The following is a 104838-nucleotide window of genomic DNA, read 5'->3' as shown; positions in this document are numbered from 1 at the left end:
AAATTATAAATTTAAATTTAATATTTATATAATATTTAAATAAAAAAGAATATTAAAAAAATTATAATTAAAATAAAAAATATAATTAAATTATATAATAAATTATAAGAATAATTTAAATTTATTTATTAAAAAATAATAAAATATATAAATAAATATAAGTTTAAAAAATAAATTTTATAAAAAAAGTTTTTAATTTAATTATTTTATTATATATAAAATAATAAGTAAATCAATATTAAAATAAATAAGTTAAATAATAAATTAAATTTTAAAAAATTTAAATTTTATAAAATTTTAAAAAAAATTAAAAAAATTAATTATAAATTTAAGCTTTTAAAATAATAATAAAAAAAAAGATTTATATATTTAATATTATATATATTATTATTAAAAAAAATATAAATTAATAAAAATATTAAAAGTATTATTAAAAATAAAATTATTATAAAAAAAAATATATATATATATAAAATTAAAAATATTAATATTATAAAAATTAAAAAAAATAATTAATAATATTTTAAAATATAATAAAGAAAAATTAAAAAAAAAGTTTAAAAATTTATTAAAAATTTTATAAATATAATAATTTTTATAAAAAAACTTTATTAAAATTTTAAAATTATAATAAAAATAATAAATTTATTTTAAAAATTTTTAAAAAATTTATTTATATTAAAAAAACAAGCTTAATTTTAAAAAAAACCTGTTATTACTTATATTATAATTATTTAATAAGTAGCTTTTATAACTTTTATAATTATATATTTTATTATTTTAATATATTTTAATTTTTTTAAATTATTAGTATTATATATAATAATATATTTTATTTTTTTAAATTATTTTTATTTTTAAATATAAAAATATTTAACTTTTATACTTATAATAAATTAATTTTTTTTTTATTTTTTTAAATATTTTTAAATTTTATTTTAATTTAAAATAATAACTAGTAACTTTATATATTTATTAAAATATAAATTTAAAAATTTTATAATAAAACTTTTAATTTTTTATATAATACAAATAATAATAAAATTTTTTTTTAAAAATAATATATTTATATTTTAAAATTTATAATAAATATAAAATTTTATTATAAAAATAAAATTTTTTAATATAATATTAATAAAACTTTTATATTTTTTTTTATTTAAAAATATTTTTATTATTTTTTTATATTTATAATTAAATATAATAAATAAAAAAAAATAAAAAAATATAAAAAAAAAAATACTTATTAAAAAAATAAAATATAAATATTTATATATTATAATAATAAATAAAAAAAAAATATTATATTATAATTTAAATTTTATAATTATAATAATAAGCTTATAAGATAAAATATATTAAATTAATTATAAATTATTTAATTAATTAAAATATTATAATTATTTTTATAATAAAAAAATTAAAAAAACTAATTTTTTTTAAATAATTTAAAAAATAAAAAAATAAAAAAAACAAGTTTTTTATTATAATTTAAAATATTTAATTAAATATATAAGTTTACTTTTTTATATTTATTTAAATAACTTAAATAACTAGTTATTAATATAAAATTAAAATTAAAATATTATTTACTAAGTCTTACTTACTAATAATATTATAAAATATTACTATTACTTATAAATCCCCTAGCTTATTTATTAATATAAATTATAAAACTAGGTTTATCTTTTAAGAATCCTTTAAGCTATTAACTTATTTTAAGAGCCTAGTAACTAGGTTATTACAGCTATTTTTATATTAAATATTACTTGTTATTAATTTAACTTTTAATATAATATACTTTATCCTATTGCACTTTATAATATAGTAAGTTAATAATGTCAGGGAGTTGTAATTAATTGTAAATATTATTAAAAATAATTTAATAGCTAACTTAACTAAACTAAGGGTTTATTATTTAAATAAATTATTATAAAGTATAAATATTATAATATTAATTAACTAGTAAGCAGGTTAAAGTTTTGAGTTAAATTTTAATACTGATATATCTGATTAATAAACTATGCCTTGAGTATATTAATTTTTTAAATGTAGATAAGGCTATTTGTAGTGCTATTACGCTAGCCGGACTTGATTCTAGTACTATCAGAGCGCCGATTAATAGTCCTTGGAATAGGGTAGCTAAGATATGGTAGCTTTTTAAAGCTATAGAAATTTGGTCTTAATATTAAGAAATTATCTCACCCCTCCTTTGAGTCCCTGTGTTACAAACTAATAACTATAAGATACGTACCTATGGAAATACCCTGGGCTAATAAACTAATTAAAATAAGATCACGCTTCGTGTTATAAGCTACTTATAATAGATTATAAATACTAGAGTAAGTTACCCTAGAGGATTATAATTTGGATTATAAGCTATTTAAAATAACTCATTATATAAAAACTATTTATTATACTTATTAAATAAAACTTAAATAATTAGTTATTAATATAATACTTTAAAATAATAATTAAATTAATTATTTATAATCTTATTAGCTATGTAATTATATTACTTATAAAATCCCTTGTATTTCTCTATTAATATAAACTAGCTTTTGGTTTATAAATTAGGAATTTACCCTGTACTTATATATAATAATATAAATTAAGATATTATATGTTAATAACTCTTATTTAGAAAGATACCTTGGATCTTTTAAGTAATTAAATTACTATACTTAAAGTAACTTTATAAACTAGCACTTCTGCTAACTTAACTTTTAAAGTCACTCTTATTTTTACTTTAATCTTTACTTAAAATAAAAATAATAATATTATTATAAAAAAAGCTTTTAATTAAACTAATATAATTAAAAAATAAGTTTAAACTTTTATATAAAATATATATAATTTTAATATAATTCTTATTTAAAAAGCTAATAATAATAAATAAAATAAGCTAATTTAAAAAAATATAAAAATACTTATTAAATAATAATTACCTTTTATATTTAATAGTAAAATTAATAAATTTTATATTTTTTAAATTTAATTTAAAGCTTATTTTAAAAATTTTAAAAATATTTTTAATATAAAAATTAAAAAAGTTTCTTTTATAATTTTTTTATTTTAAAAGAATTATTTTAAAATAATTTTATTTTATATAAAATATATACTTTAATAATCTTAATAAACTATTATTTAATTCTATTAAAAACGTTTTTAATAGTTTTAAAAAGTTTAAAAACAAGCTTATAAAAGCTTTTAAAAATATTAAAAAACTTAAAATAATTAAAAATAAACTTTTAGAAATTTATTAAAAAAGAAAATATTTTAATTATATTATAAAATTTAAAGATTTTATTTTTAAAATTACTTAAAAATAATTTACTTTTATTAAATAATTTTATAATAAACTTAATAAAAATATTAAAGAAAAAGTTTATAATATTAATTAAATTTAATATAATTTAATTTTATTTATAAAAAAATATATAATAGTTAATAATTTTTTTTATAAATTTAATATAAGAAATTAAAATAATTTTAATTAAAAATATTTAAATTAAAGTAAAAAATAATAAAAACTAATTATTAAAAATAATAATAATACTTTAAAACTTATAAATATTAATATAATATAAAAAAGAAATAATAAAAAAAATTTTTTTAAATATTATAATTATAAAAAATTTAATTATATAATATATAATTACAAGTTATTAAAAAAAAAAAAATTCTTAAATTTAAAAATAATTATATTATAAAAAAAATAATAAAAATATTTATTTTATAAAATATTTATATTTACTTAAAAATAATAATAATTATAAATTTTATTAATTTAAACTTAATTTTTTAAATAATTTTAAAATTTTATAAGAAAAAGAAATTAAAATATTTAATTAATAACTAGTTTTTTAAAATAATTTTTAATAATTTATATAAGTAATAAAAAAAATAATTAAAAAAAATAAAAATAATAAATAATATAATTATAAATATTATAATAAAAAAAATAAAAATATTTAAAAAATATATAAAAATATACTTTTAAAATAAAAAAACTTAATAAATTTTATTATAATATTATAAAAATAAAAAAACTTATAAATTATAATATTTTATTTTTTTTATATAACTAATTAAATAAAAAAAAGTAATAAAAGCTTAAAATATAATATATTATTTATATTGTAACTTTTAATAAAGTTTTATAATAAAACTTTAATTATTATATTTATATAAAAAATTATAAGTATATTAACCCTGCTTATTTTATATATTATAAAATTAATTAAATAAATTATATAATATATAAATATATAAAATATTTTAATAATAAATAAAAAGTAAATATTTTCCCTGTTAAAATTTTACTTTATATAATAATAACTCTTAATTTATTACTTTAATTCTTTAAATAAAAATTAATTTAAAAATATTAATTCTTTAAAATTATTATATTAAAACTAGCTAAATACACCTATAATAAAAAAAGTATTTATAAATATAAATTAGCTTTTTATAAATATTATTAATTTTTTAAAGCTATAAAATAGTAAAAAAAATATAATAAAAAAATTATATTAAATTATAACTAAAAACAGTTTTAAAATTATTTAAATAAAAATTACACTTAATATATAAAATATAAGATTAAATACTAGTATTATTTAAAAAACTATAATAATTTATTATAAAAGAGTAACAAGAGGATTTAAAATATATAATATTTTTTTAAAAAAAAAAAAAAGAAAAGGAATATAATAGTAATAATAATAATAAAAGAATATTTAAAAAACTGTCTTATAAAGTGTTATTAAACAGGAATTTACTTATAGTCTTAATAAATAATAAATTAAAATATAATTATATATTTACTATAACTATAATATACTTACAGTTACTAATATATAAAAAAAAAAATTATATTAACTTTAATATATTAAAAGCTAAAACTTTTAATATAATAATAAATAAATTAAATAATAAATTAATTACTTATTAATAAATTTTAAAAAATATATTATAAAAACTATATATAATATAACTAATATCTTAAAATATAATCTTATTTTAAATATACTCTAGTTATATAAATATAAACCTAATATAAATTAAAAAATTAATTAAATTTGTTAGTAATATAATAAAAATCTAGAAAAAAAAAATTAAAAAACTAAAAACCTAAGATTTTCTTACTACCTACTAATATACTACCTTAATATATTAAAACAAGAAAAAGGATTTTAAAATAATAAATACAAAAACATATTATAATTTTATAAAAAGAATTAATAATACTAAATAAAGAATTTTAAAAAGTTAAGTATTTAAAAGATTTTATAATAAAAGTCTTAAAATAATATTATAAATATAACTTTTATAAAAATAAATTTAATAAAAAACTACTATTATATTTAAAATAAAATTATAAAATTATATTAAAAAATAAAATATCTTTAAAATATTATAAAATTTATAACTTTAATAAAATAAAACTTAAAATATTTAAAAAATAAATTAAAATATAATTTAAAAAAAAATATATTTAAATTTTAAAATTACTAATTAAATATTTTATTATTTTTATTTTAAAAAAAATAATAAACTTTAGCTAATTATTAATAATAAAAAATTAAATAAAATAATTATTAAAAATAAAACCTTATTACTTTTAATTTTATAAATTAAAAACTAATTATATAAGAAAAAATAATTTATAACTTTTAATTTTACAAGAGCTTATAAGCTTACTAAAATGAAAAAAAAATATAAACAAATAATAACTTTTATTATAAGATATAGCTTATATAAATATATTATTATATTACAAAGCCTTATAAACACTCTTATATTCTTTTAAAAATAAATAAATTATATACTTAAATTATATTTAAACTTTATAATAATATATATTAATAATATTCTTATCTTCTTAAACACTCTTAAAAAATATAAAAAATATATTTATTTTATATTATAAAAATTTAAAAAAAATAAATTTCTTATAAACCTTAAGAAATATATATTTTATTTATAAAAAATTAATTTTCTTAAATATATTATTACTTTTAAAAAAATTTATATAAATTTAAATAAAATTAAAATAATTAAAAAATAACTAACTTTAATTATATTTAAAAAACTACAGGTATTTTTTAAACTTGTAAATTATTATAAAAAATTTATTAAAAACTTTTTATTTAAAGTTATTCTTTTAACTAATATAATAAAAAAGGACTAGTTTTTTAACTAGGGTAAAAAATAAAAAAAAGCTTTTAAAAAACTTAAGTAAGTTATAATTTTAAAACCAGTTCTTGTTATATTTAATTTAAAAAAGCTTATTATAATTAAAACTAATATATTAAACTTTATAATTAGTAAAGTTTTAAATTAACCTAGTAATAATAATAATAAACTTAAACCTATTACTTTTTTCTTATATAAACTTAATAAACTAGTATTATAATACTTAATATATAATAAAAAAATATATATAATATTATAAGTATTTAAAAAATAAAAATATTATTATTATAAAAGTAAATATAAGATTATAATTTATATTAATTATAAAAATATTTTATATTTTACTATTATTAAAAAGCTTTTTAATTAATAAATTAAATATTTTAAATTCTTATTATAATTTAATTATAAACTTATTTACTATAAAAAAATAAAAAATAAATAAGCTAATATATTAAATAAAAAAATAAATTATAAGTAAAAAATACTTAAGTTTATAATATAAGTATTTTAATATAATAAAAATAAAAATATTAAATAAGTTTATATTAATAAAATATTTAAAATTTTAAAAAATAATTTAATATTTAAAAAAATTAAGAAATATATAAAAATATATTTAAATAAAAAATATTTAAAAAATATTATTATAAAGTTAAAATGCTTTAAAAAAAATAATAAAATTTAAATATTTAAAAAACTATAAAAAAAAATAATTAAATATATTTATAAATATTTACTTTATAAATATAAAAATATATAAAAAAAACTTTAATAAGTTTTAATAAATTATAAAATTAATAAATTTAAGTTATATATATAATATATAATATTATATTATTATATATATTAATAAATAAAAAATAAAAAATATAAATTATATGAAAAACTATAATTACTACTAGTATTAAAATAATTATTATAAATTATAAATTATTAAAAAAAATAATATTAAATAAAAGAAAAATATTTACTTTTAAATTTTAATAAAAACTTATAATTAAATTAAAAATAAATTATAAACTTAATATTACTTATTATTTTTAAATAAATAAATAAATAAAATATATTAATTAAATTATTAAAATTTACTTATAATATTATATTAACTTTATATAAAATAATTAAGTAAAAAAGTTACTAGTAATATAATTATATTATAATAATATATTATTAAAATTTACAGGGCTTATATTTTTTTATAGCTTTTATAAATTTATACTAGAAGTATATAAATTATTATAAAATAAACTTAATATAAAAAAAGTATAACTTTAAATAAAACTAATAATTAATTTATATTAAAAAATATGTATATAATTTAAATTTATTTATAAAAAAATAAAAAAATATATAAATTAAAATAAAATTACAGAATTAATTTTTTAAAAAAAAAATATAATTTACCTGTTATAATACTTACAAGGCTATAAACTGCTAAATATTAAAATAAATAAGCTAAGTAATAAACTTAATATTAAAAAAATAAAGCTTTATAAAAATTTTAAATAAATTAAATAAGTTAATTATAAACTAGCTTTGCTAAATATTATAAACTTTTAAAATCTAGTTTTTTATATATTATAGCTAGAAAAAGTATAAGTAAATAAAAATATTAAAAAACTTATTTTAAATAAAATTATTATTAAAAATTAAAAAAAAAAATATAAAATTAAAAATATACTTATTATATATTAAAATTATAAAAAAAATAAAATTAAATACTTTATTAAATAAAAAGAATATTTTAAACTAAAAAATTTATAAAAATTAAAAAAATATTTTAACTTTTAAAAACTAATAAAAAAATTTCTTTAAACTCTTAAATTGATAAATTAAAATTTTTAAAATTTAAATTAATATTAAAAGAGGACTAATTAATATTATTAAAAACTCTTATATATTAAAAATTATTTACTATCTTATTTTTTTTATTTAATTCCTGTATTCCTTAATATATTAATTTATTACTATACTTTTTTATTTTACTTTTAATATAATAAATTTAAAATAACTAATTTATAACTTTAAATAATTTAATTTATAATTTAATTAACTAGGATTAAAAAAACTCTAAGGCTTTGCTTACAGCCTTTTCCTCTGCTTTTAATCTTTTTTATTAATTTAATATCCTTGTTACTATAAATATATTAGCTTTTTAATATTACACAGGAATTAAAAAATTCACTTATAAAAAAAAGCTACTAAAACACTATCACAGGAACAGCCACGCTTAATATATTTATAATAATAAGAAAAATCTTTTATTATTTAACAAGGAACCTTTTTTTAAAAATAATAAGTATATAATATATTTAAATTAAAACTATAAAAAAGAATATATAATATAAGAAAATTACACTTATAAGTTTTATAAGAAATAAGCTTAAATACTTTATTAGTTATTATAATATTATTTAAAAAATTAAATTAAAAAACACAGGATAAGAGTAAAATAATATACTTATAAACTACAAGCTAATATATATATAACCTTAAGGATAAAATTAATGAAAAGGGGGTATTATATTATAAACTAATAATTATAAGATATATACTTATAAAAATACCCTGGGCTAATAAACTAATTAAAATAAAATTACATTTTATATTATAAGCCACTTATAATAAATTGTAAATACTAAAGTAAGCCACTTTAAAGAATTATAATTTAAATTATAAGCTACTTAAAATAATTTACTATATAAGAACTATTTATTACACTTATTAAATAAAACTTAAATAGTTAGTCATTAATATAGCACTTTTAAATAATAATTAGATTAGTTATTTATAACCTTGTTAGCTATGTGATTATATTACTTATAAGATCCCTTGCATCTCTCTGCTAATATAAACTAGCTCTTGGTTTATAAATTGGGAACTTACCCTGTACTTACGCACGATAGTATAGACCGGGACGTTACACCCTGAACCTAGATATGAGCACAGTCTTTCGCACACCCCAGGGCTTTGTAAATATGCTAGACGAAGACAGTGCAAATATTATAATATGGCTTAGCGGAAACCTAAACTTTAACAGCTTTAAGAGAGCGTTTAATTAATGAGATGGCCTAGACCTGGATACTCCTGATAATGAAAATAATAGGCTAGATAACCTGTACTAGTTTTAATATCTTATAGCTAATTAATAGGTAGTTTTTGAAATAACAGATCTTCTTTAATCCAAGGATACCTCGCAAGCTGGGACTATATAAATTTCTAAGTCTGTAGCTGGGCCTAGAAAAATTATTCGGGCCACCAGCGCTGCCGTCAAATCAAACAAATCAAATCTGGTACCCAGATTTGATTGTTTGATAAATTTGTCAAATATTTGATACATTTGATAGGATTTTTTTTCGCTTTTTTGCTACCTTTCCCCCGTGTTTCCTCCCTGTTTTATTTCACTGATTATCTAATCTAATCTTATCTTATCGATATGATAAGACACTTTATCCTACACTTATTTTATCTAGAGTACCCTATATTTGATATAGATCAAATCTATCAAATAATCAGGCTGTTGAATTTGATTGTTTAATAAGAAAAATGAATCCGATTTGATTGATTTGATTGATAGATTTGATAAATTATTTGATTTGACGGCAGCTCTGAATTCCTAGCATATCATTCCGCATGAAGCTGTAGTAAGACTTGCAGCGGGTTAATAGGATAAACTAGGTGTTTTTATATGTGTTCTAACCTATCTGGTTATTCAGTTAAGATTCTGTTATACAAGGCCAATATCTTTCTATCCCAGGAGGAAGATTAGATATGACGTTATAATATTAAGCTTAGTTATATACCTTTTAGTATAATTAATATAGTAAGAACTTTATATTACTATTATTAGAAGCTTTCATTGTCTTCATGCTGTACTTGCCCTGAGTCTTCTGTATAGCTTGACCTTCCGTGACCAAAGTCAAAAAACTGCGCCGACCACGCCATCGAGTCAACAATTTCCGCTGGCCAGCAGCTGTTTGTTGGCATCAGAGACTCAGATATAGGCAAATGCTGTCTGTAATCGCCGGTATATAGTGAAGTTGTCATTGTATTTAGATGAGGCAACTGGTTCTGAAAGCTAGGAGAATTATCAAAAGCTTTAATACCCTCTTGAATACTTCTGGGGGTGCTACCACTAGCGTCTTCTGCACATAGGTAGTTAGCATGCATATTTGAGTTAAAGAGGTGCTTTACTTACTCCACTTCACGCCGCAATCCTTCAAAGCTTTCATCATATCTCGAGCGATTCTCGCCCCTGGTGAGTTTATACTAAGGGCATCAAAAACTTTAAGGCATGTTTCTGCATCATCAGACAACCCAGCGGTATTAAACTCAGAAGACAATTCAAGCGTTGACTCTGCAAACATGCTAGATACAAGCAAGATAGAGCTGGCGCATACTAAACATGATATCATCTGCCACCACGGGAATCCATGAACCAGCTCCTCTTTGCTGGAGATCCCATGCAGCAACCGTGCTGTCTCTCGTGCTTCCGAAATGCATGCTCTCTCGTATGCGCGTATCGGTGTCCAATCTAGTTGGCTTATGGTTGCATTGGGTTCGCCAAGGTGCATCAGAAGCGGATGGCAGAGATACGGGCGGTAGATGAGGGTCCTAAGATGGTGAAACTTTATGGCCAACATGTTTCGCTACCAATGGTCAGATAATAGGGACTAAAGTGTCTGGGGTTATATCGAAGAGGTAAAAAGAAAACTCGCCTGTCTCTTCAAGATATGTAATTGCTCAAATGTATGACCTAAATCAAAACGAAGGGCTCTCGGGAGGGCTAATTTCCAGTCTATGAGCTGTCGATCGAGGTCTTTCGTGCTAAGCAGGTCTTCCGAGGCGAAATGGCTTCGCCTAGGGCAATACAGGCTCCGGAGAACTCGGCCAACGATCCCTGAGAATGCAATTACCGCAAGAAAGTAGTCTCCTGATGATGGACTGTTACTAGTTCTCTCTTTGACCACTTCGCCAGTCCAATCAATCTCGGAATCACTAGCTCGGGCGGGCAATGGAACATTGAAATCATCATCATGGATGGCCGGAGGCCGACCAAGCTGTAGGGCAAGAAGTCGATCCAATACATAGACGGAATACCACACGCGGCGTCGCTTTTCAACCTCTGGGGAGTGGCTGGGTTTTATATAGTCTAACTCCTCGCTTTCTATATGCAGTCCAATGCTTTGGGCTACACGAACTGCTTGGCCAAGTATTGTCCAACAGCTATAATAATTATTAATATATCTTTAAATAGTCTGCTAGTATATGGGACTAACCTTTCTGTCCTGCACACAACCAGGAGGTAAAAACATCTTGCTAAAAGGAGTGAGACCTGGGCAAGTGAGCGTTCCATGCTGGAAGCTGGCGCTAATGCTAAAGCATATAAGTACAATTTCTCATATAAGGTATCGACAGATTCTTCTTTCCCCGGTAATGTCCTGTAATAAGCCCCAATAGCGCATATTGTATCTATAATATTAGTGTAAGGCTGATAAAAATCTAAGAAACATGACTTACATGACAGCGCTGTCTCGATGTTATTACAGCTCTGGGCCTTAGGAGTATTATGTTCTCTAATTGCCTTATAATCTCGTATAAAAGGCAATTCAGGGATGAAGGGATAAGCAATATGAATTGTTGTAAAATAAGCATCAATATAATGTTTAGCCTCCTCGAAGGTAGGCAGCAAGATGGTCGGACAAGGGACCTTGTTAGAAGATACTAGATTCTCTCCTTGGTCATAGCTTTCGAAATCTTTTTGCATCATAGCTGTCCCGTCTTGGGTTTGCAAAAACCTTTTCACAAGGTTAACAAACCGAATGTCACTAACCTCGCCCAAGTAGCCCAGAGGCCGATCGACACAGCCAGAGGGAGATTTGCTACGAGATTCGCTGGCCACTGCATATGGTAAAACCTCGGCCTTCGTGCTGGAGATGGCGTTATCAATCTGCGATTTGACACTCGAACTCTTCAGCAGGACTGCTTCTTGTTCCGGACCAGACGGAAGGAGAGAAATGACATGGTCCAGTAATCTTTCTTGTTGGTGTAGTGCATCGCATAAGTCTGGTAATCTCTCGGAAATGCTATGATTGAAGTGATCATCAGTTCCAGCCCGCAGTCGAGGGCGCTGTAACCGATAAGCGCAGGTATACCCGTAACCCCGACATCTACTGCATGCCGGTCGTTGTCCGTCGCACTACAAATTATTAGTCATGGAAGCAATAGGCCGCTGCACCCGAGCCCTTTACCTTTGACTTCATAGACCTGCATCTCTGACAGGCTTTAGCAACCCGCTTACGCTTGTATTCGGTATCCATGTTTGCTGGCTTGCCTGCTTCTCTTTCGATACAGCACCTTTGAGGTAGATGATATTCCTCCAGAGACGTTTGCTATTGCTCGACGGAAATATCGGATCAAACAAAATTTGGTGTGCTAAGTTTCATAAACTTTCATTCTCAATGCGCAAAGTGCATACCTGTGTGGCGCTTGCTTGAATAGTGAATTAACAAACTAGAACTGATAAATCTGTCGGAGCATTTTAATCATTTGTTGTAGTTCGTCCATCATATTAATCATGTGCTTCCGATCTATGGATAGTTTATTCGCTTGACGTTGATTTCACCCAAGCGGAAATACCGGCAAACATGGCCAATTGGGGCTAGGCTGTTGTGAAAGCGTGGCTGGGCTTTTCGGGCTTCAACGTCATCGCTGCTACATCACTGCCCGCTGGCTGCCCGCGACCCCTCATTTTGACACAGTGGATATACGCTACAAATACTAATAAGAAGGCTGGTGTTGGTGAACGAACCAGGCTTTGGTAATGTTGTGATATCATGGATAATTATTCAATCGCTCACGAGTATTGAAGTTGAATCTCAGTTTAGAGTCTATACCTTTTCCGCCGACCGACAGATCACGCGATCCGTTTTCAGAAGTATGAGAGATCAGAAGGAGCTTACGATTAGCTGCAATACTTTTATTATGCCTGTATCATTTTCCTCCATCGCCTCGCTTCCTACTAAACAAGTTATGGCCTAATCAAATATCTTCACCAGTCAGGCTAAACAAAAGTTTTTGAAGTAGCTTGCTTCCACTTTATTCGCCCGCTTTACGAGCGAAATTAGTATCCCCTCAATTGCCGATGTTACTTCGAAAATATACAACACCAATCAGACTACCATCTCCTCCAAACGCCAGCCGAGATGATATAAAGTGGTTAACAAATACGTTCGAATGTTGAAAATAGTTTACGAAATTCCATAGCCACACTTCTTGAATGCTCCTCCGCGACTCTTGAGAAACAGGCCAAGAAATACAGTAGATGCCATTGTATGAATGGGCGAAGAAGGTTTTGAGTTGGATCTGGATGCTTGAGGAGAGTTCTTTGCTATCCCTTCAAGACGTCTTTATTGCAGGTCTCACATTCCATTGAGGCAGCTGTCGTTATTTCTAAGGGTTACACCCAACATACAATCATTCAGCTGAAAATGTAAACTTGTTAAAACTTTGAACTCGCTCTCGCCCAGTCGCTTATACAATTGTAGCTTTCCTAGCTGATCGGGGCTGAAAACAAGTACAACAAGGCACTTTGCTAGGCGCCAGATGTTGTTCACCTTTCAAGCCACGGCCACAAGTTACAAAGGCATTAGGTCAACGGTGTTAGCTTATGCATTGCTCGATATTGCTATTATATGTAGCGGTATTGTATTAACGGCGGACAAAAGTCAATTGGCATTCTCTGGTGGAAGCAGACGAATCGCAGGACCAACTACCTTTTACTCTGAGCTCCTTTGCGTATTAGCCGGATGGTTAACTTCGAATTGGTTTTTGGTAATTTTGCAAGTGACGTCGCTGTTTTTGCCCAAGTAGATGTAATACCAAGTTTCCTCCAATATACTATATTTTCCCTACCACCCCACCAACTCCTCTTGCAGCCATCCTAAGTTAAGACCAACAAAATATATCTGCGCCTGCTTTTTTTGATAATTCCAGGCGACACCAGTCCAAAATGAGTTGTTCGAATGGCATATTATGGTGAAATTGAGTTCAAATGTTCTAACTCATACCGAAATATATTGAGTCATGACGTCTTTACTAGGCATTTATCTCGGGCGGAAAGAGCCGCGTTTCTTGTCTGCCTACGCAAAAGCTTAGACCTGCCTGTATATCCGGTATAGCCGACACCGGTGCTGCGAATGCAAAATTGTAGTCATAGGTAAACAACACTACCATATTTAGAGAGGAGTAAAGTTCGCTCCCCATGACTTCAATTGCCTGGGAGGAAACAAAAACAAAAAGCATGTTTTTCACCCCACAAGAGGCATCATCACCTTTAATATTTCGGTCGTTCTAGTTTGCTGCAACAATGAAGCTAGCACTGCGAATAGACCATGAATTCAGTCCGCCCTCGTTTCATCCAGGGGATCCACTGCGAGGAACATTAGAGATACGGGGATGCTTATTTAAACATCTACCGCGGATAACAGCAACGTTTTGGGGTAAGTAATGCATCGCAGATTGGGCTCATAGGATTGCTCGCTCACAATCATTGGATTTAAAGGTAGACTGACGGTCAAATCCTCCCCTAGCCTCAACACTTGTTGTCCTACTGAGTATAGCCATATAGTAGGCGTATCATTACAACGATCCTCTCCGGTGCTAACTAAATTTAGTTATTCGAACAATCGGAAGACCTCAAAATTTTGCAATCAGGTACTACCAATGACCATTCTAGCGGCTATGTCTATTTGTGTCCCATGGAGTTCAGGTTTCCGACTAGCCTCAATTGTGCGTGTAATAACGCCTGCCAGCTACCCTCGTCGATATCTGTCAATGATGGGGAACTCCAGATAAAATCGACTTATTTATTATCTGCTACCGTGGAGCGACGTGTGGTCGGGAAGTTAACCCTAAGTAAAAGGGTCAAACGGGAGCTTCCGTTCAGCTGCAACCCTAGTATTGTTAACCTCGCAGCATCATGTACCGTCGCACTGCCCGCCGATAAGCTAAATCAAAGCTTCAAACGCACCTTAGGAGGCCTTAATGGGCTCAACCTTGACGAATCTCTGCCTTTATATTCTCCGTCCTTACACATGGAGATAATCCTACCAGAGCCACCAGTTCTAATACGTGGACGGGGGACGCCAGTGAGATTGATACTCCATACCCCGCGAGAGTTAATGCAAGGGGCCGATATCTACGTCCGGAGCGTAGAAATTAAGATGCAGGCCACTATGTCTGCTCTACTACAACCTATGTGGCAAAACATGACAGAAATTCGCTATGCAAATACTATTAATGGAGCGGTGCCAATCAAATCAGAGCATTTTGAGCTGAACCTGGGGTCGTGGGGTACATTTATTGTTGTTCAATCTCGGCCATCATCGAATTCCTGCCTGCTCAAAATTGACCATGCAATTCAAGTTATTGCCGGTATATCTAATGGCTTGGAAAGCTCTATACAGGTATGCTTTAAACTAGTCTTACTGCTATCAATGGAACTAACATGAATGGCCCCTCATAGTACCTGAAAGCATCTTTAGACGTCCTCGTAATGGACCCTCCCCCAACATATCAAGCGGCGGCAAATAATTTGATGTAAATAAGATTAAATAATTGGCTATTATGTTGTGTGTTGATATCATATTTGTTTGTCAAAAAGCTAAGCTAAGCCTAGTAAGCGTTGTGGTTTGAAACATTCACTAGCTTTTACGCAGCTATCAAAATTTTTGTGTACATTTCAAGTTTCCAACATAAGCTATCTGCAATAATATAGATACAGGTGAATTTATTATGAACCTTAGTCTATGAATGCTTGTTAGAGATGATATGGAAACATTCTATGTTGAGAATGAAAGGCTAAGGGCCTTTCCGATATAGGGATGTCGCGGGCAAAAATGCAATTTGACCTTTAAAAATATCCCCGGTATTTCCGACACACCACTGAGTCGCCTAAAATCCCAAGACACTTTTGGTAGCGATGCGGTCATGCAAACACTAGGATATCGGCGTATTGGGTTGTGTAGCCGCTAGACTTTGACTAACCGCGTTAGTATTGTCGTAACTTATCAAGGTAGTATATGCTCAGTATTGTGCAAACATCTATAAGATCTTATAATTAATAACTTTACAAAATTGCAAATTGTCAAAGCGTACTTTAGGTACAATCTGAAAAGCCAAGCTCTTATAGACATGGCCTCCAAAAGCATCAGTAGCCATATACCTACTACCTCCTCTAATCGATGTCTACATCATGTGTCTGATGATGGCAGTGTCAACGACCAGCCCATCGCGCATACACACCGGGTCCCAACAAGACACAGCCATGACCAGGTAGAATACAGCATTCCGGACAGCTGGGGCCATCTCAGCGAATTAGCGCCTGTATTACCAGTCGAAAACCCCAACGAGTTGTCGCTGTATCGACATAGGACACTAGAGGAATATAGAAGGCCAGAGAGGGTATATGAGCAAGAGCATCGGAGATTAAGGTCACCAAACGCAGGTGAAGACCAGATCGCAACGGTAGAAGCCAACAGCTCGAAGTGTTCAAAGAAAACTGGAGCATGGCTCTGTTTACCTTCTGGTTGTATTGTTATGTGACCAGATCTGCCATTTGAGAATACAAATACATCGCCCTGGCTTGCCCAATTTCATCACAGGGTATGAGTGTCGGGATGTTTTTGCGGTATTCGGTTCGCAACATGTCCAACTCGTTTCAGAATTTCATTTTGAAAAATCATATATTCGAATGGAGTATGGTGACCGCTCTTCCGTTATGCAGGCGTTTGCCCTTATACAGGCATTCTATGGGGCGGACCTTTTGGTAGAATGACAATCAAATAGTTTATTTACTGCATAAGATAGAATATTTATCAGATAGGATCGTTATCAGTACGATTGCCAAGTTCCTAGATATTGGTACGTAATAATCGGGAAAATGTGTGATTTGATATAATTGCCCCCTTTCTTGGAATATAAAACCAATCCTGTGCAGTAATATTAAGGTACTACGTAACCAATAATTCAGCTACTCTAGTACAAGCTTTTGTCAGAACAGTAGTTATCAACTGTCGGGGGAGATATCCAAGTGCTTTTCGACGTATAAAAATACATGACTTAGTAAAGTAAAGTGTATATAGGAGAAAGGGTCAGGGGCATACTGGCTTCTAGAAATTTATGTGTAAGACACAGGTAATGGCAGCAATATGACCTCAGTGGTATTATTGATTTCATCAAACCCGACGTAGCCGGTCATTAGTTACGAATGCCCAAATCAAAATAGCATACGCGATGGACGCGAACCCAAATTGCTAGAAGGAGCGTTTTGTCTAGTAGTTAGAAGGTTGGAAGGCCTACAAGCTGTTCTTAGTATTTCCTATTGCTTTGAAGAAATGCTAAAGACTATCGATGCCGCCTATGCTATAGCAATAGGCCTGATTGGCTATTTCGAATTGTGATACTTATGATTGCTAGCGCAATAGCCCTGCTGTTAATAAATTAGACCGAAGGTAGACATGATAGTTTGACAACAGTCTTGTCGAGGGTTCCTCAGCTTCTCTTGAATAATTTCCCCACTGCCTACTTATGTGTCATGGATTAAAGGATGTGGCAACCATCGTCATATCTCTACAGTTTCTGTCCTACCCGACAACTAACTAGACAAATTATCAATTCCTCAACGCAAACGCTGTACATTCCAATAAGCCCTCTTAATTAGACAATATTGGTTTAGGCCCAATGTCACATTTCTAACCCAAGCGGACATCATATACTTTCAAAAACGAATAAGTATTAAGAAATTTTACCGGAGACTAAAAATTATTTGTACATCCTGAATGGTGACATATATTAAAAATCCAAAAGACCCCTGTCCTTCGCCCTTGTTTTTCTCCTCCCCCCCCCCCACCCCAAACCCAAGTCCACACTTCCTATCCTTAACTCCTACAGCGTTTTCCTCAGACTCACGGCTCGTGTCTACAAACTTCGCTTCCTTCTTCTTCTTCATCACCTAAAGTAGCTCCTTCCTCTACTCTAAGGGCCATCTCTACTTCCCTGGCCTCACGCGCACGTTCCATAATCTGCTGTTCTTTTGTTGCCGAAACAAACACTTTACCTGGCTTCCACCAGAAAACAGGATAACGCCGACGACCAACATTGTTTATCAAAAGAGCCCAGCCAAGCATGATTAGTGAAGAGGCAAGTATAACCGGCAGATAGCGCCAAGAAAGAGTAACAACTTGCGATTGAACAGCAGCATTGAGTCCAGTTGCGCCGGCGCTAGTCAAAGTGGGTATTTAGCTGCCTAAATCTCACAAATGTATGAGCCTTTCGGAGAGTAGTAAACTTACGGCGGATGTACAGCTCCGATTAAAACTTGCGCAAGAGCAGATGTTGCCATTGATAAACCACCATTCACGAAGACGTTGGCGTGGAAACCACCCTCATCTAGAAAAAGGTGGTAGTGTGGATTGAGGACGAACAGTCTGGTAATGCATGTGCCAACAAGGGCGGATACAAAATGACCGAGGACGAAGTTTCGGGGCTGCGCAAGTGGTGATTCGATAGCGGAAAACAATAGTACCGCCGAGGCACCAAATGAAGTGATAATAATTGGTGCATGGTAAACTTCTGAAAATGCTGTATTTGCCGACATAATTGCTTCAATGAGAAGAATACCTCCGAATGAACCAATCCAAGTAAAAGCGCAGACTTCTAACTTAAGTGGAATGTATTTTAGCCAAGAAAATGGTGGGAAACTTAAGGGCTCATATGGCGGCTGGGCATTCTGCGGCTTGTATCCAGTAAAGCGGGATAGGTAACCAGGCAGGCGGCCGCGATAATCTTCACGAAGCGCAATGTACTCTCCCAATGCCTCAATCCTCTCCTTCAGAGTAGGTTTCTCCGATGGTGCCATGGTTTGTGGGTATGCTGTGTGCTGTACACTTCGCAATTGCTTTCTCAGGTAGCAGCCAGGACTGTGTCTATTTCGATTACTATTGCGATGCTAGCACATTTCCTTTCATCTTATATGTCCAAGTTGGATTCAGCAAAGAGACCGCCCTGATCTGTGACATCACTTGACACATGCTACGCCACAATGACTGGAGCTTCAAGTATCTAAATGTAGTAAAGTTTGGGGTAACATCCTCGATGCATTTTACTGATTGAATATCGTTCCATGTTTTGCAAGCGCGTATTATTAGAGTCGAAGTAACCTCTATGATTAGAGCTAGGAGCATCGAACAATCGCAGCCCCCAGCTCAGCGTTCCGATATTGCCGACCATACCAAATAATCTCCTAGCCAAAGTCGGTCAAATGCGGGTATAAAGTGGAACATGCTTGATGTGGGCATAAGTGAGTTCCACAGCTGCCCTTTAGGTCGAGTGTACTAGAAGTAATATTCGATGTCATTATTCACAATTTATGCCACCTTTACAGGTCAATTTCCAAGGCAGAGTACCAAAAGATTTCGAACACAATTGCTGAAGTTGCCTATGTAATCCTACCCCTTCACCCCACTCTTCTGTTATCCAAATCGATTAGCCAGACCACCATGCACCCCTGTTTCGGTACAGGTAGATATACATCGATAATGATCAGCAACACTCAATTGTGGAGCGTATCAACGTTTACGCTACGGGATAGGAATGGGAATGAAGATCTTCATGATTAATTGATTGTTTTCTATATACCCAAAATGAAAACCGCATGCTACAAATACTAGTGTTAATTGCTCGAGGTAATTCGGCTACCGAGGGCAAAGTTTGTGGCTGTCAGTGGACTTCGGCCGACATATCCGACTTTCTAGCGGGCTGTTGGGATAAATTGACATAATGTGTCCACCAACACGTCGACCGGCGAGCCGTAGAGGATCCTGAGAGCTTTTTTCCCCATGAAGTGCGGTAAGAGAACAGTAGCAAGCGTTCGGGGATCATATAGAAAGCCAAATAATGGAAGTGGGAAATTTGGATGGTATCAAATTTGTAATCAGCGCCTACGAAATTATTTTTCTTGGGCGCGCTCGAATATCGTGGAATTCGGTTGTCAAGAAATTTCGCGGACAGGTATCTTAGTAGCAGACACAATCATTTGGAAAGAGGAATTTTATAGACAACTCGCTCATGTGCTTTTCTAATTGTATCTTTAAAGACCAGGAATCACGGAAATGGCGTTAGTATTTGTCCAATTAGCTTCGGCTTATTACCCGATGCTCACGCTTCCGACCTGATGGAAATATCGGGCGCCCGCCTGAGTCTTTCTCCACAGGCAAGGAATAGGGTATCTTGGTTCTAATTAGAATGATACCCGTTCGTTTTCCTAATATGATGTCATGAATATAATTTTTGCTACAGCATTAGTTGCTAAACAAGTCATGATGTAATAATGGAAGCTTATAGTTACATTACCCATGAACTATTGGAAACATTGCACCCTAAGCATGTATATATATAAGAGAAGCTTGTTTAGGTAACTCTTTCGCACTTCCATCTCATAGTGGACTGTTCTCATTACCGCAGCAATCATGGTTTGTCACTACGGTACTTTAAAGGTTGGCAACCTAAATACATTGCAATATTGAATACATGTTACACGAAACGGTATCTCTATCTCACCTTTCCATGATATACCTTTGTATCATGACTCCCGAGAGACTGTACTCAATATGGTCATTGAGATTCCTTGATGGACAAATAATAAGCCTGAGGTGAGTTACCCGGAATATAACATGCTATTCAGCGCCGTTGTTTGGTATTGGCGGGTATTTTGGGGAAGAGATATGTATAGATATCATCATCATGATATGAAGTCTCACTTCCTCTAATACTATTTCGAGAACTCAGATCACCAAAGACGAGAAATTGAATCCCATCAAACAAGACCATCAAGAAAATGAGCCTCGATATGCCCATAATACATCAACCGCTATGGAACCGTTATAGGCTATCTCAGGAGAATTCTTTATGGCGGAGAGTGAAAAATAAATAAGAAAATAAATAAGATCATTACAAGGATGAGTATTTAATTATTCATTTATAAATTACTCATAAGTAAAATGTATAATGTAAGCCGCTAGGTTCAGCTACATATTGGAGGTGTGAAACCGTCTGTCCAACGCAATCCTCCCATAACGGCAATCAGTATGACAAGAGACACTAACACGCTCGCTGCACCATAAATGTACGAATGGAATCGGCGGAGGCTGTTCAACTCCGCCACCCAAGTAGAGATCGTCGTGAGGCACCCACAGAATCCATCTTCTATGCCCTGTAAAACTTGGCATCCAGCTATACTGCCTACGAAATTGCTGTGAGAAATATCCCATGACATGCCAAGAACTGCAGTACCAAACACATTGGCCAGGAATGTCCCCAATGGAAACGATGAAAGTCTTCCGTTGAGGTACAACGAGAGATAAAACCTAGCTAAACATCCCACGGGAGCGAATACAAGCGCAAAGGTTACCTTCCCACGCCAATTCAAGTCCGGTGGCATGATGGATAATAAAATAGCGCCAACCCAGCTACCCCATGCCAGAATGACGACGATCCTGTCCAGAACTTTTCGAACAAAACGAAATGATAGCGACGGAATATATTTCTCCGTGCTGATAGCCAAATGTGCGCCAATATGTAGAGCTGATAAAGTCAAACAGACCGTAGTGATAATGACTGCTAACATTGCTAAGAACGAGTAACCTCCAGATCGGTTTGTAGTGGGCAATCCAAACTCATTGTCTGATAGAGCCAACAATACATCTCTTATGAAAGTTGAGAAGCTTGTGAAGCTGCCGCAAAATCCAGTTGTCAATCCAATATAAAGTGGGATTGTTTTTTTGGTTGATAGATGTGCTTTCTTCGCTGCGCTAAGGTCTATAACCGTCATAGAAGAGCCCGAGCCACTTTCTTCGTCCACCTCTGCTCTTCTTGCTCGAGTTAATTGTTCGTCATATGTTGGAGTGCCCCATTCATGCAGGAAGAGCATGCGGTCTTCGGCAAGAAAGCCCATGATTAAACTTCCCCCGAAGTTCGCCCAGATTGTGGTAAACAAAACTGGGGTATTAGGATAGAATGTTAGAGCTGTCAGCCCGATCCGGGCAAGCGTGCCCAGAAAGGAAAAAAATATCAGATATGACAGAGTGTATACTTGCGTGGCTAATTGGGACACATGGGTTCCTTCCACTTTTTCTCCGTCGCTATGGTTATTTGGACTCGCAGCCGTGGGTATGTTGCTTCTCCCTCGGTGTTGGTTCTGCCTTTCCCACTCTTGTTCGCGGCTTCTTGTTTCTTCCAAGTTATGGTGCCGATAAATTGCATTTTCTTCAGTATTCTCGACTGGACTGATCACTGCAAGCTCGTCTAGATTGACCCAGGAATCAGGGATGTCGTACTGTTCTTCATTTGGTGACTCAATTTCATTCCGACTCTCAGCTGGGTGGCGTATCCTTTTGACTGGGGTTGTATAGTTTCCCTGCGAGTTATGGAGAGATTGCCGAGCCATTCTAATCAGTCGGAAGGGATATCATGGAGCTCAATCCGAGATGAATTAAAGCGAACAAAAGTGTCGGACAAAATTCTGAACAAGCTACTTATGGTATAGATGCTCGCTTGGTTTGTTCATTCGCGAATTCGGAGTTTCGTTATGATTAGGAACCGCCAACTTCCGTGTTGTGCAGCAGAAGACTGGTAATGAAGCATAGGGTCAAAAATAGGTGAAAAATGTTCTTTTATATGTGAGACTGACGACGAGTTGATTTGTAGGATTCAAGCACCACCGATAAACCCGGACGAAAAGGCGGAAGGGGAGATGACTTGTTGCCGTGGGGAGGGCTGCCTCTACGGGTCGATGCTCGGTCTTTCGGTGCTCGGATTAAATCCCTCCTAGGCCAAGTTAAGATACGACAAAGCAGCCCTCAGTTCAAGCAAACTAATCAATAGCCGAAAGGAGGGCATAATTGCTAGACCCAGAGAGAAATGGAAAGAGGGAGAGGCCCACCTCTTTTTCTTTCTTCTTAAACACCCTAATTCGGAATTTAGCTTATGGTCAAGAAGAAAAAAATGCGCAATAGTGCAACAAGCTTCCTGTAGCCGGTATATCCGAGGTTGCCGAGGAGTTATTTGACCTATATATTCCTCATTTATTAGGGGTTAGGGAGGATTTCCTTTTTATGCAACGCTTTAGCCAAGTGGTGTTAAATAGGCCGGATATTGCGGATATACTACAGGCAGCAGGTAGCTGCTTTGCAGCTCCGGCAATGGCCAGAAGTTGGTGACGTCGTATTAAAGTCACATACTTTGTTATTTTTACCCGGTTAAATACCTGACCAAACGAACAAATTATTTTGATATCCAAATACAAAAACACTACAACTTACACAAGTACAACGGCCGCTATGATTGAATCGATCAAGGCAGCAGAACGACTTGACTCCCGGGGAAAGCCAACTGTGCAGGTAGCGGTCACCACATCCCATGGTACGTGATTCAAAGATGACGCACAAGTAATTACAACTCACGCTACAAGGTACCTTTTACTCCCTTGTTCCCTCTGGCGCATCTACTGGAAAACATGAAGCTCTGGAGCTTAGAGATGGTGATATATCACGATACGGCGGGATGGGCACCACTCAAGCTGTCGCCCACGTTGAGACTTTAATAGGGCCAGCTCTGATTGAGCGTAAATTTGACCCAAAGACTCAATTAAAGGAAATTGATAACTTTATGAAACAGTTGGATGGCACTGCTGATAAATCTAGGCTCGGGGCAAATGCCATTCTCGGAATTAGTATGGCATGCGCCAGAGCAGGCGCTGCGGCCAAGGTGTGTCATTCAAATTCTCTCTCTCATTACCAATGCTTACATTTACGTGTAGGATGTCCCCTTATATGAATTCATACGACAGGAAGCTGGACTTGAAGGCCCGTATATTGTTCCAGTTCCTTTCCTCAATGTTTTGAATGGGGGAGTTCACTCTGGAAATACAATGGCGTTCCAAGAACTTATGATTGCCCCAACTGAAGCCAAATCTTTTGCGGAGGGGATTCGTTTAGCTGTAGACGTCTACTTTGCACTCAAAGCAATTATTGCAGACCGTTTTGGTGCTCCAGGTGAGCCAACAAAATGGATGTACGAGCACAAACTTGTCTAACATATTACCTAGCAACTGGTATTGGCGATGAGGGCGGATTTGCACCTCCCATCTCGTCCTTAGAGGATGGACTGGATCTTATTACAGCAGCCGTTGAAAAGGTAGGGTATACAGGTCGTTTCAAATTCGGTTGTGACCCTGCATCTTCGGAATTTTTTGATGCAGACTCAGGGTTATACGACCTTTCTTTTAAAGACAAGACATCGAATGACACCCGTACCTCGAAAGAGATGCAACAGCTATATAAAACTATTGTTGGGAAATACCCGCTTGCTTTACTTGAGGACCCGTTTGCGGAAGATGACTGGTCAAGTTGGACAGAATTCAATCGCGACTGTAACATTGAACTTGTTGGGGACGATTTGCTTTGCACGAATGTGGAGCGTATTAAAGTCGCTTCTGAGAAAAAAGCATGCAACGCAGTATTATTGAAACTCAACCAGATAGGCACGGTATCAGAAGCTATAGATACGTAAGTTATATAAAATATTTATATCTTACGTCGAGTTTAAACAGGAAGCTAATAAAATACTTACAGCGCCAACTATGCTTACAAACTGGGATGGAGTGTTTTTGTGTCACACCGATCTGGGGAGACAACAGATGACTTTATTGCCGACCTAGCAGTAGGGCTTGGAACCGGTCATATTAAGTCAGGAGCTCCAGCTCGAGGGGAAAGAATTAGCAAATACAATCGACTTCTTGATATTGAAGCTAGCTTAAAAGAGCAGCACAAGCATATAATTTATGCAGGTTCTACTTTTAATTAAATATATATATATATATATATTCAAATAGTTAAATTAGTATTTTATATATTATAATACTATATATTATCCCAGTTGATCGAGCTAAAGAAAAAATTTAAAAAGTAAAAAAACAAAAAGTTAAATAACTCATGTATTATATTTAAAGAAATAATAAATGTTAAAAAAAAAGAAAAGAAAAGAAAAATACCAAGCTATTGAAACAGAAATAAAGGATTTATCTGCTGCAACCAGGTACTTTTCTATAATAACTAGCGCTCTAGGGGATGTTAAATTACCAGGCTATTTAAATATAGTCCGACAGTTAGCCAGGGTTCCTAGCAGCGCGTGCTTTAAAGGGAAACCTTTGCCTATAGCTTAAATTAGCTCTCAGGAAAAATAGCTAAATAACCAGGATGTAACAGATAGAAAAGATGCTAACTGCGCTAATAAAGCAAAAGGTTTCGTTAACACTAGCAGCATAGGCTAGCACTGCCCTTTACAACTACTTATAAGAGCAATTGGGATATGTCACTTGCGTTTATTACGGACCCCGATCACCTTCTGATATTAGAAACAGGATGGTTAGTTAATACAATTCAAACTCTCTGAGCATCTTTCCATCCCATGGTTTGATTTTCAGCACATTTACTCTATCAACTGTTCATATTAGGCCTCTATTGCCGACGACAAAAGAAAACTGGTTCAGAGATTGCAGTCTCAAGACTTCCTTTGAAAATAACCTGATGGCTTGCAAACCGGGAAACGGTAATAAAATCCTACCAAGTTTGAGCTGCGTGTGCTAGAATTATAGCTTTGTCAAGTTATATAAGGTCTGTGGATACTGTTCTTAACTAAGAAGTCCTATTAAGGAGTTATAACATTCCTACCCTGTAAAGTAAAATTAGCAGTGTAATCTATAACTGTAATTTTAATCTTAAGTGAATTTAAGCCTCTGAGTTATATTATTAAGCATATACACTTCCCCTCTTATAGTTAATTATTAATAAAAGAGATATATAACTAATAAATTTTTTATTCATATAATTTAAAAATTATATTATAAATATTATTAAAAAATTGTTTAAAAGTAGCTCCTTAGTACTTTTTAAGTTTTGTTTATTATTCTCATGGAATAATAGATAACTCTGTAAGAGAATGGTCCTTGCTTAAGTATTACTATAGAGATTGAATAAGGGCTTGGAGGACACTGTTGTCCCCGTGGTATGTCTCCAAGTATGTGCGAATAGCCGGAATTTCATATTTGGCTCGAATACTAATCCACCATCCACTTTCACGGGCTCTAGTGTACCAGAGATAGAGCAACAGAAGCGCCGCCGGATCCTTCATTTCCAAGAGGACCACAAACCTATTATTCATGAGGTTCCATACCTTCATGATGCTGTCTAGCGAGACCCTACCCTTTGGTGCCTCTAAAAGCTGAGAGAGACCATGCGCCACTGTGAAGAAAGGATTGTTCTCTGGCGTCGATGACTGGTCAAGCCCGCACAGTTGCACTAATTCGACTAACACGCCATTGGTGCCTCGTGTTGGCACTGATTCATACAGTTTTACAATTGATTCAAAAATGATGCGGTGCACACTTTCTGGCCGCAGCGGGTTTAACAACTGCCACAGTTTCATCTTACCAACCCCCAGACGGAGCCAGTCAAGGTCGGAGGCGTCGGGTGCCCCAAGAGGCCATGCCTCATCTGGAGAAGACGCAGTAAAGGCAGAAAATGTCAGAATAGCAACAGTGCCAGCAGCAGCCCAGAGGGTGTCCTTGTGCTCCTCTCTAATTGGTTGACTTAGCCGCTTGCTGAACAAGGTTATGAATTGAGATACGTGATAGGATTCTCGTAATGAGCGACGATATGTTGGTGCCATCTCAAAATAGCGCTCATGAACAGCTGCCACCGCCAATGTTCCATGCATCAGGAACGGACACTGAAAAGCACGTATGAGTGAGCAAGACTCACGCGGGGTACACCATCTCAAAACCAGATGGGATTTCTTCTCGACTTGCACTCACATTAAAACAGGCTTGCAGCATGTGACTCTCCCATATGTGCACCATCTCAGAGCCACCGAGGGAGTGAATGGTTAGATATCGGAACCGGTTGAAAAGCATCTGGTCCTTTGGATCCAGTGTAAAATAGGTCAATCCATCGTCGACCCATATAGCGTTGCTGATAATGGATCGCGGCCGCGGTACATCAAAAAGGCTAACTACTTCTTCCTTTGTTTGTTTCTGGTGGACGGGTTGAAGATCGGAAACGTTAAAGCCGAAGTTGCAGTAGACACCATATGTCCGACATCTCGAGCAGTATGGCCTTGTCTCGTCACACTATGAAATCAGCTTCACCACAAAAGTCTTTCCCAGTAGCGAACTGTGACGCATGAGCATTGGTCAGCTTACCTTTAATTTTCTCAATTTGCAGTTTCGACAGCCGAACCGCGACGACTTGCGCTTGGACTTGTATTTTTGGCCTACCGGCGAGACTTGAGAGTCCATAAATTACTCACAAATTAAAACGAAGGCCGAGCCAGTGTGGTGGATGTAGGAAGCCTGGCTGTCGGGACTCGGCGTGTAGTCAAATTGAGCAACGTTGCAAGAGATCACTATCCAGCAAGTTTGGGGAGTTTGGGTATTTCAATCCCTACCGTCTTTATCAACCGCCGTGGCGTGATTGGCATTTCCGGGGCGCCCCCTGGCCGCGACGCTAACCTCGACTCATTTTGCTATTGGCCAACGCTTACCTCTACTCGGGATTCGAGCTCTCTGATTGGCTAGGATTGCTCTATTGAATGTCATATGAGTTAACATGTCGAGGAGCATTTCAACTCAACACATCTGTTAAGGTGGGCAATGTTCAAATGGCAATAAATTTACGGGGGCAGCTACGCGTCAACTTTGCCGTCGTATCCGTGGCTACTACCAACGGTGTGCGGGCAATAGATATATAGAGCTCAAACTTCGCAATCTGCTTTCTTTCTCTTCCCAGTCTTCGATTCCAAACAGAAACTCGATTGCTTTCGTTTATTAACGCCTCGCTACTTGTAATTTTCAACATGCGTATCTTTGTCACAGGTTCCACCGGCTTCGTCGGCTCTGCAGTTGTCAAAGAACTTCTCTCGGCAGGACACCAAGTACTTGGCTTGACTCGCAGTGACAAAGGAGTCGAGCAGCTGAAAGCCCAAGGTATCGAGGTCCTACGTGGAACTATCGAGGACTTGGAGCTCCTCAAGAAAGGGGCCTCTGAATGTGACGCAGTCATTCATCTGGCATTCGTCCACAACATGGCCGATTTTGCTGGCTCTTGCGCCACTGACCGAGCCGCCATCACCGCCATGGGCTCTGCCCTAGCTTCTGCCGGTGGCAACCGCGCTCTGGTGGTTACTTCGGGCACCATGCTGCTGCCGCACGGCAAGATTGTTAACGAGGCTGATACTTATGACATGAGTAACCCTCTAGCTTCGACTCGTGGCCTTTCAGAGTCATTGTGTCTCGACTTCGTCAAGCAGGGTGTGCGCGCCATCGTTGTGCGCCTACCACCAACGACGCACGGTCCTAGATCATCGGGCTTTATGTCGTTGCTTATCCCCATTGCGATACAGAAGGGCGTTTCTGCGTACGCTGGCGACGGCCAGAACCACTGGTGCGCCGGCCACCGCGACGACGCAGCCAAGTTGTACCGGCTTGCCGTGGAAAAGGCCGGAGCTGGATCTGTGTTCCATGCCGTGGCCGAGGAAGGTGTGCCACTGAAGGATATAGCGACTGAGCTTGGTAAAAGTTTGAATATTCCGGTTGTCAGTGTCCCACTAGATGCGGCAGAGGACCATTTCGGCTGGTTAAAGGACCTTGTCACGGCCGATAACAAGGCTTCGAGTGCCAAGACAAAGGAGCAATTGGGGTGGAACCCGACAAGCCCAGGTCTACTGGAAGATATTCCAATGATTGTTAAAACTCTGAAATCTCAGACAACTTAACATGCTGTTACAAGAGCACCAGTGAAGTACACAAATATAAATAGATATTTTAATATATTAATTATATATATTATATTAATGTTTTTTCCCTTTTTATACTAGTACTTAACCTTTTAATCTCCTATAACCTAATTATTCTTGCCCGCGCCATTAGGAAAATCTCTAGACTAAAGGACTAATTAGAGGTGTATCACGGTTTCATAACATCCTTGCTAGATTATTATTCTAAGCCAGTGTGATCTAACTGTACTATACTCCGTAATGTAACTATGATCTAAACAAATCAACTTATTACATACGAATTTCTATTATACTTATTAAATAAAAATTTAAATAAGTATCTATCATTATACTATTTATATAATATCCAAAATTAATTACCCTATGCTAAAATTATTACTATGTGATTTATACCTGCTATTAAGACCTGACCTATCTCTCTCTACTAATATAAACCCGACTTAAATTTATCACTTGGGTACTGCTACCCTATACCTTGGTATTGGACTTAGTATAGACCCGAGCATCACACATATGTATATATAATATCTAGTTTTTCCTATGGATGGAATTAACCATGGTGCCACAATCTCAAACGGGAGTAATAGAGCAACTTACTGATAGACAGTACCATCCTGGTAGATGGAACATCCATTATAACTGGTTCCAATGCCGCACTCCATGGCACTTGAGCTTGCCCATGCGTCCTGAGAAGCAATGCAGTACACCGATTCGCCATTTGGTGCACAAGTTGGGAACCAGTTCATGCCAAATGTCTTGCATCCAGGCGTTCTATCGCAAAATGCGGCGCAGATGGCTACCCTTTCACTATGCGTGGTGCCGCTAGGGATATCCTGTGAATATTGATCGAGGTAGTCCCTGCAATGACAGTATTAGCCTCGTGGCTTGTTCAACCCCATGCCGGTCTATGTAAATAAAATACATACGTTTCCAACACATAGGCGCATCCATCTTGTGGGCCGAATACAAGGCTGTACACAACATCTGTTGTGATGGTAGTAGTGGCAGCGGGTACTGTGACGGTCGTGGTGTACGTGGTAGGTACAGTTGTTGTGACGGCCACATCGACTGGCGAGAAATACGTGACTGAGCTTGTCGCCGTGGCAGCTGTAGGAACCCCTGTAACAAAGACGGTCGATAATGTAGAAGTGGAATCAAGATTGGTAGTATCTGTTTCTACACCTTGCACGGTGGCAACATAGATAATAGCAGTAGTAGTCCTCTGTATCAATAGTATTAGTACTAGGTTTCAATTTCTCAGCCAGCGATGAAACTTACGAATGCGGTGCTAATGGTAGTAGTAGACGCAGCATTCTTTGTCGTGGTACCGATGACATCCACAGTCTTGGTGATTCCGACGGTCTTGAACGATGTATGAGTGCACCTGGCTGTGGTTGTAACGGTGTGTGTGAGTGGATGGATCTCAATGCACTATGTGGTATTAGCAAATAAGTCTCGATAATATGTTCGTCGAAGAATATATACTGAGCATGCAGTCTTCAAAGTGTTTCGTTCACACGCCGCCAGTCTTGGCAGTAGAGCATCACGGAAATCACGGCGCTTTTGTAGACCTGTATCAACGGTTGTGTAGGCTGTGACAGTTCCTGACGAGACTGTTGCCGTCGCGGCCTGGGTGGCAAAGCTCGTGATGGTCGCGGTCGTTGTCGTTGTTGGAAGTGTGGCGACGGTTACGGTGCTGTACGCGGCAATTTAATGATTACGCCCGTAAATCCACATGCAGTGAGCTTACACCGTGTCAGTTCCAGTAGTCTGGTAGTCTATTGACGTAGAAGTGTATTCGGTAACAACATTCGTTTGAGTGTAGACCGCGTCGATCTCTGTATTGGTGTAGACGGTTTGAGTCTGCATTGAAATGTATCATGTTAGAAGCTAAACCTGTTGGTAACATGAATGACAGCTTACCGAGGTTCCAGTTGTGGACGTGGCGGTCACCGTGGCCGTGTAGACGTACGATGTTGCGGTCGATGTGTAAACAGTAGACGTGAAAATGCTGGTAGTGGATGTAGCTGTCCGGTCGGTCTTTGGGACGGTCACAACAGTAGTTGTTGGGATTTCAACTGTTCGAGTGACGGTCGTAGGAGGTAAAGGATCTTGCTTTAGTTAGTCTAAGAACTCAATTGTGTCCAACTATCCGCTCACAATGACGAGAACAATATTCTTCTGCTGGTGGGTAATTTCTGAGAGGCAGTAGCTCTGCATATGGAAAATGCTGGCAAACACGATCAATTGCCAGTGCAAACTGGGCTTGAAGGAGGGATAACGCAAGCAAATTCTTAATCAACTCCATCGTGAAATCCGTTTGTATGCTAAGAAAATGGAGAGAGGGGCAACAGCAGCACAATCATGATTATATATTGTGTTAGGCGAATTATTTAGGTCATGTTGGTCCTCTCAACCCCTTCCAACACTAATCTTTTCAACATACACTACATCGGAATCTGGCGAAGCTCCTTGCATCCCCTAAGGTATTTCAAGGATAGCGTAGTTATGCCGTCTGTTTACTGGGCAAATCGCTCCGATCCAAAGAGAGGAAAAGAAATTGCATGTCGCCCCCTAGCCTTAACCTAGGCAGCTGACTATGCAGGACTATACACTGTGGATCTGACCTAGACTTCAGCCGCAGAGCTAGACTATTACATTTTCAGCTTGGAGGCCGGCTTGATTGGACGCTGCCCCCGAGTGGCGGCCCATGACAGCCGCCAAAAATCGAATAGTATCACAATCCTTTGACTATTTGAATCAGCAGGATCGCCTAGCGTGTTAGCTGTGGGAGTTCTTCAGCTAGACCCAAATCAACTGCCGCGCCATGGAGTACGCGGACATGCTCAGCTACTGCATGGTGAAAGTATTAGAACCTGGTAGGCAGCATGTGAATGCCCAGGTGGCTGTCAATCTATGGAATCAGCTTCCGTTAGAATACTGATTGGAGTCATTCAGATCTCTGCAGGCAGGATATAAGCGAGATTAACGTGCACCGAGGACGCAGCACCGGAGCAGCATCTTACTGTTATTAGAATCAGAAACCACTTACCGATATCTACTTCGTAAAAAGTTATTAATATGCTGTAGACAACTGAATTAAGCAGGGTCGCGCCAGAATCAGCGGCACGATGTGTCAGTACGGTAGTCAGGTAACAGATGCATCGTGGGTGGAATTTTCAGATCCAGCTATCCTAATTCTGTTAAGGTGGTATTAGCACTTAGAAAGCTGAAGCTATGCGGAGTAGAAATCCCAGCAAACAACACAGAAAAGCGGGTTCCAGCCTAGCTCTTGGTCTATATGAGTAGGCACCTGTAGCTTCAATCATCTCGAATTCGAAGCTCTGCGAATAGCTCTCCTAGATTCGGGGTTTCGACTGCTCTATTCTCTATTATACCCCATGTGGGTAGGCGTCAGGTACGCTCCCCCAAGATCACTATCTTAGCTAACTGCGCAACATTATTTAGCAGCTTGAATGTATAAAGAATCGGAAGAATTTAGAGACAGTGGCACTTCGCCATCGTGCAAGAAAGGTGCTAATAGCGGGAATTTGCCCTTCAATCTCGACCAGAGCTAAAGTGATGCCCCTGATATCCCGCTTAAATGAGATTCACTTCGTAAATAGGCATGTGGATGACTCAAAGTCAATATATACTACTGCTACTTGTATTTTGGTGACCATATAACTTAGTAATTGATAGGACTGTGTGCTGGAGGGACTCTCGCATCGCGATGATGTTCCACTTCACTCAAGAGCGCAGCGGGTCTCCTATTTTAGCATGCAGTGTTGATCCGTAAGTGAAGGGCTGTAAACTGTAAACAATTCCCCTATATCCAACCTGACCTTTGATCCTCGTTGGCGTAGTCGTTATGCCGGATCCTGCTAAGCCAAAGAAGCCATAGATTCAAGAATGCGCAAGCATACACGTATCTTGCTAGACCAGAGTTGTTGCAGCTAGTCTCTGAGCAATTTCTTCACTGCTACGTTATCAGCGTTGACGAGACGTTGTTGGTCTGATCAAGCGTGTAATCTGCTGATGGTGCAGCTGCAGCTACAACTTATCCCCTGCTAGGCTTTATCGGCCTGGAAAATATTTTCCTCTGCGACAAAGATAATCTTGTCATTGATTATATCTATGCGTGAAAATTAACCTATCATGGAAATATCACTTGCACGGGCACGGTAGAAGCCTACACGATGAACTACGATTCTAACTTCGGCAATGCTGCTAAGTGGAATGATATCCTCATTTAACACTTACCCGCTATATTTCTCTGACTTGCCCGAGTCCTCTAAGTCCTCAGCCTAGAGCATGGGATGGATGTTGGCGTGGGATGCAAAGCAGAGTATTCATGAGGTTTAGGAGGGGAAAATGAGGAGACGTAGACGGGGGAAGGTTGGCAAAATGTCAGAGAGAGCGGTCACCACCGCCGCAGGTGGTCTAAATGCGTTTGCGAAGAGAGAAAAGCAAGGGTTATTTCCCGATTATAACAAATAAATATCTTCAATTTTGCTTTATAAAGCATCGAATATAGGCATATTAACTATAGAATAGGATTGTAGATGATGTTGAGTATTCTGTCGCGGATGCTGCGCACATACATAGATGGCATAGATGGAAGAAGAACAGAAAGTATCCATAAGAGGTTTCTGCCAATGACCCACAAGTTTATTAAAAGTGTAGAAAAGATACACCAACATTGATATCCTATAACAAAGCTTCAAGTGTCTGTGCATATGAATGGAATACTGTTATACAGTCAAAGGGCTTCAACAGTAGCACATTCAGCAACTGACAAAATATCGCTGCCTAAGCATGTACTAAATGGTGTTGTTTGTTTAAATGCATAAAAATAAAAGTCTACGCCGCGACGTACAGTATACTGATATACAGGAAATCATTTCACTGTAAACAATATATATTATAGTGCGGAATTAAGGGTGTGGAATTAAGGGTGCGGAGTTAAGCATAAAACACGGAGACAGCTGTCAGACTACTCTCCTAACGACAAATAGCTATATACCCTACTAGAGAAAGCCATTCAGTACCATAAACCTACATAGGCTCCAGCGCAATTAAAGCAGCATTTAATCGGACATTTCGCAACTACCATGTCTCAAATTCTCACCGTCTTTGGAGCTACCGGCCAGCAAGGCAGTGCCGTTATCGACTATGTCCTCAATGACCCGGAACTTTCGCGGATATTCAAACTCCGCGCCGTTACCCGCGATCCAAACTCGGAAAGATCACAGCAGCTCAAGGCGAAAGATATTCAAGTTGTACGAGGGGATATCTCGGACCGTGGTTCACTCGATGAAGCCTTGAGGGATGCGCACACCGTATTCCTTGTCACTGTCCCAGACTTTGGCGCCGATGCTCTCAAAGTTGAGTTTGAGTCAGCCAAGAATGTTGCCGACGTTTCATTGGAGAAAGGAGTGCAATATATTATTTTCAGCACACTACCGTCTGTTAGTAATATATCAGGAGGCAAGTATACAAGCGTCACCATGTTTGACGCAAAAGCTCAAGCGGAAAGATATATCCGAAATCTACCTATAAAGAGCGCATTTTATTCACCAGGGTCGTTTATGGAGAATTACATCACCATAGCAAAGAGGACCAGTGATGGGACCAACGCCTACGTCATGGCTCTGCATATTTCGCCCAAGACAAAGATTCCACTTATTGATGCTGGAGCCGATACAGGCAAGTTCATTGGGTCCATCCTTGCGAAGCCTGACGCCTATAATGGTAGAGTAATCTATGGTGCGGAACGGTTGTATAGTTTAGAAGAGATTGCAATGGCAATGAGCAAAGCAACTGGAGAAGAAGTGATATACAAGCAGATTTCGGTGGAAAGCTATAAGGCAATGGTGCCATTTGGCGGGGATATGTTGGCTCAGACAATGAGTTACTTTGAAGAGTTTGGATATTATGGTGCAGATACAGAGAAACTGACTACAGAAGCTGCTGGAAATGCCAGGGGAAGACTAACGATGTTTGAAGAGTTTCTGGAAAAGCACCCCTTCAAGTTATCTACTGCTTAGGTAGCTTCTTTATTAGTAACAATCAAGTTCTTTTCTTGATCGAGTTCTAGAGATTTACTCCTTGCTTGGCGAGAAGATCTACCAACTCATTTCCGAATATGTTGCTGTGTCCCGGGTACCATTTGATAGGCATCCGGTACAGATACTTGCCTCCTATCTTCTGAAATGCTCTGAACTGAGCATGTGAAGAATTTGGTGTGTCGTTCATATGCAGTCGACGATAGAAGTGTTGTCCATACAGACTGTATTTAGTTTGTTGGCGGAACTGGTGAATGTAGCGCGTTGAAGACCTGCATCAAAGACTTTTCTGTAGTCAAGTTGGTCAGAGCAGCCTTAATCAGCGAAGCAGCTGTTGTGGAGTACTGCAAATCGATACCCTGGGGTGTCTAATTCTGTCTTGGAGCCATCGCTGAAGACAATATATCCTGGGGGCCGAAGTGAGTGAAGAAAAGAAATTACTTGCAAGAAGAAAATAGTAAGTTAGGATTTATAGTAATAGGTTGGTACAAGTACTATCTCAAACTTTTGGCAACCAAATGGCAGATATAGCAGTTGAGGCAGCGGAATCTATGGCATGAGGCGGTATCTTTGGTAACTCTGTCCGTTGTGGAGTGACAGCTGCTGGCCCAGGCACTCTGGGAACGGCGCTAGGGTTCGTGATCAAACCGGTTACAGTATCATCCAATAGACAACCCTATGTATTGAGAAGAGAACCAGGACATCTCAAACGACTTTCTCTGATAACTGTGCAAAGGTTATAGCACAGTCGGGCAAATATAATTTCATAATCGAGGAGAGTATCCCTTTTTAATAAAGAAAGGGTAAGAAGATAAAAATAAAAATTATAAATTTATATTTAGTTTTTACCTGCTAAAAAAGTATCCAAATTTAAGTTATATTATAAACAATTTATTATAAAAAGTACATGGTTTATTTTAATATTTTAAATAATATTACTTATTCTAGTTCTTCCTGGGTTAAAAAAAACAAAGTCCTTACGTTATTATTGCTTTTAGCTCCACTTCTGGCCAACTGGTAATCTTCGACTCACCCTAAGTAAGCTTCGCCGTTCAGTTGGCTATGATGTCTGGAGCCAACGGGTAGATTTTTAAAAAATTTAAAAGCTATACTAAGCATCTAATCTTAGACATTCTCTCCACAGCTCAACGCTGCGACATGCCAAGCTTCTTGCCAAGATGTCTGACACTGTCCGTCGGAATGGGCAGCTGTCAGCGTGTGAGCCTTGCCGCAAATCAAAACTGCGCTGCGACCATGGTCGACCTCAATGTGCTCGCTGCGCTAGACACCGGCTCACAGAGCAATGCTTTTATCACCCTGCGCCGATGGCCCGACGCCAGCGCAGAGAGTCGCGTGTAGCTGCAGCTCTGTAAGTCATGTTGGTCTTTGATTCACTTGATTTTCCCGCGATTGAGAACTTACACGTCAGTCGGGTCTCTCTAGCGTTCCAGCTGATGTTACCCAGCGGCCGCTTGAGACCTTGACAGAGGTATCGAGCTTAACAGTATTGTCCTCGAGTTTATCCTCGTGGCTGCCGGCATCTCCTTCGGCCTCGTCGATTGCTGCCGCATTTGATCTAGCTACTGGTTTAGTTACCATGCAAACTTCTGTTTTGTCACCAACAGAGGCTGGTCAAACGACATCCACGCGTCAATATACGTCGCTAATTCGCGCTGGAGTTTCTCATCTGCAGCAACCATTCCGCACAAATTCTTCTCTCGTAAAGGAGGGCGAGAACTTACTGCAACTCCTCCTTGACCACTTTTCCCACCCAGATCTCGAAGAATTAGTCCACAATTGGTATACAGATCTCGGAGAGAGTCCAGTTGGTGGGCCTTTAGCCAAGGCGGCTTGGCGCGCCATCCAGAGTAATTTGCAGAACCTTCGTTCTAGTCGATCACTGAATCGCCTCCAGGCCACTTCTCAAGATATTTTTGGTCACACTTCCCGGCCACTCAACATGCCCACGACGGCTGCAGACGGTGCTCTTGAAAAGGAGCTCTTTACTATCCGATGGGAAACTGTTGGAATGTATTTCGCTCTCATCGGGATGGTTATTGCATCGGCCAAAAATCTTAGCACTAGCTTCTCGGGTCGCCAGTGGTTTGGCGACCGTAAGGCAACGTCCAGTGATGCCTTTGAAGCCTGTCTACGATGCGAGGCTCTTTGCAACCGTGTTGGCCAAATGAACGACCTATCCGTGTGGTTTGGGGTTTTGGCCACGACACTCTCCACCTGGTGTTTTGGTGACGATTCTTGTCAGGCTTGGCGTCTAATGGGGAATTTATCGTCCGCCATATTCGCCCTCAACTACCACAGAGGCTTTCAAGATGACAAGGATACCCCGACATACTTGGTTGAGCTTCGAAAACGAGCCATTGCCCTATCGCACGAGCTAGATAAGTCCCTGGCGACGTTTGTCGGCCGACCACCACGCTTGAATAGGAGCTATTGTATCATAGAATTACCCCTTGACCTCTCAGACTCGGTCATTGCCGGGTCTGCCGAACAGTTAAAGGTACAAATTTCGCGACTAGATGGTAATGGGTGGAATAAAGACATGGCTGTACATCCAGCGTCTCGTCAGCGAGCGATCGTTTGGCTAAGTTCGATCCGTGAAGAAATTCTTGAGCTGTCGCTGGGAACCATAACTCAAAATCTCGTTCATAAAGCCCAGTAAGCAATTGGCAAAAAAAAAAAAAAAAAACCTCTTTCTTCTTCTCCTTTTTTTTTTTTTTTTTTTTTTTTTTTTTTTTTTGGTTGACTCGCTGACATACTTATTCAGAGGAATACTGACTCGGTCGTCATCGACATGGGAGACTATGCCTCACTTCATGCAGTATGAGCCAACCCTATGGGGCCAAATGGGGCCAAATGGCACCTTCGACCATTCTAATGCTTCTGAGCCTAAAGCTTGAGTATTTATATAGCAAATTTCTTCTATATAAGATGCTAGTGAATCAAAGCAGTGGCTATCGTCATGCATTGATTCAAATTTCCCACGAGACCCTAGAGCTAGTGCTCTCAGTAATGAAGAAGAGAGATCTCATAGGTTCCCATAGGATCGATTTGGAATGGACGGTAAATAGCTCCTGGCTTGTATTGCTGGTGTGAGCTGACCCGTTGCAGATAGTATTTTACGCGATGCCATGCGTGAGTGTCTTGATTCTGGAATTGTTTCGAATAGCCAGCTTGCCAAAACCACAGCCATCCAGCGCTTTGAGCAGGTCGACAATTATCCAGGACATCAGCGTTCTCATTTCGTGCTGCGACTGGTTAACCGAGTCAGGAAAGAGCAATTATGAGCTCTGCAAACAGGCTCAATCAGTCTTCTCAAAATCTCTGGACCAGATCCTAAATCATGAGATGCCTTTAATGCGTTCAATACCCAACAGTCCAACTGTGAACATGCACGATGCGCTGTCGGCAGAGCTTCCTGAGGCTCAAAACTCGGAAACGATCACTCAAGATCTGCAGTGGACAGCATGGCTGGATACTGTTGACTTCCAAGGAGAACCATGACTGGAGATGCTAAAACCTCCTACAATTTTTTTTGGAGACCTTGATGATTACTGTTCCTGAAGCTTGTAAGAGGGTATAAAGCTTTATATGTAGCTCACTCCGAAATTCTGCGTATCTAGAAGGTGGCAAAACGTGAAAAGACTATCTCACGCATCTTGCTGCAGAGTCGAGGACCTGATAATCTACTCTACTGCTGAGTTTGTATTCGTCCGTATCTCAGATGCTTACTCTACCGGAAGCTCCGTGATGCCCCAAAGAACCCTAACAGCCTTGAGCTATTACGAGAAAAGAGTAGCCGTGCCTTTAGTCACATGGCACATAAAAGGATCTCTGTAATGTCTGGGGCAATTTGAGCTCTGTAGTGTGTTAGGAATAACACTGTGGCTGCATGGCCGTCGCATACTACATAATACGGCGCTGTTGGAGAGATTTACTCGACCTCTTCAGGGCTTGTATATTATTTGGAGGAACCTTAAACGAGAGACAGTCTGTCTATTAATTATGCGAGAAGCGAAAACCATGGCTCATTCATTCCGAATTGAAGTATTTCGTAGCGGGGTCGGAGCATCTCGATTTCCGCTAAGCATGCTGTTGTAAACAATCTTTCAAACCCCGTTGTTCAGCTAACCAGCGCATAAGGTAATAAGGCCGAGGTCCGTAATCAGCGTTCACTAGGCGAAGCAACTGTCCGCAAGTTGCAGCACTCATGCACGTCCCAGAACGTACCCATGTCACTCCGAGCTCCGATTGGGGTAGATATCTGATTGGCTAATTTGGTCCGTGTCCTCATCAGCACGAGCTTGTGTAAGTGTGCTATGAAGCGTACGATAATATAGATATATAAGGCGACCTTGGATAGGGTTTACTTCGTTATGTGGCTGTAACCATTAAATGCACAAAGACAGATTTGTTTCGTTATTTAGCTAATTTTATGGAAAGCCTAAAGAGAGAAATGACGAAAGCTAAACAATCAACCCCCGAAAATGCTTCAATTGAAGAGGGCTCAAAGTATCCTCGTGGTATACCGTTATTTCTCAACCTCCTCTCGATAATACTAGCAACTATAATGTGCGGTTATGTATGCGAAGTATTCCACAATATGCTATTAAATCTCGTTTTTGCTAAAATTAAAATAGGACGCTAATTGCGTGACAACTATTATCCCAGTTGTGACGGACAAATTCAATTCACTCAACGACGTTGGCTGGTATGGTGCTGCCTTCTTACTGACTTCGGCATCTTCACAACTCTTCTACGGAAAACTATATCTTTTTCACTCAGCTAAAATTCTCTTCTCTGCCGTTGTCTTCACCTTCGCTGTAGGGAGCCTAATATGCGCCGTTTCGCCAAATAGCCGTTCATTCATCGTGGGCCGCGCCATCTCCGGTCTGGGAAGCGCGGGAATATTAGCCGGTACCAACATCATCATATCCCGGAGCGTGCCAGTTAAAATGCGACCAGTCTACTCCAGCATTATTGGGGCTATTGAATGCGTGGCCATCTCGATTGGACCATTGCTTGGCGGCGCGATAGCAGAGACTCTGGGATGGAGGTGGTGCTTCTGGCTTCTTCTTCCCCTTGCAGGCCTAACTATTATCATTACAATACTCTTCTTGGGCAACGAAGAAAGCCCCGAACAATTAACATTGACGCTGAAAGAGAAAATCCGCCGCCTCGACTTACCTAGCTTCGCGCTGTTTATACCAGCCATTGTGTGTCTGATCCTGGCACTTCAGTGGGGTGGAACTTACTATGCTTGGAGCAACTGGAGAGTCTTGGTACTATTTATAATTTCCGGATGCTTCCTCTTTGCCTTTGGGGTTAACCAATACCGGAAAGGCGAGGGGGCCACTGTGCCTCCTAAAATATTTTGTACTAGGACTGTTCTTTTTGGAGCTTTTTATTCCTTTAACACTTCTGGAGCTCTGTATGTTGCAGTATATTATGTAAGTTGACTAAATTGTCATATGTATCATGCTGCTAACTTATGAACAGCTCCCAATTTGGTTTCAGGCAGTGAAAGGAGCCTCGCCATTCAACAGCGGTGTTTGCGGCCTTCCGTTGGTATTGTCTCTAGTGGTGTCTATCCTAATCTCAGGGAGTGTAACTAGTATCATCGGGTACTATACTCCAAGCATGTGTCTTGGATCCATATTGATGGCGCTCGGCGCAGGCATGCTGACAACGTTCCGCGTCGACACGCCAATGACGTTATGGATAATATACCAAATTATCTTTGCCTTTGGCATTGGGCTCGGTTTTCAGCAGCCTATTATCGCTGCTCAGACAAATTTTTCAGGAAAGGACCTTCCGATTGCCCTGGTGCTAGTCAGTTTTATACAAAACTTGGGAGGAATTGTGGCCCTTTCTTCCGCACAAAACATTTTCTCGAATCAATTAATGTATAACCTATACAGAGCGGCTCCTAATATTAACCCAAAGCTCGTTCAAAAAGCTGGACTACTAAATCTAAAGCTTAGCTTTACTGAAAAGCAGTTAAATGAGATACTTCCAGCTTATAACCTCTCTATCACACAGACACTTTTAGTGGCAACTGTTATGGCTTCAGTAACGGCTATTGGTTGCTTTGGTATTCCTTTCTATTCGGTAAAAAGCAAAAATACTACAGAGGATCAAGTATAGCATAAGAGAGTGTTTCGGCTAGTACGAACATTATTTTTTTATTAAACTTTAAAACGTGTTGCACTTTTTACATAAACTCATGTCTACAAATGTTTTACTCTCAGTACATGTATAGTCACGCAAATTGGATTATACAGCAAAGGCTAGCCAGCAAGAGAGTATACAAAAAGCTTCTAGGAAGTAGTCTATTTACTGTAAATGACTGTAATTATGCGAGTCAAAATCGATCTCAGTGTCTATACCATGAACATGAGTGGCCTATCTCCTCTGATTCTCCTCCACGCATTTGTTGCCTCGAGTACGTCCTCGCAATTTTTGAGACACCATCCCCATTTCTTCACAAAGCCCTCCGAGAGCTCCCACCCGCTGATGAGCCATGGTGTTGACCAAGCAATCACTCCGCGATGCTCAACTTCTGAGTCGGGAAAGCCCTCGAACAGACCCCCCATAATGTCAGACCACAGGTCATCTTCATCAAAGCACCCAAGCGCCATTATAATGTTGTCTCGCAAAACGGCATGTGGAATAATGTCAACCCAGTCTTCATGCGGGACTTGTTGTTGAAGAGCAGTGGGGCAGAGTGTGCATGGTATACATGTTGAGTCTGTAGGGAAAGGGAGAACATGTAGTGCCGCTGTCGTGCATTCGTTGGTAGCCGCACCCCCGAGAACAGATAGCAGACGTCTATTAGCGAGGCATCCACGCAGAGTATTGTACTGCATAATGGTTATCAAGTGGTCCTGTGAAAGTGGAAAGGTTATTCCGATGTGCGCATCCCAGTATGCAGCTGTGGAAGAAGCAGGCTGGCCTTGCGGTATTAGAGGAGGAAGACCATTCTTGTCGATAGTTGCCCCCACCAAGTGTGAGATAAATACTACCCTTTGTTGATTTTCTATCCAGATGGGTGTTTTCATTTCAACATTGCTGATATCATTCTGTGACTCAGATGTACTGGCAATGTTCGTTTTGGACTTGAGAGCCTGCCGTCGCCCTGGGCCGTGTAAATGGTTTGACAAAGAAAGAAGCAAATTTTGAGATAAAGGATAGTGCCTGCTTACTGTATGCTCTAACATTGAGTCTATTTTGTCTCTTTCTTCGCGCCGCAGCATCTGTGAGGCCTGTCCAGTCGTCGTCATCACCCAGTGCCTATTATAGTTAGGTAGAAATCCGATGATTACAAGCCAACCACTTTAATGCTCACCTCGGCAAGCAGAGGTTTTGACAACCGATTGACGGACATGGTACTGATATGATGATAAAGATGACTATCAGAATGGTAGACGCGAGAGTGTCTGAAAAAATCAATTGTCTGAGGTTACGAATGCAAGCAGCCTCTCCAGTTGTAAGCCAGGTGCATCCTACTACTGGCTCCACAAGAAAAGTGGCCCATCAATGGCGCTCGACCCATGAATAGATGCGCCTTTGCCAGTTTGGATCTACTTTCATGCACCTTGCTTACAGCCCCGCCTGATTGCCATATGGGGCTTAAGATAGGTATTATGGCGCGCTTGAACGGGCTCCGTCGTACAAGTGCTTGAAAAGGCCATCACAGTTTGAATTTCTGCTATAAATTTGGCGTCTTCCAAACATAATGTCCAAAATTCCACACCATGAGCAATTCTGCTTACCTGATTCCTGCAGATTGTATTGCGCCTCGCCAATATGCTTTTCCATCCAAACTCTCTGCCAGATTTGACTGGCAAAGTTTACATTGTCACAGGTGGCAACTCTGGAATGTAAGCAACCTTGTCCTTTCCCTTTGCAATCCACTCTCGAATCTTACTTGTTAATGGTCATAGAGGCTATCACACCGTTTCCCGCCTCGCACAGCATGGAGCCCACGTATACTTGTGTGCTCGCTCTGCTTCTCGGGGTCAAACCGCAATCGATAACATTAAATCTATTTATCCCAATGCTAATGTGACTCTACTTGAAATGGACCATCTTTCTCTCGCCAGTGTTAAAGCAGCAGCCGAGCTTCTTACTTCAAAGGAACTAGCCATCCACGGACTGGTGAACAACGCTGGCATCATGGCGACGCCATTTGAAATGACCAAAGATGGGTACGAAGCGCAGTGGCAGACGAATTATCTCGCACATTGGGTGTTTACTTCTCACCTTTTACCTGTAATGCTTAACACCGCAAAGTCTCTCCTACCAGGTAACGTGCGCATCGTCAATATATCGTCATCTGGTCATTATTCTGCTCCAAAAGGGGGGATTAATTTTGACAATACGTCTATTCCCCATGGCAGTGGAATGACACGATATGGCCAGTCAAAGCTGGCCAATATTCTGCACGCCAAAACACTAAATAAGCTCTACGGTCCCGGCTCAGCTGGTTCTAATGCGGGGGGTGGCGAAATTTGGACCGCAGTCGTGCATCCTGGGTTGGTAGAGAGCAATCTGAGTGCAAAAGCGGAATTGTGGAAACCAATGAGGATTATCTTTTCATGGGCCGGCGCTTTGGGAGCGAGGGTTGACGCAGACAGAGGGTCGTGGACGAGTCTGTTTTGTGTCGCAAGCCCAAACATGACCAGTGGACAAAGTGGAACTTATTTCCAGAGGATTGCTGAGCCGGGTTGGCAGAGTAGTTTGGCCAAGGACGATAAGCTTGCAGAAAGACTTGAGGAATGGACAAGGACAGCGATCAAGATAGAGTATTAGCCAGACTATAGTTAGATTTAACGGTAATTAGTTGGCGTTTGCGATTACAACAATATGTAGCCTCCGCCTTGCCGCAGGCACGGACTTTATCTTGTGGTCTTGTTAGTATTTAAACTTGACAATGGATAAATATAAGCATTAAAATGGCTTCCTCCTACGAAATTTCATAAGCCGCCTTGGCCTCAGCATCGAGTTTCATGAATACAAGGACGAGGACCGACCATTGGATTAATGAGCCACAGCAATGAAGCAAATAATAAAGCCTCAAACAGCATAGTTATTCAGAACGATATTACAAACACCTCATAATTCTCAGCATAAGAGTGTTCCTATAAATATATGCAAATTACAAATAATAATCACAAGATGTGAGTTTCTAGCCTACCCCTTTAACAGGCTGTTGATTTTTGTCTGCTTTTCGCCAGCTTCTTTACACTCAATAGCAACTCCAATCGACACATTTCCAAATTCAAGGGCCTCAGAGACTGTGAAAGATCCATATACATCCAACTCGTCTTGTTTTCCTAACACTCTACCAGAAACAGCTTGTTCATGATATAAAGGGCAATCGAGCTGATGAAAATCCTTGTATCGGAGAGAGTTAGCGAACCATCCTCTCGCGTTAGACCGAGAAGAGCAATTGTCGATCAAAAAAGCCATGTAGAAGAGCTCATATTTCGTTCTCCGCCTCGTTGGATGTTACAATCAGACCGCAAATTGTCGGTGCCTATCCACAAAACCAGGCTGGCCCTCCAGTTGATGCCATGCCAAAATTAATACGAAAAGTTATACGACCTATACAAATGGCTCACCTGAACAGTCAAGGATATTAAAATTATTATATATTAAATAATGTTGAATTTTGAAATAAATATAAAAATAGCAGTGACAATATAATAATACTTTTAACTATTTTTTAAGCCCCAATTCCCTGGTTGTTGCCGCAACCATTCTCCTGCTCCGTGTGAATCAGACAGAAACTGCTAAAGTAACCACCGCCCGCGTTATCTGGATCTCTCGAGACCGTTCCGACCGCCGAGCCGAAATCGCCGCAGCGACTCTTCGCTGCATCAAGGAAATTCTTGACAGCTAAGCCCGTGAAGCGCGTGGGACCGATGCCAGTGTTGGAGATGCCGAGGACTAGGCTGCACCCTCCTTTGAGACGGACCATACCGCAGTATCCACCAATGTTGGACCCGTTGTCTAAGACGTCGCCCGACGAAAAGCAAATCGTGTCGCCTGTACTGTATGTCTGGTCCTCTTTTATGTAGTTCATGACCTCGTTGTAGCACACTCTCAAGTCTGTGGCGTCAATGTCCTTGAAACACTGCACTTGGCCGCCGTTCTTGGGATAGATGACGCCGAATTCTCCGACAGGCGGAGACGTAGGGCCATCTGCCGGCGGGTCTTTCGAGGTTGATGATGTTGTTGTTGTTGTTGTCGTCGCCGTCATCATGGTGGATGAAGGAGGGGGGGGATCAGACCCTGGGACATCAGATGTTTGAGGAGGATGGGCGGGATCTTCGGGGTCCCAAAAGTCTGGCGGCGTGCCGGTAGGTGTCGGAGCCCAATAATATCCTGTGCACAACTTTCCGCAGCCTGATGCGCATGTTGGAGAGGGCTCGCCCGGCTTATACGTCAAGGGATTGTCCTGGCCACCCTCACCGTTGGACGGACCACCCGGTCTTATAATCAATGGACACGAACCACTATCTTGACGCTTACGTTTACGGCTGTGACGAACGAAGCCCAAACCTCCTGCACAGTCTGCTCCGTGAGGTTCCAAGTCGGCAATGCTGGAGCCGGCTAGGTTGGGAGGACATCCCTTGAGTTTGGGGTTAACCAAGCAGTCGCCGTCGGCTACACGGCCCGTCCAGATAAAGGGGACTCTTTGAGGGACAGGGTTCTTGTCGGGATATTTGGGGATCTCCAATTTGGGGTACTTCAGTGAGCGGTGCATGTACATGACGAGCTTCTTCACTTTGGCGGGTTTTGCGAGCTCGCTGCTCCAAGAGCCTGCAAGACGCAAGCTTCGCCAGTACGCAATCACCGCGGTGATGTGCGGAGCAGCTATCAAAATAGTTAGCTCTTGACTATATAAATGTGTGTGGTGATGAAGAGGATGTCAAATGAATGGGAATTGTTGTACGGACCTAGAGAAGCACCGTCGTCAAGGATTAAGCCGCTACCAGCAGCAGGCGATTCCGTGTGGACTCTGAAACCGGGAGCCATGGCGATCCAGCTTAAATACGGGTTGAGAGGGGACACGACCGAGTTGATGTCGGTACCGCTGACGACAATCAGGTTCTCGAGTTTCTCTAGCTCGCCGGCGCTGTTGCGCTCCTGCGTTGCAGGGTTCGCATACCGGCTCGGCCGGCCGTTGACCTTTTGCTCGTACAGTGTTCCTTGATTGTTCTTATTGTGCGTTGCCGCAACCATTACCACATCAAACTGGTCAAAGACTTGGAGCAGTTTGACTATCATCTGTTAGCAGTTGACTGACAATAGTTAACGTAGAGAGGTAAATGGCTCACAAAGAATGGCAAAGTGCGCCGACGGAATAAACTCTTCGGAATTCTGCTCCCAGCCAAAACTCATGTTTATCACGACCTTGGCGCGTTGCTCTGGGCTCATGGGCACGAATTCATCCAAGATAGCGACCAAGCTCGCGAGGTACCGCTCGTGGATGTGCATGTTCTTGTTAGTGGGCGGGCCGTTGTTGTTGCGCACCACGACCAGCTGGGCTTTGCGTGCCAGACCCAGTGTCTTGCCCACAATGATGCTGCCGACCTGTGTGCCGTGCGCACTGAGTTCAGCGCCTTCGTGTTTCGGAGGAAACCTTTGCGCGTCAATATACCGCACATTTGCGCCCGAAAATTCCTTTTGACAAGTTTATTAGCCAGCAAATTACATATAAGCTTTATTTCTTCCACTTACAGGTTGGTCCTGGTTGATGTCATCCTCGACGAGGTAAATAGTCTGTCCACTCCCCAGCGCGTCATCCACGTCAAAACTAAACTGCTGCGGATTCGGATTCGTCTTTGGATTCCAATAGTCATCCCATTTGCCTCCGGGGGGTACCGACATCTGCGAGAGCTCCCATGGACCACGGTCAGGAAGGATCTGTTCTCCGTCCCCCGGCCCTATCCCTGGATAACCGTTGGCTTCGTTGTTATCCTTAATACCGTAGTAGTGCGCAATGTCTAGATAGTTCCGTAACTTTCCGAGCTGTTGCGCTTCAATACAGGGCAGCGAGTTGATGTAGAAAAACGCCGTAAAGGCGCCCCCTTGGACTTGGATTGTCTTGCTCCAGAGCGTTGGTGACTTGTCTTGCTGTGATTTAGTTAGTTTAAGGTAGCTGACAAACTTGGACACGTTGTCGGGGTCTTTGGGGTACACAATGTAATCATCATCAGGGACATTGTGGCATTGGTTCACTCTAGCTTCTAGATGATTATTCGATTCTGGATGAGGAGCGGGTATTTCGGTAGGTGCAGCCGTAGCCAGGACAGCTCGACGACCCAGCGTAGTCGTTGAGCCACCGGTACAGCTCTTTGTCGTGGTGCCGTCTTCATCTTGCACATTGCAGCCGTAAATTGTCCCGCAGGAAGAGATGGTGGACGTGATGGTGATGGGTTTCTGGTCGATTGTGGTCGTGATAATGATAGATTCGGTCGTTGAGCAGATTTCCGCAGATTCGGTCTTGCATTCCGTGGGCTGGTCCTTTGGATAAGTGACTTTTCCATCCACTCCGATGCTGCAACATGTAAGGCAATGTCAACAAGGAATCTCAAAGAAAGTCGCCAGACTTACGTAACTGGCGGCCAAGGCCCTGGCAAAGTACCTTTAATAGTAATTCCCGGCGGCAACTTAATTATTGGCGGAGGGCCAGGAGGAAGAATGCCCTTTGGGAATTTCCAGTGTATACCGCCAATCCTAATTCGCCCCCAGCTGATACAAATCTGACTGACCATTAGAACATATACTTGCTTCACACCTTGTAAGATAACTTACGTGAAAGAACCATAGTCTGCAGCTACTATGCCCGTCCTCGTCGCCATCCGACTTATCCTCTTCATCAAATTCGATTTCTCCAGGTGGCCACTCTGTATAAGTCGGAAGCGGTTCACCCGTTCCGGTAAAGGCAGTACACCCCAGCGTAAACTTCTTGTCAGTCGGCGCGTCAATGGTCACCGTAGTCGTCGGAGCACAGTTCCAGTCCAGATCGACTGGGCTTTTACAGTCTGGCAGCGTAACAGTGGCGTCGACTTGGGCAATGTAATGTGTAGTTGGTGGACACTTTACGTGGATGGGGGCGCGCGTATATGGCGGATCGGTAAAGATTAATGTCGATCCGCCGCCGCCGCTCGTCGTATTAGTCCAATGATCCGGGGGTCCCATTGTCACGTCTGGCCAGGGCGGGAAAATGATGGTTCGCGGAGTTGTCTTGCCGTCGCCGTTTGTCACAGTCACGGTCGACTCGGGCACTGGCACGCTGGGTCTCATTGCAAGGTCTGAGTCGGTCTCGTCGGGCACCTCGATGTTGGATTGTGAAAACATATCGGTAGTGATGGGTTTGAGCGTAATGATAATGGTCGTGGTCTTGACACCAAACGTCCCCCCCTTGCTTGATCCCACCTCGAGCGATGTAGTATACGGCTTCATCGAGATGGTAGTTATGGACCCCACAGGACTTGGTGGAAGCACCAGTGTGCACGGCGCCGTGCATTGTGCAGTTGGCTTGGAAAAGACCTCTGTTCCGACATACACGATGTTGTCGCTTCCATCAATCGGGTACCATATGCTGATTTCCGTCATGTACCCTTGTTGGTTGTTCTCCTGGTAGATGCGGGACGAGTTGCCCGCGCCAGAAGCCACCTGAGCCACGCCTTTGGTAAAAACATTGTGAACTGCCACACCCTTGGATCCTTTAACCTCCATAATGCGCTCTTGACACTTTTCGCCCTTGAGACAGGGCTGTTGTTGATAGTTGTCGAACCAGGAGTATAGCCCTACGCTGTGTAGCACGATATTCTCCGAGTTGAGGATCCTCAACCCCCATGCTGCGCGACACGAGTCTGTCGTGCAGTCTGCAAAAGTTGGATCCCCTCGGAACTGGCCAGTCTTGATCGAGTCAGCAAACGGCTTGGGCGCCACGGGGCTCGGCTGGAAATACGGCGACTCGGTCTGAATATGGCCCAGGTAGATGTTTTTCGCATAGTACAGCTCGTACTGATATAAAATGGTGTGTTCGGATCCCGTGCCGTAGAACCAGCAGGGGCCTTGGGACTCGATGAGAATACCGCGCCCGCTCTACAGGCTGATTTGCGACGCCAGCTTGTCAAACTCCCAATACAGGCTCATGTCGTTGTCGTGGTCGGCCACCCACGCCCAGACGTTTTCAAAGTATCCCGTCGACCCGCGCGTGACATGCAGCAGAAGCGACGCCGTGATGCAATCTTCAGAGTATCCCATCTTAGGACATTTCGCAAAATCCAAGTTGGACCCTAACGCGCCTCCAACACGAATGTGAGAATCCCACATGCCCGCCGCGCCGTTCGACGACGCCTTGACGTTCCACTCGACCATGATAGCACCTGCTGTCGGACCCTTTGTGCTAATGATCATGTCTGTCATCTCTAGTTTACCAACCTCTCCAGGCTTGCCAACGCGGACGACGACCTGCGGTTTACTCATGTCGCCAAAATAGTCGCCCGTCGCCTGGATTTGCGACCAGCTGGAGCCGACCACGCGTGAATTTGTCGGGACCTCGACCGTGCCAGACACGGAGTAGATGCCTGTTAGGCAATCTTGCCCTGATCGAGCGCCTTCTTTAGAAACGGGTTAATAGCATTAGTCTGGTCGCCACCACCGCCATTATCGCAGCCGTTCTGTGTAGCAACGAGGAAGCTATCTACGCCTTCATTCTCATACTGTGGCCGAGATTTAGTGAATAATTTGGCGTTGGAATCCAATAGTTCTTTCGGTTTTGGCACTCGATCTGTCACCATACCAGACTCAGAGCCTCCCTTGCCCTTGGTATATCGCCGTCCAGTTGCCCACAGGTCGACCTTTTGCGAGCCTGTATGAGTATTCGTTAGCTTTGATGTATAAGGCCGCAGGCTCAAGAGACATACCTGAAAGAAGAGCTTTGCCGCCATCTGCTTGCACCGGGATAGAAACGCCACTAAATTCGACATTATCAAGAACGATATTGGGCGCGTCAACACTCGACTCCCTCGTCAAGATACCAACGGGGACGTTCTTGATGGTCGAATCAATAATTGAAATGGAGCCGATGCCCTGCGCGAGGAGCCCGCCTTTGCTTGTAATGTTTAACCCGATACTTCCGCCGTATATCTCGATATCCTGCCAGTTGAAGCCCCAGTCCCAAATCATCTGAATCGCCGTGATGCAATTTTTGGACTTGAGCCCGCGTGCCGTATACTGCTGCGATCCCGCGCGCCACCCAATCGCGCCACCTTCAAACGTCAGGTCGCTCACAAACCCACCAGACCCATTCTCCATGAAGATTCCTACATGCGTTGGCTTATTGGAATCCGACGCAGTGGGCATCTTGAAGTGCAGGTTCTGCAAGCTGCACGCCTGACTCACTTGCCAATGCACACCCGTTGGCGCGAGCGACTGGCCGTTCTCATCTGTCTTCAAGGGCATATCCGTCAGGTCAAAGACAAAGTTGCGGATCTGGCGAAAGAACTGGTTCTGATTAATGTACCAGTTGACCCCCGTGCGTCAGGCTGTGCCTCGTTAGGGATGTAAGGATCCGTGTCCAAGAGCGCGATGCCAGTAAACTCGCCGCACCCTTTGATGATGGGCCGATCAATCGGGTCGCCGATGAATTGAGTATAATAGAGCTGAATAATTGGTGTACATACTTCGTAGGTTCCGGCCTGTTTTTATAAGGTCCAGGATATCAGCTTGGGGCGTCTGAAATAAGGCATATTGAAAAGGCCGGAATGGCTTACAGGAAAGTAAATCATGGCGCCTTGACTAAATGAATTTCCACACTCCATGCCGCACCGATCGCCATCCTGAATGGCGGCATTAATGGCTTCAGTTGCGTCTTTTTGGCCGGTGTTGTCGGCACCGTAGTCGGTAACATCTCGATAAAACTTGTACCCATTCGTAGGCGCTACTGGTTGCTGCACAGATGGGCCATTCATTAGCGAACGTCATCTTGAACAAGAGCCTTTTTCCTTGCCAAGCATATTAATCGTAGATGAGATTATGTATAGCGATACTGGAGAACTTACTTTGCCCTCTGCTGCAAGTGAAGGTAGCCAATAAGTTTCTCCTTGGCGTGGTTTGATGCTGTCGTCAGAGCTCGACGACAAATTCTGGAGCAGGGGAAACTTTGTGGTATCCACAGGCTTGCCGGTAATATTTCCTGAGCGAAGTCTTTTCATGTACTTGTCGAAACTACCGGAGTAGGCCCAGACTGGACCGTTATATTTTCCTACAGAGCGTGATATCTTAGATGGTTGTATGACTAAAGAATGAGCATGTGCTCACCATTGATTGGTGCTTGACCACTCAAATTGTCTGTATTATCCACCATGTATGCCGGAGGGTTCTAGAATTCCATCAGTAACAGCAAATAATGGAAGGGTCTTACCGCATCAGTAGGCCTACAGGCGGTGGATTTTGAAAGACCGCTGGATAGCCCTTAAACAAGCCTTTGCTACCCAAGGCTTTCCATGATGCCTCTGATGCCTCAGCTCCTGTCAAAAAGACAAGTACAAAACCAAAAGAGAACAACATCACGACATCAGGAAACTCGCATAGACGAAACCCAACTCCGGCTTCCCAAGAGGCCCTGCTACTCGAGTAGGATAATTGAGCCGTGTGGCGCTTATAGTCCACACATTTGTGGCGTCAATCTGCTTTATATCTGCGCTATTACATTCTCTCAATTCTCATCATATTTCAATGTTGTAAAGAATTCTTTTAAGACCTAGGTGAGGGCGGCAACCTTTGGAATCCCAACTCAACTTCTGATTATTTTCTGCATTGTGCTAGTGCGTTGGCGGCGCCAGCATTTTGGAAGGAATATCATTTTGTGATGGTTGTACGTTTATGTGTCCGAATATGCATGTGCAATGTCGCCGAGAAGTCCAAAGTCGTGTACCAAATTAGATGTAGAGGGTCTTGGCACGGGCGCGGCGGCTGTTTGTTTGGACAGCGCCCAAGAATACCACTTTGTCTTTAGTTTCAGAAGCGTATCAATAAGCATATCATAGCGGGACCAACCAAGGGAGCCGTAGGAACGAACCCATGCGGGGGGATTGTACATCGCCGTCGGCCGCCGATCTGCATTCTAGCCAATGAAGCATTAGAACAGACCCCTAGGGTGTGTGTAACGGCGATGGATTCTCTGCCGCTTCGCCGCGTGTGCGACTGAACATAGCTATTAGCTATTGACCAAGCGGAGTGTAACCCTCAGAAGCAGAATAGATATGATTTTTCTAGTGTGGAAACCCAGACGAATTCTACGAGTAGCGCTTGTAGCTTGCATTTCGTGCTGGTTTGACACCCCAACATCCGCTCTTTCGAGTAGTATAGTAAATGTAGACTAAGTACTTGTATACAGTAGATGTATGATTGAAAAGGATGAAATTACTAGTGCCCATGGCGAGCTGCGTGGGCTGTATCGAGTCCTAATATAAATTCAATTGAAACACGCACCCAATCCAATCGTAAAAATCCCAGAGCACACTTCTACATTCATTTCTTAGTCGTATTCAATATTCTGATTCCTCAGGCAAAATCAGCAAGATGAAGTTCTCCTTTTCTACCGTTATCGGAGCCATCGTTCTGGCTGACCAAACCAGCGCGTTCTGCTTTGCACCAGAGCCCGCCAAGCGCATCTGCTACAACGAGGCCGGGGCGACGCCACAGAACATTTCGCTGAAGGAAATCGCCTATGTCGCGGGATACCTACGCTTCTACGGCTCGCAGCCGGGTAACCCGCAATTCTGGACCATGCCCTTGCCTGATGCCGACAACTGTGCCGAGTGGCAGGTCACGACAAAGGGCAGCACTTGGGTCATGGCTAAGCTCGTAGGCGACGATGCCGCAAGCGTCACGTTTGACGACATTGCAAACACCATTGATAGCGGCGCAACAGCCACTTCCGACCAAAAGGCCGCCTCCCTGTACGGCTGCGATACCAACGGCGGCCAGATTGGCGTGAAAGTCAACACGGTGGATCCTCGCTACCAGCAGGAGCAGTTCAGGAATGGTACTTACACCAACCAGGGTATCATTATCAAGCTAGTGCACAACCCTGGTGTCAGAACACCGCCTTGTAAGACGGAACAGGCTGCTGCTGGATAGTTTAGGCGAGTTCTAGTCTTTATTCCAGCGAGGCTACAAATACATGCGATGCGTCTAGACTTTAAGGTACATACCTAGGTACATGTACCTGTAGACTTAGACCTATAGGACCGGCTGTCCACTTTAAATTTAGATCCTAGCGGGCACCGACGCCTTAGCTCAATAGCGGGGTATTAATATAATATCATCTCCAACACTCGCTGTCTATGTCTTGTTGCCTCCCGTCTTCTGCAACGTTCTATCATTATGAATAAACACACTCAGCTGTGTAGGCTAGAGTCTCTAAATACTGACATTTTGATTGCAATTTTATCCGCATGCAACTCTTTTAGTGACCTTGCCTCTATTATTCGTGCGTCGCCGATCTTGCTTCATGCTTTTCGCTCCACAAAGACCGCCGTGCTCCTGCACGTTGTCAGCAACATTCTCGGGCCTGCAACTCGGGATGCTGCTTTACTCGCACAAACTTCGCGATTTGACGCTCTAACCCACGAAGACCTCGCGCGCAAAGTCGACACAGTAGCCCAAGATTATAGAGCTCGCTTGCGTGTCGCTAGCACGCCATGGGTAACGACGATAGATGCCAACACTGTAGTTGCCCTGACCCATGTCACCCGGCTCACACAATTCTTTGTCGACCTCTTCTGCTACTTTCGCTTTCGATATTTCGCGCATAAGTTGGATCTAACTCAAGCTACTCCTCCTCAGTCTCCTCTAAGTCGGACGGAGTATAGCCGGATTGCACAAGCTCTCCTGCGCCGCCAACTAATCGTGTATTTCAAGGGTGGAAAGTACTCTCGCCCCCGCGATTGGCCCCGATTCATCAGAACAGTCTTTTCACTCTTTCATCCATGGGAATTAGAACAGATCTCAGATATAGACCATTTTCTGGGCCAGCTTCTTGGGTCGCTGGCAAATTACCAGAGGAGGAAGCGAGGCCTCAATGACGAGTGCTCTCCCGTACGCTGGCAGTTCTGGGATGAGCATTATGCCCCTGAACTCGAGGAATTCGCTGAGAAGATGAAGAGTGTTCTCGATTCAGATAGCTCTCTGCTCGACCGTTTATGCCAGGAAGAAGGAGCTTTAAGCGGCCGCATATCCGCAGCCTACGGTCTCTTTAACATGTTCAAGGGAAGTCACCGATATACAACACCGTCTTCTTCACATAACAACCAACAGTCGGCTAACGATATCTCTGCCACCGACTTTGGACAAGAAACGAGTACGATCAGCCAGCCCTGGGCTTGGAAGGATGCGCTTCAAGGACGCAAAACATATAGGTGGGGCTGTGACCTAGTAAAGGCACCTCCGCCAGACAGGGCAAACCAACAAGACTACGAACAGGCGAAGAGTGCACTTGAATCTTGGAGGTGGTTTGGTATGGTCTTTTGGGACCGCGGGCGAGCCGAGCAGCTAAAACAATCAAGCGAGCTCAATTCGTGCAAGTCTGGCTGGCTCGTATCGTAGCAAGATTGAGACATAGTTAATGAAGCAACGCTGAGTGTTTCGCCTAATTGAAGCCTCGTGGTGGCTCCTCTCTTGTGACTTTGTGCGACCAAATCAGTGATTAGAGTACACGTAATAAGGTTGCCTCAACATGGCAACGAGTGGTCCTTCTGTTTTTGCATGCATTTACTATCCGCTGCTAGAATGGCAGGGATCATGTACTCCCCGTACTTATCTACATGTAGGTATACTAAGCATTTTAGAGTTAAATTTTAGAGGCCAGCTATTTCCAGCTTTGGCAGTTAGGGCGTAACCGCTAGGCGAATGGCTTAATCGGAAATCCATAGTCTCCGCTAGCGTGCCTTATTTGTTGGCTTGGCGATAGGTGAATCTGTACGCCTGTTTCGGGAGGTCACCGAAGATGTTAGGATTTTTAGATTGGAGGGATTATGCAACATACCTATCCATACTGTGTCATATAGCTGTCTAGAACCAGGGAAGCAGAGGGATTTCCCCGCCCACCAGAAAACGCAGAATAGAGAGGAACAACAATAACAGCATGAGGCATTAGTTTTCAATTATAGCCGTAGCATCTATGCGTCTAAAGACTATACTAATAATATAAATGTAAGATACAATGTCCTTCTATGCATAATAAAGAAAGTGTGCTAAAACTCCCGGCGAAATCCTACGCATCTACTTATACTAGACAGCCCAGACGTCTTTGACCCAACACTCATAGCAGCATTTCAAAAGAAAACGGCGCATCACGCCCGGATAATTTACTCTAGTTGCTGTAGATTGATTGATTGTTGTATAATTGTCCTTAAGCGCAAGGATTAAGCCTTTAATCCAAACCCCAGCTTCGCCCCACTCTTGGTGTAAACACCTGCAGGGTAGGCAAATGTACACGTCGCATTCAACCATTTCCATACACAAGCATACGCCTTTTGGCAAGATGGCTTCTTAATGTCGATCCTGGTGGATTTGCTAAGACTGTTAAAGGAATTTTCTAGTCTACGGCGCGCGTCAGGAAGTTAGGGCGAAAGTAAGCAGATATTCCCACATTATTAGATGCACTTGTAGTTTCTACGATCTATCCTAGGTACCCTATAAACATATACTGCTACTGTGATAATCGTCCCTTAGATTCCGATGTTAAAAACTGCTCCAAATAAGCAATCCTGGGTCATTATATGTAAAAAGGTTCATTGCAAATAATTGGGGCACAATCTGTGGCGAAATATACGTTTGCGCCAATCATTAACAAAAAAGGTAGCACTCGAATGTATGACCTAACTTCTTACCTTAGATCTCCTTTGTTAGAGTTCCAGAAGGCCTTCAACGACGAGTTACGCAAGTCAAAGCTCGAGTGGAATAGATATAGGGTTATTTTCGCGGACTACCATGGCATTCTTGGCATCAACAGGCCATTCTCATATGTTTCTTCTGCTGTAGATATAGCTAACCATAAGGGGGCCATTCCAGGGACTGTGAATGAACGCAGTACTTTTATACGTTCACGACATAGCCCAATTTGTTGCAGCGTTTGAGTAGAGATGACGTTTGCTATGGCGAGAAGGCTACATGAATGCTTTCATCAGGGTAACCCGTATCTACATGTGTGGAGACACTCTTAGTCTTGGGTATAACACTCAAGTCGTTATTGCCTAGTAGTTATCTGTCTATTAGCTATCGTGATCCTTGCATAGGAGTCAAAAGAGAAGAACAACGATTCAGCCATGAGTCCTACTTTTTTTGTCTCATGTCACTGACATGAAGTCAAATTTGCCATAGTGGTAGTTCAGGTTCGAAGTTATGTACTCTGAGTTAATAATAACGATGAATTGAACTAGCTAGTGGTAAAAACTTTATGTGTGTAGCCGAGTGTCCTTCCAACCAGCTGAGTAAGCTCGACCTCCAGATCGACAAGATTGGATATTCGCATAAACAGAACTAGTCGTGCCATTATTTTAGTTCTGGTTAATGGACACAACCGGTTGGCAAACTGAACTGACCAATTAATTAGATGAATCAGATGCAGGGCTAGTTAAAAGTAGTTATGATGCATTTATCTATATCCCGATATCCACTGGCTCATTAACAACAATATCCAGGGAATTGACCCATACTCTGACCAAGATAACCCCAGGGAGGGTCGCAGCCATTGCCACCAGCTTTCTGGTTGTCCGGGTTGAACTGGTAGATCCAACCTACAGTTATCAGTTATTTTTGACAATACTGAGGGCCATATTGTATAATGGGCTTACCGTTGGCACATTGGCAAATAGTAGGCACGCAGCAGCGAGGAGAAGCACTTGAATTTGTTAGTTTTGTACTATAGGCTTATATCGGATCACTTTTCTTACGCTGGGTAGCATCCGCTAGCGGGTGGTCCACGGGCCAAAAGCTCTTCATCCGAAGCCTGTTGGATGGGAGAAGCCCATGCCAATGCCGCAAGGGCTGCTACAGAAGAGAGAATATGACAAAACTTCATTGTAAGAAGGGTTTATAACAAATGTGTTGGTTGCGATGAACTAGAAACTCTGATAGATGCACAGGCTACAAACCAGCCTTGTATATTTATGTGTTCACTTACTGCGTTGTCCTTTGATTTGGCTTTAAGCATGAGAGTCGAAGACGAACCTCTCTTGTAAGTATTGGACACATACGAACCATCGGTTAAATCCTCCTAATGCACCAAACTGCGGCATAGTGAAGAATCTCGCCGATGTACTTCTGCGGCCCCTCTCGTAGTAGTTTGATGCCATTATCTACAGTTTTGTGGTTCAGTGCAATAAAGCTCCCTCATTGATGTGTATGCGGCTTCCCATTTGGATTGAATTAGCTTAGGGTCTCGAAACGAGCTATATCCGTGAAATGTTGACTTGGCTCCATCAGTGGTTGAAGGCTACTATACCATGTCTGGCAACAGAAGCAGTAGCTGGCTAGGCCTAAACAGACAGTCTCCGAAACCGCGTTACCTCCAACTTCTATTGTGGGAGAAAATATTTACTCGTGATGCTGATTGTTGTCACACTACACTCGTGGCAACCGGCGCTGTATAGTACTGAACCAACGTGCAGTATTTCCAACCTAGCCAAGCCTAGTAAGTCTAACTGGCCTAGGAACATAAGCCCAGCAATTGTAATCGATATGGACATTATGGTGGTGGGATCAAACTTACTGCTCAACCGAGGGAATACTGGAAACTCTAATCAACTGAACTGGACCCCCCCTGTGGTTGTATAGTACACCCCCCATTAGTTTGTATTATCTCGGTATCATCTCATGCTGTAAATTATTATTCGCCTTCTAATACGGCGACATTCAGTTACCTATTGTGACCAACAGTTTTCAGCTAACTCGCACGTCAGGGACATGCGCTCCGTCCTCGGCTAATACGCTTCTCATGTGATTGAGAAGACGAGGGAATTAAAAGACAGCCGTCCATTGCATGATGCTCATGTCCAATCAATGTTAGAATCTAGACCATGATATGCATACGGACTATATGCGGTAATTACTCTAGCTACCGCTGCGCATCACCTTTATCTTCAAGCCTGATAAGGTTGCCACAGGGTGCTATACTGAGGTGCCCCCATCCAAGCCTCACCTGACCATGATGTTGCTCGAGAGTAATAAGAAGCTTGTGGGCACGTCAAAAGGCTGCAGACTTTTGAGCACAATCCCATTTTTGTGCGAAAATTGAAAACAAGCTAAATATTTACGCGACTTATTTCATCTTGTGATTCGCAGCGATTCCCAGCCACTTTTGTTTTGTTTCACACATGCTATACGCACCGTAGACACCCGTGGTAGTGTTTCCATCAATACCAGCACATGCCGCCTTTTCTTTTTCACAGAGGTAGCCAAAGATCTTTCCAAAGTTTTCAGAAGAAAGGCTCTTTTTAGGCACGCATGACAGGGACCTGACCATGCAGTCGCAGAGGGTTTGGTCAGGCGTTGGTGGAAGAGACTTATTAGCTTTCCAGTTGCTGGACAGCGCCGGACATTCACCCATTTTTCCAGACGGAGTGTAGTCACTCATAAAAACGCCTTCGGGATCGGCCTTGACTACTTGCTGCTTCAATGCCTCAAAGTTTTTCATTCTTGTGGCTTGTCCGTCCTTGACCAGGATAAGTCCTTTGGGTCATGGTTAGTTAGGTTAGAAATCGGGTAAGTGCAGGTTTGGAGCCATATAGGTAACTTACCGAAGTCGTTCACTTCTTGGAAGTACATATAAACAATGCCACCACTAAAAACGCTCGACATCTTCTCTGAGTATAGGGCACCAGTTTCTTGGAAAATACGTGCTTCGGCGCCACCGGGTTCATTGCAGGCATACTCTGCAAAGAACACTGGTACAGAGTATGTCTTGAAGTATTCGGCATGTCTACTGTAGCTTGAGCGATCAATGTTGCTTTCCCCGCACCAGGAGTAGATGTTATAGCCCCAGAAGTCAATAGAGTCCTCTTGCTTATCACAGTTGAAGTAGTTGGAAATATCGTCTCGAATATCCTTGTCGTCATTAGCGGCATATCCCACACCAAGCCATCGCTTGATGTTAGAATTACTCTTGATATACTTCTTTGTGTCCCTCACTGCAGCCTTAACATAAGCTGAGGCGCCGGTGTTATTGTTTTTATTGCTAACTTCATTGCCAGCAAAAAAGCCAATTACATTAGAATATTTTGCGAGCTCGTCAACGACCCTTTGATAGTGCTCAAACAGTTTCGTGTTCCATTGTGGATCATCGCGATTAATTTGAGAACGCCCAGGTCGGATATAACGTAGATGCCAGCGTCTTGGAGCAGTTTCATGCAGACCGAATGATCGGCAGACGGGTCAATAGCGTAGGTTCGAATAGTGTTTGTCCCAAGCTCTTTCAACAAGGGAATATCTCGCTGACAGATCTTTGCATCAGATAGGGGATCGACATATTTGGTCGTCTTCATGCTGGTGGCGCCGGCCGCGGCGGTATCTTGCTGATATGCTATTCCTTTTATAAAGAATTGCGTTCCGTTCTCGAAGAAGAATTTCGATCCCTAATTAACCGTCACAAATTTGTTCCTGTGTTCATACTGCTACAGGAATCGGGAACAAACTTTGACTTGGATCGGAGGAAGGTCGGCAACAACGGTGGCCCCCCAGACGAAAAATGAGCAGAGAAGCCCTTTAAGCAACATTTTGAATACACAGCTTTGGAAAACTAGCAAGAAAGAGAAAACGAGCGACAATGAATGAGTTAGAACAAAAACGAATGGCCCAGAATGTGATTAACAAAAAGCAAAAGAGTGAAATGAGGGCAAAGGACGGATAAAGTTTGAGTGAGAATGGGAATAAGGGGTCAATCACAGCTAGAAGGCAAAGAACAGAAGAAACGTGAGGAGTTTGATAGGTGATTATCTGTGACCATTCTGAAATTCAACCCTAATGGTATAATTCTAATACGAGAGTTACAGCATGGACTTTGCCTTGGCACGTAACGCCAAGACTCCGATAATAATGGTTTACTGATCCTGCAACCTGATAGTCTATTTACAGAATAATTCTCGTGATGGCAACCAACTGCATCGGCTAGTTCAACAAGGACGTTTTGAGCCACTGGTCATCTTATACGTTGTACTTTGCACGGCCCGGCCGTTAGCGGCATTCATTACGCATTGTTATTTTTACAACTGGAAATGTTGCTGAATCTAGCCTTCTGCATATAGAATCATGGGAAAGAAAAGGTAGCTGTTCCGATACTGGGACATGCGGCCTGGAGACGAGATCGAAGAGGGCATATCGGTGGGTTTCCGGGCTGGGCAGTAAAAGTCTTGGCCTTGGCGTAACAGTGGTGCGGACATGACGAGGCGAAGCTTGCAGCGGCAGAGGCACGCTATCTAGTCACGCCAAATAATTCTCAAGTAAATAGAAATACAGTGCTAAGCATAAAAATTAGGTTGCTTGCAGAGGACCACCTTCAATCCGTTGCCTTGAGTAGACTGTATGCAGCCAGGATCGAGATTAAATAGTTTACCTAAACATGTGTCATCGTTGCAGATTCCAGCCCCCAACGAATCGGCCGGCTGGCTACAGGCTCCTCGAAGGCCGAAAGCTGCAAACCACTCCACCATCATTACTAGAGTCCCAAAATCAGATTAAACTCACAAGTCTCACTAAAAAGATATATTTCTGATACTACTTACTTATTCTTCAACGCTGGTCCTTTTGCGCCATGTATCCGCCCCACCATAGGCACTGGCAGATGCCCCGGTCGATAATGGAGAAGGCGGAAGGAAAATGAGCGGTGTAATATTAATCACGACTTTGTGCCTGTCTACCTTCTGAGAGCACATTCGTGTTTCATTCGCACTCACCTAGTGGCCTCCAGCTCGCACTCTGATGAATCCCGTCCTGAGGGTAGCTTGTGATAATTGTCACCGGCGTAAGACACGATGTGTGGCTGCCGCCGGCGGCGCCTGCGAACACTGCCGCCAGAGTGGCCGAACTTGTATTTTCTCGCCGAGGCATTTGATGGGACGGCCGCGCCGTGGATCTGCCCAGGCATCTGCACCATGTGTCAAAGACTTCACACCAAAGGACCATGGTTCAATGCAAGATGCCTCTTTGGGCAGTAACGGTGTCTACAACATGCCCCATCTCACAGTTCTGTAAGCGAAAACCGATAGTTCCAAACCATGATTTACTTCGACATACTGACTCTTGTCAACAAGTAATGATACACCGTTATGCGAGTTACTCGAGAACACCATGATACGCAACCCACTTTCACCCTCATTCTCAAACCCAGATACAGGTGACTCCAATGCTGAATTACCGACAAGTCGGTGTGAATCGGCCACCTGGCTCTGGCAACCGGAAAGAATTGAAATGCATCCTGAACTGAGCCCCGTGCCGTCAATTATCGATATTAATGCTGCACAATCACTCGAGTCACCTAGTAGCCTGGTGCAGATATACGAACAATTATCTAGGATACTGTTTGCTTTAAATATGGAAAGGCCGCCTCGGGAAGTGCACAAGATAGATGGCCACAAGTGGTTTGGGTCTATTAGCTGTCTTGTGTCCTCGTTGTGTGAAATTACTTCGCGGCTTCAACGCTTCAATACATTTGGCGAGGCAAGTGTTTCGCCATGTATGCTCCTGGTTGTGTCTGTCGTCAGCAACGTCGTACAAGTTTATGAGGCGGTCCTATAAAACCTCAAAAGCTCATGGAAGACTCCGGCTCAGCAATTGAACTTGCATGATAAACTTCAGATACTCGCAGATGCCAGTACCATGGAGTTTCACCTGGTCTCGCTGCGCAGAATCTACGACCATAACATTATCGACCTGCCCAATAAGTACGCAGGGCAGCGGCTCGATAAGCTACTGGGTGTACTGCAGCGATGTATTCAACACTGGCGTTTAATAGACTTATCAACTGCCCCCGGCACACAAAATGCAGGCATACTGTGAATTTTGAAAATGCTCAAGCTACGGTTGACGTTGAAGCAGCGCTATTATCAACCTGAAAGGTCAACTCGAGGCGAAAAAATGGGCAGAAACTTAATTAATTTGCGCTACATGGAAAAATAATATCCATAATAAATATTCATCTCGAACAAAGGAAAAAGGTTAAGGTGGCTTTAAAAAAAAAAAGGTGAACTCCTACCCAGCATAAGGAGGCTGGCCATTTTCGGCACAAACTTACTTCCCTTGATTTCTTCCAGGGACGTATTCAGATTAGGGGCTGTGAACAAGCTCGGTGACGATACCCTTGTTGGTGTAGCCGCCGTTGACAAATTCCTTTCTTTTGTGCAGCGGATCGGTGGTGTTGACAACAACGCCCATCTGGCCATCAGCAGTTCCACACCCAACAATAGCTTTGTAAGTGTCTGCAGTCATCCCATACATATAGAAGAACCTACTTGTGCGCTATAATTACCAGGGTGCCTCGAATTGCCTTTGGTGTATTACATTACGGATTCCGACGCGCCTTCACTCGCCGGCACGGCGAGATTAAAGCGGTGGCTTAGAGATGTTTGAGGCAGAATTCACTGCTGATTGTAATTTAACACCAACAGGAATTTGCGGAACCTGGAGAAAAGCCACAAGAGCTCCACTTCATCATAATAGGCTCCGAGATGCCTTTTCGGCGAGTTAATCTGCATGTAATTACCGCTAAGATGGATCATCCTGGAGCTCTGGATAGAACGGTTTTATAAGACGAGCTACTAGATCCCTGAGCTTGTATCCTTAAAAGTGGTATAAACGATACATATTCCAATCACATGACGTTTATACTCGCTTTAATTTCTAAGCTCCACATGCCAGATCAGGCTACATATTCTACAAGAATGCAGTTGACGATGGAGCAGATCTAATAGGCAATAAGCCAGCTAAGGAAGTTATTGATGCCGTTATTGAAGATGAAAACCGCTGCGGTGAAGAGTGTAGCAATGCCATTGTGTCAGTTTCCCTGTAAGCCACAAGAGTGTTTTTCCAATTGAGCTTCCTCATTGACGAGCCGGGCACGGCTGATGACGACGTGATCAAGGTCCGTGGAGCCGACGGCAGAAAACGGACACTCTCTCTTTAAGCAAGTAGAATGTATCACAGTGCTTCAGGGATATGTATAGTATACTTCATTGATATATATCACTACCCAAGACGATGACTGCAACTTTCCAACAGCATCTTTTTTACTTTCTCAAACCTGAAAAATAGGAATTTACAAAACGGGTGTGGTGACACTTTGAGGAAGCCAATATTACCTAACGGCTGGAGTTTATCTTAGGAGCGCTTTAGCTTTATATCTTTCCGTGCTGCAGCAGCAAACTAACCAACTTTTCCGCTCTGCAATTGTCTATCATCATTTCCATCGTGATATCTTTCCAAACTTGGTCTCTATAAACTTTGCATCAGGGAGCGACAATATGAGATCCTCAGATATCAAAATATGGTACCTCCTTTACATAGTAATTCTAGAATCGTATTGTCGAAATATGGAGCGTATGTTTCCATGCTGACCATGTAGCGGCTAGAAAATATATAAGTTTCCTTATTACACACCTCCTGGCAATTTAGACAGCTAGTTATTGATATATTAATCAGCGTGGAAGGCTATCAACCATTTACTAGCTACCTGTACCGTGATTGCTCGAGCCCAGCCTAACTGATCCGCTAACCTAAACCACGAGTCTAAGGTTTATTTCTTGGGAATTAATGATTTATTACGCTTATGGAACCTGATTTATCACACTTATATATAATTGATGTCAAATATTATTTGTTAATTGGTGCTATATAATTTAACTCCTTCTGCTATTCCAAAAGTTGTATAGCAATAATGCTATAGCAACCTTAGAAACTGGGAATCATCTACTCTGTGACAATGAACTTGTCCCAATTCCATCCCTGGTGAGAAGGAACAATGCAATTATCGCTGTTCGCTCCTCCTAGTTGTGTTACAGGGCCCTCATAACATAAAGATCCCGCGTAGCATGCATCGTATGCATAGATATGACAGATATCGTTCCAAAGCCAGCCAACAATAGCACTCCTGTAGTAACCCCGGAACACTAACTTCTGTCTTTTAAGCGGCTACGCCGCCTCAAAGTTGCCTCTCAGCCTAGCCCCACTGCTCTCTCACACAACTCCAGACTTGCCATCTGCAGTATTTAGCAATGTTCGAATGGGATTGGTTTGAAATAAACCTCAGCGGCGCTGTTGTCTTCGGTCTTTCCACTGTCGATTGGCAAGCTCTCCTTGCTGTTCGGGCTCCAGCTTTTGAAGATTAAATCCCAAAATTAGATAGTCAACGACAACTAACCACTCCTCTACAACAGCTAACCCAATACGTACCCCAACATTTCCACCGACAACTGAAAAGGTATTGTTGTGCAGGAAAATCGCTAGGATAGAATACGTAAGGCGCACGAAAATAAGCGGCCAAGCAATAGCTATTGCGACGGGGCTGCGGCGTTCCTGGATAGGTACAGCTGTTCTATAACCAGATGATATTACCAGTATAAAGGTAATTCCAGCGAACGCAATAATGTAAAGTATAACACCGACTTTGGCAGTGGTAGAGACTGTAATTTTACCATTACTCGATGATCCAGAAGTGCCGCCGGCGATACTAAGAATTAAGCCGAGGGTGATAAGAAGTTGGACTAGGCGAAACTGTTTCATGCCGAATACTTGGGTCCCGCGAGAATTAATCCAATCAACGCTACGATGCGTCTTAGTTCTGCATCAATAAATTTAGGGGGGTGGACGTACAACCGAGAGAGAACCCCTAGTGTCGCAAGCAGAAGTGGCGATATGCCAATCGAGTCCATGATAAGCGTAGACTTCAAGAGACCTGTCGAGCTATCATGATATGTCAGAAGCTGGCATATCGCACCACCGATGCGGACACCGCACAGGATGATAGTGTAGAGCCATCCTGATGCCCGGTGTAGCCCATGGCGTGAAGTGACCATGATAGCTGCGATTAGGGCCGGTATGTACGCTACAATCTCCGCAATGGAGACATAGCCCGCAGCACTTAAAGTCATGATGGATTGGATAGATTTCGGTAACGCGAGAGCCTTTGACTTTGTTGTGCTGGTCGGCCTTCGCTCAGTATACAGTAGGACAATGTTTGGAGGCTTTTATTTAACTAGTTTATGTATGTGGCCCTTAGAGACCTTTTAAATCTTTTTACAAGACGTGCTTCGTATCTGACCCTTTCTGCTAGCTTTGAACAATGCAGGCATGTCAAAGATTACCCAAAAGGGTAGGCTCTACGGCCAAATTTTGACAAGCTGTTGTGCACCGGAACAAGTTGATCATCTAGCAATAAAATTTCATCAGACCCTAACTGCGCCACCCTATTGCGTCATGTACTCCATAAACCGTGAAGCAGAAAGAATCTGTCGTGAACGATCTGAAGCCCGACGGGAGGACGCCACTATCTTTGGTGGTAGGCGATGCGTAGGCGCAGCTACAATAACTACAATGAATATACAATGCTAGTTGGATCGGAGCTGCCGAGCACAAGGCCGGACCCTACGATCCAATGGAACGCCGTTCACAAAGCGGTTGCGACAAGCTAGATTCGTCCTTCGAAAATGAAGCTGATCAATAAACTATCTATGAGATACATGCATGAGCCTTTCCATTCCTGGTATCCACTTCGGCGCTAAGCATTTACAGCCTACATGTCCACTGGTATCTTCTTTTTTGGTGGTACAGCCAATCGCTAGCGCCGGATCGCTCCGTACATGTACTTGGTGCATAAGCCGTGATGCCGCTCTGAACAGTCAGTGTTGAAAGAGACAAGGGCTGACGACGTAATATGGCTGCGAAAATGTTTGAGGACCACTGTCCGAGAAGTTGACTGTAAAAGAAGTAGATGTGGCCGGAAACCGAAGGTGCGGCAGGCAGAAGGGGAAGGTCTTCGTAGCCAAGCGGTTTCATGTTATAAGAAAAGAAGTATCCGACTACATTCTTCATAGTCTTCTCCGTATAGTCCTCCAATTTTTTCACGGATTATGGCATTACTTAGAGATACAATTCGGTCCACTATTGGAGCCGATCAAGCCAATCATGGCTTCGGCGGACCATATCTGTCCTTGGATAGAAACAGATCAAGCAATAGCGGAAGCCATCGCGACCGAAGAAGCTCCGTTTATCGCGGTGAGCAGTACGCAGCTTCTAGCTGAGTTACGAATAGGTATGGGTACATGTATGATAAGCAGGATTATCTACGTGACCGCTCAGACCGTCATCAAAGTGTCGCGTAGTATGACGACGACACAACTCTCAATCGGAACTATTACCAATCTCCAAGATATCTCGAATATGTGACGCCAATGCGGCAAGGTGGCTCCTGAATTTGCCTGCATAGTGAATCATAATGAGAGTCAAGGTCGTTCTTAAGGAGACGGCTCAAAACCAACTATCCCCAATTCTGACGAGGCCTGCGCCTTGGGGCGTTTGAGAAAGAGGCATTTCTACATGTAGTGACTTTGTAGGTAACATATGATATCTGCTATTGGATTGGCTATGGTAGCACGTTTTTAGTGTCACTGGCATAGTGCCGCTTTAGTGACCATTGGCTATGACACGCTGCCTAATAGTTTTAGCAGTCAATCTCCCTCAGCATCTCAAAGAACACAGCTTATATTTGAAGTTTAGGTCATGCTCTCAACTATGGTACGACTGAGTCTCACTTGGTATATTTGAGTATACGCAAGAACAATGATTCTGTCTCCTGCCAAAGCAAAGTTCTGCATTGGGTGTTGATCAGAATCAACAACCATAGGCCCTTGAATTCCCAAGGCGTTTATCATTCCAAGAACCTTGCCCGATGAATTGCGAATCACAATTCCATCGGCTTCTCCAGTCCAAACCCGCCCGTCATCATCAAGATGCAGTCCATCAGATATACCGCGCTGGGTGATGCCAAACAAACGCTTATTATAGGGAAATCCATCCAGACTAAGATCAAATTCATATATTGCCGAAGTATCGCTGCCGTAGTATTGTTCTGTCGATGACGTCTGTACAAACCCGCTGCCTGGGATTTGTTTACTCGGTGTATCCGTAACATATAGTTTAGTGCTGTCCTTATTCACCCGGATGCCATTCGGGATGAGAATATCCGTGCGGTCGATAACAGGCAGCAATGTCTCCTTTTTAGGATCCCAGCGCCACGTTGCATCAGGAATCGTGGGATATTTACCGTTGCTGTAATAATAACTCAGAGGGTCGTCGGTGAAGAATAACCACGAATTATTGTTTCTACAACCCCAGGTCAAATCATTTGGACCATTAAGTCTTAGACCAAAGTAGCTGTCGACGGCAATCCGTGCATTAAGGGTTACCGGATCTATCTCGTAGATGGCCGGCGGGATTGTCGCGTTTCCATCCCCTGCAATGTATACTTTTCCGTTGAAGTACCCACCACCGTTCGGATTGAGAATTGGAATACCGTTCGATGAGATGGCCAAGGGTTTGACACTGTGGTCGCTCATGTCCAGAATGCTCGTATAGCTAAAGTTATCTACCGAGCTTGACGACATCCACACTTGATTGTGATCCCATACCCATATTCCCATTTCGTCTGCCACTGGCTTGTTGTCAGGGCTGGTGTATAGAAGCTCCAGCGTAGCATCTTTTGCCAATAGATCCTCAAACTCGTCATCATAGGCAACGAACGGTTTCATTGAAGCGGTATAATCGTGGAGGCCAGTTGTCTGAAGGAAAGACTCGGAAGAGTTGCCAGTAAAGTTGGTAGAGACGTTATACAGCAGAGTCGGGTTCAGCCGTAGAACATTCTGGTGCGTAACAGCCACTACGAAGGTTTTGGTCACAAGAATTAAGAGAGCAAGTTGGACCCATTCTCTGGTTAGATAAATCATCGTGTCAAATTTTGAATGTGAACTGTCGCTAGGTCTGGATTGCGTGTACAGCGTAGGTACAACGGGAACATTTTATATTTCACGAATCACGGTGCACGCTACCTCTGTGTCCTTTTCCACAAGTTTTATGACGTATATTTCCCCCCTAGACCATAGAGAACCCAGCACAGAAGCGCCAGCTGCTAGATTTGCGGTACAGAGCATGCCTTTGTCATCTCACAACGGGGGACGTGAAGCTCCACATAAACTCATATTCAAATTAAGAATCACGGACGCTAGGACTGAATCCAGTAGGCAACTCGGTCGTATGACACATGGTTTAGGTTCTCAGGCGTAGGCTGGAGACCTGAGCCATCCATAAGGGAAGAGATTTACCGCCATCTAGTACTCCGTAACTTGGGGGTGCTCTAAGCCCAAATGATTGATATCGTGGATGCCAACATCGCTCTAGCTTTAGCGCTCTCACTCGCCGAGCCATTTCCGCGCTAGAGTCGAACTGCTTGCCAAAATGGAGTACCTACCTACATGTAGTCATACCACCAGCTACGGACACTAAATGGTGGGGTACAACGTCCCGGCCTGGTGTACCCCATTATCTCCTAGTAATATTGTGTCGAAGAGTCAGAGTGCGTGAAAAGACGGGGCGCAATGTCAGTCTCGAGGCCGCTGGAGTTACCCTGTACCTAGCAGTTTGTTATTGTCCATTTTAGAAATTTATCTACCATATTGATTGTGTACGGATCATACTTTGACGTACACTATTAACTGTTTAGGACATTGATTCATAATGTGAATTATGTATATTTTTGACTATATTCTACTTACTCTATTACCTATTTGATTGAGACATGTTTGCTTGCTCCAGATCACTTACGCGTGTCTCAGTAGCATATATGTATAATATAAACTTAGCGACAGCTGATGTACTGGTCCTCTGAGCACAGATATATTCGTATCCAATACCCCTCACTGTGCCCCGCCTTATCTTTTATGCATGATATTAAATGCCAGCGCTGAATTTTACGCTGCTGGCGTTCCACCAAGTTCATAGATGTGCAGAGTATACTCTGTAGAGTTGCCAATCATAACTTCAGCTGTGTGTTTGTTTACGAGTATCCCTAGTAAGGATGATTAATGTTTAATATCCGCGATTTATTCTCAATATCTTGTTGCAAGCATCTCGAAGGTGCGATACTCTGCAAGTTGTTGTGAACTAGTTCTGGCACTAATGTGGAGCTAAGACGCACTAGCTTTGTGTCCAGATAGATATCACTGCCGTTTCCACCAAGCCTTGAAAACCCGCAACTTCTCAATTCTCCTCGTGATAATAAACATAACATGGCTGGGTTGGAGGCTTATCCCGAGCTCGCCGACTCGCGCAGCATTCGGGTCATCAAACTTCATGGCGCTGCTAACCTCAATGACGATATTCGGTTCGATCTCCTTGCCATGTCTCTCGATGAGCCTTTGCCATATGAGGCTATCTCATATACATGGTCCGGGCAGGCGCTCGATCGGCCTGTATATGCTAACGGCAAAGAGTATCTTGTCACTAGAAATGCGGAGGATGTCATGAGGAGACTACGCCCAAACAGGCCTGAACATTTCCGCAATCTGTGGATTGATGCCATCTGCATTAACCAAAAAGATGACAGAGAAAAGGCGGTAGAAGTGCAACTGATGTTTGAAATCTATGCCAATGCAAAGTGTGTCAATATTTGGCTTGGCCAAGGAACTGAATCAACTGCTCTCGCCCTCAAGTGGCTTAGATGGTATAGTTGGTCGTTTTCTGCAACTTGGAAAACCCAGGCAAAATTTGCGGGGGCTATTACGTCTGCGGATTCAATCTTTATAAGGCTGCTTTTGGGGATAGCAGCAGTAAGCATGTCATGTATCTGCGCATGCATCATGATGCTTGTTGGAGCCGTGGTCATATTGCCTTTTGGGCTGTTACCCATTCTCAAAAGTGGGCAGTCTTATTATCCCCCATTTTCAGCTTTCCTAGCTAATAAATACCCTTTCAGGCCATAAAAAGCTGTTTCAAGCTGGTTTGACAGACTTGTCGTCTATGGAGTACTGGGAGAGAGCATGGACGGTTCAAGAAGCAAACGCGAACGAATTGTGCTTTATTCTGTGCGGATCATCTGCACCGTTTCGCCTTGATCTATTTTACATGAGCCACAATATGATCCCACCTATGTATATCTTCAGCTCTCTTAACAACAGCAAACCAAACCAGCGATATGGCTTACACATACTTGACATATACCACACTCGTACGCGGGCAGAATTTAGCGACCACATCTTCAATGTTCTTTGTAAGACAAAAGCAACGATAGCCAAAGACAAATTGTTTGCCATGAGGGCCATGTTTCCAGACAGCCTAGGTGCATTGACCATCGACTACTCAGTCTCTGACAGCGATGTTTATACAGAAGCCGCTCATATTGTCCTGGAGGAGACTCAGAACGTCGAATTCTTCAGGTATGCTTGCCAATCTGGTCGAGAGGACAGGTACCCTACCTGGGTGCCACCATGGACATCACTTGTCGATATACCGGAATGGATCTGTAAGTTTACGCCGGCGGCAATTTCTCAGAAGGCTATTATAGTAGGAGGGGATGATACGAAAGTGCTCAAGTTAAAAGGACTGCTAGTTGATAGAGCTATGTCAGCTATCAGTGAACGGTTCCCCACTGTAGCACCACTGCAAGCCCCGTGGTCGCGCACGCTGGATCTCAATCTCGCGAAAGAGGCCCTTGTGGTGTTTCGAGAATGGATAGGTTCAACTGGAGCAGCAAATAACCAGGATCCAAGTATGCATCAACTGGCGTGGTTGATATCTGAAATGGCCAAACTGAATACGGGAGATATTCTTGCTTGGCTTCAATTAATATGGACAGAAGATAATTTTGGTATGGAGAAACTTTGGGATTACGGGCTGCATGGGGGAAATGTCTGCGATTCTCGGAATATTACCGTGAAGTTTTTGCAGCTGGTCAGTGGCAGGTCGTTTTTCATGACGGAGAGTGGAAGAATAGGAATGTCAACTTTGGTCATATGTCCAGAAGACGAGGTTGCGCTGCTTACGGGAGAGAAACTGCCATACATTATTCGCAAAAGTCTCGACCGCCCAGACAAATACACATTAGTAGCTCCATGTTGGCTAAGCGGTGCTCTCATGGGTGAATTGTGGCCGGATTGGAATGGGCGCCTGGATGACCTGGAAGATATTGAGTTAATTTGAAACCGCGCGCCTCAAAGCGGTGGAAACGGAGTGTCTTTCATTCCTTGGAAGCCTTGATATGGCCGAAGACTATATAAATATCAGCAAGATCTATGCACAGTCAAATTTCACCAAACTTCTTTAATGGATTTTTCTTTACTACATGAGAAAAATCCGTTTGTTTTCTCTGAGGCCTCTTTGTTATACTGAATTGAGTCCTTTTCCCACCGCCGTTCTGGAGTTGGTCAACCGCCAAGGAAATATTGTGCAGGTTCATAGCCGTCAGAGCAATCATGGATTTAGTTGTCACCAATTATAAGCTCGATCAGCTGAGTATAGTTGCTTGGATCTTTCTGATCAATTCTGATGTCAAAACAAGACCAAGCCTGAGAGCGCCAGTAAGTTATCTCGCGATACCATGCTGCACAATGCTACGTAATATTACAACAACTAAGCAAATCACCAAACTAGCTGCACATATAAGTTAATTTCATACACTTATTTAAATAATTTAAATAGCTTGTTATTAATACAAAATTAAAATTGAAATATTATTTTACTCTTACCTACCTACCTACTGGTAATATACTCCGTATTGCCTGTATACGTTGCCCATAAAGCTAACCTATATGCTAACATGAACCTAGAATTTTGGCTTATCTCTTCAAAAGATACCCTATGCTAACTATTAAGGAACTGGGGCGTTGTAAAAACTACCCCTTTAAAGTATTTTAACATAATTGCTACTTTATGCCTAAGAAGCAAGACGCTTGGTTGAAGCTTATTTCCAGTTATTAATGAAACTCGGACTTGCCCCACTTTCTACAACAATCCACCCGCTAACGTAGTACTCGCTGCTAAAACAGACGTAGCGCTTACTAGCTTTAGACAAGCAGTATAACCAAGAGATCGGTGTCTGCTAAAGGGTTATTAAGCAGGGGGCTCTTGCAATTAAAAGTCTCGCTCAGCCCTCTGCATAGTAAATGGAGCTTAACGTTACCAAACACACACCTCATACGGTGCTTCGGATACACCCCACTAGTTTGGTTAACTCTCTCTCTTTCACAAAGCTATCGAAATGCCCAGAAAAGGGTCGCAGAAGGTCAAAACGGGCTGTTTTACATGCAAGTATGTCTAACTACATATGCTTGGACAGCAAGACTGTAACACGAGCCGTCGACTAATGATCCTATACAAGGATACGAAAAATCAAATGCGATGAGGCCAAGCCTCATTGTCTGAGGTGCACGAGTACTCAGAGGAATTGTGATGGCTATCCACCCGAGGCTTACCGGGCCTACTCTTGGGATAAGCTTCTAAATTCGAGTGCCATTATCCCTGCTCCGAGCAATGGTCGCAGCAACCGGGAAGGCAGAGCTCTTGACTTTTTTCTGCATGTGGCTGCCCCCAGCCTATCGAATTACCCCGATAAGGAATTTTGGACACGCCTCGTCCCAATGGCTTGCGAACGAGAGCCTGCCGTTCGTCATGCAGCGATTGCTATCAGCTCTATCTACGAGCAGCTCAGGGACGGTAGGTTGGATACCTTCGACTGCCCCGGCGGTCGATTCGCCCTGAGTCATTACAACCAAGCCCTGTCACACCTCACCAGAAAGTCTAATAGTGAGTTTGCGATGCTGTTCCTGTGTATTCTCTTCGTATGTATAGAGGCTCTTCAGAAGAATACACTGGCCGCCATAGAACATTGCCGACATGGTATAACGATATTGAATAATGCAACCATGACACCCTGGGTTCGGGAAAAGCTTACGCCTATGTTTGTCCGATTGAGCATTTTCCCCTTCTTTTTTGGCAGCACGGTCACTACGTTTCCTTCCTTAAGCGATCTGGTGACTGGTGCCACGGCTCCATATACCACGCTCGAAGAAAGCCTATCTGCTTTAGACCTTCTCCAGGCACGGTCCGTCCGGTTCATACGCTCCTGCGACACATACAGGCAAGGCATCATGTATAAGATGGATTTTCCCGACAATCTCCATAAAGAGCAGTCCGATTTGCTTGCGGCGCTGAGTCAATGGCTTTATGACTTCTCCGTTTTTAGAGAAGTGTACCCGCCTACTTCCCAAGACGCTAAAGCCTCGTACCTGGGTACATTCATGAAGGCCCTGGTCTCCAATATATGGGTGGGAGGCACCCTTGATAAAACAGAAATGGGTTATGATAACCAACTGGCGTCCTTTAAGGCAGTCGTGGATGCTGCGGAAGAGATTATCTCATTGCTCCCACCGGTGCAAACACTGCACTCTAAATCCAAGTTTACGTTCGGAATGGGCTATATGCCTCTCTTGTATCTAGTAGTGATCAAGTGCCGAAACTTGGGCATTCGGCGTGCAGCCCTTCAGGCCATGGTTGGCCTCGCAATATGCCAAGAAAATCTATGGGATCTCTCGGTCATGTCTGCCACCGGCCGGCGCGTCATCGAATTGGAGCACGGCATCAATCTTGAGGCCTTTGATAGAGAAGATCTGATCAATGCTCACGCGTTTGTGCCTCCTGACGAGATGCGGATCCGCGATTCAATTATCACAAAATCGACAGAGACACAAGTTGATGCATCTGGGGAGAGCACACTATATATGCGTGTTTCCTTCCTATTTGCGACTTTGGGAGGATTCAGCTTCATGGATGAGTGGCTTGCAATTGGCCCAGTTTCTAATTCTTCGACCTAGTATAATATACATTCGCCGGCTTTCCTTGAGTCATATATCCAGGGGCGGTTACAATATGTGGTTTTGAGGATGATTGTTCACTTACGATGTGACTTTGATGAAGGAAAGCCTCGACTACCTATTTCGATTCTGGGATTGTGAAATGGAACTCTTCGTAGCTGTGAAGGAGGCGCAGTACTGGCTATGGGAGATTTTAGACCATGTGAACACGTATGATAGACATAGCGCTCTAGAGAGAAATTATAAGATAGGAACGGCCCCAAAGAGATTGACTACGATGTTCATCGACTCGAACAACAAGACAGTTCGCATGAGAAGGCTAGGAAGCTGGCATAGGCACAGCTGGGTATCCGGATAATCTCAAAGTCCCCACGATTCATAGCTGTGGGGTTAGATAGTCACGGCAATCGGTATTGAGCACTCGGTTATCACTACCGACGACCCTAAAATATAGGACCACTTAGGCGAGTACTACATTCCTAAGTCTATCGACATTTAGGAGACACTTCTTTATTAGTGACGCGATTCAAGGAGGAATCTTCGGTAGCTGAAGGCTGTTGTATTTCAAACAGGGATTCTAGTTCTCGCAATCTTCGGCAGCCTGTATCAGTTTGCGTCGCACAAGGCCCCATTTATTCGAACTCCAAATCAACTAATTACGCGGCACATCTATCGTTCCACGCCAAAACAATGTACATTGGCCTGGGAACAAAGACAGATGGAACAAGTGGTTTGGCTCGGTTCAAAAGAAATACTTTGCGTTGATATTAGTGATGAGCAACATAACTACGGTTTCTTAAGGCAATTCCATCAATGAACAACATTTATGAGATTGACACATGCAGAAGTGGTTACTGTGGAAGGCATACGTAGAACAGCGAAGACCCTGTTACTTTGACGGCACCGCTAAAGCTAGGGGCCATTTTATCTCACAGGCTCAATGGCTATGTACCTGATTGGTTCGGATTTGCCCCACTATCCAGTAGGATGCTCGTGGCCTAGACCCTGAAACAATCCATAAATGTTTTAGGAGCTAGATTTCTGATAATGATGCATAGAATACGGGTCTTTCTTGCTACTAAAAAAAATCCTTAGTCGATAGCCTGTACATTCGACGGGGCTTAGGTTTGTGGAAGGCGCAAAATAGGAACAAGACACGGCTGTCATTCAGTACTTCGGATTCAGCCCATTTTATTGGCAGACTCTATTCTACTGGCTTCCCTTTTGGAGCTGGAGAGCGTCGTGAGATCTAGCTCCCAGTACTTTCATAAATTGGACAAGCAGTTAAAGGCAAGGCAGTGGCTATCTAGGAGATAGTTGTAGAACCTACACTTAGGGAAAGCGCTTCAGTACTAGTGCTTTTATTCTGACACTGATTGCGATAAACTACCGGCTGCAACGCTTACTCATCCCCAAAGACAAGAAATTTTGGATACATCTTACCTCAACGACTTGTGAGCGAGAATTCTGTTATTCATCATGCAGTTATCACTATCGCTATCTGTATCTGCTAAAAGAGATAAGATTTGTCTCCGTCAATAGGCCCTCAAGGCCATTTAGTGTCGTCTGTTAGTGATCGGCATATTGAAGAGTCAGCATACGTATTAGCATGAGACATTCGGGAGAGGTGGCTTACCAGATACTCGCATTTTATACCGCGGGATTAAATGCCGATCAAGCATTCAATAGCTACAAGATAGAGGCATATACAGTGTAATTTGCGAGACGAGCATACGACACATGAGAGTTTTATATCTGTCCTATTTGATTGGAGGGTTCAATTCTGTTGGCGAGTGGCTTTCAGTCGGCTCCAAAAAGCCTTTTGCAATGCCACCTCCTGAACATTACCTTTGCATTTTTATTCCCTTCGAATAATAAATTTAGCGGGACTGAGAGCGGAGAAAAGAGGTTTGTTCTGATCCTGAGGACTCGCAGTTTTGCTTACAGCCAGATACCACAGCCTGTACCTGATTGGCTGCTTCGGATTATGAGACTGGGGTTCGCATTCTCGTGGCTGTGAGGGAGGCTCAGTATATGAACCAAAAAAAATATCATTGGCCAGCCAGGTGGCCATATTGTTCTTCTGAAGAATATAAAGGACAGGATATCAATATGCTACGTTTTCCCTACCACCATGAGTCTCAAGTATCTTAGTTGAGTATACAGCGACTATCAATTGATGCTCAAGATGCTGGCCACTCACGTTCTCGTCGCCTCTTGCATCTTTGCTGCAGTTGAGAGTCTCCATATCCCAACTCCCACCGTTTTTATTAAGAGAGATGCGGAATCGGTCTCCCAGAATAATGCGGCAAGCATCACGCCTTCTCAGTCCGCAGGATCGGACGGCTATTTCACTACTATACAACATATCACCATTGAAGGTGTCACAAATGATCATGTCACGATTGCGGGGCAAACTATTGACATTGCGATTCCAACCTGCATCCAAACAATAACGCCTGACGCAAATGGCTATGTTCCACCGGGGACCTGTGGTGCCATATGGGATTACTATCCCAACTTCCCTGCTGCCCTCATATTTGCATGTATCTTTGGCATCCTCACAATGGTGCATCTCTGGCAGGCTGTTGTGAATAGAAAAGTCAGAATAGCCAAACCCTTTTTTGCCCTAAACCTAGCAGATTCTAACGAGTCATTGCGCACAGAAATTTTGCTGGGTCATCATCATGGCGAGCACTTGGGAAACCATCGCCTTTAGTTTCCGCACTATTAGCACCCGATATCAGCAGAACACCACAATCTACCTTATCTTCCAGATATTCATATTGCTGTCTCCTCTGTGTAAGTTTATGCCTCAAAATCCTTCTAATAAGCCTAACATCATTCTCTATCATTGCTGACCTCTTTTCTCTTCAGGGGTCAATGCTTTCGATTATATGGTCCTCAGCCGCATGATATACTATTTTCTCAGGTCACGAAGTCTATTCTCCGTACCAGCTACTGCTATTGCAGTTATATTTGTGACCCTTGACTTCGTATCCTTCGTCATCCAGGTCGTGGGAGGCAGCATGGCTGGTCCTACATCCTCTGCGGAAGATCAGCTTAAGGCGATTCACATCTACATGGGCGGTATTGGTCTGCAGCAGTTCTTCATCTTTGTCTTTATTGCCCTAGCGGCTGCGTTCCAAATAGAAATGAAGCGGCTGGAACGAGTGAAGGGGGAGGCCTCCTTGAGTAAGCGAAACGGGTGGAAGAGACTGCTCTACACACTATATGCCTCTCTAGGCCTGATTACTGTTAGTATATCTTTGATGATGATGAAGAAGAAGAAGAAGAAGAAGAAGAAGAAAAAGAGCTGACCGGTTCATGGACTAAATTAACTCATATAGATCCGCATCATTTTCCGCCTCATCGAATTTTCCCGGGGCTCAGATGTATCCAACCCTTTGCTCACATCTGAAGCATTCTTCTACTTTCTTGAAGCGCTTCCGATGTCGTTAACGATTTTTTCATTCAATATCACACATCCTGGAGTGATTCTCATTGGGCCTGATTCAGAGATACCGGGCTTTTTTTCCACTTTTAAGGCCTTGTGGCATAGGAAAAGCGGCAAGCGGCTGCTACAAGACAGCGATAATGAGTCAATAGAGCTATCAACAGAAATACAGGATGGCCGCCGGGGTACTATTAACAATATACAGGGATAATAAATAATGAACGTATTTAATCTGGCTATAATTGTTTCTCTGGGAACTGGAATTGCCTCTGATGATGCATATCCTGTTACCGACCAACATATCCTGCATGTTATTTCCGATGAAACAGTTTAGGCCTTGTGATTTACTATCCAGCGAAGATTATCTCCATTGCCTGCGCAGAACTGTAGCATGCCCGCCGTATAAGAGAACACACAGTATCTATATCTGTAGCTATCGACCCAGAGCCAACTCTAACCCTTCATTCAACCGATCATCGCAATCTCACCAAGCAACCATGACGACTGAACAGGCACTCCACAACACTGCCATAGCATTCATCAGTGCTTTCGCAAGGCTCGAGGCCAGCACCCACATATCTCTCCGCGCCGCCAGTTGCACACACATCTTTGCCCCATCTTCTGTGAATCCGCCACCACCCATGACAAATGAAGACTTCGCTGCCCACCTAACTAAGCTTCATATAATTATAACTGGTTTTCCCGTCACAGCAAATGAAATCCATGTCAACTTGACAAAACGTCAGGTCATTATCTGGGCCAACGCTGTTCCGAAGTTCAGGGAGGAAGTGAAGGGTCTCAAGGAAGGCGACGACGGCAAAGAGTGGAATTATGTTGGAGAGCTTATTTTTATCTTGGATTTGGATAAGAGCGGGAAGATTAGTCGGATTGTAGAGTTTTTGGATAGTTTAGCGACAGAAAGGGAAAGGGTGTTGATGGTTAGAGCTTGGAAGAATGCTGGAGTAGGTGAAAAATTGTTCTAATGCAGTAAAGCTTTTCAAGAGGGCTACAGCCTTTAGATGGATTTTCACTAATCTCCAAAATGAATATGGTATAAAGATGGAGACTATATGCCTGCTTGTGGAGAGACATATGCAGTAAAAGGTTTCTGGGGGTGCTCTCCTAAAGCTAACATTATACTCTGACTAGGAGTTGGTTTGTTTGCTGTAGACGCAGAGGTGAAAGTAATACTAGACTGGGGACCAGCGTTCATGAAAGGGGGAGCAATTCTCTGAGGATATTGGCATCATAACGGATGACCAATGTTATCATGACTTCAATGCATGCGGTCGAGCGTCCATGGAGCGTCCATGGCGTCCGGGCGATAAGCGATACAGCTGTCATTGCTATTTGATCTAACACGACTTGCCACAGTCGTTTGTCTTACGTATTGGAGCACAAGGTGATCTATTGTCAATATGAAGTCGCTGACGCTGGTACAATGCTAAAGAATCCAGGGTCCTTAAGTCCGCCTTAAGTCCTTTTGCAGGCGGCATTACTGTTAAGCCCATCTTGATGCCCCAAAAGCTGCACGGTATGCATCCTATGCGACCCTAAATCCCAGTCTAGATTTGCCTAAATAGGAAACACCTTGGGATATGGTCCTGCATAGTTCTAGAATAAATACGCAATCAAAGTCTCTTTCCTTCACAGACAAGCTCAAGAAGCAAATTGATCAAAAAACAAACACCATATTATTAGCATTGTCTACTATGCTTTTCCAACTCTCCTTTGCTGAAGCCGACACTGATACACCAAGCAATGTCTCACAAGCATCTACCAGCCGGCTCAGTCGCGTTTACAACATTGGAAGAGGAAGGAATCGCTCGTATTGCTATTCTTGCGCTCGTCCACCGATATGCAGCTTTGGCCCATGAAGACGTTCAACCTCTGGAACTAGCTGCATTGTTTGAGCCCGGAGCCAAGATACAGTTTTCGGACGGCTCAGAAAGACCCCCGAGTGAAATTGGAGAAGTTCTAAGCAACATTCCACAGCTGCTAACGCATCACGTTACGACAGTCGACATTCAGTTCATCGCACCAAATGAGGCTCGTTGTCAAACCCATGTGATTGCCAGTACTGATCTCAAAATGCCCGATCACTGGGGGCGATGGGATAGCTACGTGAAGAAACAGAATGATGGAAAGTGGTTGTTTACCAAGAACGCTATCGTGATGGAAGGAATGGCACCGGGTGGCTGGGTATCCAAGGTCAGGGAAGCTTTGCAATCTACGAAGTGATTGGTCCCAAGGGACAAGGAAGGCGAAAGAGACAAAATAATTACAAGTTATTTAGTACCACTTGGATACTTTGAGGCTAGATAATACATAAAAGAATAAGACATACTTGATATGCCACTCGTCAGTGGATTTGACCTATGTATCGTGTGTTTGGTCGAGATAATTATAGTAAATGTGTCAAGGCATTATACCTAACAGACGTAAATAATCTTAGTTGTACTGTTATAACTGAATTGAACCAACACCAAGTCGTGTATATAGCTCAACTGAGAGGTGCCCTGGTAGATGAGGCCCCTCGGATAAACGACCAGGGCATCACTTAGTTAAGATACGGTCTATATTGAGACTTACTCTATTGACGCCACTTTAGTCATATGCGTGGGGAATTGCAGGGTAGTTCACATAACAGCTATCTTCGAAACCTCTCTGCACCCTGTCTCCTAACCAGTCCTTTTTTACGCTTATTTATCTTCTCGAAGCCTATGAAAGATGAATTCGCTCTTTCTAGCTCTAGCATGAGGAAATTAATTCATGGAAACTTGGAGGAGCATTTCAAGCTTAAAATTTAAGTACCTAGACCTTAGATAGGTCTATTACGAGTTATTTAAGGAATGTATTTTATTACACTTACGCTAGCTACAGAAACAAAACTCGACTGGTACGCATACTACTTGGTTTAACGAGATAGTATTCAAATTGTGATACTATCTCGTGCTATCATGCGTAATTCTAAGTGCAGGCCCTCTATTTCCAGAGCGTGCTAGTTCCACCTACATTGCCCAGTATCGGATCACGCTCTGGTTTTGCTACATTCCTCACAACATCAAACTGAGCAAGATGATCCCCTCCCTCGCTCCAGCTCCATGTAAAACCTTGAGGATATGCTCCCATCATTGTGAATCCCGACAGTGGCACGAAACACACAGCGTCTCTGGGATCCTGATCCCCACTTTCAATACCATGTCCACCTCCTGTTAGGCTTTGAACATCAGGGGTTGACGTCCTGGGATCAAAAGACTTGTGTGCCACACCAGCTGGGATGACAAAGACATCTCCAACGTTCGCCTCAATCTGGAGACCACCATCTTCATAAGCTTGACCATAGGTGTGCTTCTCCCAGTCGTCATCTGTGTCAGCTACACCCCAGCGTATTATACCCGGGCCGCTTAAAACGACCATAACTTCGTGAGTTTCGGGGTGATAGTGTGACCTCTGGTATTTGCCATATCTGGAAACCCACTGTACTTGCCATCCGTTGCTTTGAAAAGTGTCGTAAACATGAGCCGCATCGACTTGCCCGCCGTTGCTGAAGTAGCTTTTGTAGTGTAGAAGGGGGTTTGGTGAATTGGGAACAAGTTTGGTGGGATTGATTCGATATATCATAGGTTTAGACATGATGGACACTCTAACAAATACCGCCGATTGGATTCCAGAACAACTGGAAATGACAATGTGAGATAAGGATAGGCGTTATTCATCTTCTCTTGAAGACTTGGAAATATGTAGTAGCAGTGTTTTATATATAGACCTAGAGAAATAATGGAATTCGGTTTGCCAGCCGGGACGCTATTCCGATATGCCTCCTCCCGATTCTCGGGTAGCTTTCCGACCACGCGCTCTGCAAGGACTCGATTCCAGCTGAGAACCTGTGGCGCTAGAGATTTGTCCACTCTTGGCCCTTCCGATACCCCACCTTGGCCCCCCTAGGGGTTTGGGGGTGTCATAAACGGGAGCCGATGCCGACCTGGGGCAAACACTAAGGCGGAAGAAAAGCACGAGTAATTACCATTGATCGTTTTAAGTGGCAACCAATGAACGTAGCTAATTTTCACGACCCTAACTGGGTAGATTTACTATAGTTAGCTGTAGCCCGTGTATATATTGAGCAGTAAATTGGCGGTGGGCGCCTACAATAGGTAGATGCTAAAATTCGACCACTCAAAAATTTGAATCTTGGCCATTGATGGACGCTATTGTCCGGCTTCACCTTAACATCTACGTAGCTAGCCTATTCAAATCATTTGCTCGGGCGATATGATACCCTTTAATCACGCCGGATTCTCGCCATGTCGATTTCGAGGCGTCTCCAACCACCTAAATATGACCATATCTATCGCTGGTACTTTTAATGGCTATGATACGGGTTCTATCGGCGCAATGACGACTATGTTACAGTTTGAGGCCGTCAAGGGTCGGCTATCCCATTCGTGTCTTAGCTTTACCGTGTCCCTTGTTATGCTTGCCGGGGCGGTGCCGTCTTTCTTTGCTGGATATCTTGCCGAACGTTTTGGTCGTTTACGAAAAATTCTGTGCGGTTCTGTACTCGTCATTATTGGCGCTGTGCTACAAGGCAGTGCCAACAGTCTGCCGCAGTTCCTTGTTGGACGAGCATTCAGCGGGTGCGGACAAGGCCTTTTTGTGCGTAATGTGAACGTGTTATTTGTGAAGTTACCCCGGCAAAATACCGTGGAATGTTTGTCGGATTGCCGCAGTTTCAGTCGACAGCCGGCGTTTGTCTGGAATATTTCACATATTGCGGTAGCGTCAAACTTTATGGAAGCATATCTACCTCTTATTTAACTGTCCGTTGTAAGCGTCGCCTTGGCATTGTGGTCTAATTCTACTTGAAAGCCCGCGATAGTTGACACAACATGGGGAATCGCAACTAGCTCGCCGCTCATTGTAAAAGCTTGAGTTCGATATGGCTGAGGCAGAGCGTGACTTTCTGACACCTGCACAGGAACGAGCCGATCTCTCACCTTGGCAGAGCCTTGCTATGCTATCTAAACGAGGTTACCGTGTAGGGACCATGCTCGCGTTGTTCATTCTTGGCATGATGTAGTTATCTGGCATTGATGGCGTAATATACGTACGTAACATCATGCTAATATGTGATTCTTCATTAACACATCTGTGTAGTATGCTCCTACCTTGTTCAACCAAACCGGCTTCACCAGGTCTGCAGCGTCTTTCCTAGTATCTGGAGTATCGCTATTCCGATGCTTGCAGAAACTAGAAAGGAAAGATTAATTTTACCCCGTATTGCAATGCGTATGCCATATGAAGATGTCTGAAAGTTTTAAACTAAATGAAAAGAACTAGACTCGATGGCTCCCACTTTTATCAGGATTATAGTGTCCGAAATCCTCATCTCGGCCGGGCCATAGAACTTTACTACGTACCACAGCACGAATGTGTGAAAAGGCGACTACGAACCACCCGATAACAATCAATATAGTCATTGCGCTTGCTACATCCTCGATTCCCTCGCTTTCGAGCTCTTCTCCGATAAGACACGTTGCAAGAGTAAAAGCTGTATTAGGAAAGACGAGTGCCCACCAGGCCATGGAGAAGCGGATGCGGTGCTTTAGAATGCCCATAGTGAGCGCAACGGCACTGAATGCGAAAAACCAAAACGCCAAGGCCCAAACCCATATACCGATCCACAGGGCCATCACCTTTAATATGTCCACTGCGGCAGGATTTCTGGCGAAGTAGGCGTAGTCGACCGGGATGGATCTAGAAAGAGCAATCAGGCCCGTTGCTGTGAACCCCGGGGGACCCACTGCGATGAACATGCCCGGCCGCATAGGAGGAGCTGGGAACCCCTCCTGTGTAAGACGGTATAGGTACAGCGAGTACAGCACAAAAGCGACGCTGAATCCTAGACCAAGATAAGTAACTCCTGCGACGAGAATGGGCAGTCGCTGTGATGGCGGCTGCGACGGCGCGATTGTGGATGCCACAACTCCTGTCAACAGCGTAGGGAAGATAGGAAAAGTCCACAGGGGACTCATGGATTTGATTGAGAGCTTAGCACCGTTGAATACGATGGTGTACTGGATTACAGCCGACAATAGAGCCAAGGCGGCGTAGATCCAGAAGCACACTCGAAGGGCTACAGGCAGCCAGGGGCCGCATGCTGGAACTCCATAAATGGCTGAATTGGCGAGGATGATGGCAATGCTCAGTAAGAACGCTGGAAAGAATAGACTTTCTGTTGGATGTATGAGGCTCGTTCTTAGTCCCCGAGGTGTCTTGACGAAGCGATAGGTGATTGTAGCGATGGAAAGAACAAACATGACGATGGCCATGATGAATGCTGCTTTTCCGATGGTGTTTAGCCCCTTGAAACGGTGAGGAGTATTTTTAAAGAGAAGACCGAGAACTCCAGTGCTAATGGTGGCTGCAAACCAAGCCCAGGTAAAATGTTTCATGCGTTCACGAACTGGGCATACATACCCCGGGGTACAAAAGCGTTGTTCCGGCGCCCGAGACTGGCCCGTTTCCCAGTCATCTTCGCCATCTTTTTTTTGCTGGGGGTCCTCCCTGAGTGGTGAGGTGGATTTTAAGTGTGAATTTGAGGGTGAGTTCGAGGTTGAGTTCGAGGGTGAGTTCGAGGTTGAGTTCGAGGGTGAGTTCGAGCATTCCTGGGTCGCCATAGTGTCAAAGTTCATCTGGTCCTTCTAAACGTTTGTGAAGGTCCGAAGTATTGCGCAGTATTGCGGCTGGGGGATGCATGAGCCATATTGCTATCCAAGAAAAAGGCTTGGAGCAGCCTTGGCTTTAAACTTCTATAAAGCATAAGAACGCCCACGAAGAGTAGAGCCGTGCGATGAATGATGCTCAATTAGTGTCACTGAAGCATGCGCGCTAGCGCAATAGCCGCAGGCTACGACATTGCTAAGCTTCAGCTCGAGTCAGCTGCCGCAGCCAATGATGCTTGGGCTGAGACGCTACTTCAAGAGTCTTCTAATTAATATTATTACACTGAAGGTACATTTTCAGAAGTAACAGAAAATAATTTACAAATATTGTAGCAAACCTCGATATAGAGCTGGTAGCTGGGTCTTTGTGAACCAATATCCTAGACTAAATGAGTTTAGACCCACACTTTGAATCGCGAATTTCGACATCAATTGGAATATCGTATGTACTAACAAATCTCAGCTACGGATGAATAAAGCTTAAATTTAGCCAAGGGTGCACTGCGTACTAAAAGCAGTGGTTAGGTTGAATAGACTCGGGCTTGGCAGTTCACCCATCTCCTCGCTGTTTACAATGCAAGAGTGGAGCGTGGCTACACGACAAATAATCTGCAATCGAAGCCAGTGAAATGTAAGAGATGCCTGGCGACTCACTAAATACAGTCACCCCAAACATGGAGATTCCTGGTCAGAGCTTGACTGGGCATTTGTGTATTCAACTCAACAGACTACGGGAGTGACTTTACCGTTTACAGAAGACAGATTTCAAAAAATTAATGATCGGCCAGTCATCGACCCATTACCTATTTTCGGTAAACGTTCGCGAAAGAAGGCAGCAATGACTACCAGCGCCCCTAAAGGCATTTCGACTCAAGCACAGGCCAACCAGCCAGTCATATCTGCCAGCAGCTCCGACGAATCCGTAGCCTTGAAGTTCAGGTTGTCTGCCATGTTACGGTTGATAAACCCCGCATTAACATTGGGTCTTCAAAAACTAAAGTATTAAATGAAATGTAAGAGGGCGCGAAAATTGTAATGTAAATATTTATACGTTAAAGAATTGCTCTAATTCATACCACAAGTAAAATTATCAGGCAATCCACAGATTTTTTATTTCTAATAGTTGTGTAATCGGAGCAGTATTGACTTTACTGTATGCGGGCCACGGTAATAGAAAGCTGCCATAACTCCTACAAACGAGATAGGTTCACAATGTAACTATAAGCTTATGTTTTTAAGCCTTAGGCTGGGGTGCAAAGGTAGAGGCGTAAAAGCAACAGATAATTTGTACCTATTTACGGCTTAGCGCTTATGTTGAGCGTTTTTTTCTAGTTTTTTTACCCTTTCCGAGTTACCGGTGTTTGAGTGGTACTTTGTAAAAGTCTTTAACGCTATCCTTGGTGTCAAAATTGCAGCGCTAGCTCTACAAGCCATAGCGCACTACTTGAAAACAGAACTGTAAAGGTTATGAAGTTCAATGTAAATATATGGTGTACCGGGGACTTGTTTATCTTAGGGGTGTCGTGTCGTGTCTTTTATTTAACTTGATAGCAAGCCTCGTCTGCACAATAAGATCGACGATATAAATGTACATCTGCGTAGGGAGTTCATCTAAGTTTTTTTTTTTTTTTGCAGGTCCGCACTTGCCCTATACCATAGCTGGACTTTGTTTAAATGACACGGGTCAGTTAATATAATGAGATTAATCTTCTTTTAACTAGCATATACCATGAGAGTTAAGTTTGGCCTATTTAGAACTAGGCATCGTGGAGAGCTAAAAGCATGCGCATATTGCTAAGAGCCCTGTTATTCGCACCACACTTATTCGATAACCGCACATCTTAGCGCCATTAGGCCTAATTAGTCCTAGCGCAAAAATCCCTGATAAAGTCGACCTTCTGCCGCTGCCTGCCTGAGCCAATAAGCCCCGAGCCGATAAGCCCGATCAAGCCGAATTTACATACGTATAAGCCTACAGTGGGATGCAATTATTTTTCAATCCTTGTCATGTATTGGAAGTAGCCTAGATAGGATAGATAACGCTGTTTTCAAGCAGCGCTATAACCTCACTATATTTTAGCGTACATGTCACTATAATACAGCCATTTATGTGCTATAATACAGTGAGGCATACGCAGTATTGCGGTAGTTATAGTGCTATAATTCTCTAGCGTATTTATTTATAAAGCAGCAAACAAAAACATTCCTATTACAGTTAGACTATTAGTTACTAATACCTGACATGCATAAAGAAGTAATTGCATCCCACTGTAGCTTTCCAGTTAGGCCTAGCGGCGCTAAAATGTTCTGCGATTATCGAATGTTACAGTATGTTGTGCGAATAATAGGATTCATTGCTAAAATATAACGCGCAAACCAATCAACTAAAATTTCGCGGCGATTACGGCTCTTTCTTGCCATTTAGCTTATTTATGATCAAGAGTTAGAGTGGAGCAATACAAAGGCGGTGTAATATTTGTGGCGAAGCAATTTCGTACAAATATAAAGCAGGTGATTGTACAGCTGTTGCTCGTTTGAACAACATCTTCCACCTGCTCTACAAGCTCGCTGCTCTTGTATCTTTTACTTTTACAAAATTCAAAATTGGCTACTTCACATTAAAAATACATCTCCAACCTCTCTTGCCGTAATATGGAGCCAGATAAAAACGCCAACGATTTACAAAGCATCAATAATAAGACGCTCGGTACAAATGCGAACGCATTTCCAATCGTAACGCTCCCAAATGGACAGAAAGTTCCAACGGGTACTGTAGGAGCGTTACTCGTAAACATCAAAACCTATGACGCAAGCGACGAAAGCCAGAGAAAGCAAATAGAGCCAGCACTACGGGCAGCAATACCAGTATTACAACAAGTTGGCATGTTCGATCTCTTTAAACCTGAGGAGTGGATAAATGGGGGAAGTCCTGGAAGGGCCTTTGTTGGAAAAGCAGCAATGCAAACGCATATAGATACTGAGACTAAAGCTTGAAGCAATTCTAGACATTCTTATCAAGTGCTGAGTTAATGTTTCTCAGTTAACTAGTTACACTTACACTAGTATTAGTCTCTAGATCAATAAAAAACATTCCACTCCATGCGCAAGAGAAATCTTTTTGGGGATTGTATTGGCTTAACAACCGAATCACAGCCGTGACACTTTTCCAATTCATGCATCATTCTGCAAGGCCAAGTTACATTCAAACCTTGAAAGACGTAGATATTGTCAGGCCTGAAGCTATTACCTAGCCAGTGATAGGCAGTAGTTTCTTTTATGAAGGCTTGCTCAATAGAGGTCTAAACCCCTCTCTATACCCGGTTAGAACCACTTTGCAGCTCCGGTAGAGATATGTCTCGAAATCTTGCGAGAAGATTATAAGCCATAAACATTTGTAGATGTTACCTCTATTTTGTGAAATTAACATAATTTACCAATAAGAGCCTGAATAATTAAACAGCAATATCATAGTTTGGGTAATAGAACTCTTTATTCTTATCGAAACTTTCACTATTTGAATACTGTTAATACGCTCCAATTACCTGTACTCTCACTTATTTTCTTGTTAATTCCAGTTGGTGCCTTCCTGCCAAGCTTACAATTGATAGCATATGGTAGTACAGTGCATGGTCAGGGAAGTAAGGAGACACGAGTTATGTTCATTTTAACTAAAATAAAGTAGTGTAATTAAATGTATATGGGTTATACCACGTAGCTTGGAGGATTTTTACCTAAGGCATCTTTTCACTGCTGCTAGAGGTTGGTGGGCCAGTCCCGATCACATGTACCCAGAGTTCTTTGGGCGATCCACGGAAGTTCGCTTTCAGCAGCCATTGGCCAGGTCCTCAAAGTCAGCCAGACCCACCAAACACAGCCTACAATCCTAATTCCGCAGTACCCTCCTGCTCTCCAACTCATAATTTGTATCTTCCAACATTTTTCGACCCAAGTAGCTGCTTCTCTGTGTATCAAATTCATACGCGAGCAATAACAGCCACCGAAAGTTTTAACATGTAGAGTCTTTATCATCCAAAGTTACCACCCAAGAAGTCGCGTGCAAGTTGCACCACTTGTAGAGTGCACCGCGTAAATGTATGCGACCGTGCATTCTCGCTTTACTTCCAGGTTTGAGCTCATGGATTATGGCGTAACTAGTGTGATGAAGTAAAGCCTACATGTGGGAACTGCAAACGGAGATTTGTTCACATCAACCGATATGAATATCGTGGTACTTACTTCCGCAATAGTTATCTGGTCCTTGTACAACTTCATGAAACCCATAACTAGTAGATAGTGTCGGATTGCCAATTATTTAAAACATACATAAATTAGCACAGAGAAATTTCGCTCTCTAAGCTGGTTGGCTGGTGTTATAATACTGTCTATCAACGTCTAAGTCTGATATTTAGTACATGAAGTAAGACTGACGCTCATTGACTGGCTCTGCTTACTTTGCGAAACTAATCTTTTACAATAATGCTAATTGGGCTTCTTAACATGAAACTGGATGCATATAGAAGAAATAAGTCAAAAATTAAGATTTCTTTTTGATAGATTTGCGTGCTTATACGCATGCTCTTTTTGCTGTCTGTATGAAACGCGTGCTCGGATTGCTCACCCTAAGTATTCTTGCTACTTAAGCCAGTCTACACCCCTAACGCTATTCCCAAATAGCGATTGCGTGGAAGTCATCGTTAGATCTCTCTGTATAGAGAGAGGATATTATTGGGTATTTGAGTGTAGAGCTAATAGAGCGCCATATCTGAAATCTCGGCTTATTGACATATCACCTTGCACATAACCAACAATTTTGTGGTTTATATTTCAGGCTCTTGAGGCAAATATAATACTTGGCAACATTATTACAATGCAGCATTTACTATTGAGATCCTAGCTATATATTCAAGAAAATATTATCTTGCTCAGAAAGTAAGTCCTCGGGCATTAAAGTATAACTAGAAAAATGCTTATAAGCACCGTCGGGAAAATAAAAAATGTCATCCAAGTGAGGATTCAAGTGTTTGGTATGTTGCGGCGGGCTAAATGTTGATGCGGCAGAGCAAACTCCTTCTGCTGTAGCCACTCCATCTTGCAAGCCAGTATTTAAGTCGGAAGATTCCTCCTCTGCCTTCAAATTATGAAGGTGCGCTGGAGTTAGCCTAAATAAGTCAGACCAAAATAAGCCTCCGTTGCTGTGAAGTTGATCTCCCGACACATTTATGCAGCCCAGTGCAACTCTGGAAAGCTTCTTCAAAATTAGATCGTATTGCCTTGCCTGTGGACTGTGTGCCATGAAATGCTGCAATATTTGGCTTGCTCTGTAAATTACAAGTTCGCATTCTTTTGAGTCTCCTAAACGGCCGAAGTAGGCGGCGCAAATGGTCAATGCCGACACAAATGTCCATGCACTGCTCATAGAGTATCAGTAAGTCTAGTACTTCACAGTTTTTCTATCGTTTACCTATCAGGGCTGTCACTCACACAACAAGAGGCATATTATTGTAGAGAATTCCAGAAACATACAGCTCATGGAGTAGCTGAATCGTTTTAAGAGCAGTGTCAAATGAGGTCATAGCACCAAATATAACGCTCTTGTCAATCTCTGAAGAATCCTCATGATCGGCACGGTTCTCCCAGCTTTGGGTCGTCTTTGGCGGTTTGTTATATTTTGCCCTGAGGCAGGCGATGAGAAACGGTCGTGTCAGAAGCATCATACTGAAATAATAATTACAAGCAACACTGGCATTCCTTATTATGAGCTGCCTGGTCTTAGGACATTTATGCTCGGGAAATGCCAAGGGGCTGATATTGCGAAGCTCTATAGGTAGCTCTGTCCCCATTTCACGAAGTTGTCGAGAAAGATCTTGAAGCAACTCTAGCGGTGCTGAATGCTTCGTATATATTTCGAGCACTGTTTGTTTCAGTATGGAAAAAGCTCGCGCAGATTCGTAGAGCCCAAACTGCTGGCATTTATCCGGGTGGCTCGCGTCAGGTCGCTGGTCGTCTCCTTCTTTTGAAGAATCTGTAGCTGATGTTAATGGGGCACGGCCCATCATGGCACAAAAGAATAAATCGTGATAGCATAAAGTCTGCCATATTCGCTTTCTATGTTAATGTTTGCTCATTAGCAACGCCGCACATGTTGCACATGAGGACCTCTTCATACCTCAGCCGTTTATCCTCTTCACACTGAGGGAAAATAGCTTCCGATCGATGATATCCCAGAGATTTTGCTGCACTAATCGCAATGCCCAGATTTAAATACGCTCCATCGCGTCGACAACTGCCAAGCATATATAAACTTATCAGCATGAAAGCTTGGGCAGTTTCCATAGTAGGATACTCCGTCAATTCAATAAGCGCGATTCGTCGACCATGGTAGAAGAATGATTGAGATCGGTAGGCGTCTTGAGCGGATTCGCTACGTACCTGTGCCGCATATGCAAGCACCAGATACAGTAGAGCGGCGCTACTACTCGTAACTGAAATATTTCCACTAATCCAGCGGCTAAGCAAGTTGTCTATTGTAGAGCGGTCCATAATGTCAAGGATACCACATGTCTGCAAGCAGTTTCTTTGTTAGTACCCGTCAACGTTTTGCACTCTGGCGCTCAACTGGCTCAAGGAATGTAGGAGCTGCACAGAGGAAGAGAGTCAGTACCGAGATGAAGAATGTCTTGACCAGAGCTTCCAAGTCGCCGAGATTGGCATTGCTATAAGCTAGAACGCTTTCACTGTCCCTGGATTCAACCTCTTCTAATACTGAAAGAGAGGAGAGATCTTTTGCTGCATCGGCGAGCTCTTGCTCGCCTTGGATGAGTTCTTGTATGTTTTGTAAAAAAGAGAGCGCCGCGCAATCTCCAAGATACACTAAAAACGTACAAGACATAGTTAGCTACTTTACCTAGAATCATATGCAGGCTCTCTATAGATTGGTGGCAACGTACTCGCTCGTCCTTTCGTATCACGCATGATATTGGGAAGTTTTGGGATCGCGATATGTTTGCCCACTGGACTATTTCGCTCACTGTGGTTATGACGGAGGGGCCGCCGGCTTTGCGAGTTGGTACTCCCAATTGACGAATTTTCGGTCTCTGCTGTATCGTCCTGGGTAGGTACAGCACTGGCCACGTCTATATCCTTTGGCCATCGTCGCTGACGTCCGTATAAGCGTTTATGGGATGAATAAGCACACGAGGTAGATCGTTCGCGCTTGATACATTGCCCGCAGGGACAGAGGCCATCGCACTTCTTCTTGTCAGTTTGGCAAAGGATGCAGGCTTTCGCAACTCGTCTTCTGCCCTCTGCCACTCTTGCACGAGGCATGGTGAGGATGAGGCTAAGGATTCAAATATTGAGAATACAACATTAACAAAAAAAAAAAAGTCAAAGAAACAAGAATTTTGGTCAGGCTATGGTGTTGAAATAAGACTTAAGAATCATTAAACCATTTATTAATATTATTTACAATGCTTATTTAATGCGGGGCTTCCCTAAATAAGCCTAAGAGCCGGACTCATCCCAGGCTTACTAGCGACTTACCCATTTTCTTCATAGCTTTCTATCAGATAGATATAGGCTGCGGATCTCCCGGCTTCGCGAACTTGTACGATATTCGGCCGGCTGGTAGGAAAAAAAGTGCCACCAGAGCGCCTCCGCGGACTTCAGGATAGTGATGAGTACCGGGCCCCGGAGATGTCCAGCCAGCGCCTTGCCACCCTGACATGCCCTTCAGCTCGGCTGACGGATCTAATTGGACGACACAATTGAGTTCACCATAGGGATGGAGGTGGTATTGGCCACGGTATTCTTTATCGCTTTCCATGTAAACGGTTGTGATGCTGAAGAAGCGGTTTGATTCAGAGGGAGCGCTAATCCTGGTGCGGCGGTACTTTGAACCGTCTATCTCGTCGGTTGCAACCCAGCCCTCGTTATTCGCTAGAGCTTGTCGAATCAAGAAGCAGAAATCGTCATAGTATGGATTTCCGGGGCCATAGTCTCGGTTCAGCCTAGCTTCAAGGTCTTTCCCTGGAGTTCTATGAGAAGCTTGATAATCAGTGGACGCATCTTGATGTCTTGTTTTTAAAGATGATTTTTTACTTACAAGTCTTCGACTTCGGCAAAGAATTCTCGAGCGCGGTCGATGAGCTTCTGGTGATTAGGATGAATGGCGGGTGCTGAGTCCATGTTGGAGAAATTGCATATGGCTGCCGTTCACTATCTGTTGAAGAATGATGAGATTGCTTTAACAAGAATTGGGTTGGAATCTGGGTTGCTTTTATAAAAAATATCCTCTCCGCATATTTGATTATGATGTTGTATTTACGTGTCTCATTAATGACATGGTACCCGCTGTGAAGGTTTGTTTTGGATCACCAGATCTGGCTTTAGCGCGTCGGATACGTGCCGGAAAGAAGGATGCAACATCGATAGCTTAGGCTTACGGCATGCGAACCAAAAACTTTGTCAAGAAAACTTGGAGTGCAAATGTACATATTGTTAATAAAATGATATACCGAGGAGGCCAAAATTTTATACTATCTACAACAACCACTCCATTAATACCGAGGGGGATTTGGAGCCGGCAAATACAGTGCAATTTTGTTTCATCTGATGAGCAAAATGAACAGAAATAGATCGCCATATCATTCATTTATACTTCAATAACTATAATAACTATACAGATTTAATGCAAGGCGTATCTGCAATTCTATAGATGAGCTTCTTAGCACTTACGTTGCCATCCTTCAACATCCATAAACCTTCCTCAACAGACTCCAGCCCGCGCGGCAGAATCTCATATGGATGCCCGCTCATTTTGCCCTCAGCAATCCATCGACCCACGAGCCGAAAGAAAGCATACCCAAAATCCACATCTTCTTGGTATATATCATTACTAATCGGGGTCGGTTGGCCGTGGACTGTGCCGAAGAAAGTAATGCCAATGGATATCCAAGGAGGAATACAACTGTAATCCAGACGCGGTAGATATACAGACATACGAGCTCCTTCTGGCGCCAATACTTCTGATAGATGCCGAAAACTATTACCATCATTGATAGCATCAACAGCGTGAAAGCATTTCTTTCCTCCAAGGGCAGCTTTCAGATCATTAACCACGTTGCAATCCCGATAGTCGACGAAATCTGTAACAACGCCGAGAGACTCTATGTATGGTCTTCCAGATCCACATACAACAATGACTTTTTCGAAGCGTCCCATCTTTGCCAGTTTCAGTGTAAAGGCTCCAATGGAAGAGCCTCCCCCGTAGACAATGAGCGGAGGTTGAACATGTGAACTCTCCGGCGATGTCGGAAATGGTATTTTGAGACGTTGGTATAAGCCTATAGCTGCTGTGCACAAGGCAAATGGTATGGTACTAGCTTCTACGTCGTACATGAGCAAAGCATCACCAACATGTGGAATCACTTATTGGAAACCAACCTTCAAATGAGATATTTGGGGGCAATAAAAAGCATGTATTCGCAGGAGCAATCGAATATTCTGCATAAGTGCCATTCTCTGCCTGTAAAGGATGCGCTGCCGCAACTCGATCGCCTTTCCGGAACTCGTACACATTGCTTCCTACAGTCTCGATAATGCCAGACATCTCGTTGCCCTGGTTTATTTCAACACCGGGAATGAGGTGATCGGGAGCTTTCCAGTCGCGCGGGTTGCTGGCGCAGTATATGACTTGAATAAGGACTTCATCTGGCCCTGGCATTGGGATGGGAACGTCAACAATGTCGCATCGTAGAGGGCACGCCTTGACCTTAACAGATTTCATAGTGGAGGAAAAGAATGAGCCAGGGGAGAAATAAATCATAGAAGCACCCTTATACCTGTGTCAAGATCTACAATTTATACTCAGCAACAAATCCTCGTACTAGCAAAATTGGAGCCCTTGGAAAATTATAGGGTAAAAGGATATATCTCATTCTGGAGAAATGTCTTTGAGAGCAACTATTACTCCGCGATATACCTAAATCGGCTAATCTTCCCCATGGGCTACAGAATGTGGAGGTGAAGCGAGGTATTCTTTCTTCCATTGTTCCATAAGTACTGCGTGTAGCTTCATATTGGCTGCCACAAATGTGGGAGCCGATTCATGAATGATCGCAAGTACATAGCTAATGCAGCAACTGTCTCCATACTTGTTCATTTCTCGCACTATGATTGAGTCTCCGGATACATTGCGGATAGATTGTGATTGCTAGCTCGGAATTCCCGGGTTTAGAGCTGTGTTGATTGAAGATTTGCAGAGTTAGTTGAGGCTCTGTTCTCCGGTTGCAAGATATGGAGGCATAGCATTAATTAATTTTTATAACTCACAGTGGGATGCACTTAGTTTTCAATCCTCGTCAGGTATTGGAAATTACATGTATATTGTCTAGCCAACTAGGTATGACAGAAAGGCTTTTGCTCGTTGCGTTATAGGGATATACCTTGAAAAGTTACAGCACTTCAACCACTATAATACAGCGTATATTTCACTGTATTATAGCACATCTACCACAGCATTATAGTGATATATGTGCTAAAGTATAGTGCAATTAATATAGCGTTGCTTAAAAACAGCGTTATCTATCCTGCCCAAAATGGCTAGCGTACTTCTGATATACGACAAGGGTTAAAAACTAGGTGCATTCCACTGTAGCGGGTCTCCAGATTTAACTGCCAAATATAGTAACGCGTTCGAAATTAGGGGAGTCTTAAGGATAAAAGGCGCTATGGTATATTACGCAGCATTGGCGATGTAAGCTGCTTATGTTATGGAAGGTAAAGAAATTGAATGTAGTTGCGTATCATATGAATGCATACTATGGGGGTTTACTAAACACTATTTCTAGTTTTAATTACATGTTATACTAGTATAGCTGAAAGGGCGTTTGTTCAAGGTAGAATTTTATTTGGCATCGGGCAACTAGTGTCATCACTCATATGTAACAAGCTTATATAAATTGTTAGTATACCTTTACAATATTCCCTCTCTAGCTATATCAGCAAGTAGTAAGTAATCTTGAATAATGAAACAAGCTATGAGCAGAGCTATTAGTATAGAAAGAGCGTTATTAATAATACTAAGCATATTGATTAAACACGTTACTAATTCTATAAAACTCAATGCGCTTCGAACCGAGCGTCGGGTATAATTTGTATCGCCTAGCTAGTCTCAGTTTAGAAATCGCCCCGAACATCGAAGTTCGGAACTTCCGTCTTCGGAAATCGTTATTTATTGAGCATCTGAGGGAGGATATTACGTATATAACTTAGAAGATAGCCGAGCTTGTCAAGTTAATTTACCAAGGTTCGTTCTCACAGCCTGCCTAGCATCCATCCATTGTATTGATACAAATACTGCACACGATGATCCCTTCAGTCTCATTTTTCAACCATCAAACTGGGGAGAAGATGTCAGAAACGTTTGGCTATTCTCAGGTAGCTAAATTAAGTAATGGAGCAGTTGTTCTTGCCGGAATGCTGGGAGTGGATGCAACTATGGCTCTCGCGCCAACACTGGAGCAGCAGGTCGAGATAATCCTTGATCACATTGAGGCGGCACTTGAAACAGCCAGTGCGAAGCCTACGGACGTGTTTAAAGTTATCAGTTATCATCTCGACATTGAAGAGAGCATGAGCTTAATTACTGCTGCATGGCTACGAAGGAACGGATTCAAGCCAACGTGGACTGCTGTTGGAGTGACGCAACTGGGCTTTCCTGGAGCTCGTTTGGAAGTTCAAGTGGAGGCATGGCCAAATTCATAAAATCGGTTAGTCGTAGCTATGAACTTTGGGGTAAATTAAAGAAACGTTACTATATTAGTTGATGCTGTTGGGACTTTTTTACAAGACTTCAAAGTTAGATAGGCTAATTATTATCTCAGTCAAATATTCGCTTGTTGATCCAAATCAATATTTAGTAGTGCAATGAGCCGGACACAAGATCAAAGTAGAGAATACAAAATCATGTAACATTATGTCAATGTAACGACGAAGTCTATTTTCCCCTATTGACATACAAGATGAAGAGCGTATTGCTATTCCCGGACACCTATTCCACCATTGTCTCCATGACGAAGTGGACAACAGTGTAAGGATAACAAGATACAATAGAAACATGCTAAGGGGCAGCAGGATTGCGTCTATAAAAATATATTATTTTGTACCATGTCCTTCAATCTCGTTGCTGCTTTCATTTTCCCATTCAGTTTCCCATTCCCCATGTACTTTCTCTTCTTTCCTTCCATTTTCTTTATTTCGCTTGCGAAAATTGGTTACGTTGCTTTAATAGAGCCATCTTCTAAATATACATATGATCTAATAATAAGTCGTCCAAGCATACCAAAATAAAACATAATATTAAACTTAGTTAAGCTTACAGTATAGAAACACACTTTTATACCTTCAAACAGCTCTGTGCTGAAGAGCGATTCGAGCTATACTGTCGCACTCACGCCAAACCGCTTCCACGAGTCTCTGCTTGACACACTCTCCCACCATGTCTTTACATTGGGGCGATCCATGATCATATCTCCATATCCCATGCGGAACAAGTATGACATAAGAGGCATATAAAAGATGTCCACTATAGAAAATGTGTTGCCTGCCATGTATTGTTGATTGGCAGGCACGGCTCTGTCATAAACATCCAGCTTCTGGGCAAGTGTATTCACGAGGCTGTGGATCAGCTGCTCATTCTTCGCTTCTCCTGCAAGACTGTTGATAGTGTCAGATGCTATCAACTATGGCCAGCATTCTTTAGGGCTCGGCATTTACGGTTTAAAAATCACCTCCCATTGCAGTGGACGGGCCACAACATCAAAATTCGCCATCTCAACACACGCCCATTGTTCAAATTGGCTCATCGTCTTGAGATCAGACATGTTGGGAATTAAATTAGTACCGACATTCTGATACTTTCTTGCAATATAGCGACATATAGCACGAGATTCTACAATGTGAATTAGCAGTCATGTTCTCCCGCTTCAAGCGATATCGTGTGCATATCACCATATAGGCAAATATCGCCATCTTCGAGGATTGGAACGACGCCAAATGGCTGTTTAGAGAGGTGGCTCGGCAGCTAGACCTCAGATTCCAATTAGCTCTTTTTCGTATATTTAGATAGCAGGCACGCTAAGAACGGATGTTTTACTTGCCTTTTGCTCTCCTTTCATCAAATCCATATCAATGAATTGGTAGTTGGAGACACCTTTCTCCGCCAGCGTGAGGAGAACTTTCAAGGTGCATGAAGATTTTGGGGTTCCTGTTAATTTCAGAGCCATTTTGCGTAGCAATGTAAGCTGAGCTTGCTGGCGATGGTGCGTTTTCTTCATCCCTTAAACTATATATGTATAACACGGAAGAACACAATTGCGATATCTCTTCGCGAGTTTCCTAATAAATCGCATTTATTCGGAATTTCCTTAAGTGCATCGGTGATGTGCAATCATCTTGTGGGTAATTGTGTAGGAATGCCGGGAGTTCCTTAGATTCGCAGGAAATTCCGAAAAAAAACCAAGCTGCGCTAGCCTGCGGTTTAAGCGGACTTTCAGGTGCAATCATAAGCTGCACACAAATGCCATTTTCGACCATTTGACTTCGGAATTTCCTCTGTGTTATTCATAAGGCTTTGTTATTACTAATAGTTATAATGAAAAGAGAATGGATGCGACTGTGGTTCTTTATTGATCAATTATATAGATTGAGTTCTACCATTCGTTTTTCTTTCTTTATTTTGTCTATTCAGAAAATTTTCTTTTTGATATCAATCTTTAATGAACTGTTTGCAACAATGGCTTCACGCTCAAAAAATACCGTGGTGATTATCGGCTCTGGCCCCGGCATTGGCTCTCAAACGGCTGCCGTCTTTGTATCAAAGAGATTCGACAAAGTAGCACTTATAGCGAGAAACACTGAACAACTTCAAAAGGATGCCAATGCGATTGTCGGTGCTGCCGCGGGCGAAATATTAGTCAAGACCTACTCGGTAGATATCTCAGACAGTAACAAGTTCACGACAACCCTCCAGCAAATTAGCAACGATCTTGGGACACCGGAGTTCGTCTTAGTTAATGCTGCTATTGTGGCCACATCTTCATTCTTCGAATTTAGCGAGGAACATATCCTTAAAGATTTTTATATTTCTACGATTTCGCTTTATCATGCTGCAGCATGGGCGATTCTTCAGCTTACGTTATTGGCGAGGCAAGATCCAATAGCGAAGCCAACTTTGATGGTTACCAACTCAAATCTCCCGGAGACACCTATAGTAGATTTATTCTCTCTGTCGCTTTCTAAAGCTTCTCAAAAAAACTTGACTTTATCACTGCGTCAAAAGTTCGGTCCTCAAGGCATCCATATATGTTTGCTAACTGTTGCCGGGGGGGTAGCTGATGGACATCCAAACCTTAACAGCAAAAATATAGCAAATAAGGCATGGAAATTGTACAACCAACAGAAAAATGAGTGGACTGAGGATATTATAATTCAAGATCCATAGATAAACATTTGATGCTCTATTATAGTGGGTTACAAAGAGTCTTCGCATATTGCCAGGGTATTTTCTTCTATTAGTTCTGAGTATACAATAAGTTCAACGCTATTTTGCTAATAAAATTCATTTACCACACATATTTAGTGAACCATACGTCAATATCTATCTTACATTTTGAAAGATATCTAAATCCCTTCAAAGCCTAGAAATGATGTTCTTCGACTTTGTTCTGAACTATTGTCAGTCTGTTTTAGCTACAGGATATATGAATTATTAAATTAAATACAACATTGGACTATTATATTGAGTCATTCACGTATTTTAAAATGTCCTTAAATGTTCCAGGTTATTTTTCTGTCGTGTTTGCCAAGGGGCTTAGTTTATAATTAACTGTATCATGTAATCATATACATGAACCTGACTCATTTTGGACACTAATACTTTTAGCGTTAGTTAGTTTAATGTTAGCCTCCGCTTGCTTGCTTAATACGCGGTTTGTGAGATTCAGGTAGTGCCGACCGGCATCTCAACAACCCTCCATCCCCAGTACGTTTGGCTATTCTCATGCGTTTTCAGCAGAATATATGGTCAAAATGTCAGAACTAGAAGCCGCCGCATCGTCAGAAGGTTTTATAAAAAGAAGTATAGGCCACAGCCGCACCGGTAAACCAAGCAAACGTCGTGCCAGATATGTCCTGCAGGCTTGTCACGCCTGTAAACGACGCAAGGGTCGCTGTGACGGACAACAACCGTGCCAGCATTGTCGAAAGCGAGGTGTCAGATGCCAATATCCGAACCACCCCCAACTATCTTCGAGTGACGATCAATATACTCCCGGTGGTTCAAGGGCTGAAAATCCAACAGTCGTAACCCTCAACTCAGAGTATATCTTCCCATCATACCAGCGACAACGGACTATATAGCTTACATTTGATCAAAGAGACGTGCAAAGTATCCAGGATTCAATTCTGAGTTTACAAAAACTGCTTGACAGGATTGCTACGCGTATCAACCATCAGGCTAGAAATGAACCTACTCAGGCTTCTACATTGTCTCCTCCACAGCAAGAGAATCGTATTTTCGAGACACAATCATCTTTTGCAACCCACCGTGAACCCGCTTCTTTCCCCGAAAATGATAGAATAGATCATTCGAACCTTCGCTTCCATGGATCATCAAGCTCTGATTATAGCCTAAATATAGCACAAATCTTGTTGCGGCACAAAGACGGACTTGATGTCTCCATTGGTAGCGCTAGCCACCAGACTGCTTCCAGTTTCGGTGCAATGACAGTAACTACAGCAGATCTATATAATAACGCTGCTTGGGGATGTGGTGATGTCTTCCACCAACCTTTGGCTACTTCGTGCACTGTACCAGTCCACAGACTATTAAGCAAGGTAGACGCGCTACGACTTTTGCGTGTATATCAAGAAGTTGTTGGAGACCTCTATCCGATACTAGATATGCAATCCCTCTACAGACAACTAGAGAGACTATATGTTAGTGGAGGCGTTGGTTTAGGATTGAGGCGATGCAATTCTTCACACGTTGACGATCACCACATACTTGTATTGAACTTAGTTTGTTCAATTGCGCTTAGAGCCGAGACTGCTGGCACATCTAAGGTAGCCGAAGTACTCTATGAAAGCGTACAGAGTTCAATTGAGAAAATTGTCATCCGTCAGAAGATTCAAGTTCGAAATGTCGTACTTGTATTATTAGCGGTTTGTTACAAACATTTATTGCCCAAAATGGGCAACCTATTAAAGCATGACTAACATTGATAGAGCATCTACCACTACTTTAGCGATGATAATCGGCTGGCCTGGAGACTTTGTGGTATTGCTGGCCGGATGATTATGGAACTTGGCGCTCACCGTTTGGAAATCTTTCAACGAATTTTCAATACCTCGATGCAGTGTGATGAAATTAGTGGGACTTTATGGACCATCGTGGTACTCGATCGACAATGGAGCTGTGCCCTTGGAATTCCGCAAAATTTCCAGGAATCAGACTTTGACAAGCGCCTGCCGGTACCTGTAAGTGGCATCTTATATGTCCAATAAGGGGATTCTAACCCGTTATAGGAGTATGCTACATATCTGAAAGCAATGCTTTCCTACGGATTGCTAAACCCAATCTATTGGAATTCTGCTAGCCGTAAGATATCTAGCACTATATGCAACGAAGAAGAGGCTTTTCGGTTTCTCGAATCTGATATAGAGCAGTGGAGAATAAAGTCGTTAAAAAATATGGACTTTGTCCATCCTAGCAATCGAGATGACGAATCTCCATCTTCAACAGCACGTAGTATAATACCTCTGTTGTTATACCTCCGCGCAAATCAACTACAAAATCTCCTGTTTCGCCAGCTCTTTGTCTCAAATTTACACCTTACAATAGAAGCTGCATTCGCAGAATCAGGCCTGAAAACTGCCTGCGACACGATAGATATCCTCTGGGATATCAACGAATCATCGGATTTATACAAGAAACAACTTCCCGTTTTCCGACACTTTCTTGCCTCTTCCATTTCTGTCGTGTTCATGATAATCACTCAAAAGGCACAAGTCGAGACAGCCTCGCCGTCTGAAGCGGGTGAACAGTATCTGACAAACAAGATAGGCGAGATAATCACGAGGGCTGTACAGCTAGCGACAGCCTACGCAGATTCATCAGCCATATCACGACAATTATGGGAACGGCTTGTATCCATTGTAGAATCCTTATGGCGATTGAAAATTATCCCAGACAGGCGACTCGATCAGATGACTTCAACTCATCCTATCAATAATATCTGTGGCACATCTGAAGGAGTTCCAGGAACCATTATCACTGACACAGTAGACAGTAGTCGACTTGTTCGGGATTTAGCGTCTTCGCATATGCAAAATTGGTCTCTTTTGCCGATAACAAACGACGAATTCACAACAGTATATAATACCGAAGAGTATTCTGACTGTATGGGGTTTAATAATAATTATTAGTATCTATCTATTTATAAATAATAATAGAATGTTTATTACCATCTTCGTAAAATCTATCAATCTTGAGCCTTACTACCTCCATTTCTTCCAAGCGAATACCATTCCTACCCCGACAATTGATGCGGTTACCAATGTGAACTTTGCCAAAGCCCTTTGTATCAATGGCGTAACTATTGTATCTCTGAGCTCCATATGATTGTCAAAATTCGGATATGGCACGTTGGGCTTCGAAACTTCAAGAAAGTCGCAAAGTTCATCCCATCCCAGACCTTCCTCTAGTTTAATAATTCGTAGTCTTTCCTCTGGTATTAATTTCGTGACCAAATTATTGTAGTTGACGTAATTCTGACGCAGTATCTGCTCGTTCTCAGAATGGCCCTGTTTTGTCGTCCCACTAAACAAGTCATAAACTAGGCTGTTGAATCGCCAGTGATGCCATAGACCGATGTCAAAATGTTTCAGGATAGTCATTGGAACTGACTCAAGATAATCGTTCATGCTGCCTACTTGTTTGTTAAATGATCTGACCCATTTGTCGGGGTCCCGCTCGGTTAAAAGGAACTTCACGCTCGGATCACTCAAATAGGCACCGAGTATTTGTGCAAGCATGTAACAGGGCACCTCGATAATTGAATCGTAATCCTGAAACCATTTGTCAAATTCAGCTCGTCCATACGGTTTGACGCCAGAAAATCGGTTGTGCTCGGCTAGTAATGCCTCTTGAAAAAAGATTTTATGGCTGTGATTTTGATTTCGTATGAACTCTGCGGCATGATAAGGCTTATAACCAAGTACTTTAAATGCTCGATATAAGCCAAGTGTTCCAGTTCTAATCGTTTAATAGTGAGCGTAAGCATCTCTCTAAATAAACAACAAAGGGAGCAATTCGTACTTGCTGCAACTAAGGACGATCACTTTGACCTTTGGCTTTTGAGGCGGCTGGGGAAACTCATCGATTTTCCGCGCTTGGAGCATTTTCATGCAGGAAAATTATTACCCTGAGGACTAAAAGCTTTAGCGGCAAGAGCTCTCTAAACAATACAGTTATTTGGATGTGAAGCACAGCATGTTACTCCTATTGGAAAAATCGGAAGGGGTATACAGATTACAGAGAGGCGGTGGAACGAGAAAGAGCTGTGTAATCACAGAAAGGGTGATGTAACAATATATAAATGGTATGCAAGATCTCACCACAGTGTCATTTGTTTTGTGTACGGCGTTGGCGCCCGCACCGACTTTCGCGGTAGTAGGCCCAAGGTCACACGCTATTAAACCGTCCGCTTTCGAGTCGGATCTAACGGGATGTTAGTGATGGTGGCTGCTTACTCAGTACTTCGAGGTTAAATGATATGAAAGTAACCAGTCGCTGGGCATCGAAACTCTAATTGTAATAGTATCGCAAATGAATAGAGTAACCCTCTGTGCTTTAAATAGCTATCATAAGTGCTTATGATATAATATTGCTAATGGTAGACAACTGTCACTGTGGAAAATATAAAAGTAAGCATATAGTCTTAATGAAAAAAATTTAAAGTATCGCCAATATATATTTTTTTATTTATAATATAATTAAATAAAATTTTAATAAGTTTTAAAAGCTATTATATTAGTTATTATTTAATTTTTTTAAAATTAATTTTTTATATTTTATAATATTAAAAAATCTTATTTAATAAATATAATAATAATAATAAGTAAATTAAATTATTATTAAATAATAAAATTAAATAATTAATAACTTGTAATAATAATAAATTATAAATAAAAATATTATTATAAATTTTTAAAAATAATTTTAAAAAATATAAAATACTTTAATAATTTTTATACTAGTAATAGCTATTATTATTTTAATTATTAATATTATTTTAAAATAATATAATTTAAAAAAAAAATTTAAATTAAAAATATTTATATTATTTAATAAAAATTTAAAAAAAATTTAAACTTATTTTATAAATATAAATAATTATTTTAATTATTTTTTAAATATTTTTAATTTAAATAAATTTAAAATATAATTAATAAAAAAAAACTTATTAAAATTTTAAAAAATTAATTTAAATTATATTTAAAAAACTTAAAAAATAATAATATTAATAATAAAAAAAAAAAAGTTTTTTTATAAGTTATATAATATTTAAAAAAAAATTAAAAATATTATTTAAATAAAAAAATAAAAAAAAAATTTTAAATTAAATTTTTTAATATTAAATAAAATAATAAATCTTATTTTAAATATATTATTATATTTATTTAATTAAATATTAAAATAAATTATAATACTATAACCTTATAAATATTATATTATAATAATTTAAATAAAAAAATTAAAAATATTTTATTATTAAAAATTATTTTAAAAATATTTAAAAAACTTTAATAAAAATTTATTAAAATAAATAAAAAATAATATAAATAATATTAAAAATAAAAAATTAAAAAATTAAAAAATTAAATAAAAATATACTTATAAATTAATAAAAATAAAAAATATAATTATATTACTAGTAATAATAATAATAAATTATAAAAAAATAAATTTAAATTTTATTAATTATAAAAATAAAAATTTTAAAAAAAAATTAAAAAAAAAATTTAAAAAAAATATATAATTATTATAATAAGCTAAGTTATAAAAAAAAAATTATTATATTTAAAAAAAATAAAAAAAAAATTATTTTTAAATAATTTATTTAATTAAAAAAAATATAAATTAATATTATATATAAAAATATTTATATAAATTTAAATTAAATAACTTATTATAATAATAATTGTATTATTTATAAAAATAATAATAAAAAATTAAATTATTATTTTAAAAAAATTTAAAAAATTAAATTATTATTTTAAAAAAATTTAAAAAATTAAAATAATTAAAAAAAAAAAATTAATATACTAAAATTTTATAAAAGTTTTTATAATTATTATATTTTTAATAATTATTATAAATATAATATTTATAATTTAAAAAATATAAAATATAAATATTTAAAATATTTAAAATATACATTAATAAATTTAAAATA

At 41.1% G+C, this 104838-nt stretch overlaps 39 protein-coding genes across 39 annotated transcripts; 21 read left to right on the top strand and 18 right to left on the bottom strand.

Annotated features, from left to right (window-relative positions):
- Window positions 1-9710: 9710 nt before the first annotated feature.
- GGI43DRAFT_418968 (Zn(II)2Cys6 transcription factor) lies at window positions 9711-12943 on the bottom strand. The gene is made up of 6 exons (XM_083207618.1): window positions 12456-12943; window positions 11725-12403; window positions 11484-11676; window positions 10923-11430; window positions 10403-10853; window positions 9711-10349 (listed from the first exon to the last, which is right to left on the bottom strand). The coding sequence occupies exons 1-6, from the start codon at window positions 12522-12524 to the stop codon at window positions 10051-10053; spliced, it is 2199 nt and encodes a 732-aa protein (XP_083055204.1). The 5' UTR covers window positions 12525-12943; the 3' UTR covers window positions 9711-10050.
- A 1629-nt stretch (window positions 12944-14572) lies between these two features.
- Window positions 14573-15808, top strand: GGI43DRAFT_426605 (uncharacterized protein; the record flags this gene model as incomplete). Its single annotated transcript, XM_083208682.1, has 4 exons — window positions 14573-14705; window positions 14768-14832; window positions 14880-15671; window positions 15731-15808. 4 exons carry the CDS (start codon window positions 14573-14575, stop codon window positions 15806-15808), a joined length of 1068 nt encoding a protein of 355 aa, XP_083055203.1.
- A 590-nt stretch (window positions 15809-16398) lies between these two features.
- On the top strand, window positions 16399-16809 carry GGI43DRAFT_426604 (uncharacterized protein; the record flags this gene model as incomplete). The annotated part of the gene is made up of 1 exon (XM_083208681.1): window positions 16399-16809. One exon carries the CDS (start codon window positions 16399-16401, stop codon window positions 16807-16809), a length of 411 nt encoding a protein of 136 aa, XP_083055202.1.
- Window positions 16810-18121: 1312 nt separating this feature from the next.
- GGI43DRAFT_418961 (HPP family protein) lies at window positions 18122-19225 on the bottom strand. The gene is made up of 2 exons (XM_083207617.1): window positions 18558-19225; window positions 18122-18486 (listed from the first exon to the last, which is right to left on the bottom strand). The coding sequence occupies exons 1-2, from the start codon at window positions 19121-19123 to the stop codon at window positions 18171-18173; spliced, it is 882 nt and encodes a 293-aa protein (XP_083055201.1). The 5' UTR covers window positions 19124-19225; the 3' UTR covers window positions 18122-18170.
- Window positions 19226-21286: 2061 nt separating this feature from the next.
- On the bottom strand, window positions 21287-22764 carry GGI43DRAFT_432403 (FluC/FEX family fluoride channel; the record flags this gene model as incomplete). The annotated part of the gene is made up of 1 exon (XM_083209569.1): window positions 21287-22764. Exon 1 carries the CDS (start codon window positions 22706-22708, stop codon window positions 21287-21289), a length of 1422 nt encoding a protein of 473 aa, XP_083055200.1. The 5' UTR covers window positions 22709-22764.
- An 836-nt stretch (window positions 22765-23600) lies between these two features.
- Window positions 23601-25125, top strand: GGI43DRAFT_432402 (enolase; the record flags this gene model as incomplete). The annotated part of the gene is made up of 5 exons (XM_083209568.1): window positions 23601-23682; window positions 23732-24027; window positions 24080-24314; window positions 24368-24827; window positions 24894-25125. The coding sequence occupies 5 exons, from the start codon at window positions 23601-23603 to the stop codon at window positions 25123-25125; spliced, it is 1305 nt and encodes a 434-aa protein (XP_083055199.1).
- A 1155-nt stretch (window positions 25126-26280) lies between these two features.
- On the bottom strand, window positions 26281-27616 carry GGI43DRAFT_432401 (Zn(II)2Cys6 transcription factor domain-containing protein; the record flags this gene model as incomplete). The annotated part of the gene is made up of 3 exons (XM_083209567.1): window positions 26281-27048; window positions 27134-27448; window positions 27521-27616. The coding sequence occupies 3 exons, from the start codon at window positions 27614-27616 to the stop codon at window positions 26281-26283; spliced, it is 1179 nt and encodes a 392-aa protein (XP_083055198.1).
- Window positions 27617-28173: 557 nt separating this feature from the next.
- Window positions 28174-29091, top strand: GGI43DRAFT_432400 (SDR family oxidoreductase; the record flags this gene model as incomplete). Its single annotated transcript, XM_083209566.1, has 1 exon — window positions 28174-29091. One exon carries the CDS (start codon window positions 28174-28176, stop codon window positions 29089-29091), a length of 918 nt encoding a protein of 305 aa, XP_083055197.1.
- Window positions 29092-29705: 614 nt separating this feature from the next.
- GGI43DRAFT_426598 (uncharacterized protein) lies at window positions 29706-31420 on the bottom strand (the record flags this gene model as incomplete). The annotated part of the gene is made up of 7 exons (XM_083208680.1): window positions 29706-29970; window positions 30039-30334; window positions 30391-30543; window positions 30598-30808; window positions 30863-30975; window positions 31036-31223; window positions 31273-31420. 7 exons carry the CDS (start codon window positions 31418-31420, stop codon window positions 29706-29708), a joined length of 1374 nt encoding a protein of 457 aa, XP_083055196.1.
- A 2731-nt stretch (window positions 31421-34151) lies between these two features.
- GGI43DRAFT_432398 (NmrA/HSCARG family protein) lies at window positions 34152-35162 on the top strand (the record flags this gene model as incomplete). Its single annotated transcript, XM_083209565.1, has 1 exon — window positions 34152-35162. The coding sequence occupies exon 1, from the start codon at window positions 34227-34229 to the stop codon at window positions 35160-35162; it is 936 nt and encodes a 311-aa protein (XP_083055195.1). The 5' UTR covers window positions 34152-34226.
- A 1196-nt stretch (window positions 35163-36358) lies between these two features.
- On the top strand, window positions 36359-38702 carry GGI43DRAFT_426596 (uncharacterized protein; the record flags this gene model as incomplete). Its single annotated transcript, XM_083208679.1, has 4 exons — window positions 36359-36549; window positions 36624-37856; window positions 38021-38261; window positions 38310-38702. 4 exons carry the CDS (start codon window positions 36359-36361, stop codon window positions 38700-38702), a joined length of 2058 nt encoding a protein of 685 aa, XP_083055194.1.
- Window positions 38703-39654: 952 nt separating this feature from the next.
- On the top strand, window positions 39655-41345 carry GGI43DRAFT_426595 (MDR family MFS transporter; the record flags this gene model as incomplete). The annotated part of the gene is made up of 3 exons (XM_083208678.1): window positions 39655-39780; window positions 39839-40648; window positions 40698-41345. The coding sequence occupies 3 exons, from the start codon at window positions 39655-39657 to the stop codon at window positions 41343-41345; spliced, it is 1584 nt and encodes a 527-aa protein (XP_083055193.1).
- A 173-nt stretch (window positions 41346-41518) lies between these two features.
- Window positions 41519-42585, bottom strand: GGI43DRAFT_432396 (bZIP transcription factor; the record flags this gene model as incomplete). The annotated part of the gene is made up of 4 exons (XM_083209564.1): window positions 41519-41530; window positions 41588-42336; window positions 42404-42491; window positions 42547-42585. 4 exons carry the CDS (start codon window positions 42583-42585, stop codon window positions 41519-41521), a joined length of 888 nt encoding a protein of 295 aa, XP_083055192.1.
- Window positions 42586-42896: 311 nt separating this feature from the next.
- On the top strand, window positions 42897-44012 carry GGI43DRAFT_432391 (uncharacterized protein; the record flags this gene model as incomplete). The annotated part of the gene is made up of 2 exons (XM_083209563.1): window positions 42897-43081; window positions 43145-44012. Exons 1-2 carry the CDS (start codon window positions 43008-43010, stop codon window positions 44010-44012), a joined length of 942 nt encoding a protein of 313 aa, XP_083055191.1. The 5' UTR covers window positions 42897-43007.
- An 847-nt stretch (window positions 44013-44859) lies between these two features.
- Window positions 44860-49709, bottom strand: GGI43DRAFT_432389 (uncharacterized protein; the record flags this gene model as incomplete). The annotated part of the gene is made up of 7 exons (XM_083209562.1): window positions 44860-46082; window positions 46166-46489; window positions 46547-46892; window positions 46950-47769; window positions 47826-47974; window positions 48027-49325; window positions 49398-49709. 7 exons carry the CDS (start codon window positions 49707-49709, stop codon window positions 44929-44931), a joined length of 4404 nt encoding a protein of 1467 aa, XP_083055190.1. The 3' UTR covers window positions 44860-44928.
- Window positions 49710-49813: 104 nt separating this feature from the next.
- Window positions 49814-52038, bottom strand: GGI43DRAFT_432387 (pectate lyase superfamily domain-containing protein; the record flags this gene model as incomplete). Its single annotated transcript, XM_083209561.1, has 7 exons — window positions 51666-52038; window positions 51546-51606; window positions 51287-51489; window positions 50999-51175; window positions 50749-50923; window positions 50150-50671; window positions 49814-50094 (listed from the first exon to the last, which is right to left on the bottom strand). Exons 1-7 carry the CDS (start codon window positions 51792-51794, stop codon window positions 49814-49816), a joined length of 1548 nt encoding a protein of 515 aa, XP_083055189.1. The 5' UTR covers window positions 51795-52038.
- A 620-nt stretch (window positions 52039-52658) lies between these two features.
- GGI43DRAFT_418946 (uncharacterized protein) lies at window positions 52659-53565 on the top strand. The gene has a single exon (XM_083207616.1). It carries the CDS (start codon window positions 52809-52811, stop codon window positions 53367-53369), a length of 561 nt encoding a protein of 186 aa, XP_083055188.1. The 5' UTR covers window positions 52659-52808; the 3' UTR covers window positions 53370-53565.
- A 34-nt stretch (window positions 53566-53599) lies between these two features.
- Window positions 53600-54883, top strand: GGI43DRAFT_418944 (uncharacterized protein). Its single transcript, XM_083207615.1, has one exon. It carries the CDS (start codon window positions 53616-53618, stop codon window positions 54834-54836), a length of 1221 nt encoding a protein of 406 aa, XP_083055187.1. The 5' UTR covers window positions 53600-53615; the 3' UTR covers window positions 54837-54883.
- Window positions 54884-56915: 2032 nt separating this feature from the next.
- Window positions 56916-60004, bottom strand: GGI43DRAFT_432386 (carbohydrate-binding module family 43 protein; the record flags this gene model as incomplete). Its single annotated transcript, XM_083209560.1, has 7 exons — window positions 56916-57028; window positions 57086-57132; window positions 57185-57281; window positions 58620-58961; window positions 59030-59470; window positions 59548-59863; window positions 59924-60004. The coding sequence occupies 7 exons, from the start codon at window positions 60002-60004 to the stop codon at window positions 56916-56918; spliced, it is 1437 nt and encodes a 478-aa protein (XP_083055186.1).
- Window positions 60005-61454: 1450 nt separating this feature from the next.
- Window positions 61455-62282, top strand: GGI43DRAFT_426589 (uncharacterized protein; the record flags this gene model as incomplete). Its single annotated transcript, XM_083208677.1, has 3 exons — window positions 61455-61474; window positions 61799-62012; window positions 62043-62282. 3 exons carry the CDS (start codon window positions 61455-61457, stop codon window positions 62280-62282), a joined length of 474 nt encoding a protein of 157 aa, XP_083055185.1.
- A 2241-nt stretch (window positions 62283-64523) lies between these two features.
- On the bottom strand, window positions 64524-65368 carry GGI43DRAFT_388898 (uncharacterized protein; the record flags this gene model as incomplete). The annotated part of the gene is made up of 2 exons (XM_083204129.1): window positions 64524-65040; window positions 65091-65368. The coding sequence occupies 2 exons, from the start codon at window positions 65366-65368 to the stop codon at window positions 64524-64526; spliced, it is 795 nt and encodes a 264-aa protein (XP_083055184.1).
- Window positions 65369-66830: 1462 nt separating this feature from the next.
- GGI43DRAFT_418942 (SMP-30/gluconolactonase/LRE family protein) lies at window positions 66831-68247 on the bottom strand. Its single transcript, XM_083207614.1, has one exon. It carries the CDS (start codon window positions 68216-68218, stop codon window positions 66989-66991), a length of 1230 nt encoding a protein of 409 aa, XP_083055183.1. The 5' UTR covers window positions 68219-68247; the 3' UTR covers window positions 66831-66988.
- A 1017-nt stretch (window positions 68248-69264) lies between these two features.
- GGI43DRAFT_303286 (heterokaryon incompatibility protein domain-containing protein) lies at window positions 69265-71515 on the top strand. Its single transcript, XM_083201574.1, has 3 exons — window positions 69265-69404; window positions 69460-70184; window positions 70243-71515. The coding sequence occupies exons 2-3, from the start codon at window positions 69557-69559 to the stop codon at window positions 71463-71465; spliced, it is 1851 nt and encodes a 616-aa protein (XP_083055182.1). The 5' UTR covers window positions 69265-69404; window positions 69460-69556; the 3' UTR covers window positions 71466-71515.
- A 914-nt stretch (window positions 71516-72429) lies between these two features.
- GGI43DRAFT_418937 (Zn(II)2Cys6 transcription factor domain-containing protein) lies at window positions 72430-74648 on the top strand. Its single transcript, XM_083207613.1, has 2 exons — window positions 72430-72572; window positions 72643-74648. The coding sequence occupies exons 1-2, from the start codon at window positions 72523-72525 to the stop codon at window positions 74132-74134; spliced, it is 1542 nt and encodes a 513-aa protein (XP_083055181.1). The 5' UTR covers window positions 72430-72522; the 3' UTR covers window positions 74135-74648.
- Window positions 74649-75850: 1202 nt separating this feature from the next.
- Window positions 75851-77833, top strand: GGI43DRAFT_303267 (RTA1 like protein-domain-containing protein). Its single transcript, XM_083201573.1, has 4 exons — window positions 75851-76736; window positions 76801-76936; window positions 77012-77391; window positions 77485-77833. The coding sequence occupies exons 1-4, from the start codon at window positions 76314-76316 to the stop codon at window positions 77800-77802; spliced, it is 1257 nt and encodes a 418-aa protein (XP_083055180.1). The 5' UTR covers window positions 75851-76313; the 3' UTR covers window positions 77803-77833.
- Window positions 77834-78088: 255 nt separating this feature from the next.
- Window positions 78089-78574, top strand: GGI43DRAFT_426583 (uncharacterized protein; the record flags this gene model as incomplete). Its single annotated transcript, XM_083208676.1, has 1 exon — window positions 78089-78574. The coding sequence occupies one exon, from the start codon at window positions 78089-78091 to the stop codon at window positions 78572-78574; it is 486 nt and encodes a 161-aa protein (XP_083055179.1).
- A 778-nt stretch (window positions 78575-79352) lies between these two features.
- Window positions 79353-79832, top strand: GGI43DRAFT_388892 (uncharacterized protein; the record flags this gene model as incomplete). Its single annotated transcript, XM_083204128.1, has 1 exon — window positions 79353-79832. The coding sequence occupies one exon, from the start codon at window positions 79353-79355 to the stop codon at window positions 79830-79832; it is 480 nt and encodes a 159-aa protein (XP_083055178.1).
- Window positions 79833-80451: 619 nt separating this feature from the next.
- GGI43DRAFT_418933 (cupin domain-containing protein) lies at window positions 80452-81546 on the bottom strand. Its single transcript, XM_083207612.1, has one exon. It carries the CDS (start codon window positions 81225-81227, stop codon window positions 80577-80579), a length of 651 nt encoding a protein of 216 aa, XP_083055177.1. The 5' UTR covers window positions 81228-81546; the 3' UTR covers window positions 80452-80576.
- A 58-nt stretch (window positions 81547-81604) lies between these two features.
- Window positions 81605-82595, top strand: GGI43DRAFT_418932 (uncharacterized protein). The gene is made up of 2 exons (XM_083207611.1): window positions 81605-82514; window positions 82573-82595. The coding sequence occupies exon 1, from the start codon at window positions 81867-81869 to the stop codon at window positions 82410-82412; it is 546 nt and encodes a 181-aa protein (XP_083055176.1). The 5' UTR covers window positions 81605-81866; the 3' UTR covers window positions 82413-82514; window positions 82573-82595.
- On the bottom strand, window positions 82427-84454 carry GGI43DRAFT_418929 (voltage-dependent anion channel). Its single transcript, XM_083207610.1, has one exon. It carries the CDS (start codon window positions 84287-84289, stop codon window positions 82931-82933), a length of 1359 nt encoding a protein of 452 aa, XP_083055175.1. The 5' UTR covers window positions 84290-84454; the 3' UTR covers window positions 82427-82930.
- Window positions 84455-86668: 2214 nt separating this feature from the next.
- GGI43DRAFT_418926 (uncharacterized protein) lies at window positions 86669-87419 on the top strand. The gene has a single exon (XM_083207609.1). It carries the CDS (start codon window positions 86972-86974, stop codon window positions 87311-87313), a length of 342 nt encoding a protein of 113 aa, XP_083055174.1. The 5' UTR covers window positions 86669-86971; the 3' UTR covers window positions 87314-87419.
- Window positions 87420-89200: 1781 nt separating this feature from the next.
- On the bottom strand, window positions 89201-91732 carry GGI43DRAFT_418924 (transcription factor domain-containing protein). The gene is made up of 5 exons (XM_083207608.1): window positions 91267-91732; window positions 90981-91189; window positions 90486-90880; window positions 89801-90424; window positions 89201-89727 (listed from the first exon to the last, which is right to left on the bottom strand). Exons 1-5 carry the CDS (start codon window positions 91643-91645, stop codon window positions 89214-89216), a joined length of 2121 nt encoding a protein of 706 aa, XP_083055173.1. The 5' UTR covers window positions 91646-91732; the 3' UTR covers window positions 89201-89213.
- A 19-nt stretch (window positions 91733-91751) lies between these two features.
- On the bottom strand, window positions 91752-92804 carry GGI43DRAFT_418923 (DUF4863 family protein). The gene is made up of 2 exons (XM_083207607.1): window positions 92424-92804; window positions 91752-92355 (listed from the first exon to the last, which is right to left on the bottom strand). The coding sequence occupies exons 1-2, from the start codon at window positions 92504-92506 to the stop codon at window positions 91884-91886; spliced, it is 555 nt and encodes a 184-aa protein (XP_083055172.1). The 5' UTR covers window positions 92507-92804; the 3' UTR covers window positions 91752-91883.
- A 191-nt stretch (window positions 92805-92995) lies between these two features.
- Window positions 92996-94397, bottom strand: GGI43DRAFT_432380 (zinc-binding alcohol dehydrogenase family protein; the record flags this gene model as incomplete). The annotated part of the gene is made up of 3 exons (XM_083209559.1): window positions 92996-93705; window positions 93764-94091; window positions 94383-94397. 3 exons carry the CDS (start codon window positions 94395-94397, stop codon window positions 92996-92998), a joined length of 1053 nt encoding a protein of 350 aa, XP_083055171.1.
- Window positions 94398-95640: 1243 nt separating this feature from the next.
- On the top strand, window positions 95641-96210 carry GGI43DRAFT_418920 (Endoribonuclease L-PSP/chorismate mutase-like protein). The gene has a single exon (XM_083207606.1). The coding sequence runs from the start codon at window positions 95687-95689 to the stop codon at window positions 96083-96085; it is 399 nt and encodes a 132-aa protein (XP_083055170.1). The 5' UTR covers window positions 95641-95686; the 3' UTR covers window positions 96086-96210.
- Window positions 96211-96756: 546 nt separating this feature from the next.
- GGI43DRAFT_388885 (putative glutathion S-transferase II, GST-II) lies at window positions 96757-97605 on the bottom strand (the record flags this gene model as incomplete). Its single annotated transcript, XM_083204127.1, has 4 exons — window positions 96757-97036; window positions 97097-97271; window positions 97331-97403; window positions 97465-97605. 4 exons carry the CDS (start codon window positions 97603-97605, stop codon window positions 96757-96759), a joined length of 669 nt encoding a protein of 222 aa, XP_083055169.1.
- Window positions 97606-98114: 509 nt separating this feature from the next.
- On the top strand, window positions 98115-98822 carry GGI43DRAFT_388884 (NAD(P)-binding protein; the record flags this gene model as incomplete). Its single annotated transcript, XM_083204126.1, has 1 exon — window positions 98115-98822. One exon carries the CDS (start codon window positions 98115-98117, stop codon window positions 98820-98822), a length of 708 nt encoding a protein of 235 aa, XP_083055168.1.
- Window positions 98823-99344: 522 nt separating this feature from the next.
- On the top strand, window positions 99345-100613 carry GGI43DRAFT_418918 (uncharacterized protein; the record flags this gene model as incomplete). The annotated part of the gene is made up of 2 exons (XM_083207605.1): window positions 99345-99699; window positions 99757-100613. Coding segments are annotated over exons 1-2 (1136 nt in total), but the record flags the coding sequence as incomplete, so codon positions are not given.
- A 1168-nt stretch (window positions 100614-101781) lies between these two features.
- Window positions 101782-103240, bottom strand: GGI43DRAFT_418916 (sulfotransferase family protein). The gene is made up of 2 exons (XM_083207604.1): window positions 102699-103240; window positions 101782-102635 (listed from the first exon to the last, which is right to left on the bottom strand). Exons 1-2 carry the CDS (start codon window positions 102785-102787, stop codon window positions 101879-101881), a joined length of 846 nt encoding a protein of 281 aa, XP_083055166.1. The 5' UTR covers window positions 102788-103240; the 3' UTR covers window positions 101782-101878.
- Window positions 103241-104838: the final 1598 nt, after the last annotated feature.

This window comes from Trichoderma evansii (genome assembly GCF_050947405.1).
Source record: "Trichoderma evansii strain SZMC 28006 chromosome Unknown GGI43scaffold_42, whole genome shotgun sequence".
Classification (NCBI taxonomy): Eukaryota; Fungi; Ascomycota; class Sordariomycetes; order Hypocreales; family Hypocreaceae; genus Trichoderma; species Trichoderma evansii.
The sequence above is the reverse complement of the archived record's forward strand: the minus strand, read 5'-3'. Positions and strand labels throughout refer to the sequence as shown.

Bases quoted from the DNA above. Each gene is read 5' to 3' on its own strand.
- GGI43DRAFT_418968 (XM_083207618.1), bottom strand. From the start codon at position 12,524: ATGGATACCGAATACAAGCGTAAGCGGGTTGCTAAAGCCTGTCAGAGA. The intron at 12,404-12,455 runs GTAAAGGGCTCG...AATAATTTGTAG, and splicing joins GCAGGTCTATGAAGTCAAAG to TGCGACGGACAACGACCGGC. The intron at 10,350-10,402 runs GTAAGTAAAGCA...ACCTATGTGCAG, and splicing joins GGATTGCGGCGTGAAGTGGA to AAGACGCTAGTGGTAGCACC.
- GGI43DRAFT_418961 (XM_083207617.1), bottom strand. From the start codon at position 19,123: ATGGCACCATCGGAGAAACCTACTCTGAAGGAGAGGATTGAGGCATTG. The intron at 18,487-18,557 runs GTAAGTTTACTA...CACTTTGACTAG, and splicing joins ATCGGAGCTGTACATCCGCC to CGCCGGCGCAACTGGACTCA.
- GGI43DRAFT_418946 (XM_083207616.1), top strand. From the start codon at position 52,809: ATGAAGTTCTCCTTTTCTACCGTTATCGGAGCCATCGTTCTGGCTGAC.
- GGI43DRAFT_418944 (XM_083207615.1), top strand. From the start codon at position 53,616: ATGAATAAACACACTCAGCTGTGTAGGCTAGAGTCTCTAAATACTGAC.
- GGI43DRAFT_418942 (XM_083207614.1), bottom strand. From the start codon at position 68,218: ATGATTTATCTAACCAGAGAATGGGTCCAACTTGCTCTCTTAATTCTT.
- GGI43DRAFT_303286 (XM_083201574.1), top strand. From the start codon at position 69,557: ATGGCTGGGTTGGAGGCTTATCCCGAGCTCGCCGACTCGCGCAGCATT. The intron at 70,185-70,242 runs GTGGGCAGTCTT...ATACCCTTTCAG, and splicing joins GCTGTTACCCATTCTCAAAA to GCCATAAAAAGCTGTTTCAA.
- GGI43DRAFT_418937 (XM_083207613.1), top strand. From the start codon at position 72,523: ATGCCCAGAAAAGGGTCGCAGAAGGTCAAAACGGGCTGTTTTACATGC. The intron at 72,573-72,642 runs GTATGTCTAACT...ATCCTATACAAG, and splicing joins ACGGGCTGTTTTACATGCAA to GATACGAAAAATCAAATGCG.
- GGI43DRAFT_303267 (XM_083201573.1), top strand. From the start codon at position 76,314: ATGCTCAAGATGCTGGCCACTCACGTTCTCGTCGCCTCTTGCATCTTT. The intron at 76,937-77,011 runs GTAAGTTTATGC...TTTTCTCTTCAG, and splicing joins CATATTGCTGTCTCCTCTGT to GGGTCAATGCTTTCGATTAT. The intron at 77,392-77,484 runs GTTAGTATATCT...TAACTCATATAG, and splicing joins CCTCTCTAGGCCTGATTACT to ATCCGCATCATTTTCCGCCT.
- GGI43DRAFT_418933 (XM_083207612.1), bottom strand. From the start codon at position 81,227: ATGTCTAAACCTATGATATATCGAATCAATCCCACCAAACTTGTTCCC.
- GGI43DRAFT_418932 (XM_083207611.1), top strand. From the start codon at position 81,867: ATGATACCCTTTAATCACGCCGGATTCTCGCCATGTCGATTTCGAGGC.
- GGI43DRAFT_418929 (XM_083207610.1), bottom strand. From the start codon at position 84,289: ATGAACTTTGACACTATGGCGACCCAGGAATGCTCGAACTCACCCTCG.
- GGI43DRAFT_418926 (XM_083207609.1), top strand. From the start codon at position 86,972: ATGGAGCCAGATAAAAACGCCAACGATTTACAAAGCATCAATAATAAG.
- GGI43DRAFT_418924 (XM_083207608.1), bottom strand. From the start codon at position 91,645: ATGCCTCGTGCAAGAGTGGCAGAGGGCAGAAGACGAGTTGCGAAAGCC. The intron at 91,190-91,266 runs GTACGTTGCCAC...GTACGTTTTTAG, and splicing joins TGATACGAAAGGACGAGCGA to TGTATCTTGGAGATTGCGCG. The intron at 90,425-90,485 runs GTATGAAGAGGT...ACATTAACATAG, and splicing joins GAAGAGGATAAACGGCTGAG to AAAGCGAATATGGCAGACTT.
- GGI43DRAFT_418923 (XM_083207607.1), bottom strand. From the start codon at position 92,506: ATGGACTCAGCACCCGCCATTCATCCTAATCACCAGAAGCTCATCGAC. The intron at 92,356-92,423 runs GTAAGTAAAAAA...AGCTTCTCATAG, and splicing joins TTTGCCGAAGTCGAAGACTT to AACTCCAGGGAAAGACCTTG.
- GGI43DRAFT_418920 (XM_083207606.1), top strand. From the start codon at position 95,687: ATGATCCCTTCAGTCTCATTTTTCAACCATCAAACTGGGGAGAAGATG.
- GGI43DRAFT_418916 (XM_083207604.1), bottom strand. From the start codon at position 102,787: ATGAAAATGCTCCAAGCGCGGAAAATCGATGAGTTTCCCCAGCCGCCT. The intron at 102,636-102,698 runs GTACGAATTGCT...TTAAACGATTAG, and splicing joins ATCGTCCTTAGTTGCAGCAA to AACTGGAACACTTGGCTTAT.